General features: G+C 48.1%; 3 protein-coding genes across 20 annotated transcripts; 2 read left to right on the forward strand and 1 right to left on the reverse strand.

Moving 5' to 3' along the window:
• Positions 1-17,508: 17,508 nt before the first annotated feature.
• On the forward strand, positions 17,509-34,112 carry Vash1 (vasohibin 1). Its single transcript, NM_001427235.1, is given in 7 exon segments — positions 17,509-19,139; positions 23,994-24,082; positions 25,633-25,689; positions 26,843-26,917; positions 27,538-27,919; positions 29,301-29,413; positions 30,282-34,112. Coding segments are annotated over 7 exon segments (1,143 nt in total). The 5' UTR covers positions 17,509-18,785; the 3' UTR covers positions 30,355-34,112.
• Positions 34,113-37,496: 3,384 nt separating this feature from the next.
• On the reverse strand, positions 37,497-74,601 carry Angel1 (angel homolog 1). 7 transcript variants are annotated; one of them, XM_017594229.3, is made up of 13 exons: positions 74,034-74,601; positions 70,696-70,876; positions 67,442-67,535; positions 64,913-65,027; positions 59,528-60,103; positions 58,503-58,729; positions 58,018-58,087; positions 56,938-57,371; positions 54,426-54,552; positions 53,646-53,756; positions 42,219-42,288; positions 40,061-40,224; positions 37,497-39,380 (listed from the first exon to the last, which is right to left on the reverse strand). In XM_017594229.3, exons 3-13 carry the CDS (start codon positions 67,457-67,459, stop codon positions 39,220-39,222), a joined length of 2,073 nt encoding a protein of 690 aa, XP_017449718.1. In that variant the 5' UTR covers positions 67,460-67,535; positions 70,696-70,876; positions 74,034-74,601; the 3' UTR covers positions 37,497-39,219. The 7 variants fall into 7 exon arrangements, with proteins under 7 accessions (XP_017449718.1, XP_038968442.1, XP_038968444.1 ...); XM_039112514.2 differs by lacking the exon at positions 70,696-70,876 and having other exon boundaries at positions 74,034-74,581; XM_039112516.2 differs by lacking the exon at positions 67,442-67,535 and having other exon boundaries at positions 74,034-74,581.
• Positions 74,602-74,648: 47 nt separating this feature from the next.
• Positions 74,649-104,575, forward strand: Lrrc74a (leucine rich repeat containing 74A). 12 transcript variants are annotated; one of them, XM_039112313.2, is made up of 15 exons: positions 74,649-75,000; positions 76,754-76,882; positions 80,461-80,633; positions 83,582-83,689; positions 84,495-84,591; positions 87,552-87,601; positions 88,055-88,136; positions 91,057-91,142; positions 91,734-91,928; positions 96,452-96,547; positions 99,915-100,061; positions 102,656-102,763; positions 103,548-103,630; positions 103,789-103,882; positions 104,404-104,464. In XM_039112313.2, exons 1-14 carry the CDS (start codon positions 74,958-74,960, stop codon positions 103,799-103,801), a joined length of 1,410 nt encoding a protein of 469 aa, XP_038968241.1. In that variant the 5' UTR covers positions 74,649-74,957; the 3' UTR covers positions 103,802-103,882; positions 104,404-104,464. The 12 variants fall into 12 exon arrangements, with proteins under 12 accessions (XP_038968241.1, XP_038968242.1, XP_038968243.1 ...); NM_001037783.2 differs by lacking the exon at positions 103,789-103,882 and having other exon boundaries at positions 74,722-75,000; positions 104,404-104,575; XM_039112314.2 differs by lacking the exons at positions 83,582-83,689; positions 103,789-103,882 and having other exon boundaries at positions 104,404-104,575.
• Positions 104,576-141,808: the final 37,233 nt, after the last annotated feature.

Consider the following 141,808-nt stretch of genomic DNA (forward strand, 5'->3'; position numbering starts at 1 on the left):
ACTGACCCCATGGAGATGGCGAAGGACAGAGTGCTGATTTTCCTAGCACAGTGTCCTGGTGAATGTCGTGTATCATAGCAAAAGCCTTGGGATGCCAAAAGTGAGCTGGCTATGTGATCTATAAGACATGGATTCACTGGGAGAGCATGAGGACCCCAAGAATGAGGCCGTATGTGCTACTTCTATGGTGAGAAATAAAACATTAAAGAAAGACACAGTTAAAGTGTATTCAGAAGGGAAACTCTCTGCTATCAAGCCTGACACCTTAATTTGACCCCAAGGACCCACGGGATGGAAGGAAGGTACAGACTCCTTCGAGCTGTCCTCTGACCTCAACACGTGCACCGTGTTTTTATGTGTGTGTGCACGTACACACACCACAAATAAATGAATAAATGAATAAAAAAATGTAGTTTTAAGATCTAAGCACGTTCGTTTATGTGGAGAGGCAGGAAAACACAGTGTACAGTTAAAATCATAAAACTGGGGGCTGGGGATTTAGCTCAGTGGTAGAGCGCTTACCCAGGAAGCGCAAGGCCCTGGGTTCAGTCCCCAGCTCCGAAAAAAAGAACCAAAAAAAAAAAAGTCATAAAACTGCAACTACAGCCCCATCTCTGTTTCTAAAAATGATAAAATATGATCACGTGCAATAAGGAGTGTTGTATGCATACTGGGAAACTGGGATCATAAAAACACCAAAACCATTAAAACTGGCGCTTTGGACAGAGCCATGGCACGATGACTTTTATGGGTATTAGGACTTTTGCCTTTACGAGTCTCTCCCTCTATAAAGAAAAGCCGGGACTGCTGTTTCATGATGGCACTGAGAGGAGAACACTCAGACGTAAGGGATGTGGGTCCTTCCAAGAGCTTGTGCAGTGTGTTGCCCCTTGCAGGTCATTTTCCTGGGTCAGCATCGCCATTCGCTTTCTCTGTGTTTAAGAGAGATGAAGGTATTCTGTGGGCCCTAGAGGACCGTGCTGCCCTGCTTGTTGGACGTGTAGACCCTGCATTCTGTGTACTAGGAGCAGCTAATTTTTATTTTCCTCTTCCACCTCCACCTCCGTTTTCTAATTTTTAAATACCAGGGATTCTTTTATTATAACAAAACACTATCTGAGCTCCCCCCCAAAAAATAAAAAATAAACATGATGATTCGTTTATGTGATGTCAGCATACAAAAGTCAGAGCGAATGTAGCCTCTAGGGCAGCAGTTCTCAACCTGTGGATCACGACCTCTTTGGGGGCGGGGGTTGAATGACCCTTTCACAGGGGTTGCCTAAGACCATCAAAAACCTCAGATGTTTACAATACAATTCTTTTTTTTTTCTTTTTTTCGGAGCTGGGGACTGAACCCAGGGCCTTGCGCTTGCTAGGCTACAATTCAATTCTTAACAGTAGCAAAATTGCAGTTATGAAGTAACAACAAAAATCATCTTATAGTTGAGGGTCACCACAACAGGAGGAAGTGTATTTATTAAAGGGTAACAGCATTAGGAAGGTGGAGAACCACTGCCCCAGAAACAGCACCCTTCAGAGGTTTTATGTCCCTGAGTTTGGCTTTTCTCATTTCATCCACCAGAGGACTTCCTGCTAGGGCCAACTGGTAAGACCAAACTTCTGATTCTCTCGGCAAAGTATTCAGTGAGAATGGATCTGTCTGGTTCTTCAGATACAGTGATGACATTACCAGTCCACACTGGCCTTCTTTCTGGGGGGAGGGGGGGGACTGGTTTTGTTCCAACTAGTCTCGCATCCAGTTTGACAAGCATTTGAACAAGGAGGACAGGTTTGGGTGACGATGGAAAGGCACTAGCCCAGCCCTTTCCAGAATTTCAAACATGAGGCCCAACACATCATAAACTGATGATCTTTGCCAAAGGTAGAGTTAGGTAAGACTTGATGGTTCTGATACTGCAGAATCAGTCTGCCAAACATTCACTCATACACTTATATGTTCAGACACTTAATTGGGCACTTACTAGGCTCCAGGCATGGTTCTAGGAGCAGTTAACACAATGTTACATCACACAGACAGCCCCTGAGCTCTCTCGCGGTGTTAGAAGGACAGACACTGCATTAGAGGGCAGAGCATATGGAAGTCAGGAGCAATGGAGGCTCAGAGAGTGTGTGGCGGCCAGTAAATAGGAGGTGGCCAAGGAAGGAAAGGGGAAGGGGAAAAAATGGAGCAGGCAGGGAAATGCCCAGATAAATACACAGAATCTAAGACTCTAAGGCATTGGAGGAACTGAGGGCACATCCATAAGGTTTGGAGAGTGCTGCTGAAGGCAAGGCGAGAATGACAGGCAGACAGAGCCAGAGAGTGGGTGGCCATCTCTTTGAGCCTAGCTGAGGACCTGAGACTGTGTGCTGGCTAGTTTAATGTCAACTGGACACAAGCTAGAGTCATCAGAGACAAGGGAGCCTCAATTGAGAAAATGCCTCTATAACACCAAGCCTGGAAGTTTTGTTTTGTTTTGTTTTGCTTTGTTTTTAATGATTGATGGGGAAGGCCCAGCACATTGTGGTGGTGCCTTCCCTGGGTGGATAGTTCTGGGTTTTATAAGAAAGCAGACTGAGCAAACCATGATGAGCAAGTCAGTAAGCAGCACCCCTCCATGGCTTCTGCACCAGCTCCTGCCTCCAGGTTCCTGCCCTGTGTGACTTCCTGCCCTTGCAGCTTTTGAAGATAAACTGTTATATGGAACCACGAGTAAAATAAACCCTTTCCTCCCCAAGTTGCTTTTGGTGATAGTGTTTCACTACACCATTAGTAACCCTAACTTAGTGGTCCCTAACTACTGGTTTGTTTGGTTTTTTATTTCCACTGAAAGCCATTGCAGCTTAAAATGCCAGAGTTATGTTATCTTTCCATCCCTGTGATAAAACACCCGAGACAGACAACTTAAAGGGAAGAGAAGGTTTATTTTGGCTCACGGTTCCAGAAGTTTCGTTCCATGATCATTTGGGTGTGTTGCTCTGGGCCCGTGGCAGCACAATACAGCATGGTGGAGCACACAGCAAGGCTGCCTCTTCATCTTCTAGAGACCAAAACACGGAGAGGGAGGGCTGAGGCACAGCATGCCCAACTCCTAAAGGTTCTACCACCTCCCAGCAACACCACAGGCTGGTGGGGCCAGCCTTCAATACATAAGATTGTGGGGGACACCCAGATCAAAATGAGAACAAAGTGCTTAGCTGGTGTTTGGTGTGGCCAGTGTGGTTCCCATTGACAAGGAGCCTCCGGCCCAATGTGTGGCAAAACCCAAGCCTTGGTGGCAAGAGAAACACAAGGGAGACTCGGACATGGATGCGGGAAACCCTGGGCTCTGATAGCCAGAGCTCTTACTGTGACTAGACAGGAAAAGCAGCCAGCGGCAGCCTGCAGTGAGTATCCCTAGTAACTAAAGCTGATAGTAATTTTGGCAGCTCTTCTCTAATTAGCCTTGGCTCTAATTGTATGGCATCTCCATAGCCAGTCAGGGTCCAGCAATGAAGATGTTCTATTGTCTGCACTACTGAAAACCACCAGGTCTTCAACAAAGGAGAAAGGAAGACAGCTGCAGACGGGCTCACCATGTGAGACTTCTGCTGTAGCCCACAAGGATCTGGCTGGAGTCAGCCTTCAAGACTCGACCAGCAGCATCAGGCAGAGTGATTCACTTCTGCCTCAGTGCCAGAGACACGTGACTTCGGCCTTAGACACTCACTGGAATCAGGACATCTACTCTACTCCTCCTATCTGAAGCAAACAGACTTGCTCTGTAAGGGACTTCTTGACTGGAGCCTCAACGCCCTCCAAGAGCACAGGGCTGTAACACTGTAACAACACAGCGAGGCAACCACAGCCTGATGAAAAGAACCAAGCTGGAGACTGAGGGCAGGATCTACCAACACATCCTCGGTCGTAGTCCTTGGCTCACTAGTGATGTCCGACAGGAACACAAATCCTGTGATTATGCACACTCCGATCCGGTTTAGACAATGAAGAGATTCCATGGATGTGTCTGTAACCTCAGCTTTCTTCACACTGCCATCCAGGACCAACCGTCAGAACTACACAAACACTTAAAGCAGACAAGGGGAGGAACACTGCGTTCTCCTGCCACTACAACTTTACAGTAAATCTTGGTTCTTCTGATATATCCCTTTTCACTATCTTCTTCTTCTCCTTCTCCTCCTCCTTCTTCCTCCTCCTCTTCTTCCTTTTCCCCTTTCTCCTTCTAAATTGTCATATTCTTTTTGGCCCTTTAAATACTGTATGTTTTGTAAATCAACTTATCAATTTCAGCAAAATAAAATCTACCAGAATACAGGGATAGTGGTACATGCCTTCTATCCCAGTGATCAGGAAGTAGAGGCAGGTCAGTTTTTGTGAGTTCTACATAGTGAGTTCAAGGCCAGCCAAGGCTAAAAAGTGAAACTAACCAACTAAACTCTCTCTCTCTCTCTCTCTCTCTCTCTCTCTCTCTCTCTCTCTCTCTCACACACACACACACACACACACACACAGAGGGGGGAGAGAGAAAGAGAGAGAGAGAGAGAGAGAGAGAGAGAGAGAGAGAGAGAGACCTACCAGCATTTTGATAAGGATGCCTTGAATGTAGGGATTAATTTGAGTGCAACTCACATCTGTGCATTCTTGAGTTTTGCTGTCCATGAACATGAATTAGTCCTCAACTGAGATTTTAATCCCTTTCAATGATCAACCCCCTCTCAATGAAGAGATATTTTATTGGAGAGACGTTGTTAGAATGTTGTAATAAACAATCATTAACAAATATATTCATTGAATCAGATGTCTGGAGAAAATGCTTTGCAAAGTGGTAGACATCATAAGAACTTGAGACATTCTTCCTAACCAACATCACTAAACACATTATTTTGGAAAGCAAAATGCACCCAGTGACTACTGATCAGGCCAGATGCTGATGAAACCCAACCAGTGAGTCACACTGGTGGCCAGGAAGAGAATTAATTTACTGGCCTGAAATAAGTTTAAAATTTCTATCGGAATGTCTTTTGTCCGACAGCCACTAGATGGCCTTGGGAGAAGAAATGTTGTATCACTAAAAGGGCTCACTGAATGAAAGAGCTCTCCAAACTACAGCTGAGAACCCAGCAGCCCTCAGTGAAGGGTTGAATCCTTGAGATGATCCAGTCTCTCTCCTGTCTTCACAAGGACCCTCCACTGCTGAAGGACAAAGGTAAGGCACTAGTCTTTATTGCCTCCTAGAAACTGTCCTTGTTCTCTGACATTTGATGTAGCCTCCCCCAGTGCCCTCCATCACCAGCCCCTCTCTGCCAGCCACACATGACCTGATTCTCATCTCCTTCCCCTGCTCCGATCATCTAGAGAAGAAAATGGCAAGGAACAAGTCTTTTAAGTATGACTCATAAAATAAATTCTAGTCTCTTGGGTCAAAGTAGCAATGAGTCTGGGAGGGTGGCCCAGGAATTGCGTCTAACAAGTTCTCCAGATGATTGAGGGGCTCTCTAATCAAATCTGATTCCACAGGGACATATGTGTTTGATTGACTATTTTATTTACCCTGTAAGGGTAGAACTTAAATTGCAGAAAGCTGATAATAATGCAAATTATTCTTATCCATAGATAGGCCTTAGTCAGATTTCTGGCAATATAACGAAATACCTGAGGCAATCGGACTGTGAAGAGAAAGGGGTTATTTTGGTTCACACTTTGTCAGGTTGTAGGTGTCGATTGGTTGGTTGGCCTGTTGCTTTTGGACCTGTGGCAGGCAGCACGTCGCAGAACCTGGTAGAGCAGAATTGCTCAGTTCATGAATAGAAAGGAGGAAGCAGGGGAAGGGTCCTACAGTCCCCTTTGAGGGCACACCCCCAATGTCCTAAGGATCTCTCGCCAGATCCTGTCTCTTAAAGGTCCCACCAACTCCTTCTTGAACCTCTCTGAGGATTAAGATAGGAGTCCTTACTCAGGACCCAAACTATAGCACTATGCAAGGGACTTTTGCTCAGTAGACACCAATGTACCATTCACGTCATAGGATGCTAACTTATTTTATGTCCATGGGCAACTTCCTCTCCCTCTCTCTTCCCTGTCTCTCTCTTTCGTATGCATGTTCATGTGTGTGCAGGTTCATGGAGAAGCCAGAAGACAACCTCGACTGTCACCCTTAGACATCATCCCTCTTGAGTTTTGATACAAGGGCTAGAACTCACTGATCCAGTTCTGCTGTCTGGCCAGTGATCCCCACGGATCTGCCAATCTCCCCAGCCCTAGGATCATAACTGTAAACCTCTGCACTTCACGATTTTTACGTGGGTCCTGGGGCTTGACCTCAGGTCCTCATGCTTGGCAGGCAAGCACTTTAATGACTACATTCCCTCCTTGGCACTGTATGTCTCTTTAAATTTATCAGATTTTAATAACTCCCTGGTTCACTCACTAATTAATAAATTAAATAAAATTTTAACAGAAATTTATTTCATTTATTCATTCTATAGTATTGCCCCCTTACTTATTTTTATTTTATGTGCATGGCAATTTCTCGGCATGTGTGTCTAAGCAATACATGTATATTTGGTCCCCGCAGAGGCCAAAAGAGGTCATCAAGTCTCCTGGAACTGGAGTTATAGACAGTTGCGAGCTGCCATGCAGGTTCAGGGAATTGAACTTAGGACTTCTGGAAGAGCAGTCAGTGTTCTTAACAACTGAGCCATCCCCAGCCCATTGCCTCTCCTTTTTAAATTTTGTGTGTGTGTGTGTGTGTGTGTGTGTGTGTGTGTGTGTGTGTGTGTGCGTGCATGTGCCTGAGCCTGAGTTCATGAAGTCAGTGAGTAACTTGTGGAGAGTCATTTCTCTCCTCCTACTATATAGGCCCCAGGGATCAAACTCAGGTCATCAGGCTGGGCTTCAAGCTCCTTTACATGATGAGGAATCTCCCCTTGCCAAGTTCTGCCTTTAGGAGAATTCCACCTCAGCATAATAATTCCCAACGTGCAGTCTTGGGCCAGCCAAAGGCTGCCTAGAGCTGATCAGAAATATAGATTCTCACAAGTCACCCAGATGTGGAAGAATGATTGTAGGGCAAAGTCCAGTCACTATGTATAAGAAGCCTAGAGATTTTTCTGGAGTGTGCTCAACCTGAAGATCTTGTGACTTCACACACCAAACACTCAAGATGTCACTTTAGCCGTGGGTTGGTTGACTAAAACCCTGGAAGCTGATGGCTGTATGGTCTTTGACATAGCCTGTCAGGGATGGGCAGGAACAGGCCAGCTGTCCTTCCTCCTCATCTCCACAGACGACTCAGTGATCCTATGCCCCACTCCTAAGTCTCTTCCCACAGTTGTCATGGAGTAAATGAAGGCCATGTACAAACTTGACAGAACCCAAGTATCATCTGATTAAAGGAAGTTGGCACCTGCTACCCTGACCCGGAGAGGGCAAATCACCTCCCCACCTTTCACTGTCAGTGTTCCCAGAGGGGCCATGTATTCCCAGAGAGAAGGGTTACAGACGGTCTCAGGGCCCAATCCCACATACTGTGGTCATTCTCTGCATCCTGCACTGATGGACTGCTATTTCACTGTGTGGGGACGCACAACCATAAGCCCATTGTGTGCCGAGCTGGAGCACATATGCCACCCATTTGCCTGCCTGGGCACTCTGCCCTGTCCCCAGGAAGCCCTCCCTGACTGCAGCACAACACACAAGCTAAACAATTGCTGAGTACTGGGAGAGGAGCCACTAGAAACTGCCTTTCCTTCCTCAGCACAGCTGATGGGCTACCTCCCACCCAATGTTCCACCACCAACCACCCCATCCTGCCAAGCCTGTTGGAACCAGCTGCTTCCCATAGGCCTCCTGCGCCTTCATCACAGAGAAACAATAAAGTCAGAGGTCAGCACACTGGGTAAGGGCATCCTAAGAAGCTAGCAAAACACAACGATTTTTTTAAAGTGCTTAGCTGGGCTGGATTCAGATTTTGTTTCTCTGCCACATCTAGCAAGACTGGAAACCTGGGCTTGTTGCAGTCTTCTTCTGATGACTATATTCTCCAGTATAGAAAGAGATATCAAGAACACCTTCTGGGTGCTATGAGGACTCCAGACCTCACGGTAACAAAATTGTCATCCCAGAACTGCTCCTCACAGTGCTGGGTAAGCATCAGTAGTTGGTAGTCATTGTTCATGATGAAGTGTAGTCGATAAAAGGACCTTAGAAGGGGGAGGGACTTGAACCACAAACTGATCCCACAAGGGCTAAGGAGGAGCTGGGTACAGAGAAACCATGATAGTTTCAATTACTGACTTTACGAAGTGGAGAGTCATCTAGGAAGAGAATCCCATTGAAGAATTGCCTAGATCAAGTTGGTCTAAGGGCATGTCTGTGGGGAATTATCTTAACTACATAAAAGACCTGCCCACTATGGGTGGCATCATTCTCTAGGCAGGAGATACTGAATTGTATGAGTAGAGAATGAGAGCTGAGTCCAGCAAGTTAATAAGTGAACATGCACTTATTCAATGCCCTCTCTTCCTGATTATGGGTGTGATATAACCTACTCCCTCAAGCTCCTGCCTCTATGACTTCCTCAGTGATGGACCTGAAACGGTGAACTAAAATAAACTATTTCTCTCCTAAATATAGCTTTTGTCTGGATGCATTATCACAGCAATAGAAACTAAAGTAAAACAGAAGTTGGTGCTCAAAGTGGGATTCTTGTGATAAACCTGACCATTTGGCTATTAAGCCTTTGGTACTGTTTTGTGGGAGGAAAGTTGAGGAAATTGGAATTTTGTGCCAGAGAAGCTATCGAGTGACTTGGACAGAGCTTAACTGGCCATTCTTATGGGAGCTTGGGAGGTAAGAATGTTAGGAAAAACATAGCCAGTGGAAGTATGTGTGGTTTCAATGAGAAGAGGATTCTGGGGGGAGGGGGCTGGGATGGGGTCATTCATGTGACGCTGTGACCAAGAGTCTAGTTGCACTCCACCTGTGTACTGACACCGTCAGTGAAGGTGGAGGGCTGATTTGTCTGGCAGAAGAAATTTCAAGGTGGGATGTCTTGGTTATTTTCTACTGCTGTGACAAAATACTCTTTGGTGTGATTATTCCTTGCTATGCCCTGGATCTTCCATTTTGAAACTAGAACGTGTGTGGAAAGTGTGTAATTTGATCTTTGGTTTATAGGAATTCACAGTTAAGAAAATTTGGACTAGTAGTGTATTGGAACTTTTAAAGATTGGGCTTTTAAAGTTGGACTGTATTTTACATTTTGAGATAAACATAAAATCTGGGAGACAAAGGATGGAAAATTGTGACTTCGAAGTGATGTATAGGGGTGTTAATTTAACAAGGGGTGGAGTTATGACAGTTTTTATTGTCAGCTTGATACAGTATAGAATCATCTGGAAAGAGAATCTCAATTGTTTAGATCAAGTTGGCCTATGGGTGTGTCTATAGTGGAGTGTCTTAACTACCTTAATTGGGGTGAAAAGTCACGCCCACTATGGGTAACACCATTCCCTGGGCAGGAGATACTGAACTATGTAAGTGGAGAAAGTGAACAGAACACTAACATGCATGTATGCACTCACTGCTTTCTGTTCTTGATTATAGATGTGATGTGACCAATTCCCTCAAGCTCCTGACATATGACTTCCCCACAGAGGGTGGACTATAACCTGAGACTGTTGCAAAAAACAAAAACAAACAAACAAACAAACAAAAAACCATTCAGTAGTTAAGAGCACTTGCTGCTCCTACTGTGGATCTGGGTTTGGTTCCCAGCACCAACACAACTGTTAACTATTTGTAGCTCTAGTTCCAGGAGATTTGACACCCATTTCTGGCCCACATGCACTAGGAAATTGACATGCATACAGGCAAAACACTCATATATGTAACATTGAAATAAATACTTTGGAGCTGGAGAGATGGCTCAGTGGTTAAGAGCATTGACTGCTCTTCCAAAGGTCCTGAACTCAATTCCCAGCAACCACATGGTGGCTCACAACCATCTGTAATGGAATCTGATGCCCTCTTCTGGTGTGTCTGAAGACTGCAACAGTGTACTCACATACATAAAATAAATAAATAAATAAGTAAATATTTTTTAAAAAAGAAATGCTTAAAAATAATAAATATATAGAAACGCTTTTCCCCTACATTACTTTTGTCCACTATTTTTTTTATCACAGAAACAGAAATGAAACTAAAACAGAAATCTTGTAATCTATGGACAGCCCTGGCCCTGTGTTCGCTACAGGCCACCCTGTTCCCCTGGACCGAAAAGGACTTTCTTTCACAGGCCCAGCTCGGCCACACCTGAAACAAACCCTCTATGTCCGTTACTTCTGCCAAACTCTCAGATGTTCTCCTAGAGCCAACCTTTCCACTTGTAAAGACCACCTTAGGGAAGGCAAACTGAACCAGGACTGAGAGGGGCCCAGAGTTCCAGTATGGGTCCCACCACTAGTGTCCATAGGTTTGTTTATGGTGCAGGGTTTGGTTCTTGTTGGTTTGTTTGGTTGGTTGGTTTTACTAAATGTACTTACTCTTGGTGTGGGGTGTGCACGCAGAGGTCAGAGAACAACTTGTAAAGTTAATTCTCTCCCTGTGCCCTGTGAATCCCAGCGAATGAACTTAAGGAGTCAGACTCGGCAGCAGGCACCTCACCTGCAAAGCCATCTTACTGACCTTTGTCTGTTTCTTGAGACAAGGTCTAATGCCACCCAGGTTGGCACTGAACTTAATCTGCAGCTGAGAATGACCTTGAACTCCAAATCCTCCTGCCTCCAAATGCTGAAACAGGTCTGTCCTGCGTGTGGTGCCTGGCTCACTACCCTGTCTGTCTGTGCAACCCTAAGCACATCCTCACCTGAGCCTCAGCCCCCATCTGTGAAGCTAGAGCCGGGCAGGGAGCTCCGTAAAGGCACTTCCAGCAGTGACGTTACTCATTCTATCGCTAGCTATCGCTTTGCTCTCAATGTAGGCCTGTTAAATGAAAGTCAGACAAGACCTGGTCCATCCTGTCCCTTCCCTTCATCGGAGGCATAGATCTTCTATCATTGTATGAGGTGGTCCTCAGAGGACAGGCAGGGGTAGTGTCCTTTGGTGTGGAAAACAATGTGTCCTGTCTCTCCTGGGACCCTGGAGGGCAGGCCAGGCTGCTCAGGAAGTGAGTTCAGACAGACGCTTTACCATCTCACAAGAATCCAAGCCAGGAATAGATAATGCCGTCACTAAGCGTCCACCCTAACTGCTAGGTGCCTAGAACTAAACTTCAGGATTCTCAGCTGCTCTCCCAAATCCCTAGAAGGAAGGAATTCACCAGCTTAAATAACTTCACTCCTCATTTCTCACCTCACATATCCGCAAATATCCCTCCCTTCTAGGATCCTCAGACTCTTACCAAGAACAGGTGACAACTGTCCAGATTGCCTCAACGTTGGGGCTTCGATTGACACACACAGCGGGGGCTGCACCTCACCTAACCAGAGACTTCTTCCCCAAGAGGGCCCAGGGCAGATTGAACCTGTGAGCCTAGCTCCCACCCTCAGCTACAGAGAGGGAAAGGGCGAAACCCTGGACAGGGAATCCCAGCTTCTCGAACTTGGACAGGTTAGACTCTGTTCGCTTGTCTGGAAGCTGGCGTCAGCTGTTCTTACAAGCCTGCCCTGTGGCTTATCGGAAGCTACTTGTGAAGCGACAGCCCTGGGCTGTGCGTTTGGTAAAGGGTGGTTATTTTTATAGAGCTATCTCCCACTTAGCTCAGTGATGAACAAACCACAGAGACACTGAGAAAAGGGAATTGAGGTAGACAGCAAGAGGCTTTCTTGGTGCTTTATTATAAAAAACAAGATTAGGCTCTGTTTGGAGGGAGGGAGGGTACATTTGTTCTCTGAAAGTTCTGCTTTCAATTCAGGCAGGTGCCAAATCCACAGAGGACTCTCTTGAGTTCGTCTTAAGAACCCCGAGCAGGAGAAGGAGGGATACTTCAGTGGTCAAGAGCACTGGCTTCTCTTTCGGAGGACCCAGGTTTGATTCCCACATGGCAGCCCACAACTCAGTTCCCAGCACCCACATGGCAGCTCACAATCATCTGTAACTCCAGTTTCAGAGGATCTGATGCCTTCTTCTGGCCTCTGAAGGCAGCAGATATAACACATGGTGCACATACATACATCCAGTAATAATAATAATTAAGATTTAGAGTACTCAGGGTTGGGGATTTAGCTCAGTGGTAGAGCACTTGCCTAGCAAGCACAAGGCCCTGGGTTCGGTCCCCAGCTCCGAAAAAAAAAAAAGATTTAGAGTACTCAGGAGGGATACAGGAGCATAGCATGCCGAGGGTCAGGCCACAGTTCATCTGTACAGTAACATCATTCTCAAGTATCCCTAGAGTCTGGGTACTAACTCAGTCCCAACCAATTATTCAGCATTCTGCTGGCCAGAGCCCAGGTATCGGTAATTTTGAGAGCTCCCTGGGTGAGTCTAACCTGAGATCCACTTTGCTAAAGGAGCTCTAAGGTTCCTCCCAGGTGTCCCTGGAGTCTGCGATCATTCTCGATGCTGCAAGTAAACACTTTGCATAGACTCGTGCGTGAGTGAGTGAAGGCTGTGACTCACAGCTTTTGTTGTTACCATATTCATAATTAATGAGGTGAGAAAAAAAGAAGTTACTGGGTGTGGTGGCACATGCCTGTAACCCCAGCACATTAGATACATAGGATGTGGCTAGTGTGACTGGGACTCTTGCTTTCTAACTTTATTTGGGGTTAAGTTTAAGTTTAAAAAACTCACATATGGGGCTGGAGAGATGGCTCAGTGGTTAAGAGCACTGACTGCTCTTCCAGAGTTCAAATCCCAGCAACCACATGGTGGCTCACAACCATCTGTAATGAGATCTGATGCCCTCTTCTGGTGTGTCGGAAGACAGCTACAGTGTACTCATATACATGAAAAATAAATCAATCTTTTTAAAAAAAGAGTGCTTGCTGTTTAAAAAAAAAAACTCACACGTGACTTGTAGTTCCATAGTGGATAGCATACATACATAGTGTCAATCAATTATAAACACCGTGCCTGTGCACTCCCTTACCTCTCTCTTACTAATAGCACCCCATTAATTTTAGGCAAGCCTCCTGCCCCCCAATATATATAAACTGTAAAAGTAACTTTTATTCACCTGATGTAATTGTTGTCTCAGAGGCTTAGTGCTGAATAAACTCACTCTTGCTTGTTCTTTTTTTTTTTTTTTTTTTCAGAGCTGGGGATCGAACCCAGGGCCTTGCGCTTCCTAGGCAAGCGCTCTACCACTGAGCTAAATCCCCAACCCTGCTTGTTCTTTTTGAACTCTGGCTGGCTGGTTCAACCCAGCTATTCTGGCTCAAATTCTTCTCCAAGCTGACTGATTCAATCGGGCTTCTCTCAGATTCTCATTGAATTGTTCTGCTTGGCCTCAAGCTAACTCTGGCAATTCGTTCTAATCTTCTGGCGTCTTCTTATTCTCTTAGTCTTCTGGCTTCAACTGACTCTGCTGGCCTGCATTGATCTGCAGGAACTCACATACCAACTCAACTCCACTCACTGCACTGACTCCCAACTGACTGAATAGAACTGACCGAGTCTCTCTCCCTGCACTGCCTCCCTTTCCTGTCTATTCTTGTGAGAATTCAGAGTATCCAATCTGATTTGCCTCATTCCGTCAAATCTTTCTCTTAGTTATCTCTTTGTCTGCTTCTCAATTAGACTTTCAAACACGGCTGCTTCTTTCTACAAACTAACCTTGTATTGTTTGGGATTAAAGGTGTGCACTAAGATTGTGTCTGAATTCCAGCCAGAGCAGCCATGTTGCAGGATTAAAATTTCTCTACAATGGCAATCGCTAGACAGCTACTAAAATTGTACTACTGTCCTTCAGACAAGGGATGGGCCCAGGACCCAAGCTAAGCCAGACTCCTCTCTGGGACTCTGAATCTAGGTTTATTGTCACAAAAATAGAGAATGTGGGCCAGGGTGGTGGTGCATGCCTCTAATCACAGCACTGGGGAGGCAGAAATGGGTAGATTTCTGTGAATCGAGACCAGCCTGGTCTACATATCAAGTTCCAGGCCAACCAGGGTTACATAGTGCGACTCTGTCTGGAGTCGGGGGGGGGGGATTAATTAAAATAGACTGATATGAGTGCTAGTGCCCTGAGACACTTCACATTCATCTCTAGAGCTATAGTCTAGAACATGATAACAACTGTGATATATATATAATATGACTTTTACCTTCATCATCAAAATCACTGGTACCTAACTCTGATGTGCCAGTCCTCTACTAGAGAAACAGTCTGTGCAGCCTGTCTTCATCTGCAACAAGGAAGCCATACCCGTCTTACCGTCGGCCAGTGCCATGTTTTGAGATAGAGTCTTATGTAACCCAGACTGACCATGACTTCACTATATTATCTGAGAATGACCTTGAACTTCTGATCCTCTACCTCCTCAGAGCTGGTGTGCACTTCCACAACTGTTTTATGCAATGCTGTGGATTGAAATCAGGGTTCCGTGCACGCCGGACAAACACTCTTCGACCAAGCAACATCCTACCCCCACCACCACTTCTTCCCGAGAATTTGTCTAGCAAAGGGGATCATGGCCATAATAGCCCTTGGAGCCAAAATAAGGAGTGGCCCAAGAGTCTCTTATACATGTTGTTCTCAGGACACAAGGTTGAGGATTCCTGGGAAGATCTGACAAGGAACTCAGGATCTGATCCCACTTCCTGAGCTATGTAACAATGGGCAGGACCGGGGTTGGGGACTTAGCTCAGTGGTAGAGCGCTTGCCTAGGAAGCGCAAGGCCCTGCGTTCGGTCCCCAGCTCTGGAAAAAAAAAATGGGCAGGACCCTTGTCCTCTCTGGACCCTTGTCTGAGACCAAGTGAGACACATCCTCCACGTTCTCCCTCGCTTAGCACTTTTGCACGTCCCTTGTTGGACACATAGATCCTCCCACTTCTACACACACAAGCCAACCAATCCCCAGCCTAGACCATGCAGCTTTGTAACCCTTTGCTTCTGCCCCCAGCTTCTACCTCATGGAGAAGTTACCCTAGCTGTACACCCTCACAGTTGTCTACTCTTTGGCAGGGGACTTCATGGGAATCGCGCCCACCCAGCCTTCTCCATTAGAAGCCCATAAGGTCTGTGAGGACTCAGACCACAGCCATCTTGTTCACATCTGCATCCACAGTGCCTGCTACCCTTGTCGGTGCTCCCTAATGCTTACCCTTTGGAGGTCTGAGTGACTAGTCTGAGTCAAGTTAGTATGCATTCTGAATACCCCAAATCTATTTCATTTTAGGAAATCTGTGGCGATGATTATCTGACGCTGTCACAAACTGTTGCTCACACTTACCTGCTTTTAAAAAAGTCATGTATTATTTCTATCTTTGTAAAATTCAGACAGGGTCCATATGGTTGACCTGTCTCTGTTCCAGGCCTGAGACCTTGGGTCTAAGAGCCAGAGGCCAGGGGCTGAATCTTCTGTAGATTCAATTGTCTTGGTTGGCTGAGGGTCTACTGGGAGATCTCAGCCAGAACACCCTCACGTGACATCTTTCTTACTTGTGCTTTCTCACAGCATGGTGGCTGGTGTCCTCTGAATGAAGAAAGCACCTCATTTTTGTGACATGGCCTTTAAGGGTCTCAGAGCATCACCTCCTCTACTTCTGTTCATTAGAGACAAGACCTTAAGCTCAGCGCGAGTTCAGAGGAAGGGGAATCAGACTCAGATATTCACAAAAGGATGGCAGAGAACTTGCAACTATACTTTAAACTCGCCATGGGCATTGGGCAAACATGAAAGACAGGTGTCATTAGGTGGAAAGGAAGTACTGTAAGGGGACCTTCTCTACGTTCTGTGTCAGCTTGGAGAACGTACACCCTGGGATTCAGGCTTCCTTGTTTACACCACGAGACGGCGGCAGCTGCTGATCTCTGGTGGTCTTTGCAAGCCCAGACTCTTCTTACGTCGGTGAGTTTAGGATGAGCCAGGCCTAACTAACTTTTTTAGAGCCCTGGAACTCTGCCTTCTGGAAACATCCCTAGCACTGACCGTGCCTGGTTCCTGACACTGAAGGTGACAAAGGCTGTGACTGAGGCTCATAAGGAAGACCTGACACCATGAGGAACTTCAAAGAACCAGTGGGGAAGAGCTGGGGATTCTCTGGGGTCTTTTCTACTCTTGTTGTGGGTGTGTAGCTTTAATCCCAGCACTCCAGAGGCAGAGGCAGGAAAATCTCTGAGTTTAGGACCAACCTGGTCTACATATCAAGTTCCAGGCCAACTGGTGCTACGATACATAGTGAGATTTTATCTATAAGTAAATAAATAAATAGGAATGAGTAAGCCAGTAAGCAGCATTCCTCCATGGTTTCTGTCTTGAGTTCCTGCCCATGACCTCCCTCAGTGATGGAATGCAACCTAGAAGTATAGACCAAAATAAATCCTTTCCAACTCCAAGTTGCATTTGGTCAGTGTCTTATCACAGCAACAGAGATGAAATTAGGGTAGAGGGATACTTGTAGCAAATTCTACACACACACACACACACACACACACACACACACACACACACACAAAACCTCACCTCCCAGAGGTTGTGCCATGGCCAAAAAGCACCATCTGGGGACACATAGGTCTTTGAGAGACCTTCAGTATCTGAACTATGTATCTGTCCGGAACAAAAACACATCTCCCGGGGAACAGCTAGTCATACCAACTACTGGTAGAGGGAAAGAGAGTCTTAAATTTGTTTGGGAGTTACCCGCAGATCTGTGTTACTGGGAAAGGAGAGGGTATGTTGGTCTCCAGAGTCCACAAGCCACACACAAAATCAACTGTACTAATTCTGGGTGTACTAACACTCCCCAAAAGACTGCCCTCCTACCCTTAAGTTGCTGTCTTGGTCCCATGATTGAGAAGGCTCAAGTCTCCGACCAGATGTGCAGGGATTGGGACATCCAAAGCCAGAACTAGGGACCCACTCCCAGGATCCCAAGCAAACAACCAAGTGCAACAGAATGACTGCCAACCTCTACAAATCCTCCCTGAAGGAGCACTAGCCAGATGGCTGAGTTCATCCAGTGTGATCTCTCGGTTGACAGATGGGGAAACTGAGGCCTGCAAAGGGGAGGATTTACTGGAAGTCCCAAAGGAAGACAGGCATAAAGGCTATCTAGAACTCAGGTCTTGCTTCTATAGCTGAGGTGTCCTTTCAGGAAACTCCCAACTGACCACCACAATTCCTTCCGCTCTAGGAATCACCCAGGGGTTTGCACTGTGTGGCGGGTTGTAAACTTCCTCCGCAGCTCTGCAATTCTCAGCGCCCTGAGAGAAAGGTGAGAAGCGAAAGAACGTCCAAGGCATCCCTGCAATAACTTGTAGCTGGGGGGTCCAGGGGTGGTGGCAACAGGAGGACGACCCGATGGGAACACGCTGGCCCTTTAAGGGGGGGACGGAGCGCATGCGCGGCGCGAGCCGAAGTCAAGCCGGGTGGGCGGCGGGAGGGCTGGGGACCCGGCAGGCGGCCGCGGTGGCTTCTGCTTCGCCGAACCGGGACGCAGCGATCGGCCGATGGGCTGCACCTTCTCAGGCTGTTGCTCTCCCCGGGGATCCACGCACCCGCGCCCGCCTGGGCTTTGTCAGTCGATTCCAGCCGCCGCCACGGGCGGAGCCTGAGGACCTGCGCTCGCGCCCTGCACGCCCAGCCTCGCTCAGCTTGGCCGCCGGAGCCCTAGCGCAGCATCCTTTGCCCGCTCATGCTGCAGTTGGTGGCCAGCAGCGAAGCTGCGGCTGAAATCTGCCGCTCAGTGACCTCAGCCCGGTCCCCGAGCGTCGCCCGAGCCGCTCTCCACGATGGCTGAGCTTGGGGCTCCGCGCCCCGCTTTGGCTCGGCTGAGACCGTTCCGCGCCAGGTGCCCCCGGTACCCCCGCTGAGCCGCGCCAGGTCGGGGATCGCCAGGCCCGGGCGCCCCTAGCCCTCGCCTCCCCGCCGCGCCCTTCCCCTCCCGCCCTCTCCACTGCTGCTCCCCGGGGCTAGGGGCTAGGAGACCCAGACAAAGCCCCACTTTGTGAGTGAGACAGGCTTGGAATGTGCTCGGCGGCGCGCGCCCCCTCTCCGCCCCACCAGCTGCGAGTCTTAGCTCCCCGGAGGGTCGCGACAGAGAAGTCACACCGTGCATCGCCCTCTACCCTTGAATCCCTGGCCCCTGTGGTCCAGACTCGGAGCTCACGCGGGCTCCCTCGGCTCGCGCCAGTGTGAGTGAGCAAGAATTTGGTAGAGGAATTTGTTTTTTCCAAAACTGGGAGTGGGCACCGGTGTCTTGGCCCGCCTTTTTGGTATAGCTGCAGGTCTTAAGCTGTCTGGCCTCAGTCTCCCCACCTCGACCCCCACTTTTCTCCTCTCGGCCATCCTAGATCGCTGTGGGTCATTGTTCTCGCTGCCAAACGGGGGTGATTTGTACAGGCTGCCAAGTTGGGGTGTGTTCTCTTTATCCTGTTTTCCAAACAGAACAAGGCCGACCCTGGGCAACCCACCTGGCCATCACTCCAGGTTGATGCTCTGATTCTTACCAAATGGTATTTTATTGTACAGGAGCCACGCCCTGGTTTCTTAAAGGGGCCAGGCACTGTTTGACCATGTGTTATTTTTATAGCGGGTGTGTGGGAGGCCTCTTGTGAGGCACTTATCCGCCCCCCTTCCGCCTCCTGATCATCCTCCCACCCCCGTTGAGGATTTAGGGATGCCAGGGGGAAAGAAGGTGGTCCCAAGTGGCAGCAGCGGTGCCTCCCTGAACGCAGCCACAGCCGCCACCACCGCTGCTGCTGCCGCCGCCACTGCTGCTGCTGCTGCCGCTGCCCACTCTGGCATTACATGTTTGGAGACCACCGAAGGGGCCTCTGCACAGAGAGACGAGGAGCCCGAAGAGGAAGGGGACGAGGACCTACGAGATGGAGGTGTCCCTTTTTTCATCAACCGAGGTGGACTGCCAGTGGACGAGGCCACCTGGGAAAGGATGTGGAAGCATGTGGCCAAGATCCACCCAGATGGAGAGAAGGTGGCCCTGCGGATCCGTGGGGCTACCGACCTGCCCAAGGTAAGACATGGAGGGGCCAGGCACAAAGATGAGTTTTATTTACATTGGAGCTAAGAAAGTAACTGATGGTTGAAGTAGAGGGACCATTATTGAGGTAAGATTTTATAGGGACAGGTAGGTAGGTGCCACCTGTTTAGAACTTTCTTCCCAGTGCTTTTAGAGTCATGTGGTGGGGGAGGCTCAATCCCCTTTCTCCAAGAGGCTCTCCCCCCTGACTTTCTGAGCAGGACCACAGATGAACCCAAGAACTGATGTGGCTTGGCATCTCTTTGGCTCGGAACACTTAGAAGCCAGAAAACTCTGAGGCTAATGGTGACTGTCTGGGAAAGTGCAGGGCTTTGTAGGATGAGAAAACATTTTCCTGTGTTATCTACTGAGTTTGGCAAACAGCATTCCAAAGGAAGTGCAGTCCGGGTTCCCCACTTAAGATGTGAAACCCAAAAGTACGTGGGAAATGGAGTTGGGATTCCCACACCAAATCTTGGGGTGCCATCTGCTTGGCCCTGGTGGGCACCAGATTCAGTGGTGTTAGCAGTGACCCTGTGGGGAAGAGATGTTATTCTCCTGCATCGACTAGAATTCATCCACCACAGCAGTGCCTCCATAGGGCCGCTGAGCAAGGAGAGCCTCTGTCTCAGTCACCTTTGTCTTCTCCAGGTCTCCTGTGTGCCTGGCACAGGGTGGACACTTGGTGCGTTTGCTAAATGAAAGGACATTTGGGATGTGCTGTGCTGGGCAGTACTATACTAAAAATGTACAGGCACACGATAGCGTGTGTGTGCGTGTGTGTTTAATGTTCATGGTTCAGTCCAAAGAAGCGCTGCTCCAAGTACCAAGACCACTGGTCAGAAGTCAGAGCCTAAGGCTTAGTCCTGAAGGAAGAGAGGGAGAATAGTCACTGAGAAACAGAAACCAGGCCTGTTTTTCTTTTGCTGGTTTATTGCTAGACCCATGAGGGGAAAAAATGTTTTGGGGAAGAGATAATCTGAGGTCGAAGGTTGAGCTGCTGCCTAATGTTTCCCAGGGGGAATGAGCTAGGCAGATTCTGAACAGCTACATCATCATCTCCTCATTCATTCAGCTAATCTGAAACTGGACATTGTTTCTGCTGTCTTAGCCTTACAATAAACACTGTGCAGAACATTCTAAAACACAAATCCGGGGATCCAGCTTTGATTTTTAAATATTTGAATAAGAAAGTGTGACATTGTGGTTATGGGGTATTGTTTTGGATCACCTACCTTCCCTGGGTGAGCTCAAGGCAGTGCCCCTCAACCCGCCCCCACCCCCAGCCTGCTGGAGTCACAGCTTTCCTGTCTGTAAAATGGGTTGGTAGTGGAGAAGGTGAGGTGAGAAACTATGTGCTAATCATCTGACTGTTGGGAGGAGAGAGATGAAGTGCCATTCAGAGCATCTGACTGTTGAGGCCAGAGTCACACACATGCTCCACAGTGTGTGGCCCTCTTGGTTCTGTCTGAATTGGACCATGGGAGGGTGGCAGGATGGTCAGTGCTTTGGAGGACTCAGGCCATCAGTGTCTTCGGTAGAGATCAGTCACTAATGTTATCCTCAGGCTTCGTGCTCAGAAAGGACATGTTTGAATGAATGAAGCTGTTCATTGGGGAGGAGAGTATGAAGACAGGAGAGTAGGGAGTTGGAGTTTTATGAGAGGCTTCAGAAATTCTGAAACCTCGTCTTGAGCCTTTAGGAAAGCGTCTCGGGCGGAGGAAGTGGGGACGCGTGACGCTCAGCTGTTACTTTGGCTCAGGGAACCATTAGGGTGCAGGGGATGTGGAGGAGCCCCAGACGCTATGGAGAAGAGCAGCAGTATTGGGTGTCATACTGTGAGCTGCAGAAAGTCCTGACCCCGACCTGTCCCATGTGACCTGCTGCAGAGGTCACACTGTCCCGTGATGGGCCCTGGAAGGGTTTCTTAGAATACACAAGGCCTTAACAGACTGCTTGAGCTAAATGGTAACTTTAGGAGATTTCTCACACCGTGATCCATCCATACTCAGGCATCTTTACAGGAGAGGAAGAGAAATGGGAACACCACATCTATGACAGCTGCCGGGAGGGGCTGGGGTTCGTTTCCCCCTCCCCCGTTTTGCTACAGCTTCCCGTGACTCGACCCACCTTCCTTCCATGAGTTTTGCTGGCTAAGTCTCTGCAGGAAGCTGGATCCACAGCAGCCGGGCAGTGCAGTAAAAGCCATGCCCTGGAGGGGAAGCCTCTCTCACCCTTGCTATCTCGTAACTACTTATAAGAGGAGGCTGTGTCCTCGCCCCTCAGCATGCCCAGCTGTCAGTGGATCCGTGGCAATGCCCATTTCATGAGGATACTGAGGTGAACTGATGGCAGAAAGCGTGCAACACCTCACTGGGTGAGCATCTACTAGGTCCCCAGTGGCGCACAGCGTGGGCATGAGCCACAGGTGCTTGCAGCCTCTGCAAGAGCGATGTCAAGCATAGCAGTTGCTACAGGGACCCAGAAGCCAGCAGCAGGCTGTGCTTCCACATAAGGAGCCGTGTCCTAGCCGCTGTCCCCTTCAAATGCCCAGCAACCATTTACCCAGCCCGGCTGCTGTAGGCCTAACTGTAGCTTTGGCCACCGAGTACCTGCAGATGGGAATCCAGGCATCTGTAGAGGGCCAGATAGCCCAGGGCAGTGTGTGCTGAACAGTCTTTGGCACGTGTCTGTAGCCAGGTGTTTGACGGTGTCCTGAAGCGTCGCTTGCAACAGCTCAATGATGCCCGCCAAGGTGGGTTCCATTACTACCCTTTTGTGACTGAGGTGCATTCCCCTGTGAGACTTCGGAGGCACCATTGTCCAGGAGCTCCCCTGAAATCAGGAGCTGGATTCCACAGCATGGCCAGTTCTGTCTGCTCTGTTCCTCATTAAATCTTCCTGTGGGGTTGCCCTAGAATCCCGGACTGTCCAGTTCTTGGACCTGGCTTTGCCCTGGTAAGGTAGCTTCCAAGGCCACGCATGGGATCCTAGGTCATTTCTGACTCTTCCTTCACGGTGGCCTTCTTGCCAGGCCCTTTGTGTGGCAAGTACCCATGATGCTTTTGTGGGTACCCCCCGCCCCCATTCCTGGCTTGAGTCTGTTCCCAAATCTCTGAGCTTTGGCAAGTGGTTCTGCTATGGCTCCTTCCCTGTCCAGAATGGCTCATGAGTCGGTGGGTTTGGTTACCCAGCTCCAGTTGCTGAGATCTACTTATCAAGAGGGGGTGACTCTGTCACACTAAGAATGCCCCCCCAGGTCCGGTGACTTGGGTGGATATGCATACCCTTGACCAGGATGGCCAGCCAGCCCCTTGAACAGTTCTGTGCATTTGGCACAGAGCGGTCAGGCAAGTGAAGGCAGGACCCATCCTGAGCGTGTCTCCTGCTGGTGGCTGTTAAGTGACAAGGCAAGGCCCATTAGAAGATGGGAATGGTGTAAAAGGGGAAATAACCTCTCCAGGCTGCTAGAGACCGCCTAGACGGGAAGCAAAGGGCCCTGGGGAGAGAAGAGGTTAGAAAGACATGCTAGACATCTTCCCTGTGGAATGAAGTGAGGCAGTATCTACTAGAGACACTGCCCTGGTCAAAGCAACCCAGAGACGAGTGTGTGGTGATAAACTGTGTGTTACTTCCTTTCCTGATCGGGCCCAGCTACAACTATGACCGTTGTTTTTTTTTTTAATTGATATAAAAAGCAATTGTTTGATTTAAAAATCCTCTGTGGGCCCACCCTACCAAGGATGAATCCTTCCTCCTCCACAGAGCCCCACCCTGAGCATACACAGGACACCTGATACCCCTTCTGTTTACCCCTACCCTTACTTTGGCAGCTAGGTGGGCAAGGTCAAGCTCTGAGTGGCCTTGGATGGTCCAGTGGCAACCTACTGGGAAAGGGTAGGAACAGACTGCTTAGGGGTGGCTTGGATGGGGAAAGGGCATTTGAAGTAAGACCTGACCCATAATCTGTTCCCTTGTCCCACTGCCACACTCCTTGACCATTCAGGTTGGTGCTTTGGAAGCCCTGGCACACCTGTCATGCCAGTGAGGTGGATGACACCCCTTGCTGAGGTCATAGCCACCTGTCCGGGCCAGATCCTAGCATAGGGTACCACCTGGTAGAATGGAACACTGAGAAAAACAGTTTTAGTCTAGTCCTCAAGCCAGAGTGTATTAGTCTGGTTTTCGTTGCTGTAACAAAACACCTGAGGCAGGACAGTTATGAAGAATTTAGCTTGCAACCTTGGGGACTGACTGGGATAAGGTCTAATAGCGACAGGTGGGATCATGACAGGGGCCTGGAAAGACAGATCACACTGGAAACAAGAAGCCAGAAGAAAGGGGAGCTGTATATTACCCCTATGATGACAACCTTGAGAACTGCCTTCTTCCTATCTTAAGGGCACACCTCCAGTTCCCTGATACCTTCATTTAGAGCCCACGCAACATTACCAACCCAAGAACAAAGTCTCAACACCTTTGCCACATCCAAGCCATAGACCAGAGTGAACCCCGAAACCCAAACAAATTAATCCCAATACAGACATTCTCATTCAGCATTGATTAGTGTATATTTTAAATTTAGTTGATGGATCCTCCAGTGCTTTCTAAAATTACTTAATAGCATGAAATTCCATGGTCAACATAAGCTCTCCATTAGAAGTGCAGTCAGGTGTTAGGGACGGCTGAGCTAGGGCCCTGGGAGGAGGCTTAGGAAGAGGGGATTCCCAGGGGAAATGGCTCAGAATAGGAGCCTCCCCAGGCTCCCCAGGGTGTTGCTGCTGGGGGGCTGGAAGCTCCAGGGTGTGCCTCTCCACGTGACAGAGACATTTCTCCATCTGTCCCTAGATTCCCATACCAAGTGTGCCTACTTTCCAGCCGACAACGCCCATCCCTGAGCGCCTGGAAGCCGTGCAGCGCTACATCAGGGAGCTGCAGTATCCTCTTGGGGCCAGAGCTGTGGCTACCACTTAGTGACAACACCAAAGATCAGATGGGGCCTGGAGAGGGATCAGCAGGGCCAGCTCCCTCCCAACATCAGAGCTGCTATTCATTGGCATCGTTGCTCCCTGGAGCTGCTGAGGCTGTGTCTGTGTGCTGGACTTGATCCAGCTTCAGTTTCCCCAGGCACGCACGCTCTCTCTCTCTCTCTCTCTCTCTCTCTCTCTCTCTCTGTGTGTGTGTGTGTGTGTGTGTGTGTGTGTGAACCCCCTGTGTGTGTGTGTACACACACGTGCTCAAGTGCTCTCTTTCTCTGTGTCTCTGTCTGTCTGACACCCCCTGTGTGTCTTGTCTGTCTGTCTGTCTGTCTCTCTCTCTCTGTGTCTGAACCCCCCCGTGTGTGTGTGTGTGTGTGTGTGTGTGTGTATACACATGTGCTCGAGTGCTCTCTTTCTCTGTGTCTCTCTTTCTGCCTCTCTGTCTGACACCCCCGTGTGTCTGTCTGTCTATCTGTCTCTCCGTGTGTGTGTGTGTGTGTGTGTGTGTGTGTGTGTGTGTGTGTGTGTACACTCACTCGCCCCTGGAGCTTCTGCCCAAGAGCTATGTACATGTCATGTCCTGGGTCCTGTGCTCCTTTTTTTTTTTTTTTTTTTTCCTTTTCTTTTTTCGGAGCTGGGGACTGAACCCAGAGCCTTGGGCTTGCTAGCCAAGTGCTCTCCCACTGAGCTAAGTCCCCAACCCCTCCTTTTTTTTTAATTAAGATGTATTCATTTATTTATTTTATATAAGTACACTGCAGCTGTCTTCAGACAAACAAGAAGAGGGCATCAGATCTCATTACAGATGGTTGTGAGCCACCATGTGGTTATTGGGATTTGAACTCGAGACCTCTGGGAGAGCAGCCAGTGCTCTTAACCACTGAGCCATCTCTCTAACCTGGTCCTAGGACCCTTATTTGTTTGTTCCTTGTGTTTTATACAGCTTGTTTTTTTGAACGCCCAGGACCACTAGCCCAGGGGTGGCCCAACACACAATGGGCTGGGACTCCTCCCTGCATCAATCAGTAATTAAGAAACTTCACCACAGGCCAATCTGATGGGGGCATTTTCTCAGTTGAGGTTCCGTTCCCAAATGACTCTAGCTGGTATCATGTTGACATAAAAGTAGCCAGCACAGGGGAAGTAGTGGTGGCCCCTCCAGCCGCCTTAGTTGTTTGGAAAACCCAGCACTGCCAGGAACTGTCCCCAGCTAAGGTTGCTTTCTCAGCACTGCTGGGCTGGCTGCCCACTCAGTGTCCTCCCTGAGACAACAGGGAAGAGGGGACATTGCCAAAGAACAGGGGAGAGGGGCTATGAGAATGAGGTGAACCCCAGGCCCTCCCCTGCCCCTCTTCCTCGAGAAGAAGTCCTAAGTGTCCTGCGGGGTGCTTTGTGGCAGATATTATGTGGGGCTTCTGTAGCCATCCTAGGGTCTGGGAGAGCAGCTGAGGGAACAGTACCTACAGCCGTTCAGACCAAGCCAGGAAGTCCTTAACCACTGTCCCCAGGTACAATCACACAGGGACACAGTTCTTTGAAATTAAGAAGAGCAGACCTCTGACAGGGTAAGTACAAAGCCACTGGGTTTGCTTCCCTCGGTGGTTTGCCTTCTAGTGACAGCTTAAGGGATTGGCAGGGACTTCTCTGAGGAAAGCCAGCCATGGGGTGGGGGAAGGGTGCTACCCTGGGGCCCCAAGGAAGGAAATCCCAATGAGATAGCCACGAAAGGCTAATAAAGGAAGCACAGTTAAGCTCGTAGGGTAACCACGCCCCCCAGGAGGTGGAAGGAGCAGGGGGTGGGTAGATAGGTGCTGTGGGCATGATGTGGGGGGGAGGAGCAAGGAAGAACATTTTCCTTTTCCTGATAGCCTCTGCATTATATGCTGTTACCTACAAGGAAGAAGCCTGCCCCTCTCATCCCCTAGCCCATCGTGACTCAGCATGCAGACTTGAACTGAATCTCTTGTTCTAGGCCGTTTAAGTTGCTTATTTACCTCATCGTGGGGAAATGAACTGTGTTGCTCGCCCATTTCATTAATTGCCCCCTCTTGAAGCCCTTGGGTGGGACCCGCATTCTCTAATACCGGACTTGGCCCCTGTCCTTCAGTTACTGCTGTGTGCTGATGTCCCAGTCATCCTCTGGTAGGATGCGGGTGACCTCAGCAGTGGCGAGGCTGAGTCCCTAGACCCGGAGGATTTTGAAATAACCTAAATTCCAAGTTCAGGGGTAGACGGGTAAGCCAGGGAACAGCCCTCTGCCTGAGACCCTACATCCAGGCTGCAGAGAGGGTTTTCAGTCAGTTAGCAAGTTCTTTGGGGAGCTTTGGCTAGATGAGGTGTATCCGCTGTGCTCAGGAAGGGACGCCAAGCTTCTCCCCTCCCAAGCCCTACTGCCAGGGGAGAAGGCATGAGCTCCTCAGATCCAGCTCCATTCATGCTCCCCTCCCCCAGTCTTTGAGCAGCAGCCAGGCCAGGAAAGAGGAAGTGAAGGGAAAGAAGACAAGACAGACAGTAGGCCTCTTCCTGATCCCCAGTGCTTGCCTCCTCACCCCCCTCAGACTTTAGACTTGGGAGAGGGAAGGAAACACAGGCGGGGGTGGGGGTGGGGGGCAGCCTGGAGGCAAATCTTATTAGCACTAGTCTTCCTGGCTCCTTACCAAATAGGGCTTGGGAGGGTTGAAGACAGTCTCCACACAACCCCGCCTCCCTCTCTCATAGGCTGATGGATCTGGCCAAGGAAATGACCAAAGAGGCTCTGCCAATCAAATGCCTGGAAGCTGTGATCCTGGGAATGTATCCTTCCTTGGGCCTGGGGGAGACTGGTTCAGACTGGTCCAGCCTTGGCTCTGTGCTGTGGAACCCGAGGGTCCTAAGAACTTCCTGTGCTAACACCTATTGACCCCACCCCCAACATGGAGCATGGAGGAGTCTCTGTAAAAGGAATGCTCCTTAAGGAGGTCTTCGTCTCAGTGCCCCCTCTTGCTACCTTCCCAGGCCGGCTGGGTAGCTTGATGTTGAGTCCCACGGACAAGGTGACCCTGTTTTTTGAACTCCAACCCTGAGTACAGTGTTGTGCCATTTCTAAGAAATGGTCTGGGAGAAGCTGCAGAGAGGTCCCGTGTTGGCACGCCTGGGTAGTGCTAATTTATAGAGATGACAGATGGGGTTTGGGAAGCAGACCCTACCTAAAAAGATGCGCGGGGTTTCTCAGCCAGCCCCGCAAGGGCAAAGGGGCACGTGGGAAAACTGACAAGCCCTCAGGAGAGGCGGCCCTCTGCAGGACTCCAGTCAGGGCTGGTGACTGGGAAAGGTATATATGGCCAGTTTGTCTTCGGCGGGTGGCCATTTAGGGCTTTGGCACACATTACCACCCTGACCTGACTAACCCTTTCCTTAGCACTTTGATTCACCAGTTACCTCACCAACAGCATGCCCACCCTGGAACGCTTCCCCATCAGCTTCAAGACCTATTTCTCAGGGAACTACTTCCGCCACATTGTGCTGGGGGTGAACTTTGGGGGCCGCTACGGAGCCCTGGGCATGAGCCGAAGAGAGGACCTGATGTACAAACCGCCAGCCTTCCGCACGCTCAGTGAGCTCGTGCTGGACTATGAGGCGGCCTATGGCCGCTGCTGGCATGTGCTGAAGAAGGTAAAGCTGGGCCAGTGTGTATCCCACGACCCCCACAGTGTGGAACAGATTGAATGGAAGCACTCAGTGCTGGATGTGGAGCGGCTGGGGCGGGAAGACTTCCGCAAGGAGCTGGAGCGTCATGCTCGAGACATGCGTCTCAAGGTTAGCATCAGCAGTGGTCCACGGGGCCAGTGCCGATCAGCGGCCGCTTCCTCATGGGATCCCATCCGTGCCTCTACCCAGTTGTCCTGACCAGTAGGGGTTGCCTGAGGATGAAGTATCTTCCTGGACTCAGGATTGGGCATTACTCGAAAAACGTTCTGTTGCTGAAGCTGTCCCTTCAAGGTGGCAGACTGAGAACTGATGTAGAAGTAGGAAGGGTGTGAGCTATGGTGGACAGGAACATAGTACTACAGGCCTGGGTGCTAAATGGAAGCAGACACCAGCAGAAAGGGGAAGGCCCGCCTACAGGGGAGACACTGAGGGTGTTGGGCCCTCCCCTTCTCTCCCACCACTCAGCAAGTGCCGGAGTGTTGGAGGAATCTCGTGGACCAAGAACAGTAGACTAAGATCCCAAGGAGTTGGCCTCCATTCGCTTCTAGTAGACAGAATTGGTGAGGGGGCTCTCAGTCTTCCTGGACTGGAGATACCTTTCCCAGGCCTGCCAGGGCTTTCCCCAGAGAGGTTAGCCCCTCTGTATTATTCAGCCCTACTACACTGTGACCTGTCCCCCAAACTGCTACATAACAGTCTTCCCCTAAGGTAGAAGCTGTCATAGGCCTGTATTACAGAGGGGCCTGCACCCCACCCGCCTGCACCCCACTTCCGCAGCTCTCACAGTTGGGAGCACGGTGGTGTTTTCCAGGCAGCAGCAAGTTGTAGATAGAGGTGGAGCTTATAGATTCCTCTCTCAAGTGCTGTTTGATTCCCAGACAGCTCAGCACTGCACTCCTCATGTTGCTTCATTTTCAGCTCCCCGTACCTCAGGCAGCTGAGGAAACTCAAAGCAGGCTGACCATCCTACCTATGTAAGGGATGGTTTGGGTTTGGGTTTTTGGTGGTGGTGGTGGCGGGCGGTTGGTTGGTTGGTTTGGTTGGAGGGGGGGCTTTATTTTTAATGTTTTTTTGGGGGGGTTAGTTTGGTTGGTTAGATGACAACTCTAGTCTGTCATCTGATTAGCCTGAGATAGTCACTGTCAGGCTGGTAGGGCTTGTCTCAGCTCAGCTTTTGCCTTATCCCCATCTGACATATCCACCTAGCCTGGGTAAAAAGGTCTTTCCTCAGAGGTGTTTTCCAGTCTAATGACAGCCCAGTGATGCCTCCTGCACTATGTTTGGGACCCTTAGGGAGTAGACAGCCCTACGGAGGATCTGCTACCCCGGTGGCTTTAGTGCCAGGGATGACGCAGAGATGGATAAAGGCCACCTGAGGCTTGGAGTGTAGGCTGCACAGGGATGACTTCCAGGGACTGTGGTTCTTAGCAGGACAGAGTGAGCCACCTGGCAGCTCAGAACATCCTTTTCTTTCTTCCTCCCTATCCAGATTGGCAAGGGGACAGGCCCTCCCTCTCCCACCAAGGACCGGAAGAAGGATGTTTCCTCCCCACAGAGGGCCCAGTCCAGCCCTCATCGCAGGAACAGCCGCAGTGAGAGACGGTGAGGAAGGAGGCCCAACAAACTCTTTCCCTTCCCTTTCTACTTCACTCCTCCTTTCTCCTTCCCATCCATTGCTCTGAGAACACTTGGGATGATGGTCCAAGTGTTTGTATGTTGGCAGCCTAACAGCAATTCGGTGCCATTTCCCTAAAGAAAAGCCCCCTCCGCTGTCTCCCATTACTCTGTGCCTGACCAGAAGGTTTGAGGACAGAAGGTCTGAGGCAGGCAGCAGAATGGACTGAGGAGGAAGGACGCGGACTCAATGGGACTCCCACAAGGCCCTGAGCTCTCCTGAAGTTTGCTGAAAGGGCTCTGTATATGACCAGAGGCTGAGCAGCCGGGACCGAAGGCTTTGAGCACAACCCTAGGGTCTGGGTTTTTGTCTGTGTGCAAATGGCAAGATTTGCTATTTTAAGTAGTATCAGGCCTCTTGCTCTGACTCCCTCCCTCTCCCACATACCATTCTGGCTCTCGCTTTAATTATAATTGTGCCTCTGGAGCTGCCTCTCTGCTATGAAGTGAGGGGGTGCTGAGGGGACCTCTAGTGCTGAAATGCTCATTGCCCCTACCTTTGATCTAGGAGGCTTTTGTAGGGAGTCAATTCTGGGTTGTACTTGGAGCTGTCACCCACAAGCTGTGTCAGTCTAGGAACCATCATCAGAAAGCCAGAGGCTGTGCGACCACAGGGGATCCATCATCTAGGTTCCTCCGGCTGGCCACTGGTTCCACAAACACTCCCCACACTGTCTGCTGCAGCTGTATGGGCCCCTTAGAGGAGGGAACCCGTGGGACAGCTCTCCCTCCCTCTCTCTGTTTCCTTAGTAACCACTGGCTCCTCTTCTGTACTCTCCCCCTTTTCTCCCTGCAGGCCTTCAGGGGAGAAGAAGCCTGCAGAGCCCAAAGCCATGCCAGACCTCAGTGGATACCAGATCCGGGTGTGAGGCAGATGCCAGCACCCCCAGGCCTCCTCAGCTTCTGGAGGCCCAGACTCACCTGCACGAAAGAACCTACTTCATTCAGGCAGGGGCTGGTGATGAGGTGGACTTGGGGTGGGAGGCAAGGAGGAGGCCTTGCCGTTCAGCCCCAAGTGACTTCCTATCCCATGAAGTCAAGCCCCTAACTTTGAGCCAAGAAACAGTATTTTATTTGGAGTTTTAGCTCTACAACTGGTTTAAGGTATTTGAAGGGAAAGACAAATGGATATGTTGGTAGCTGCCAGGGTCTGCTCTCTTGCGCGTGCTCGTTCTCTCTCTCTCTCTCTCTCTCTCTCTCTCTCTCTCTCTCTCTCTCTCTCTCTCTCTCTCAGCACTGCATGGCTTGGGGAGGAGGGCTGCCTGTTTCTGTGGTGCTCCTCTCAACAGCGATCAGGATTTGTGAGCCTCACCAGCCAGTGGGGTAAGGGTGGGGTGGTGCAGGAATGGCGGTGTTTTCTCCAGCCGGGCCTGTCCTGGCAGAATCATGACCCAAGGAAAGGGAAGCAGGGTAGCAGTTCTAGTTTTCAAATCAGGAACTTGGCAGAACCCACATCTGCCTAAGGTGGAAGCCTATAGCCTAGGAGAGCCCTTTAGACAGCACTGTGTCCCCCAACGTCCCCTCCCCACATCCTCACCATGGCCAGTTTGGGATTAGGCTTTAGGAGAACCAGGAGAGGACCATGGCGGGAAGAGTTCTGGTCACTAGCACATCTGCTGGTTCTGTCCAGTCTTGACTATTGCTGCAGCCCAGGGGCTCCCTGCAGAAGGCTGGGCTTTGTAGAGAGCCAGACTTGTACTGGGGACACCATGACCTTAAACTTGGCTGGGCACAGGGTAGTTGAGTGGAATCCTCTAGTTGTGTGGGAATGGGCTCTTCCCTCCCCTTCTAATAATCTCAGCACTTGCTGGAGAAACAGGACCAGACCAGGCTGCAAACCCCCAGGGCACCTTCCCTGCCTTGGCTGCCTGTTTAGGCTTGGAGTAGCGGCAGTTTTAGCAGCGGACAGGAGGAAGCCCAGGCAATAGGAGTTGTCTGTCCTCTGGCCCTGGGGCACAAGATCCCTGGTAGGAAAGTGAGGTATGGAGAGAGGTTGTCTGGGCTGGGGGAGGAGAGCCAGTCCTTGAGTTGGGAGTGTAAGTGAGAAGGGCAGAGGGAGGCAGTTCAGGATGGGGCTGCGTGGGGACTATGTGGGAACAAGTTCCCTGCAGCACGGGTGGCACTTGTCAAGTTGCTGGAGGCTTCAAGTGACAGAGGGCAGCTGGAGGAGGTGACCGTTAAGGGGCTTTACTGAGAAGGTGGAGTCAGCCTGGGCGGCTGCCAGTAAGGCTGCAGAGGGCTGAGGGCTGGCTTGGAGCCAGAAACCTAGGGACTCAAATGCCTACAGGGCCAGCAGGTGACAAAGAGGAGGGCTGGGTGGGGACCGTGTCCCACCAAAGAGAGCATATCCCATTAAAAGTGGGATGCTACCATTGTACTGTTCCACAGTGCAGGCCCTAAGGGGTGTTGGCTTTTTCTCTCTCTTTAGGACAGGGCTCTGAATTAATACATTGTAATTTTTAAGTTATCAGTTCAAGAAATGATCACCAGAGCTGAGAGAGTACCAGTCTGCAATCTCCAGGGTAGAGAGCACAGGCTGGTTGCGGGAAGACTCCTGCTGTACTGTGGGTGGAAAATGTGAAAGTTTAAATTTTCCCAAAGGCAGAAAGGGCCACTTCCTGTGTCTCCCTCCTGGCCCCATCCTGCATGCAGAGGCCGTGTTTGTGCTTACTGGGTCACTGGAGCGGGTAGAGTGGGATAGAATTGTGAAACTCTTGCCTGCCCTGAAATGGATGGTGGCTGGAATGAGGAGGGGGAGGGATGCCCTCGCTGGTGACATGTGTGGTTGCTCATCAACATCCATAGCCCTGGGCCCAGAGCCAGGCCCACTGGGGCCCACACAGACACCATGGGAGGCTGGTTGTTCATCAGTCCCTTGTTTTGCTTGGTTCCTCCTGGGGTCAGGGGGCCCTTGAAAAGTGTATAGCCTTCTCCTAGGCTACACCCCTGGCCAGACCCATGGAAGGGACGTGACACTATTTGATCCATCTCAGAGTTCAGGGAGTAGGGATGGTGGTCCCAGTAGCTCCCACACTTGTACCTTGAGAGGAGGTGCAAGACTGGACAAGATCTTTTTTAGATCTGAATGCAGTTGCTTCTCCTTGGGACAGCAACCCTATATGTCTCTGGGAACTCCAAGATATGACAAGATATGGGAGAAAGGTGTGAGGAGAGCTGGAGTCAGGTGTATTTAGAGAGCAGCTCCAGGTCCCAGAGCCTTAGGACAGGAGCTCTGAGCTCCAGTTCCTTTGAGGCCCAGGAAAGAAGCAGGTGGAGCCCTGACGTGTTCAGGATATTAGGGAGCAGCTGATGGCCAGGGGTACACACACCCCTGCTGTTCACCTCTCCCAAGCTAAGGGCCTCCGGCCTGGAGACTGTCATAGGCTGCCATAGGCCACAGTGGTGCTTTGTTTTTTTAATTTTTTTACTCTTTCTCATATGTAGCAAGCCACCCTTCCCTCTGCGGCCACTTAGGCAGGCTGTGCTCTCTGGGGCTGGCCTGGCTGTCTAGTTTCCGGGGAGGCAGAGGCAGGGACTTTGAGGCCTTAGTCACCATCCATGACATCACCTCATCTCACTTCCTGTAAGACAGGGATCTGGCAGATGTCCCCAGACCTCCTGACTCAGGCCTGCCTTTCAGCTTTTCTACCCCACTCTTGGGGGCTGCTGGCTGAAGAGGGTCAAGGTGAGGTCAGAGGAAGCTGGATGGTGGAGGTGGCATGGGCAGAGGTTCCTTGTGCTTGGTGTTGGGTCAAAATGCTGGGAAGCTGGCTTTGGAGATCCTTCCTCACCATCCAGCTACCTGCCAGTCCTTTCCCCGCCATAGCCTCCTATTTTCATGCTCGCCCCAATCCCTCACACTAGCCACTCATCCTTAGTGGGCATGGCCAAGTGGGCGGAACAGCAGCCTGATGGCCCCAGACTTGATGATGAAGCCTAGAGAGGTACTGAGGAGCAGACTCAGGAAACTGACCGTGGCTGATGTCTAGTCCAGTCATATCATGCCCTGACCCCTTTCCTCCTGGAAGACGTCCTGGCTCGGGGGAGTAGGTCTCATGATAGCTGTGCAGGTTTTGTGCACTGAGGTCCGTGGGCTATACCCCTGGCTTTCCTGCCTGGAATGAGTTTGGGCTTAACGTATCACCGCCCCACCCTGACGTGCTGTCAGTGGTGTTAGAGTGTAAAGACCTGCAGGTGGGGACCCACAAGCTAGAGGTGGGAAGGACAAGGATCTTCTCTGAAGGAGTGTAAGTGGGAGTTGAGGGTTCACCCTACCGGGTATCACAGCCTCCCACCAGCATCTCCAGCAAGGCGGGTGGGGCCGCCACCGGACTAGCTTCAAGTCCTGTTCACTCCAGTTCGGTGCTTTGGGATCCCAAGCTTCCTTGTTAATTTAAGTCTGAAAAGAAATCTGGGTACATTTGACCCCTGTGCCAGTGATGGACATCCATCCCCTGTGCTTTGTTGGGCTCCTGTGTTGTCCCTGATGCCATTTTTCTGTCCTCACATCAGTATTAACTCCTGCCTTTCAGTGTACACTTTGTCTCATTCCTTTCTCACCTTCCCCTGAAATGAATAAAGTCTCCCAGCTCCCGTCGTTGTGTGGGCTGGCAGAAATCACATGAAACCTTGTCTGTTTTCCTTCGGGAGCTGCAGCCCAGGCCCATTTCCACCCTCATCAGTCCCCATTGGCTGCAGGAAGAAGCCAAGATCCCAAGCAGATGGGAGGGGAACCAAACTGGGGAATAGGAAGCCTCCTGGCCCTGGATTCTGCCCCTCAGGCTGCTAAGGGCTACGCCTAGCCCTAATCTGGGATCAGGTTTCCCATCCAGCTGTAAGGTGACTCTTCCTCACCCAGCTCCCAGGATATAGCCAGGGCACAGCTCTCCACCATCAATCAGTTCATTTCAGAAAACCGTAGCAACCAAGATCTGAAGTCCCTTCTCAGCAGTTGCCCAGTCACAGCTCTGAGAAAACCTCTGGCCCTACCACTTTGTCCATTGGCTCTAGACCTCTTAGCCACCCACACTAAGGGCCACACTGAAAACCAAACCAAAGCACGCAAGAATTATCTTAGAGCCCATAGCATTTGTTAGCCAAAATCATTCCTCACATGTCTCTCCTGGGGCTTAAGAGTAAAACTCAGACTTGTAAGAGAGGGGGCCATGTCACAGACCAGCCAAACCCCACCCGGTCCTAGCTAGGACAGTGTAGCACAGAAAACCTCTGTCATCTTCAGTGGTTGGGTCAGCATGGCAGCTGGAGAGGAAAGCAATGTTAGTATCTGGGAGTAGCTTGAACTATACACTTAAGAGACAGTTTTGTTGCCAGCTAAACTATACCCCCAGATTTTAAAAAACAAAAACAAAAACAAAAAAAAAACCACAACCACCACATTTACCTAAAAGTAACCAGAATTTGTGACTGGTGAATGCGTGGACATGCTGTTTAAACATGTAATTCCAGTTACAGTGAAGCACAGCAGAGAACTTGGAAGCCCAGTGGTACAGGTCCACACTGGGCCAAGTGCTCTCGAACAGAAAGATAGGGATGGCCTGGGGTGAGCCTAGGCCATCACAGTTATGCTAAGCCAGTTCCATAGAATGCAGATATGTTGCTGCTGACCTCTGGGCTGCCCAGAACCAGTTTCCTGGGGGAAAGCAATTCCTTTATTCTCTGCTGCCCAGGTTCTCTGGCCCCATCTCATTGAGGCATGTGACATTGATTTTTCCCGAAAGCCCTAAAGCGACTGATGGACTGACTCCTCCTCTCCATCTGCCAGGACCTAGCATTTCTGCTGCTGTGGAGGGTAGTGGCAGTGGGAAGCACTTGTCATACCAAGGACTAAGATTGACCCACATGCAGGTTGCCTGGCAACACAGTGTTTGTCAAGGTGGGGTGCAGAACCAGCTGTCAAGGCCTGGAGGTGGAGGAGACAGGTCAATTCTTTGAGCCAGCCCACAAGACAACTCTTTCCAATCCCTAGCCAGTGAGAATTTGCTAATAGGAAACAAAATTTCCAAGAATTTAGGAGTAATAGCATTAAGAAGTCATTTTCTTCTGAGCTGAGATCCTACTCAGTAGGGTCATAGGGACTGGGGACAGGACAGAAGGTCCAACGTCTCAGCAAGACACATGGAATTCACATTTTTCTGCTCCAGGGTGAGCTGATCTGCACCATCACCAGGCTTTCTAGATGACCCTTGTGTTCAACAACTAAAGGACAGACAAGGGGGCACCAGGCTCTTGGTGGGGAGGTGGCGTGAGTCCCAGACAGCTCCTTTCTGGTAGAAGCCAGAGATGGGCCTTCATGCCCTGGGAAAAGAGAAACTGCATCCTACATCACTTAACACAGTAAAACCCAGTTCTCCAGTGACTCACTTCGTACCAGCATAGAAGCTAGAATCAAAAGCCAACAAAGTCAGTGATCGCAGTCCTTCTCAGTCTCCAGGAAGGCTGTTTCTGAGCTTAGCTCCCAGACCCCTGTTCCTCTGGAAAGGCAGAGAAGCACAGGCCAGCGAAAGACTAAGCGAAGATTCAAGATGCTGGGTCTGTCACTGGGTCTGTTTCCTCCGATGTAAGAGGCTATGGAGACCACACCCCTATGGCCTCCTAGCTATGCTGTTATCTTTTCCCTAAAGTGCAAGCAGGGAAATAGCTCAGTAAAGTGTTTGCTATACAAGCAAGCCAATGTAAAACTGAATATGGTGGCTCACACTTGCAACCCCAGCACTGGGGAGGCAGAAAGGTGGATCCCCGCAGCTCACTGGTCAGTTGGTCTGGATTGCTTTGTGAGTTCGATGGATCCTGAGGAATGACAGCCACAGGTGATCTCTGATTGCCACATGCACAATCACACACATCCATGAACACTTGCACCCAGACGAACATGCACCTTGCACGATAGAGAACGTGGGTGCATGCACACCAACAGCTGAAGCTCAGTGTACACTGTTAACCAAAATTCCCAGTGTGTGTTTAGTGACTAAGGTGAGGCCCTGGGGGAGCCTCCATGCACGGAAAGAGCACTAGAACACAAAGCTTGGAGCTTTCAGATACCTCCCAGCCCACAGGGCCAGTCATCCCACCTTTCTGGGAACAACACAACCATGGGTTCGATCTCCTACACCAGTGTTTGACACTCAGCATCCTTTGCTATGGCACAAGCAATAGAGCCCTAAAAGCTGTCAAGTACTCCTTCAGCTTCCCTTCACCAAAGGATGTAAACACAGAGGCAAGGGATTAAGTGATTTACCTAGTCGACAACCAGGCTGGCCAAGGCAAGGCTCCTAGATCCTACTCCCTGGCTAAATTTGCTTTCTCCCCAGTCAGTGGATTCTGGCCAAGTTCACCAGCAGCTCCAGGAAGCTTTAAATAAGCTACCTGGAGAGACAGCGACTGGAGACTGAGCATGGTGCTGGCAATTTGTTGAGGTGAGGCAGAAAACCACACCTTCGTCTCCCTTGGCTTTGGCTTGGCATACTGCATAGGGAGCCCAGAGGACGGAATAGCAGTTAGGCCCGGTGAGGGAGAGAAGTGTAGACGTGTTCCAACGACAGATGGCCCACAGCTCAGCCCTGGCTCTACCACAAGAGATGATCAGAAATAGATACCCGGCAAGAAGCATCTGCCACCCACGTCACACCTCACGGAGCTGCCACTGCTCTGACCAGGAACATCCCGCTTTCCACACCAACCCGTCTGTAAAAGTCTACAGAGACACAAGGCAGCAGATGGAAGAAGAGCGAAAAGCAGCTAAATTAGAGTCCTTCCCTTCACACGTGGGGACAGCGAAGGGCAGGGCAGGGGACTTCACTCAACCCTGTTCCTCCCAAGCTTCAGAGCACAGGGAAGACAACAGAGACAGATGGCAGACATTTCTGATCTCCATTTAGATCCTGAGACCCCACCCTCAGGACCAAAGCTCCTCAGACCCTTTCTCTGCCCACCATTCTCCAGCTCTCTCTCAAACCCCATGCTTTTCAGAGTCCTAAGAGTAAGACCAACAATGTAGGGGGCATGATAAGCCTTTATTTGAAAAAAACGTTGCCTGGTTCTGCCGGCTCCAGGGTACAGCTTAAATGCCATTTAAACCCCCACACTTCATTTCTAAAACAGAAACAAAGGAGAAACAAGGAAAAGATAAACCATCAAGCTCTGGGCCTCCACCTTCTTTAGCAGTTGACCCTGCATTTCCTGGCAGAGGGAACAATCATTGGCCCTGTTCTGAGAACCAGCAGGGCTCAGCTGTGGGGCCATCTCAGGAGGTGCCCAGAGAGTGACAGAGAAAAGTGGGTTGTGGGCAGATGGGCCTGGGGCTCAGACAGGCAGATGCCCAGTACCCAGAGAACAAAACTTAAAATAGACACACACAGGACAAGAAGTCCCCAGACCTGAGCATGGGAAGCTGAGAGTCAGCAGTGCAGCAGCAGCGTTCCAGCTGGGTTTTTGGCTTCCAAATCAAGGGAAGAATGGGGCTCCTGGTCCACCAAGCCTAACTCCAGCCTCAGTCAATTCCCTCCCAACTAGGGCCAGCAGATATTTTGAGTTAAAGCTGTGTGGAGGATCTGGCCCAAGGACACCCTAGGCTGTACCCCAGCACTGAATAAGGCATGCAGGTGACATGGTTTGGGCTACAGGGGTTTTCTGTAGGTTAGGGAGCCCACTTTTGGGGAGGAAAGGCAGAGCAAATGAGTAAGCACTGCCACCCTGAGTTCTTAGACCTAGTGTGCCCAAAGCCAGGCTTCTGTTGAGATGTTTTGGCCTGAGCTAAACAGCACGCTTCTCCGGAGAGAAAATGGAAGGGAACAAGAGGGGGTGGGGGTGGGTGGGGAGAAGAAGCAAAGAAACTTTCTTAGGTGCACAGAGGTCAGAGGTCAAGCCCTCTGGGGCTCCAGTGCTGGCTAAGGCTGTAGAGCCTCCTGCTCTTTCTACCGGGCTCCGCCTCTTACCCAGTTCCTCAGTCTGGTGAGACAACAGTTCCCTGAAGGTGGAGTCTCCTCATCCTTAAAGCCTCCCAGCACTGTGCCAGCCCAGCGAGCCCCAGCACAAGGCATCAACCGCCTTCCTCAAGGAAGTCAGTGAGGAGATCAGAGGTGTGGGGTATCCCTGGGCTACCGCTCCAGGCTGTGGGCCAGTTTGTCTCCAGAAATAACAAGTGTGCCCAGGATGCCTAGATGACTGACTGGGAGAAAAGGGCCCCTGCTTGCTGCCTCCTGGCAGCACACAGCTACTACATCATGCTCTCCACCTGCCCCTAGTCCAGTACCTCATGGTGGCACATGGACTAGGCAGAAGCAGGCTTGGCTGTGCTGGGCAGTCCCACCCCAAGAGAACTCATGCTTTACACACACCTTGCATGTGCATGCCAGAGCCCAGAGGTCATGAAAGGAAGGGGAAGGTTGGGTCAGAGGGTGCCACCAAGAAATGGCCTAAAGCGAATAACCAATGAGATCAATAACTCCCGCAACCCTGGTCATTAAAAATCAATGGGGGGGAAGGGGGCGCTGGGTACACAGAAGAAAGGGGATGCTCTCTACCTCTCCCGGGGCCACCTAGCATGTGGCACAGGATTAGGAAGAGGTTGGGGCAGGGCAGGGACCACAGGCCGAGAACGTGGACAGGCCTGGAGAAAGTCTAACCACGGGCAGGAGGGAACAAGGGAAGGGGCATAAGTTTCCACAGCACGGGGCATTTGCAGTCGTCGGTCCAGTGAGCTCTTTCCCTGGGGGCCCTCATGGGGCAGTGACTTCCATGCCGAAGCTGGCAAGCAAGCAGAGATGGTCTGAAGAGTAGAACGGGTTGGGCAAGCCATTGGCCGCCCAGAGAATCTCTTCAGAGAGGAGGGAGAGGCGGCCCAGGAGCTTGAGGGTTCCATCTCGATCCAACCTGTGATCTGGGGCACAAAGCAGAAGCCAGTAGGTGCAGCAGCCACCAGCTGTACTGCATGGTGGAACTTTCACTTTAAATTAAATGGTCTACACAACACACGCACACATGCGCTCACGCACACACGCACAACATCTGGCATTCTGACTAGAAGGTTTCCCTGTGATAACATCAGTGAATAAAGACAGGTACAGGGACACAGGAACAAATAGGATACAGGTAGGTCCTGCACCTAACATTACAAGGTTTTTGATTTTTCAAGAGGTACAGAAATATAGATTCCTTATATAAAACGATTCTAAACAGGCAATTAATTCAAACATTCTAAAAATAATAAGCAAACTAGGCATGGGACTAGTGAACTGCTCATTGTGACTACTGGCAAGAAAAAACAGGGTCTGACCTTACCAAGTCCCTCCCCGACTTCTGCCCTTAGACAAGTCTAATTACGTCTCATGCTATACTTCTATCTCCATGGTGGAACTAGGAATGACTTCCCTGCCCTAGCCCTGGCACCCCAGGAAAAGAGCAGCACGTAAGGTAGGTAGCCTGCATAAAGAATGAGCACAAAGCTGGTATGACATCTGCTCCTGGAGCCCAAGCCAAGCCACCAAAACCCAACCTGCCATCTGCTATTCCCAGGCATCCTGGGGTGGCTTCTAGAAACCCCTGACTCAATGGTCTTACCACTTCTGTTCTCATTCTCACAGGACTCAGCTGAGAAAAAAATGTAATCCACTGTCATCCCAAGACCTAAGGGCATCGTCGTGACCTCCGGGCGGCCGTGCTGGGGCAGGAAATGGGTATATACTGAGGTCAGGTGGAGGCAGTGCTGGATGGTGCCTATAGTCCTACAGGGACAGAAGGTAAGAAGTCAGCTAACAAAACACATTATATTTCCCACCGGCCAATTTCTCCGTGGGTTTTATGGAGATTTTTTTAAAGGATAATCTCTAATGATGGTTTCAGATGCTGCTGACACCCAACAATGTATAGCTGGGTTATAGTCCTTGAAAGGAAGTTCTGTATAGCTGTGTAGGTTATGAAGATAAAGTCTGAGTTTCCCTGGAGACCCCAGGTATGGTACTTGGAATGAGAATGCCCCCATAGACTCATGTTTGAATGCGTTGTCCCTAGTTAGTGGAACTGTCTGAGAAGGATTAGGAGGTGTGGCCTTCTCAAAGGTAGTGTGTCACTGGGGGTGGGCTTTGAAGTTTCAAAAGCCCACAATAGGCTCAGCCACTCAGTGTCTCCCAACCCCCACCCCGTGTGTGTGTGTGTGTGTGTGTGTGTGTGTATCTATCTCTGTCTCCTCTCCTTCTCTCTTCTCTTCCTCTCACCCCTCTTTCTCACCTCTCTCACCCACCTCTCTGCCTGCTGCCTGCGGATCAAAATGTAAGCTCTCAGCTACTGCTGCCTCCCTGTGCATGTCTGCCACCATGCTCTCCGCCATGATGGCCATGAACTCATCCTCTGAAAGTGTAAGCCACCCCCAACTGAATGCTTTCTTTTAAAATCTGCCTTGGTCATGTTTCATCACAGCAACAGAGCAGTAACTAAGATAGCAGGACCTTTAGAGATGACTCATGGAACGTTCACCAAGGGAAGCCGGATGAATGGAACAGAGCTGGCCCAAAGGAGAAACAACGTGTGCTGCAGGCAGCAGAGCTGGAGGTGGGGTTACCCAAGTCTTTTGGACTCCAGATGATTCTATCATGAGCCCTAGATGCCAACATGGAGCTGCACTTAGTGTTTTCCCTGCTGGGTCCTAGTCCTTTGGAAGGGGAGTGTTTACTCTGTGTCATTCTATGTTGGAAATACGTAACTTCTTTTGTTGTTGTTGTTGTTGTTGTTGTTGTTGTTGTTGTTGTTGTTGTTTGGGTTTTGTTTTGCTTCACCTTTGCTTTTAGTTTTTGTTTTGTTTTTGTTGTTTTGAGACTATGTAGCCCTAGCTGGCCTAGACGTCATTATGTAGGCCAGGCTGATTTTAAACTCACAGAGATGAGTGCCGTGATGAAAGATGTATGCCTCCACATCCAACTTCCCTTTTACTATACAGGGGCTTGCTTACATTTAAGAGATTTCCTGAGTCTCCTCACCTACAATTTTAAATAGTGTTGGAATTGCTAGACATGGGAACTTATGATGTTGGGCTGAATACATTTGCCTCATGAACCTGTCATGAACCCATGGGAACATGGAGAACAAAGATTTGGCTTAGAAGTGATGTGGTTAGCCGAGGGGTAGAGCTGCAATGGTTTATGTTGTCAACCTGACAGGATTTTAGAGTCACCCCTGGGCATGCCTGTGGGGAATTACATAGACTGAGACAGGAAGACCAAATGAGTGGCACTCTTCCACAGGCAGAGGTCTTGGTCTTAACAAAAGGAGAAAGCAAGCAAAGCCTTGACATTCACTATGGCTTTGTATCTGTATCTGTACGGCTTTGTTCTCCCTTGTGACCTTTTATCACAGCAACAGGAAAATCAATACATTATTCAACCAGCAGATTCCTTCCCATATTAATAAGCGGCTGGCGATCTCAGCTGAACTCAGTCTAGAAACAGATGAACACTGAGACCCTGATACTCCTCATCCCCACTTCCCATTCTCCTGATAAAGAACACCAATGTCTCTCATGTGGACCAGCAGGACCAGCAAGTTTGCTCAGAGGCTTCTCCCTCAAGGAAAGGCTATACAGGCTTTTCACCTTGACTCTCGCATGCATGCATGTGCTGTCTAAGCATACCGTGGAAGACTGAGAGCTTAGCAAAAAGTATTCCAGTCAGCCTCAGTATAGCCAGTGCTCTCTCATGCTCAGACTAAAAACTGCAAACACGTTTACCTGGGGAAGACAGGCTCAAGTTCAGATATCTCTTCCTCAAAGATACACTCGGCCCAACCAGCAGGTCGATCTGTAGGAAGCCAGAAAAAAGAGGTGGGGATTTGTTTTCCATAGACAGTACAACAGAGTCAGAACCTTTCACCTTCAGATCCCTCTCAGTCTGCACTGCTCCAGGAGTTTGGGAGGAGGGAAGGTAAAAGAAACAGTCATGAGACGGGGAGATGAACCAAGGCTGGAAACCTGAGGCCCCTAATACTCTGCACTTTTTACGTATGCATAGTCATATGGTTCAAAAATCAAAACAAAGTTAATCAGTCAAGAGTCCTTCCACTCACCCCTTGCATTTCATTTTTCTTGTACAGGGACAACCAATGCTATCAAATTCCTTATACTTTCCTCTAGATATTTTCTATCACACACCATCCACTGTGTAGTACATATATAGACACACATGTTCATACACACAGCTATGTTGTATATACATTCATAAAGAAAATACAAATGCCAACATCAGAAAAAAACAAGGTATTTTACAAATCTCACTATCCTAGTCCAGTTTCTATTGCTGTGATACACACCAGAATGGACAGTAACTTGGGGAGAAGAGGGGTTTTGGCTTACGTACTCCATCACTGAGGGAAGTCAGGGCAGGGACTCAAGACAGGAAACTTCGAGTAAGAACTGAAGCAGAAGCCACGGAGGGGTGCTGCTTACTGGTTTGCTCAGCCTGCTTTCCTATATAATCCAGGACCACCTGCCCAGGGGTGGCACCACCCACAACAGGCTGGGCCCTCCCACACCAACCATTCATCATACACGCCTCACCCCAAGGCTTCCTACAGGAGTGGGAACTTTTTCACAACTGAGGTCCCCACATTCCAGATGACCCTATCTTTTGTTTAGGTGACAACCAGCACATTTGCTGATATTAATAAAATAACAAGGGTTGACACTGACAAATTCTTAGCAATCAAATTACTAAACTCAAGCATGGAGGAGGGCCTCAGCTGGGCCTCAGTGTAAAGTACAGAGCCCAGAATTTAAAGGGGGGGGCAATGAGTTGATTTGTCATTTATAATCTATAGGGAAAAAAATCTGTAAGCTAACACTATAAACTATACAAACAGATTACAGGGAGATGGCTCAGTGGGTAATGGTACTTAGTACCAAGCCTGACAACCAGAGATCCCAGGAACCCACAGGGTAGAGAGAACTGACTCCCATAAATGGTCTCTGACCTCCATACATTTTATGACAGTGAAACTATCACAAAGCTATCTAGACAGCCTGGTCTGCATAGCTAGCACCAGGCCAGCTACCACCGACGTGAGACTCTGTCTCAAAATGGTAAACAAACTTTAATTCTAGCACTCAGAAGGCAGAGGGAGATAGATCTCAAAGTTCAAGGCCAGCCTGGTCTACAGAGTGAGTTCCTAGACAGCCAGTGCTACACAGAGAAACCCTGTCTCAGAGAAAAAAAAAAAAGCCAGCCAAACAAAAAGTAAATAAAGGAAAAAGTTAAAAATATATAATTTACATAAAGTGAAAAAAAACCCTAGAGAGACACAAGCGAATGTAAACTTAAGAAACAGCAAATTTGATTAAGCCTATAACAAATAGAGACTGAATCAGCAAGGAGAGCCCAGACTTTGATGACTTTGCTGGGGAACTCTACCAGACATTTCTCTAAGAGTTCATATAAATCCTTTTTTTTGTTTTGTTTTGTTTTGTTTTGTTTTGTATGCCAACTTGACACAAGCTGGAGTTATCACAGAAAAAGGAGCCTCCTTGACGAAATGCCTCCATGAGATTCAGCTGTAAGGCATTTTCTCAATTAGTGATCAATTGGGGAGGGGCCATTGTGGGTGGTGCCATCCCTGGGCTTGTAGTCCTGGGTTCTATAAGCAAGCAAGCCAGTAAGTAACATCTCCCCATGGCCTCTGCATCAGCTCCTGCTTCCTGACCTGCTTGAGGTCCGGTCCTGACTTCCCTTGGTGATGAACAGCAATCCTGGGGAAGTGTAAGCTGAATAAACCCTTTCCTCCAGAATTTGCTTCTTGGTCATGATGTTTGTGCAGGAATAGGAACCCTGACTAGGATATTTGGTTTTTGAGTCAGGGTTTCTCAGTGTAGCCATGGCTGTCTTAGAACTCGCTCTATAGACAGACTGGCCTCAAACTCAGACATCGGCCTGCATCTGCCTCCTGAGTGCTGGTTTTAAAGGCATGTGCCACTACTGCCTAGAAGAATTTGTATAAATCCTTTGCACTCAATTTTGGAGGTAATATTTTCCAATTCATTCTATGAAGTATTAATAGTGCTATTACTCTCATACTGAACTATATAAGTATATCACAAAGAAAACTAAAGACTGGCACCCCTTATGAACACAATAAAATCCAGAAAATGCAATAAAATCCAGCAAAATATAAATGTTAGTATACTGTGATCACATAATAAATCCCAACAACTTAAGCTAACAGACTGGATTAGAAAACAGGATACATCTTTTTGCTGCAACCAAGAAACACACCTTACCACTAAGGACAGACATCAATCATCTTGGGGTAAAATGATGGAAAAAAGTATTCCAAGCAAATGACCCAAAAAGTAAAGAAGTATATCTAATTTAATATCAGACAAAAACGAGTTCAAACCAAAACTAATCAGAAGAGGTAGAGAAGGACAGAGCATACTCATTAAAGGAAAAATCTACCAAGTCTCTATACAATTCTAGACATTAATGCACCAAACACAGAGATACCCAAGTTCATAAAAGAAACACTAATTCAGCCAAAGTCACATACTGAACCTAATAGCATGATAGTGGTTAACACCAATAACCCACTCTCAGCAATAGACAGTTTATCCAAACAAAAATTAAACAGAAAAAGGCTAGGGTCAAATAATATCATAAATCAAATGGACTAGCAGACATCTATAGCTATTCCACCCAAACACTAAAGAATATACTTTCTCAGTAGCCCATGGAACTTTCTCCAAAATGGACCACATATTAAGACACAAAGTAAGTCTCAACAAACATTTAGAAAATGGAAATAAATAGACAGTATACAAACTCGCTACTGGATAGAAATTGGGTCACAGCAGAAATCACAAAGAAAATTTGAAACTTTTTACAATTGAATGAAAATTAAAACACAACATAACCAAACCTGTGGGCCACCACAAAGGTGTGTTTAAGAGACAAGCTCACCGTCTACGTTAAATAACTTGGAAAATCTCATATTAATAAATTAATGACACACTTTAGCTAAAAGAAAAAAGATTCAAGAAAGAGTAGATGGAAAGAAATAATAAAACTCACAGTTGAAATCAATGAAATACAAAGAATCAATGAAACAAAAGAGTTGGGCTTTGAGAAAAGTCAACAGGACTGGCCAACCTGTAGCTAAAGTAACTAAAAGACACTGATGAGATCCAAGCTAGTGCTGGGTTGAGTGACGCAAGCCTTTATTTAGTCTCAGGAAGCAGAGGCAGGTGGATCTCTTAGTTCAAGGCCAACCTGGTTTACAGAGCAGGTTCCAGGACCAGCCAGGGCTACACAGAGAACACAGACACACAGACACACACAGACACACACACACACACACACACACACACACACACACACACACACACACACACAAACACACCACACACTCCAAATCAGTAAGAAATGGAAAAGAAAACACGCATGGCAGCCAGCACTAAGGCATTCAGAGAATCATGAGGGCATACTTTTTAAAAATCTATCACCAAATGTCTTGATATTTATGACCTACCAACATTCCTTTATGATAAAAGTTGGGAGAGCCGAGGGACACAAAGGATACACCTCATCATAAGGCCAACACCATCCTAAATAGACCCAAAGCTTCCTTCCTAACTAAAGCCAGGATCCCACACCAGCTACACCACTCAGAGCACCGTCCACGGGGCTCTGTCCTACTACAGAGACACTTGCTCAGCCCTGCTCACTGCTGCTCTACTTAGAAAGCCAGAGACTACAAACAGCCTAGATGTTCACCAACTCATGAATATATAACGACACGTGTACATTTACACAATGGAATGTTGTTGCGTGGATGTATTTAGAACAGTTTGTTAAAAAACTGAACTTTGTAAGTAAATGGGTGGCCCTGGAAACAGTGACCCTGAGTAAGAGGAGCATCATCAGCCCTCAGAGAAGCTCCTTTTTGCAGTAAGAGTCGAGGATTAACACAGAGATCCGTGACAGGACAGCGTGCACAGAGAGAGGGAGACACTTTGGAGCACTCAGACCTAAATGGGATGTCTTCATCAAAACCCGCCTCTCAAGGCTCCAGGATCTATGAAGAGGAGACAGAAAGATTACAAGAGCCAGACGTGGTGGGTGACTCCAAGGAGACATTGTCCTCCAGACTCAACAGAATTGATACACATGTGAACTCAGAGGCTGAGGCTGCACAGACAGGACCTACACAGGTTCCAACCAGATAAAAATCCCAGCACTGAGAAGAGGAATGGACACAAAGGCCCACGCCTAACACAGACGCTATGTCAACTGAAACCTTGTGGGAAGGGAAAACAGTTTTCCTCAGTGGAGTGTCAGTGGGGATATCAACCACACTCTAGGGGAGGCCCCAGGCCCAGGTGTAGCAGGACAACACAAAAGGGGCTCCATTTCTTTGTGTGTGCTTTTTTCTTTTTTTGTCCTTTTTTTTTTTTTTTTTTGAGAAAGAGAGGGAACATGAAGTTGGTGGATAGAGAGATGAGGAAGATCTTGGAGGAGTTGAAAAAGAATAAAATTATACTATATAGTATGAAAAATATTTTAAAACACTGAGAGTCTATGAATTTACACATCTATAGCCCTTCTGTTTTTGACATAGGGAAGATAAATGGAAACTGACTACCAATGTTGTGTGTGAAAGTTCTTTGGATGATGATAAAAATGTTCTACAATTAACACTGAGAATTTTTAGCTCAGGGACAGAGTGCCTACTTAGCAAACACAAGGCCCTACCTGGACTTGGTCCCCAGTAAGAAGTGTATCAGGTGCCAAGAACAAACTGTTCTAAAATTACAGTGGAGAGGGCTACACCAACTCCGAAACACACTAAGGGACAGTGAACTTTAGACACGTATATTTTATAATATGTGAATTTCATCTAAATAAGGATTTTTTTTCAAGATTTTATTTATTTTATGTATGTGAATACATTGTCACTTTCTTCACACATACCAGAAAAGGGAATCAGATCCCATTACAGATGGTTATGAGCCATTATGTGGTTGCTGGGAATTGAACTCAGGACCTCTGGAAAAGCAGTTAGTGATCTTAACCACTGAGCCATCTCTCCAGCCCAAGGAATGCCAACGTTATAACACTAAATCTTCACCTTGAGTTGCACCCTTAGTCATTATAATATACGAGGCAAATCACAGTAGCCAGCAGGCTGTTTGTGTATTTGTCTTTCTTTTCTCAGTGGTGCTGAAGATTGGACCCAGAGCCTTGCATATGCTGGGGAGCACTCCGCTACTGAGCTATACCCTCAGTCTCTTCTTCTCATCAATACTGGGGTTGGGAGGTTGATTTTTGTTTTTTTGCTTTGTTTATCTGTTTTTTGTTTTTGAAGTAAGGTCCTTCTATATTAGGCATGGCTGTCCTAGAATTTGTTATGTAGACCAGGCTATCCTCAAACTCACAAAGATCTTCCTGCCTCTGCCTCGCATAGGTGCCACTACACCTGACTTCTCAGCAAAACTGTAAAGAATGTTTCCCACAATACTTGGTTCTCCCCATGCATGCAGCACTGTGCACAAATGGCACTGTTCTGGTAGTTAAACAGGACTCACGCCTCGCATGCCGTTCAGTTATCTCCACAAAGCTGCAACAGCTTCCTCACGGGAAGTGGCCAACCAAACAAGGACCGGGAAGGAAGATCCTTAGTTACACACAAGATCAGAGAGTCTCAGCATCCACTTGTCTGTTTCTAGATTAACTTAGCTGAGATCGCCAGCTTCTTATTAGTATGGGAAGGAATCTGCTGCAACTGAGTAATATGTCAATTTTCCTGTTGCTGTGATAAAATACCCTGAAGAGTTTTTAATAAGAGATGGCTGGAGAGATGGCTCAGAAGTTTAAAGCATTTGTAAAGGACCCTGGTTCGATTCCCAGCACCCACATGGGATCTCACAACCCTCTGTAATTCCAGTTCCAAGGGATATGACATCTCCTCTGACCTCTGTGAGTACCATACCAGAGTACTCTGTGAGGCACACCAGGCATGCCTATGGTACACATATATACATGCAAGCAAAATATTCATACACATGAAATAAAATCTAAAAAAAAATAAATCTGAGGTACTAGGGAGCTAAGTCGGAGAGTAAGACTCACTACAACACAGCACGGGCGTATCTGTATCTCCAGCTCCCACAGGAAAAGCCACCCGCACTGTTTAAAACCTTTAGGTGCCAGGAATGGTGGCTCATACCTGTAATACTAACATTCAGAAAGACTGAAGCAGGAGGAGTCCTGTGAGTTCAAGGCCAGTCTATGCTACATAGCAAGTTTTAGGCCATCCTGGGCCACAGAGTTAACGCCCAATATAAACATTAAGTGTCCACAAGAGAGGAAACACAGGGACTCTCCTTACTATCCACAGCAGTGTGATCATCTGTGACCCTACACACTGACTCCCTAGACATGCATGACATGAAAAATGGCAGCCACAAGGGTGGAGTCCCCGTTCTAATCCTAAAGACCTTTTGAAAAAGTCCCACACAAATGTTAAAAGAAGAGATATGGAGTGTCTTAGTTAGGGTTTGACTGCCATGAGCAGACACCATAATCAAGGCAACTCTTTTAAGGACATTTAATTGGGGATGGCTTAGAGGTTCAGAGGTTCAGTCCAGGATCATCAAGGCAGGAACATGGCAGCATCCAGGCAGGCATGGTGCAGGAGGGGCTGAGAGTTCTACATCTTCATCTGCAGGCTGCTAGCAGAAGACTGACTTCCAGGCAGCTAGGGTGAGGGTATCAAAGCCCATGCCCATAGTGATACACCTACTCCAACAAGACCACACCTCCTAATAGTGCCACTCCCTGTACAAACCATCACATGGAATTGACCCTGTAATAATGGTACTACTAGACACAACAGGCTAACAAAAACCACCGCACCTAGAATGGTTTATCTCTTGTAGAGTAGCTGGCCAGTGGGGTCCACACACAGCCACTGCCACTGTGCTCTGTAGTCTTCAGAACATGATGGTAAGGCCGTATTGGTGAAGACCCACATACCTGAGTCACAGAAAAGGAGAAATCTAACTGGTACTGACCTGGAAGCTCTCTTTATTGGCTAACTTTCATGGTGCTGGAAGAGTTGTACATGCTACTGGAGAAAAGTAATCAGCCTCACTCAGATGTGAACCCCATGTAAGCTACAAGGACTGACCTGGCAAGATACACAGTTGCAACAGCAACACAGCATTATGGGAGTGATGAACCGCTTTCTCATTGTATTTAAGGCCCACTTCACAATGGCCAGAACCACTGCTGGGCTAAGAACCTGTAACTAGCTGGTCCTAAGCCCTTTGGGGAAAACCTACCACTATTATTATTCTGCTAAACAGTCATTAATGGAATCAGTGTCTTTATAAAAGATGCCCAAGAGAGATTCCTTATTCACTTGAAAGCATACAGGGATGAAGTGGGAATTTCTGGTTTTGTTGGAGACAGTGCTGTCATGTGATGTTTTTCTGGAAGCTGCCTCATGAGAGGACACATGATATTGGGAAAGAGTATAAGTATAACCCAACAGACAGTAGACGACACTCTCACACTGGTTCACCTTGCAACTCTTCACTGGTCTTGGTTTGTAGAGAGAAACACACCAAAGAACCTCTGGAGCTATTCCAGCTGCTTCTCACCACTTCTTCAGACTCACGCCTCTGCTAGTAATTCGTGCGTGGTGTATGCTGAGTGGACAGGCCTGCCCCTGCTGATGTGTTGATGTTTTGCCTGAGGACTGGACCGCTGACAATGAAGATTGGAATCACCCCCAAAGAACTATTTCTTTTTTTTTTTTTTTTTTTTTTTTGGTTCTTTTTTTCGGAGCTGGGGACCAAACCCAGGGCCTTGCGCTTCCTAGGTAAGCGCTCTACCACTGAGCTAAATCCCCAGCCCCCAAAGAACTATTTCTAAACATGTCCACAACCTCGTTTCCTATCAACCTTTCTTCTCCCTACCTCTAGTTGGTGGCAGGCTAGAAGGGAAGTTGAAGCATTAAAGAACCATAATTAAAGTAGGTTTTGAAAAATCTAAGCCTATACAGGGATTCTTCTTTAGTATCCACAGCAGTGTGAATATCTGTGAACCCCTACTGACTCATAAGTTGAAATCCTGATTCCCCAAAGAGCAGTAATATGACGAACAGCAGCTACATCTGGGGGTGGGGTGGGTGGAAATCACTACACTTGGAAACATAAGTAGGAGAGGGCTTCAATTTAAACACCCTACTTAAGAATCATTCTAGAAGCTGGAGAGATGGCTCAGCAGTCAAGCACTTGGTTACTCTTGCAGAGGACCAGGTTTAGTTCCCTGCACCCATACAGCAGCTAACAACCATCTAGAACTCCAGTTTAACATATTTAAACATTCTCTAGAAAACCACTTGCACTTAGTAAACCTTTTCATTTGTGGTCTAAAGTGATACAAGCTTTTCAGACTTAGAGTCCTAATGGGATTCAACAGCAGCCTGTTCAGCCCTGGGTGGAAGGCCCTGAGGCAAGGTGTGGGCAACAGAGTGTGTGGTACACGTGTGTGCTTCCTCAGGTTCAATCTCAAATGTAAAAACAATACCATTATTTTGTTCTGTTAGTGAATCTTTCCATTATAAACTTTTTTCTGACCCAAGATCTTGTCTTATAGCTCAGGCTGAACGGCCTTGATCTCTTCTTTCCCCTCAGCCTCCCCGGCACTAACATGCAAAGTAGAACAATTCTACTTGTTTTTCAGTATGCAGGTCTTGGTCTAATTTTATTTGCAACTAAGTTTCAGCATTTTTTATGTTTCATTCAAGCACAGCATTCATGTTTTAAGATAATCTATTCTTTTTTTTTTTTTTGGTTCTTTTTTTCGGAGCTGGGGACCGAACCCAGGGCCTTGCGCTTCCTAGGCAAGCGCTCTACCACTGAGCTAAATCCCCAACCCCAAGATAATCTATTCTTAATACAGTCATCCATGTGGGGCTGACACTGCTTTACTTTGGGATCTTGTAATCTTAACCTTCTGAGCTGAGCTTCTGGCCCTACCTGAGACACCCATATCTCCTCCTCCAAGGCCATATATATGCAGAGGCAGTGGTCCACCACTGAGCACACCTCAGCTTCCCACTTCTATTCTGAGCTCCAGAGTTTAGCTTTCATCTTCTGGTGTCTTGTTATGTGCCTGAACCAACTTTTTGCAGTATTTTATAATCACTTCTTCTGTTTGAGAACTTCAAATGTGCATATAATGTGTGTTTTACGTGTGTATGTGTATGTGTGAGTATGTGTGTAGGAGTGTGTGTGCATGCGTGTACGTGTGTATGTGTGTGTGTGTGTGTGTGTGTGTGTGTGTGTGTGTGTGTGTGTGTGTGATCAAGGCCACCTAGTTGTCCCTCTTTTCCAATGCTGTGTGTATCCCCATCACTAATCCCTCCCAGTTTTGTGGGTTCATTTTTAAAACCCACTGGGTCTGCTCAGTGCTGCCGCTATGTGTCTGAGTCTAATGCAATCTACTGGATCCTAGGCAGTCTCACAGGGGCCACATCTGTAAAGAAAATCGACCCTCCCTCTCCCAGCATTTGCTATCAGTTGCCAACAGCCCCGCAGCTAGGGGACCATCTCATCTTTCATGATTTCATGAAGAAATAATCAATTTCCATATGCTCCAATGCTTAGCTTTGAAGCACTCTTATTTATCTTTCTTTTCTAAAGCACTGTTACCTGCCTTTTGGTTTTCCATTATTTCTTTCTTGTATATTTCAGTATAGATTCCATAGTATTGCTTTGAGTGAGGTCAGCTTTAACTTAGCTACATTATTCTATGCCAGCTATTTTTCTGAAGTTTAAAGAAAGGAAACATTCAGCACGTGTTCTAAGTAATAAGAATTTTGCTCTTAAGACAGGGTTGTGATGGAACATTTCAGCCTTCACTTCTCTAGAGCCCCCGGGCTCTGCAGCTCTTTGACCCTCAGATACTTGAACATGCTATGTCCTGATTCTCTACATAATTCTCCACACACTGCCTTCAGGAGCAAAACCGTCTACAGGTTTTTCTATCATAGTATATACATTCCACTCTTGGTGGAAAAGCAAGAGATTTGGGGTCCCTCAAACGTGTGCCTCACTTGGGTAAATGCACAGTGTTGTTCTGTCTGAGATCTATACAGCGCCATAGGTAAGACTCCCCATATGTTCTCAGGCACTGCTAGCCCAGCTCCCCTTGTATCTGTTTCAAATTCACTGTGGTTTTGAAAAAAATGGTGTTTGCCTCTGGCTTGTTTTCTTCATCTTCCTTATTACTTCAAAGTGGTTTCAGGGCTGGAGAGATGGCTCAGCGGTTAAGAGCACCCGACTGCTCTTCCAGAGGTCATGAGTTCAATTCCCAGCAACCACATGGTGGCTCACAACCATCTGTAAAGAGATCTGATGCCCTCTTCTGGTGTATCTGAAGACAGCTACAGTGTACTTATATATAATAAATAAATAAATCTTTAAAAAAAAAAGAAAAAAGAAAAAAGAAAAAAAAAAAGTGGTTTCAGAGACAAGAAGGTGAAGCCACCAAAGATATGCTATCTTATCCTAACTGGACACTCTCCACAGGAAAAGGTTTCCTTGTGATCAGGCCCCTTTCACCTCACAAATCTCAGAGCCCTGGGATAAATGCACTTCCCCCCTTCTCCCTTCTCCCCTGCAAACACTAAACACATGCTGTGAACCAGCAGCTAAGCCTAAAAAGGTTAATTGCTACTCAAACTCCAGGGTTCTTGGTTTATGGTCCAGGGCTCCATCCGGTGCATGGATGCAAAATTCACACCCAAGCATGAACTCTGTTCACCATCCTTCTTCTAAACTCATTATCAGGAGCTGGTCAAGAAGTATATTTACAAGAGACTAAGGCTCAGCAGTTAAAAGCACTTGCTGCTCTGGAAGAGGTCACAGATTCTGTTCCCAGCACCACATTAGGCAGCTCACAATCACCTGTAACTCCAGCTCCAGAGGATCTGATGCCCTCTTCTGTCATCTGCAGGTACCTGCCAGCATGTGGTACTCATTCATACACATAAACAGACAACGCTTTTGAGGGGGTGGAGGGGAAGGCCTAGAAAACAAGAACTTATAAATGTCAGGGGTTAAGAAAGATAAGGATCAAGAAAACAGGCTTCCTGTTACCTGGCTTAGTGTCTGTCACTCCTTCCATGAGAACCAGTCCTACTGGTCGCTGACAAGCGAGGTCGCAGAAGCGGAATCGTAGTAGGAAGTCTCGGCCATATTTTAGTCTCTCTATAAACCAGGAGATGTCATATGGTAAAAGAAAGGCTCGGGAGTCCCATGCTGAGACCTTAAGTACCAAGAACTTTCTAGCATAACAACACAGAGGGAATCTGACTCTGGGGACTGGGACATTTCCCAACAGCTGTAACTGAAATGTGTCCACTTCACTTGGTGACATGTGGAGGAAACATAGGAACATGTAAGAGAATCAAGGGCCTCACACTTTCTCTCAGTACTAAGAGCGAGCTTGTGCTCCACATGAACATGAAGATCCAGCAAATCAACAATGCGATACACAAGACAAGCATGGTGGTGCTTTAATCCCAGCACTGGGGAGGCAGAGCAAAGTGCTCTGAGATGGAAGCCAGCCTGGTCTACATGGTGGGTTCCAGGACAGCTAGAGCTGTGTGGAAGGACCCTACCTCAAAAGATAACAACAAAAGCAATGTGCTACGTGAGCACTGAAGGACAGCTTGGTCAGAGATGCACCCGCTCCTCGTCAGAGTACCGAAGTTTGGTTCCCAGCACCCACGTGACAGCCCACAGCCATCTGTTAGGGCGACTGTCAAGAGACCTGAGGCCTGCTTCCAGCCTGTGCAGGCACCAGGCACACGGAGTGCACATACAAGCACACAGGCAAAGAGACAGACAAAAGCCACAAAGAAAAACTGTGCTTACCTGATCTCTTGGGATGACAGGAGGTGACATATTGACAGCAATCAGTGATGCCCAGGGAGCTGGGCCACAATGGGGCCTGCAGCTTCCTCTGGTAAAGCTGATGAGAGAAGTCTTCCTGTCCAGAAACCTACAAAAAATTAAATAAGCCATGTGGGCATGAGGAAGCCAAGATAGAAAAAGGGAATGACTCATGATTTGGGACATTTGAACAAATACAAACACACACAATCAGACAACAGTGTTAACATGACATGAGCAAGCCACATAAATCTCCAGGGAAGGCCACAAAACGGAACTAATTATAACTTTACTTTCTCACTAAAAGCACATAAACATCCATGTGATAAAAAAGAGTGAACAGAGAGTGAGGACCAAGTCAAGGAAAACAGAACTGTACAGCATGTGGTCCTGAGGTTCACCTCAGGAAAATGTACACGATGCTGCACAAGAGGGACTAACTCTTGGCAGATCTTAATTTGTAATGCACACAGGTTGATCATGCCACCCTCCACTTGACATCTTCCAGATCAAAGTCAATTCCTTGAGTCTGGTATTGGGAAAACACAGGATAAAAGCCAATGGGAGATGCGGCAGCACTTTACCGTGTCTATGTCACCATCCTCTGCCAAAGTCATGAGCGGCCTGGGAATGGACAGAGCGTGTAGGGGAAACATCCAGCAATATCAGTCATCCGCACATCCCACGTGGGCAGCAAAATTCCCTCTACTTCATTTAACAACAAATATATGAACGCCAAATATATGCACGGCACTGGGACAGATTAGTGACAGACACCATTCCCCTGCCCTCAAAGGGCATAAACCTTCAGTATGCAATCCAAAGTAAGAGACTTAGAATTAACTTACATCCCCCGCACATATGCAGCAGATGTGCAGCTTGGTCTTCACGCGGAACCCCCAACAACTGGAGCAGGGGACTGACCCTGACTCTGTTGCCTGCCTGTGGATCCTGTTCCCCTAATGGCTTCGGTGGGAGGAGGCACCTGGTCCTGCAATGACTTGATGTGCCGGGGGTGGAAGAAGCTCTCCCTTCTCAGAGGAGAAGAGGAGGGGGAGGTAGGGGAAGATCTGTGTGAGGGGGTACTGGGAAGAGAGGTGGGGCTGATATCGGTATGTAAAGTGAATAAATATTTTAAAAAGGAATTAATGGCCACTTAAAGGCTGTGACTTTGGGCAAGTCACTTAATGTCCTTTAATATTATTTTCTAAGAACACTAATACCATATACAATTAAAAATCGTACACTAATAATAACCACTAGCAATTACTGACTGCTCCCTTTGAACAAGGCACTAGAAAACCTTACATGCATTGTTTCCTAGGATCCTAAGGTATCGGCCCCTGTCCCACTATACCCTCGGCATGCAGACGAGGCAGAGGGGCCTGAGAAAGCTCCTTGCCCAGGATGACAGATCAGAGATTTGATCAAGGCTATCTGGTTTTAACAAGTGTCCTCACAGCCCGTCCCTAACAGTGCCTGCCTGTCATTTGGAAGGCACTCAGCTAATTCTCCTGCCCCTGAGCTCCTTCAAGACAGCTCCTTTAGAGCAGGCTAATAACCTGCTCTAGGCAACCGGGACATCCCCAGCACTTAAGGAACCTCATTGAAATAAAAGCCCAAGGACTCAATAATGGTTCAGTCATTTTGTGCGCTTGCTCCATCGTGTTTTGCCAAAAACACTAAATAATGTGGATCAGAAGAGACAATGCAGGGACAAAGAGATTAAGTAACGTAAGATAGAGTCAACACAAGCTAATAAAACTATAAGCTATCTATGCTACCAATGTTTGGCAGCTGTAAGAAACTAAATTCAAATGGAAATTATTGACTGAAAGGAAAAACCATCCAAAACAAACAGTACTGTGCTATGTTTATAAGACACATACAGTAGATTTATAATCCCCTGTTGTTGTGATTACAGCATGGTGTCAGAGGCCAGGCTGCCTGGCTACAATAGTGGCCCCCCACTAACTGCATGACCTAAACAAAATAATTTAGCATCTCTCTGCCTTAATTTCTGTACTTATTAAAATGGAGCAACGATAAAACAATGAAAATTTAATAGTTGATATATGTAAACTGATCAAAATAGTACTTGACATACAGGAGCCTAATCATGTAAACTGGGATAGTATTTGGCAGCATTAATACTACTAACTGCACAGAGAATGACTTGTGAGAAAGTCATCACTCTGTGTGGGATGACAGCAGATTTGGGTAACAAAAGGGTATTTTCTCTTATTTTCTCTTAACTCTTAAAAACCTCGTAGGAGTCACTCGCAAATCAAAGCATGATTACAAATGGGAAGATGTCACATGAGCCAGAGGTCCAGGTGTGCGGCTGGCTGATCTCCAGGAGCAGACAGAGCTACTCTGCACCAGCAGCAGGAAGAAGCTGAGCAGTCCCTTGCCACAGAAACAGCAGTTGACACCAATACCCAGCTCTCTCCCTAACCCACGTTTCCACCCCACCATGGCTGTCCCACTTCACCTTCCAGGCTGGCATCCCATTGTACTGGAGCTCTCCATCCCTGATGAAGTTGTAGAGAGGTGAATCAGGGACAGAATTCAGGTCCCCACACAAGATGATAGGGCAGTGGCTGCCATCTGACAACCTGGCCACCTTGTCCACCTCGGCCAGAAGAATGGCCATCTGGGCCAGCTTGACATCACCCCGACGTGGGTTGTACAGGACATGGGTATTTGCCACACACAGGGGAGCCACTGAGACTTGCCCCAGACCTTCTGGCACCAGCGGCTGCAGCAGCAACACTAAGCCCACATTGTCCCGATTGAGGAGCTCCAACCCAGGCCGGAAGTACTCCACAGGGCTGGCACACAGCAGACGGAACCTGGTGGGCTTGTAGCACACAGCGCAGCCATCCGTTTTACACCCAGTCCTCCTCTTGTAAAAACAGGTGAAGCCTGTAGGGAAATGCCACCATGGAGATAGGTCAGAGTCGGGGAAGCCTGAATCCCTTCCAACCACTGCAGCAGCACACAGGGTCTGAGCATAAGGCACCAACCCTGAGAACTCACTCTCTGAGGTTCCTCAGAGATTCCCTCACAACTATAGCCAGAGTCTGAGGGACGAGAGGGGAAGGAGATGGGGAAAAGGTAGAAGCAACAAACATGAAAGAACAGAGGCTTGTCACCAGAGGCAAAACTGGCTCCAGATGGGGGTCCTGTAATCCAGGGGGTTACCTAGTGCCTTTCCCAGTCCCTAGTCCCTTGGATCTAGAGTCAGATAAGTAGAGGTCCCTGCTACACAAGCTATTAGCTTTGTAGTCTGGGGGTTTTGAGCAAGTCACAGCAACTTTTAGAACCCGTTTCTCATCTGTAAAATGGGATTCATGGAGTTCGTTACTTCACAGGTTTAAAAACCTAGCACTCTACCTACCTACACACACACACACACACACACACACACACACACACACACACACACACAGAACCAGCCCACAGGCAGGGCTGATGGTTTACTAGGACACAAGGAAGAGGTGAACTCTTCGAGTAACTCTGCAGGCTGAAGGGAAGGGGCTGGCAAACATGCTGTGGGGAGCTGTAGTACCCATCATCCGCAGAGAGGGCTCCAGCTGCTCCCAGTAATGGTCTTCCTGGACTTCCTGAAGGCACAGGATCTGAGGAATTGACAAGGGATTCAATCACTCCAGAGGTCTGGAAACAATATGACTCCGACTCCCTAGGACCAGGCCCCCACACCAGACTGAGGGTCAGAGTGAGACTTTCCAGACAGACAGCCACCAGCAGCAGCAAGCACAGACCCAAAGTGAAGCTTGAGGAGGCCCCTATGAATCCCTGCACAAGGGTGCTGGAAAGGGTACACTCTAGAGAGTTGTCTTGGCATCTGCCCAGAATGCTTGACTCCAGGGCAGGCAAGCTCAAACCTGTCATCTACAGAGCCAAAGCTAATCTTAGCCCATCTGGCACAACTGGCATCATCTGGATAGCTATGAAATAGGAAATCATTCTGAGTGCCAGAGAACAGCCTAGGTCTGCACCTATGCAAGATGGCGCATCTCCCTCTTCACTCACATCCGGGTCCCAGTGCTGGAATTCCTGCATGAGGTTGGCAAAGCGGTAATTCCAGTTGAGGATGTCTGGATGGCAATGCAGATAGAGCTCTGAGCTCTGCTGCATCAGATCCTGGGCCAGGATATTATACGACATCAGAGTGAACTGGAACTGAGGGCCATCTCCTGCCTCCAGACCCTGAGCATCTGGCTGCGTGGAGAAATCCTCCCATTCTCGCCACAGGATTTCTGCAAAGGGGTCAAGAGAAGAGTTCCAGAACACCTGCAGGTTATCCAGTGTCCAAACTACTACCCAGTGTCACCATGTCATCCCTGAGGTTCCTTCTCCATTGTCCCTGCCATCCATCTGTCTAAGGACATTTTTCCAAGCTGATAGTAAGCTCCTCAGGGTCTGGGACAATCTTACCCTATCCATTACTGTAGTCCCTGGTTACCTACCTCCTAGCATACCCTCAAGAATACTTATGAGTCTAACAAGCTCCCACTCATGATATAACCATGAGTCTCTGGGGAACCATGCAATGGGGTGTCATTAATAGTCTCCTGGGGCTAAAGATTCATCTAGAGTGACTTCAGCCCTGGGTGCTTTCTGTATCTGTACCTGGCTATACTTGGAGGTACCTGAGTAGATTTCAAACCTATTTAAGTCACAGAACTTTCTTCAATTCACATCTTCATAGACTTCCAATATATGTAATGGAAATGAAACCAGAGCTATTCTTCCTGAGGCAGAGTGGAGGCCCTGAGACCTCTGTACCCCTGCCTCCACAAAGCCTGTGTCACACCTGCAGAACAACAAGGTAGTGCTGGGCCTCAGGTCTTTCACTGCCTAACTGCAAGACAGTAGACATGTCCCAGGCCTCTCTGCACTATGACATTTTTCATCTGTAGACGCGTGAGAACACTGCCAATATCTGAGCCTGCAATGGTCTCAGAAAAACTCAATGTGACAGCAGAAGTCCCCACTACAAGCCCTTTTCTGGGTGACCTGCAACTTGGGTTTACTATGCTCGCTGTCAGACTCACCATGATAAGGTATTTCCATTGGGGGAGGCTGCAGCTGTTCCAGGCCTTCAAAGGGCCACATGGAAGTCTCTTCCTGGGGCATAGGCTCCGGTGCTATGCTCCAGGCCACCATTGCAGGGTCCTCTTCCCATTGTTCTGCAGCCATTGCACCCATTGGGAGAACAGCACAGTCTGCATACTGGGGCCCTGTCTGTACGGGAACAGCTGCCCACAAAGGACCCTCATCCTCGGCCAGAGGTTCCTCCCCTAGCACCTCAGGGAAAGGCTGGTCCAGGTTGTCCGCTGCCCGAAGGTCACTCAGCTGCCTGCTGGACCACTTGTCCTCCGAGGCAGTGTCCTGTTCTCCAGAGTTATCCATCAGGAGGGCCAGGCTGCTCTCAGCCAGTCCCTTATCTGCAAGAGGACCCTCACTTGCAGTTGAGAGTGTCTGGTTCCACCCTTCTTCTCGCCACTGCTGAAGCAGGCCCTCACACTCCTCTTGGTCAGGCCCCCGAGGGGCCATGGCAAAGTTACCCTCTACCTGGGGGGACGAGCTCTTCGCCAGAAGGGCATTTTTTCGACATGTAAAGAAAGCATCTAGAAAGGAAGCCAAAATGTCAGGTTACAAGAAGATGGCAAAACTTTGTTCCACGGTATTCTCCAGCTGGGATAGAAGCCTCCTGTGAACCGTGATCATCTCCACCTTGCTCACCACTCTACTGTTACAGCCTTCCCCACTTAATACCTGGGGCCTCATCTTAGCAGTGCTTGTGTGTCCAACACTCTGGTAATTGCTTTCCAAGTGTTAACCAATTTGCAAGGCAAGGACCTGACAAATTTCAATGCCAGGATGAAAGAACACTAATCCCAGAGATAATCTACAGCACAGCTTGGGACATATAACCTCATCTCTTTTCCTGCCTTTTTAATTTATTTTATGTGTATGGGTGTTCTGTCTACCTGTATGTCTGTGTATCCTGTGTGTGCCTGGTACCTCCAGGGGTCAGGGAAGGCTGCTGGATGGCCTGGGCCTGCAGTTACAGAGTGTGGTATGCTACCCTGTGGGGGTTGGGAATCAATCACACCTGGATCCCCTAGAAAAACAGTCAGAGCTCTTAACTACTGAGTCATTTCTCCAGCCCTGAAAGCTTTTAACATCAATTCTCAGGTCCTGAAAATCATATTACATATTAGAAATAACACTTAGTTGTGAAGTAATACCGAGAATTATACACTTATAACAAAATTAACAAAACTGACTCTAAGCAATGTTCCTGCAGACCGACTTACTCTTGGGTTTAAGATGAGTACCAGAGAAGTTAAAACTAGATAAGCCATGAGAGTTTTCTAGGTCTATAAGCTCTATAAAAGCACCTAATAATAATGATGATGATGATGATGATGATGATGATGATGATGATGATGATGATGATGTGGGTGGCCTTAAAACCAACTTCCTTTTTAACAGAACCCCTAGGCTTCTTTCCAGAGCTGTTGATCCCACCTATAACATCCTCACAAACCTCACTGCTTTCTTGCTCCAGAACACACCAGAGGCTGCAAATTAAATGGTGCCAGCAACTGACAGTTATCAGACGGCTCTCATCTCTGCTGTAGCATCCACGAATGACAGCCAACAGGCCATAAAGCAGGCTCTAAAATTAGAGCTTTCAAAGTCCTGTTCTGATGACAGCAAATCAACCCCCTCCCCTGCACACATGCACACATGTGTGTCCAGAGCACTTATTTACTTCCCAGGACACGTGGCAATGCAACTATATTAATGGCAATTTGCAAACTATATTAATTTATGTCTCTGTAAATCAGTGGTAAATCTGGGCCGGCAAGACGGCTCAGCGAGGAAAGGTACTTGCCACAAAGGATGAAGGAACCGAACCCACGACGGTGACCTCTGACTTCCACACACCCCATGGCTAGTCCACCACCACACACACACATTTTGCCCACACAGAGAACAATAAATAAATCTTTTTAAAAATTAAGTCAGTATTTCTTTCAACTAGGTGAGGGAGGCAAATTTTTGCCCTGAGGGAATGGCAGTCTCTAGAACTGCTGAGGAACTCTATCAGGGTACCATCAAGCATCCAACAATGCACAGGACAGACTCACTCACTGGTCTGCTATGTCAAGAATGCTCCCAACCAACAGGTTGGGTTGCTGGGATTTAGTCAAGAACTTACTAATTATCTGATCCTTGAAACATGTAACACATGACAGAAGAGCTTTATGGTAGGCATGAAGCCCCTCACTTTCAAACTTAGCAAATAATACTGGTGGAGATGCTTTACTAAACAAATCTTTTACAAAATGCCAAATACATAAAATTAATATAACTGTCACTTCATAACATGTGGATTGGAGGGCTCCTCTAAAATCTCGAGGATTTATTAATTGGGAAACCTGTGAGCTAACAGTAAAACTGCCATTGTAGCCACTAGACAGCCACATAATTAACGGATAATTTAATTATAATAATGCTTAATATAATATACACAATGCTCGGTACTCTGAATACAGTGACTTCGGTAGGACTTCCCATTCCTGAGAAAGATGGACACCCAAGGCCTTCCTGAACACTCCGGGGACCCATGACTGCCAGCAAGTCCTGTGTTAGCGTAAGATACTGTAAACATATGGACAAGGCCCTTCTCTGTTGAAGCCGACAGTCTAGCGGCAACACTGTAAAAAAAAAAAAATCTAATGTTTGATATAAAAATACAGTACCCATCTCTGAGATAGTGCAGTTCCAGAAAGAAAAAGCACAGGATGCAGTTGGGAGTCCTATTTCTAAGAAAACCCTTCTTGATACTGCCCCTAAGTTACAGGGGAATTCTTTCGGACTTCAAAGAAAAACTGAGCGGAGGAAGGTTGTGCAGAAGTAACAACCACCCCCTCACTAAAGCATCAACCTATCACAGTTCTCTCTAAACACTTGCTCCAAAACTGAGGTTTTAAACGCTTCTAGCTTCTGAGCGTGTCTGTTTTTCAACTAGAGTCGGCTCAAAGAGGACAGCAGATGACTGGTCGCAGTAAAAAACCTGTGAGAAGTGAGCCCACCCGCCTAAAGGCACATCCCTCCCTAACTCTACCCGCCGAGAAGTCCGGTCCTCGCCTGTCCCGGGTTGCCACCGCTCCCGATCCCCGGGAGTGTCTCAGCCTGCCCCAGGACCACCGCCACAGCCAAGGAAGACGCCCCCTTCCCCAGCCCTGGGTCCACGTTAACCGTGGCCCGACGTCACCAGACCACAGCGTGAGGAGGGGCTGCCCACGAGAGTCGCCGGTCAGCCCAAGCCTCGTGGGGCCAGGACGGCCCGCGGACCACCTCACACTTGGCAGAGGACTGCGGTCATGCGGCCTGACGCTCCGCCCCAGGAGCCCAATAGGGGCAGACCCGGCTCCCGCCCATCAGGACGCAAGGCCGGTACCTGAGAGGAAGCGGAAGAGGCGCGCGGCCGGCAGCAGCAGGTAATATAGGCACGACGCGATCATGGCCGGCCGCCTGCCCGCGCCGCCGCCCCTCCACACTGCTGCACACCGGTCTCCTCTGTTCGGCTCCGCCCCGCGCCACCGAAGCCCCGCCCCACCACGCCGCCAAGGCTCCGCCCCCACGCCATCAAGTCTTGGTCTCGAGCGACCTAAGCTCCGCCTCCTCACCGCCCAGGCCCCGCCCCAGACCGTCGCTTCAACAACAACTTTATTGGAAACAAGGAGGAAAGGAGGGAGGGTTGCAAGGGGAGGGGCTGCGTTAGAAGGCACCGGCTTCCATAGCAACCGAACAGCCTAGCATGAAACCCATTACTCTCTATGCTAACTTTAAAAGTTCATTTAAGTAAATAAATAAATATGAATAATAAAAATATTAACGGGGACTTAGGAGTCTCTGAAGTATTAAGAGACCAGGGTTTTGGGGTTGGGGATTTAGCTCAGTGGTAGAGCGCTTGCCTAGGAAGTGCAAGGCCCTGGGTTCGGTCCCCAGCTCCGGAAAAAAAAAAAAAAAAAAGAGACCAGGGTTTTATTTTCAATTTTGCCACTAACTAGGAGGAGGTCTACCCCAGGAACACCATATGCCTTTTTTTAACGCTTGCTCATTTCTAATACAAAGGACTGGACTTTTTGCAAAGACTTCTGTTGACCATAACTTCTGTAGCTAGCCCTTCTGAGCCAAGAGTACTCTTCCTCATTCCCACACCTCTTCTGGCCTTTCCTTCCCCCCAGCTAGGAGATTCTAGGTCACAAATGGAGTCTTCCCTTGCTTCAAGCGCATACGATTTTTACTTCCTCCACCTGTTCCAAGTGGGCTATGGGGAAAGAGTGTGTCCCATTGGAAGCAAGGGAGAAAGGGAGGGAGGGAGAGAGGACTGCATAAAATCAGGGACCAAGATTGAATGGTGGGTGGTGTGTTTGTCATGAGGGAAAAATGGTGTGGCCCATTGGAAGGAAAGGAAGGACTTCTCAATACCAGGAACCAAGTCTGATTGGTGGTGTGTTTGCCCTGTATCTCTGTTGTAGCTAATACTAAATCAGTGTGGTAGTTTAGTAAAATGGTCCCCATCTGCCTCCAGCACTTTAATACTTGGTGCCTAGTTGGTGGCCTTTTGGGGAGGATTAGGCTGTGTGGCCTTGCTGGAGAAGTGTCACTGGGGACTGGCTTTGAGGTTTTGAAAGACTCACTATTTTCACTTAGTTCTCTTTGCTGCTTGCTGCTTGAGCTGTGAGCCTTCAGCTCTCAGCTTCTGTTCATCCACACACCCGCTGCCTGCTGCATCTACTCTGCCACCATGGACTCGTCTCTCTCGAACTGTAAGCTCCTAAAAGCCTTTCCTTGTATGAATCACATTGGTCATGGTGCTTTATCACAGCGATACAAAACTAAAACTGGGCAGGGCAAGCCACACCTTTAATCTTAGCACTCTGGAGACTGAGTGGATCTCTGTGGGTCCGAGGTGAGCCAGGGCTACATAGTGAGACCTTGTGGATAGATAAATGGATGGATGAATACATACATACATAGTATGCATAGATAGATAGATAGATAGATAGATAGATAGATAGATAGATAGATAGATGAATAGATAGTTGGATACATAGATACATAGATATATAAATACATACATACATAGCCCGTCACATAGAAGGGACTAATGATTGAATAAAGAATGTGTTGCTTAAATGAAGGCCAGTTCCTGCATCAAGTATGTGCTAATGAAAGACCTCTTTGAATTTCTCTTCCCCTCAGTCCTCTGCCCCAGCCATGATCTAAAGGAAGGAAGAAAAGGAAGGAAGAAAAGGAAGGAAGGAAGGGAAAGAAAGAAAGGAAGGAAGGAAGGAAGGAAGGAAGGAAGGAAGGAAGGAAGAAAGACTACACACTACACCCAGTTCCAATACCCAGTGTCTGAGCTGCGCCGTTTCCAATTTGTGACTGGAGCCTTGGCTGTTCAGGGAAGCCCTCTGGGGAGTCACCAGATCCTGGACCAGCTGGATACATCATAATACTGACGAACTAAAAGGAGGAAGAAGGAGAGAATCAGTGATTGGCTTCCCTGTGATTTCCCCCCTCATTATCTGCTTGCAGCTGCGTTCATCCTTTTATCTGAGACAAACTCCAGCAATCTAAAGGTTGGGAAGTCGTTTAGAAGTCAGCATACAACTGTTAATGCTATCTAAGGCACCCCAACATCAAGCTCACTCCTTCAACATGGCTTAAGTGAACTCTCCACTTTCTTTGAAGATCTATCTGAAAGTCCAAGTTCCAAAACAGACCTTAAATCAAGAACTGTGCACATCAATAGTCCTTCCATTTGCCCGAAAATGTCTTTAAAGTACAGACATCTATACCCTCCTCCCAGAGTTGTTCTTCACAAGTCTGACGCTCTTAAACATTCCTCAAGTTGGGGGGGAGGGAGTTGCTAGTGTTGAGGTGTGTGTGTGTGTGTGTGTGTGTGTGTGTGTGTGTGTGTGTGCATGTGTATGTGTTCCTCTGTGTAATCCTGGCTGTCCTGGAACTCACTCTGTAGATGAAGCTGACCTCAAACTCAGGGATCCTTTTGACTCTGCCTCCTAAGTGCTGGAAATAAAGATGTGTGCCACCATGCCCAGTTATCAAGTTATTTTGAGATAGGAAACTTCTGCAGAAGCCTCCCTTGGGCTGCTCAGGACACAGTTGTAGACACAGTGCGGACAAGCTTACTGATGGCCATGTTCTTCCACAAGTTTTCCCAGGAGCCAGCGAAGCCTGGTTTCCCTCTCTCTTTCCTGACTTATAATTAGATACATTATTTAGAAAATGAAGAATGATTGAGGAATCACACAAGCTTTGGAGTTCGACCACATGAGTTCAGAACCTAGCTCTACTGTTTCGTCCCCATGAAGCCTCATGGGTAATCTCTTAAGAGTCTTAGTTTCCACATTCACACTGAGCCAAAGTTGGCTCACAATGTTTTCCTTTTCTTTCTTTTCTTTTTCAAATAGGGTCTCATGTATCCCAGAATGGCCTTAAACTTGCTCCAAGAATGTATCCAAGGATGACTTTGAACTTCGGATCTGCCTGCCTCCACCTCCCAAGTGTTGGGAGTATAGCTTTGCACCATTACTCCCAGTGTGCATTGGTGGAGATCAAACTGGAATTGTGTGAATGACGAGCATCTGTTTATGGTTTTTAAACTTGGACAGAAGCCATCTATAGTTATGTTGGGTCTACGCTGAATTGCCAAGAGAGCCAGTTATACACACATACACACACACACACACACACACACACACACATATGTATAGCATGTTATGTACAATTTAATATATGTAATGTATAATATATAAGCACCCGGGAGGCAGAGGCAGGTGAATCCCTGAGTTCAAGGCCAGCCCGGTCTACAGAGTGAGTTCCAGGACAGCCAGGGCTATACATAGGAAAAACCACAACAAAACAAAGATAAAATACACAGCTATATAGATATCTCCTATATAATTTAAATAAAAATTTCACATCTGAGCTGACAAAAGCAGCTTTGTCTATGTGGTTGGTCAAGGTTATCCAAGAACTGCCAAGCACTCTAGGATATCGATGTTGCACTTTGTTCTCCTCAGAGATGGAAGGTTAGCCCTGTTGCTTATGACAGCCGTGTATGCAGGATCTGGACGACCTGAGCTGTGTCAGACCTGTATGTCTCATCTCTGAGGATTAGCCCTCATGATACCACAGGGCACCATGCAAGCTTCCAAGGAGGGAACCAACCAGCAGTCCTGCCCAGTTATGACACCTGTGACCCACAGTCTCTCAACCAAAGGAAAATTTCAAGCACGATCTTCCCCATGTCCCAGCTTTGGCACATCAGAAATAATCTGAGGGATGAGCTCTGTAACTAATCTCAGCTGTGATGACAAAGGCTTTGAGGAGCACCTGCATTCTTCATTAGCACGACTTTAAGGTGCATATGCTGCCTAACCCGGAAGAAAAGGCTTTGTGATACTTTGAAGAATTAATTTGGCACATGTGCAAAGTTGACTGCCTAACTTTTTTGCTATGGCTCTGCCTATTACCTTCAGGATTGTAGAAGTTAATGACCAAGGCCTGGAAAGTACTGCTCACCGCACCAAGAATTGTGAACTACACGTGTAGCTTAAAGTTTTATCTTAGGGAGCTGAAGAGATAGGTCAGTAGCCAAGAGCTACCTGCTTATTCAGAGGACCTAGGTTCAAGTCCCAGCATCTATGTGGCAGTTCACAACTATAACTTCATCTGTAGGCACCAGGCACACACACAGTCCACACACATATATACAAACAAAACATCAATAAATATAAAATAATAATAGTAAATGTATTTTCAAATATATACTAGAGAGAACCGGAGAGATGACTCAGCAGTTAAGAAGACTGATTGCTCTTTCAGAGGACAAGGGTTCGAATCCCAGCACTCACATGGTGGCTCACAGTCATCTGTAACTCCCCTCTTCTAGGCTCTGCAGGCACCAGGCATATAAGTGGCACACAGACATAGATTCAGCCAAGGCATCTGTGCACAGAAAGTAAAGTAAAAGCAAACAATATATACTAGTGTCTGAGGGTGTAGCTTAATGGTGAAGCATTTGCCTACCATGTACAAAGCCTTAGGTTCAATCCCCAATACAGAAAAGAAAAATAAATTCACATATATATATATATATATATATATATATATATATATAGTGGGCTTGGATATAGCTCAGTAATGAATCCGTTATCTAGTATTCATAAGATCCTGTATTTAATGCAAGCATCACACAAAGAAAAGGAAAGCATAAATAAGTAAATAAATCAAGTGAAATTAGTTTTCATAATCTTTAATTCAACCCTATAGAAAAAAATTTTAACTACCTTTTAAACGAGGGAAGGTTACATTTATTTTTGTACTTAGTCTTTGAAATCAAGTCTGCATGTTACCCAGACATCACGTCTCAATTTGAAGTAGCTACATTCTAAGGATTCAAGAACTACCAGGAACTACTAGTCAGTCAGTGGCTTCCCCATTGAACTGTACAGGTCTAGAGAGCTCACTCAGCGCTCTGGTTGATAGGATGGGCTAAAAGGCATTGCCTTCACAGCCTTTCTCATAACTCCTAAAAACCTTGCTTCTCTGAGCCTAGTGTTTCCTCCAGCACTAATGATTCAAGTTAGCATCTTAGTTAGGGATTCATTGCTATGAAGAGACACCATGACCGCAGCAACCCTTATAAAGGACAACATTTACTTAGGGCTGGCTTACAGTTTAGAGGTTCAGTCCATCATCATTATAGCAGGAAGTATGGCCGAGTCCAGGCAGACATGGCACTGGAGGAACTGAGAATTCTACCTCTTGTTACAAAAGCAACTAGAAGACTGTCCCCCACGAGGCTAGGAGGAGGGTCTCAAAGGCCACCCCCACAATGACACACTTCTCCAACAAGGCCACACCTACTCCAACAAGGTCACACCTCCTAATAATGCCACCACCACAGTTAGTCAGCATTCATTCATTCTCTTAGTCACTGAGTCGTGAAATGGTGTTTGCAATGGACATTTCTCAAGCTCAATGTTCTTCGTCTTCTCCTGTCTGTCCTCTAGCTTTCTACCCTGTCCCTTTCCTGGCTCTTAGGAGACCAGCTCCCCATCAACTTTAGGAAAATGGAAGAACCACCAAGAATAAACCCTCTGCTCTACACTATCACAACAGTGTGTGAAGCAAGATCTCAAGCCATCTTTCTGCCCTTGCCTCCCAACATAGGAGCCAGTCTTTCCACCCACCTAAGAATCCTCTATCCTCCTCCCAGAGATGGCGCCCCCCACTCCTTTCCAACGATTCCTCACATCTATCCTTAGGATGTTCAGTCACTCCTACACTATGCCACTTCCATCCCCTCTCTGGCTATCCCTCTGCCTCTTCGCCTCTCCTCCTGAGCCAATTGTCTTGAAAGAGTTGTCTACCTGATGTCTTTACTTTGGTACCCCTCATTCATTCAATTGCCTTCTCAGAAATACAGCTTTGTCACCAATGTTCCCTCAGCCTTCCTTGTGAGGACACTGGAGAGCCACAGAAAAGTTGAATTCCGGGCTTTATTGGTTCCTGGCTATTCTGTAGTTTTGCCATCTTTCTGTGATGTGTTTGTTTCCCTTCTATCCCTTCTATCATTCTGTCCCCCTGCCTCCCTTTTGCTCCCGAGTGCCCTCCTTTTACTGTGCCCAGAGCACCACTCCCATCCTGTATCCCAGTCTCTCCTTAAGAGAAAGTTCTAACACTTCAATAGCTGCAAATATACACTCAATAGCCTCATTCATATATGGATGGCAATTCATAGATGTCAACTCTCATACTTGTGGAGTGCTTCTGTGGGGCAGAGGTGTTAAGTTATTCATTATTTTTCCAATAAGATCTCTTGTATCCAAGGCTGGCCTTGAACTCACCATGTAGCCTAAAATGACTGTGAGCTTCTGCATCTCCTACCTCTTAACCTCCTGCATGCTGAGATTACTGACCACCTCACCCGTTGCTGGGGATTAAACCCAGACACTCATACACACCAGCCAAACGCGCTACCCACTGAGCTACATCTGTTGTTTTGTTTACCCATAGACAAATCCTGACTGCAGTCCTCTTCAACGGATGTCCAAGGGGTGTCTCACAGACTGGACACACCCAAAGTGCCCTCCTTACCTCCTGTCTGTCGTTCCCATTCCACAAACCCCACCTTCCAGCTTCTTTGCCTTTTTCCTGAAGAACCCAACTGTTTCCTGAGATACCTCACTCTCCTCCATGATCTCCTCTCCCTGGAGGCCGAGAAGTTTTATCTCCTTTACATCTGATCAACCCACTTCATCCTTTAGCCACTCCTAACTGGCGCTGATCCCCCTCCTAGCCGTAATCCACATTCCGTAGAGCGTGCTTCCCAATGTGCAAGATCCACTAGGTCATTCTGCTGCTTAAAGCCTTCCGGCACAGCTGCATGGATGTCAGGATGCAAGTCTGAGGATGACAGGCCTCCTCACCTTCCCAGTTCATTCCACAGCACTTCCTCCCCTAGTGTGAGTTACACTCCGGCCTCACCATGCTATGATGATGTTTTTCTTTGTCATTCATGGGCCTCAAATACTCCTCCCCACCCTTATCCACTTACCCCAGCTATACTGTCTAGTGGATCTTTGATTCTCAGTCTAGACCTCGTCTCCTCAAGTTTCTCAGATCTCTACCATTCACATAGACACAATATTGCTCCTAGTATAGACTCGAGTCCCTCTGGTTTGCCCCTGTAGCACACTCTTCCCCCCTTTTATGTTCTTTTATGTTCCTTTGTTTAAATTGTATTCCAAGCTAGCCTTGCCAGTCTAGAAGATTGCACTGCTTATAGGAGATGGACCCTAACTGCAGGAAGTGGGTCAGTGGAGGTCGGTCTTGAGGTTTTATAGACAACCCCCACTTCCTGTCTACTCTCTGCTTCCTGATTACAGGCACAGTATGACCAGCCTCCCCACGCTCTTGCCAAATGCTCTCCCTGCTGCAGGGGACTGTGATTCTTAAACTGTAAGCCAAACATTCTTCCATCCTTAAGTCATTCTTCCCAGGGATTTTGTCACAGCAATAATACAAGTCATTAGTTCAAACCCCACATTTAAAATCTTCTCGTTTAAAACTATCATTTAAAAAAAAAAACAAACAAACAAACCTAGCGCTAGGAAGATGGCTTAGCTGGCAAGCGTGATGGCTTGAATTCGAATCCCCAGCATCCACATAAAAAGCAATGTACCCCTGTAATCCCAACAGTGTTTGGTGAAGACAGGAGGATCTTGGGGTTCACTAGTCAGCCACTCTAGCCAATCAATGAGTTCCGAGTTCAGCAAGAGACCCTGTATCAAAAAAATGGAAATGGGCTGGAGAGATATGGTTAAGAACATGCTCAGCTCTTACAAAAATCCCAAGCTGGTTCCCAGCCCTGCATCAGGAGGCTCAGAGCTGCCTGTGATTCTAGGTCCTGTAGACCTGATGCCCTCTTTTGTCCTTCAAGGGCTTTGCACTCATATGCATACACCCACACCCTGACACACAAACACACACACACACACACACACACACACACAAATTTTAAAATTAATGTGTAAAGCAGTAGGACATTAACCTCTGGTGTTATACACCACCACACTTTTATACACAGGCGCAGGTACACATGCATGACCACAGACAGACAGACACACACCACCATCACCACCACCACCACCAACAACAACAACAACAACAGCAGCAGCAACATCAGCAATGAGTCCCAAGCCGGATGTGCTTGCACACATTTGTAATGTCAGCACTTAGGAGCCTGAGGCAGGGTAAACACTGTAAGCTCAAGGCCAACCTAATTACATAGCAAAACCTTATATCAAAAAAAAAAATCTTCTAAATCAAATCAGGCATCATTACAACTAACCCAGCCACCTCTGTTGTTTCCTTTTACTATGGTTTCTGCTAACTTCCTCCCTTTAGTCCCTTTGTCTCCATTCTCTCCCCTCTAAGACACTGGATTTTCCTCCCTCATCATCTTATCCAATTGCCATCAAATCCCAAACACATTTTCTTAAGGAACCCAATAGGAAGTAGTTTGGGCTTTATAGAGTTCCAAAAGCAGCCAGAGGCTAAGTGGGCAGAAATAATCATGTGTCAATAAAACTTTATAAAAACAAATCATGGCCCAGATTTGACCAATGAACTACATAGTTTATCTATCCTGAAATCAAGTACTTAGGCACAATGTTGCCGGGAGAGGAAGCAACCTTGTTTCATTCAAATACAGATGTCACTGCAGAGGCAGCATGGACTCTGAAGCCAGAGAGATTACATTTACATCCTCGCTCCATCACCTACTAACTTTGTGACCTTGGACCACTTAATCTTTCTCTCAGTCTCCTCATCTGCAAAACAGGAATAATAGAGTTGTCAAGCAGCTGCAGTGCACTGAACATATGAAGTCCATGGAACTATGAATTACATGGGACTATAAAAATGCTAGCATTAAGGACACAAAGGATTCCCTATGCTTTTAGCCTCACTGGTGAGCAGAATAACAGTCATGACGACGCTGGAATCAGAGGGATGTCTCGGTGGGATAAGAGTATCATGTCAACTATTCTTGGTTGTTAATTTGACTACATCTGGAGTTAACTGCAAATCATTCACAGTATACCCAGTGACTTGTGTTTTCAGTCCTTGTGATAGCTATTCCAGATGCAGTCAGGTTGCTGACCAAGAACATCCACCACGAGTGCTTAGTACAAGCGAAAAGACCTAAGTTCAAATTCCTGACACCTATATGAAAGCCAGGTATGGTCTTGGTAACTCCAGTGTTGGGAATCTGATCCTGTAAGCTTGCTGGCCAGCCAGTCTAGCCACAAACAATGAACCATCAAGATTCAGATTTAGTGAAAGGCCTCGTGTCAAAAAAAAAAAAAAAAAGTAGGGGCTGGAAAGATTCCTCAGTAGTTAAGAGCAATGGCTGGTCTTTCAGAGGACCCAAGCCCCATTCCCAGTCCCCATAAGGCAGCTATCTATAACTCTAGTTTCAGGAGATCCAATGCCCTCTTCTGGCCTCTTTATTTCTGCTGTAGCCAGGCATGCATGTGGTGCTTAGACATACATGCAGACAAAACACCCATAACACATAAAATTGAGGACTCCTGGAATTCCCTACTGTGTCCTTTGCATGTACATGTAAGGGCACTCACACTCACACGTGAGCACACACACATACATACACACCACAAAGGAGGAGAGAAAAGAGAAAGTTTTCCCCTTTTCTTCTTTTTTGTTCCAAAGACGTATTTATTTTATATAAATGAGAGTTCTGCCTGCATGTATGTCTGTGACCCGTGTATGTGCCTGGTGCCTGCAGGAGTCAGTCGAGCCTGGGGTTGTCAGATTCTTCTGAGCTACCATGTGGGTGCTGGGAATAAAATCTGGGTCCTCTGGAAGAACAGTCAGTGCTCTTGACTGCTAAGCCATCTCTCCAAACCCCTCTTTTCTTATTTTCAAAGCCAACGTTACTGGGGGGAGCGAGGATAGTACCAGAGCAGGCACATGGGGATCACAGGACGGCTTTCAGGATTCCATTCTCTCCTTCCACCGTGTTGGCCCCAAGGATCCAACTTGGGCCCATCAGGCTTGGTGGCAAGAGCCTTTGACCACTAAGTCACCTTGATGGTCCAATTGTCATTCTTTTAGCATTTGACATCCAAATGGTATCCCCAAAAGACAATCCTCTTGGATTTACTCCAAGCCAAAATCATGGCACCCTGCTCTTTGAATTACATGCAGCGCTAGTTCATCTCCCAGTGCCCTCAGGGGCCCCCCTCCGAGCATTGCAGGGCACTATCTCAAAGCACAGTGGTCTAATTAGACGGTACAATGTTGCATTCTGATTGTGAAGTTTAGTTTTGTTTGAAACTCTCTAGTCCAAGCTGGCCTTGAACTTGGGATCCTCCCAGCTGTGCCTCCTGGGTGTTGGGATTACAGGCAAGTGCCTCCAGGCCTGGCTGGTTATGACACAAGACAAAAAGGACACCATCTCAACAATAGACGAAAGACTTCAATGGAGAGAGAAGGGTCCTCTCAATGACTGTGCTGGAACAATCTAAACATGTACACACGCAAATGATTCTCCGCTTCACCCACAAAGATGAACTCCCAAGCCTGATGACCCAAGTTCAATCCCCAAAACCTATGTAAAAATGCAGGCGCGGTGGTGCGCATCTGTAATCCCAGCGTTGGCACACTGAGAGGCGGAGACACGAAAACTGGCCTGTTCCACTGACCAGCCATCCCGGAGTACATTGTGGTATACAGAAACACGTTGCCTCACACACAAGATGGAGGAAGAGAAAGGGCTCCTGAGAGGTGTCCCCTTGCTTACACAGACACACATATAACTATATTTTCTAAAGCCAGGTTTCTAGAATTTCATCTTTCGAATGCCCAAAAGGAAGGCTTCCCCTAGTCCTCCCCCCAAGTCTACCAGCCACTGACCTGACTGTTGACGCCCTGAAGCCTTAATCAAGGAACAATGGACAAGCCCTTGGGATCTCTCGACACTGCACCTCGAGTGAACTTCAACTCCACATGCGAGCACAGCTGAGTGGGGAATGCTGGCCTCAAGTTAAACAGCTTAGGAGTCTGGCGTGAGCAATGCTGGGGTAGCAACGAACCGTGCTGATAGGACATATGCTTGTGGTGCTTTGATTTTTGTTCTTCTGTGCCAAGGTCGAGGATGCTCTCCCACGGGTGCGAGCAAAAAGGACGAACTGGGTAGAAGAAACCTGACTTCACCCATCACTGAAATACTTCGTACCTGAAGCGCAGCCACCTTGAGAAAAAAACATGGTGGCGGCGCTTCACAGTCACCTGACTAGGAGCCTTGGGGTTGGTGCTAACTCAGAAGGAATTAGGCTGTCACTAAGAGGCCCTCCTACAGCACCCGAGCACTCACAGCCAAGTCTGGGCTTAGACCCAGCAAACATATGAGAAAAGATGACCACCAGAGCCACCAAAAGGGTGGGAGGCCTGCTGTTACCAGGTCCACCCTCGTGGATCACAATGACTGCATGAGATCATGGAATGTTGAAGATAAAAGGAGAGTGGCTCTTAGGTCACAAAGTCATAAGCGGGCGGGCATCCTTTTAGACCAGGGTCCGAGGAATAGAGCTCTATCTTGTCCCCGATGAGCCCCAGGCCTAGCTGGTGACAAATCCATACATGCCGGATTCCCATCAAAGCCGGCTCTCCTCCAAGCTTGCTGGGATGAAAAAATAGCTACAGATTCCCTTGGGATTCACCCTCAAGAGAACAGTGCACATAGTTTGAAACAGAGCCTAATGGACAGGTGTGCACCTTAGGGAAGCAGCTACCAGGGGACAAGAAGCTGTCACCAGCCCCCAAGGGAGTCCTGGCAGCATGGACGACGACGATATTGAGCCTCTTGAGTACGAGACCAAAGGTGAAAAGGCTCCCAATTCTTGCCCTTCCCAGAGTTGTGTCCAAAGATCTGGTAGACTCCAAGTGCCCTCTTCTCTCTGCCCGAGTCCCTGCAATGGAGGTGGCATGTGACATTAGGGACAAGGTTTAGAGACCACACAAATAGTGAGATGTGATGCTAGACTTGGCTCTTACGAGCTCTAGCCAATCATTTTGTGGACATCACATTGGTAGTCAGGAATCAGCCACGTTAGGATTGTTTAGACGACATGGATTGGCTGACAGTTGCCAATTGCTAGCATCCCCTGGTTGAGTGGAATTCTACAAGTGCTCGAAGGGCTGGAGAGATGGACTAGCACTTAGAACTTTCTGCTCCTCCACAGGACTTTAGTTCAGTCCATAGTGACTCAATGACCTGTAACGCCAACTCCACAGGACTTGATACTGCCCTCTGGCTTCCACAGGCACGGCACACACACACACACACACACACACACACACACACACACACACACACTTGTTGTTTCTCTCTCTCTCTCTCTCTCTCTCTCTCTCTCTCTCTCTCATTGTTTGACATATAAAGAAACTAAGACTTGGAAATTCACCACCTTTTCTCAGAGCACAGAGCCACAGAATGGACTACACAGCAGCTGCCTCCTTCCTGACTCCTGAGCTGCTGCTACTCAAATTACATGTTACGTGGAAGTTTGTCCCGGAGGCTTGGGAATAAATATCGGGACCTGACTCTGTGTGGAAAAACTAAGACGTACACCTATTTGATATCACTAAGGAGCCCGCCCTCTAGAATCCAAATTGCAAGGGTGGGGTGTGTAATGTTAGCCCACTCAAAAAGCAGACTGGCGTACATGTATGAAATTATCAAAGAATAATGAATAGGCAAGACAAGAAAAAGAAAAACAAGGAAGGGAATAAATAGGCCTATCTGCTAGGCCTTCCAGAAGCACAAATATGACTTCCTGAAGCCCTGAGTCCTGCTGATGCTGGAGGATTCATCTCTGAATGTTGTGGGTGGCTTTCAGGGGCCCATCATACGGTGGCCCAATGAACTGACCACATCTAGCAAGTGTAGGGACCAGTGTGAAGGACACCCAAGGTGAAAGACACACTGTTGCCCTCAGCAGAGCCTAATTCAATGAAGACGAGAATGCTTAATCATAGCAGTGAACTTGAGGTCAGGAGACATCTTCAAGCCTCCCCTTCACAGTCCCGGGGACAGTTCTGGACTTGAAGGAAGAGAAGCTAAGTAAGCCAACTTCCTAGAGATGTGATCATCTCTCTTGCTCTCTGGAACACATCTCTGTCTGTTTTTCCTTTGCATCTGATCCCGGTTCTGACCTGTTCTACCCTTCACCTACCTCTCGGCAGCATGGTGTGTGACCATAAGTCCAGACTTTAGGACATATCCTTTCCGTCAGAAAGAGTAACGGGCTCAACAGTAGATGCCAAAATCCTACCATGCAAATGCTGAGGGAGAAGTGTGGGCAAGGACCCCACCAAAATCGGGCAGATCAGGGAAGGGGCCTGGATGGAGCAGCCAGTTGATAGAGGACACAAGGACTCCAATTCAGCCATAAGGAGGTCGTAGAGAAAGGGGTTTCCCTGGCAGGACTGTTTATGTGAGGCTATGGGACAAAGGCTGCAGACAAGACATGGAAGGCTGAAGAGAGAGGCAGAGACTAACGGAGTCAGTGGTAGGTGTCACTTACTAGATTGCAGGTTTAATTCCCAGAATGGGATATGGTTTTTGCCCCTAGATGAAACTGAAGCTGCCTTGGCACCTCAGAGCAGCGAAGACACCCTCTACTGTGAGGCTGAAGCCGCTCCAAGTGTTGAGAAAGAGAAACCTACCAGGGAGGATTCGGAGACAGACCTGGAAATTGAAGGTGAGGTGACATCTGAGGAAAGGTGGGTGGCAAACCAGCTTCCTCAAAAATTGGGGAGATTGGGTTCCACCAGAGTATTCCTATCTGTCCTGCCAGAAGATTGTAGTGAGAAGGCTGTGCTAGGTTCTAGACCACCTTGTCCTCCTGGCTGGCTGGGGACAGCAGACAAGGGATCTTCCGAGTCAGATCCACATCAGGCTGTTGTTAAGATCTAAACCAACGTGCAAAAGTTTCTGACCTTTAAATAAATCTCTCTCTTTTAAAGTGTGTGTGTGTGTGTGTGTGTGTGTGTGTGTGTGTGTGTGTGTGTGTATCCAAGAGTTCAGATGCTTTAGGAAGCCAGAGGCATCAGATCCCCACCTGAAACTAGAGTTACAGGAGATTTCAAGCCTCTTCACATAGGTTCTGGCAATTAAATTCAGGTCCTCTGGAAGAGTAGTATGTGCTTTTAACCTCTGAGCTACCTCTTCAGCACTACCTCACGCTGCCCCACATAACTCTTACATGATTTCCATAGTCCCAGAAGGCAGACTTTATTATATCTTTTCTAGAATGGGAACAGAGGCTTGAAGGTCGCAAGAGTCACCCAAAGCCACCAAGAGCTGGCCAGGACTACATAAGCTGATGCCATGTTTGACCTGTTTTTGGCATTCAGTCTTTCATGCTATGCCCTAGAGTGTCTCTGTAACCCCAATCCAGTGACTCTCTGGTTACCTGAGAGTTCTTATTTCTCCTGCTTTGGAGTTCCAAGTTTCCTCTCAACGAATCAAGCATTCCTGGTCACCCTAGCTGATGGATCTTAAGCAGACACTCTCTGTTCTTACAAACACCTTCAGCATCCCCTTCTCCTTAATATCCCTGAGGTGAGAGATGCCAAAAAGATCATTGGTGAGCATCCGTGGAGGAAGGGAGAATGATGCTGGTCCCACTGGATGAGAACAGCCTCCAGCTTTGCAAGCTTAGGCTAGCCCAAGTCACCGTTCTTTTGTTAGTTCTGTTTTATTGAGAGAGGGTTCCATGTAGTCCAGGGTGGCCTTGAACTCATTACCCTGCCAACGGTGACCTTGAATTCTTTATTTCCCCCATCCCCAAGTGCTGAGATCACTTCTATGAATGATTAACCCCCTCCTCCTGTGTGCTCTTAAACTCGGGTGGTTCCCAGGTCACAGGAATGGGAGGTGGGGCAATGCGAACCTTATAAAGCTTATAAAACCTTATCAGCTTATAAAACCTTCCCACCAGTCAACACGCAAATTCACTCTTCTACTCAGACTTCCTCCCCACTTGTGGTGGTTTGAATAAAAATGACCCCCATAGGCCGATAAGGAGTCGGACTGTTAGGAGGTGTGGCCTTGTTGGAGTAGGTGTGTCACTGGGTTTGGGCTTTGAGATCTCAGATGCTCACACCAGGCCCAGTTGCTTCTCAGTCTCCTCCTGCTGCCTGCTGATTTGGATGCAGAATTCTCAACTCCTTCTCCAGCACCATGTCTGCCTGTGTGCTGCCGTGCTTCCCACCGCAAAGATAATGCACTAAACCTCTGAAATGTAAGACAGGCCCAATTAAATGTTTGCCTTTATAAGGATTTCTGTGGTCATAGTGTCTCTTCACAGCAATAGAACCCCTAACTAACTACTCCCGAGAAATCCTTTCTTGCTTCTTCTGCACTTGGAGGCTGTTACTAATTTTGCTTTCAACACCTCATTTTACCTAATTGTAAGGTGACAAAGAGCAACACTGGATGTTCCCGCTGAGGTTCCTGGTTTCATCTTACTCCCTATCATCCGGGAGGGCTCAATGCCCACTGACCACGGGCCAGGCTGGACTGACATCTAAGGATCAAGGAGCCCAAGGGCTTGCAATAGAGAGATGGGGCTCTCCTTCCGTTAGTAGGGACCAGCTGTGTGCAATCTGTGTCTCCATTTGTCACTGGGGAAGTAGAACCAAAAGTGGGAAATCCACCATGATAGGAAAGCCCACTATGGTGCAAGCTTATTTTTTCTCAAATGGTTTCCTATTTTATGCCTTGGGCTAATTGGTTGTCTTGAGACTGTGACCAGAGTTTTTAGGGTCAGAACCTTGGTCGTTGATGGCCCCGGCCCTGATAACCTTAACAACTGGGTTCAGCCACCCATCCTCAATAGGTCAACTAAAGACACAATTAATAGTGAAAAGCAGAAAAAGGGAGATCTATTCAATCTGACTACATTATGATGAAGAGTACATAAAGAAGTCTAGTGGCCCACCCTTGCCGAGTCCATTTTTAGGATCCTGGCCTAAGGTTTGGGTTTAAACAGAGAGCATGGGGTATGCACAGCTGGGCAATCCAAGGTCAGGTGTGGTCCATCAGTGTCTCTGCTGCTCTCTCCTCCAAGGTGGTCTACTTGTCAGAACTCTGTGACCTCTTTCCAGGATACAAGCTTCTATTCCGGTTGGCTCCAGCTTCAACCTTTTCCTGATCCTTGCATGAGACTCCTGGAGAAACTAATTCCATGGGGTTCATTGTTTAAATAATCTGATGGCCAAAGGAAGGGAGGGATGCAAGTGTTTCTCTAAAAAAACAAACAAAAAAAACCCCAAAAACAAAAGACAAAACAAAAAAAACTAGCTTTCTGTGTAAGATTTCCCTAAATCTTTGGCAAAGCTCTGTTTGTGGCTCATACTTTTTTGTGCTGCTGGGGGACCAAGTCAAGGCCTCTCCTAGCCATGACCCCGCCCTAAGGCTGAGCTGTACTGCCAACCATGGCTTATGTTCTAACAGTCCTAGCTGGGGCTAAAGAAATGGTTCAGTGGCTAAGAGTGCTGATTGTTCTTCCTGGGGATCCAGGTTCAGTTCCTAGCACCAACATGGTGGCTTATAGCCATCTGAAGCTCTAATACAAGGGAGTCCAACAGCTTCTGTTGGTCCCTATGGACACCAGTACACATGCAGTGCACAGATATACATGCAGACAAAACACCTATACACATAAATTAGATAGTAATAGTAAAACAAACAAACAAAAAAAACCAAAACAGAAAAACTGTGCTAACCTGGATGGTAGTGGCACATGCCTTTAATCCCAGAACTTGGGAGGCAGAGGCAGGTGGATCTCTAAATTCAAAGTCAGCCTGGTCTACAGAGCAAGTTCCAGGATAGCCTGAGTTACACAGGGAAAGTCTATCTTGAAAAACAAAAACAAAAGCAAAAACAAAAAAACTATGCTAATGAAACTAAAATTGAAATATAGACTCCTTCAGCCATCAAAAGTCAACAGTTCTGGGCCTCCTCCTTTGCCCTTCATTGTTGCCTCAAGCACAGCAGAAACACTCTGGATGCATCACATGTGTGATCGTAAGTTAACTTGTGAACATCACACCTTCGGAAACCTTTTACTGGGGCCAGTTTCTGGTGATCCCAACACTTGGTCACACTCCTGTATATACGTCATCACCCACAGCTGAGTGTTCTAGAGCACATAACCTCAAGCCCAGACCTCAGGCAGAGGAAAGTCCAGGCAGAAGAGCATTCCCCTGGGGCTAGAGTGGAGCTAAGGCAGACTAGAAGAGAAACCTGATTTCTTTCTGATTTTCTATGTAGACACAGAGAAATTCTTCAGCATCGGACAGAAGGAGCTGTACTTGGAGGCCTGCAAACTGGTGGGTGTGGTCCCTGTCTCCTACTTCATCCGGAACATGGAGGAGTCCTGCATGAACCTCAACCACCATGGTCTGGGCCCCATGGGTATCAAAGCCATTGCTATAACTCTGGTGGTGAGCATGCTGGGTAGTGGAACACATCAAACCTGACAGAAGGCGATTAACAGGGTGGCTGGTTTGAGATCCAGAAGGAACCCTCTTTGGTGTCTAAAAAGCAACCTACCCTGGACCTTTCTTAGCCATCGGTCGTTTTAGTCATTTTCCCTGTGAGCTCATAGAAGAGGCTGTAGTTCAAAGACCTTTCCTAGTTGGGAAGCAAGTCATCAGTCTGTGGGTCCTAGAAAAATGTATGGGCTAGAACCAGGCCCAAGAGTTACTACAGTTACAAAATGTAGGCTGGGGTCTCCATTCCAAAGCTGACTTTGGCCATACATAGAGCCACTACTGAGCCACTTCATTCAATGTCTGCCTTTCACACTCACATAGTTAGACATCCTATTGCAGAGTAAATTGAATTTTTCTCATGGGATAATCTCTCCATGATTATCTCTCAGGAGATAATCCTGACTTGCCATGAACAAACAAGGACCTGACCTTGACCTCATCACAGATTTCTATACTTGATTATATAAAACTGGCTACGTCGCAGAGACTTTGACAACTGCACATCACTGCCTTCATGACTGTTCACTTAAGAGGGTGAAGAGAAGACTTCAGAGAAGCCCAGAAAAGTAAAAGGCAGATGCTCTTAGGCAGGGACATTTAACATCCAGTAAGAGAGATGGCTCAGTTTGTAGAGTCACACACACACACACACACACACACACACACACACACACACACACACAAGACATGCAGGTCAGATCCCTAAAAGCCAGGCTTCATGGTATCTCTCTGTAACCATGGCCCAGATGGGACAGGGACCTGCAGATCCCCGAATCTCACTGTGTGCCCTGCAAGTCTAGTCAACCATGAGCTCTGGATTCTGTGAGAGACTGTCAGGAATACAGTGGCAGCTTTGCACGGTAGCTAAAGCCTTTAATCTCAGCACTTGGAAGGCAGAGGCTGACAGACAGCTCTCCATGAGTTTGAGACCAGACTGGTCTCCATAGTAAGTGCCAAGCCAATGAACCTCTCTCTCAAAGGGGGTTGGGGGTAAGCAATAGAGTAAAATATCTTGATGTCAACCTCTGGCTTCCTCACGTTGTGCACACAGGACCACGTGTACAACAGGTACGTCCACACACATGCATACAAACACATACATAGGCACACACACCGGGCAGTGATGGTGAATGCCTTTAGTCCCAGCACTCAGGAAGTAGTGGCAGGTGGATCTCTGTGAGTTCCAGGCCAGCCTGGTTTATAGAGCAAGTTCCAAGACAGCCAGTGCTACCCAGAGAGACCCTGTCTCAAAACCCTGCCTGTCCCCCCAACTACCACGGAAAACACACACACAAACACTTTTTTAAAATTAGTAGTGACACTGTATATGGTGACATTGTGCTGGGATGGTGGCATATATCAGTAGTCCAAGCACTTGGCAGGCAGAAGTGGAGGGATCGGGACTTAAAGGTCAATCTGGCCTAATAGTGAGTCCCAGGCAAGCCTGGGTCTATATGAGACCCTGCCTTAAGATAAAAATCAGTAATACCTCAACTGTCCATAGAGAGAGCAAAAAAACGAAACAAAAGAGACTGAGAATCCTTACAACATTCTGTTTTTAAATGATCTGAAAAGAGAAATAAGTCAGGAGTTCAACAGGAACAAATTGTAGGGCAGTGGGAACTGCTGGTCTGACCCATGAGACAGGTGTCAAGAGGGTGGAGTTAGCTGGTTCAGCGATGGAGTCTAAAGAGGGTGATGGGGAAGGGAGGTAACTCTGGGCTTTGATGTCTGTCACGCTGCAAAACAAGTGATGGTTTTCAAGGCTTTGCAACGCACTGTCCTGGTTCATTGTGGGAGCAGACCCACTGCCAAAAGCTACTGTGACCGACAGAAACCCACTCTGGCGGAGTTTAAAGGAAGGCACACCCTTTGCACTGCCCCCCTCACCCTCTGAACTCCTTCAGATTCCTAGTCGACATCTCCATGCCCTTTCCATTACTCCTTACCCATTACTATAATATCTGAGGCTGGTGACTTCATTGAGAGAGAGAGAGAGAGAGAGAGAGAGAGAGAGAGAGAGAGAGAGAGAGAGATTGATTTAGCTGGGTGATGGTAGCTCATATCTTAAATGCCAGCACTCAGGGGGCAGAGGCAGGTGATCTCTGTGAGTTCAAGGCCAGCAGGGTCAACAAAACAAGTTCCAGGACAGTCAGAGATATACGGAGAAACCCTGTCTAAAAAGAAAGGAAAGAAAGAAAGAAAGAAAGAGAGAGAAAGAGAGAGAGAGAGAGAGAGAGAGAAAGAAAGAGAAAAGAAAGAAAAAGAAGAGAGAGAGAAGAGAAAGAAAGAAGAGAGAGAGAAAAGAGAAAGAAAGAAAAGAAGAGAAAGAAGGGAGAGAGAGAGAGAGAGAGAGAGAGAAATTATTTACCTAACTAGGTTCAAAGGCTGGCACCAGCTCTCCTCTCACGATGACCTCACAGCATCCCTGATGAAGGGAATGAACTTGAGAGGAAGAAACGGAACAAAACGAGACAGGAAGGCCAGATGAGGCATGCACAGGAAGAGCTGGTCACTACCAGAACTGGGCTCCACTTCCTTACTACAGATTTATTTTTCTTTTTAATTATATGTGTATGGAAGGGCAAGGAGCATGTGGGTACATCTGCCTGCAGAGAGCTGAGGAGTTACATCCCCTTGGAGCTGCCGTAAGGTTGATGGGGAGGATCTGAACTCAGGTCTTCTGCTTGCCTGGCAAGCACATTATCTACAGAGCCATCTCTTACAGACACCATGGTCTCACTAACTCTTACACATTGCCACACTGGGGACCGGGCCTCTAATACAGCACCCTCTTGCATGGCTGGGAAGTCAGATTCAAGCAGAGGTGGCAGAGAACCAACTTAGCCTCTAACCACTTCCTTGTCTTTCTGCCTCTTCCATTGTGATGGTCCAAGTCCAACACCACGGTCCTCAAACTGGAGCTGGAAGACAACTCCATCCAGGAGGAGGGCATCCTGAGTCTGATGGAGATGCTGCATGAGAACTACTACCTACAGGAGCTAGTAGGGTGCCCTCCTCCTCTTCTTCCTCCTCCTCTTCCTCTTCCTCCTCCTCCTCCTCCAGCTCCTCCTGGCACACCTGGGGACTCAGAACCACTCAAGCCAAGCCAGAAACCCAACCCCCACGCCCAGGTCAGCTTTGGGTGATCTCTAACCAGTCTGTGGGGTCCTCCTCTCAAGACACAACTTCTCAGAGGAGGGCCATGCTTCCGAGGCTGGCTTAAGGCACTGTACCCTGTGGCTGTGAGAAAAGCTGAAGGGCTATTTCCAGCTGTACAAGTCCCCACAAGGAATGATTTACCCGAGCTAACGGAAGTGAGCTTCCTTCTCTAGAAAGGACCTGGCGAGATGTCTCGTTTTCAGATTCTCCAAATGAATCTGCCTTAAGTTTCTAAACAACCAACCTGAAGTACCAGGGCTAAACTGAGGGAGTAGGGTGTGAGTAACAACAGTATTGGAGGAGAAAAGATGAGATATTGTGAGACGCTAGAGAAGCCATATTGGGAACACGCTTTCTTGCCTTCTCTTTTCTCTGTCCTTTGCATTACCTTAGTCTTAAGCCTTTCACACCAATCCCACTCTCCCCATCATCCCCCTGACCAGCCCTGCTTGGTGCTGAGAGCCCCTCTGTGCGAGTCTTCCCTGCGTGCACATGTGTGTGCACATGTGTTCTTTTTTTTTTTTTTTTTTTTTTTTGGTTCTTTTTTTCGGAGCTGGGGACCGAACCCAGGGCCTTGCGCTTCCTAGGTAAGCGGTCTACCACTGAGCTAAATCCCCAGCCCCCTGCACATGTGTTCTTACCTCTCAGAATGTGTCTGACAATAACCTTGGTTTGGAAGGAGCCAGGATCATCTCGGACTTCCTCCAGGAGAATAACTCATCGCTCTGGAAACTGAAACTCTCAGGTGAGCCCATGGATAGGGAGGAGAGGACACTGAGAATCAAAGGAGAGAACAGAGGAAACTCCTAGGGTACAGATGTGCTAGGCCAACTTCTTTTGGTCTGAGAACAGGGCACTGCATCTTTCCCTGGCTGAACCAGCCAGCCTTCCCCTCGTAGGGCCACACCAACTTCCTGTTCTCTTTAGCAAGCCTCTCTGCAGCACTCTAACTGGTCTTGGGCACCTCCACGTTCCAGGGTCTGCCTGGCTTATATGCCTTCCTTTCTCACGATGTTCATGTTTCGTTCTCATGACGTCTTTTGTTTTCTTGATTTTCGAGACAGGGTCTCTCTACAGAGCCCTGGCTGTCCTCGAACTAGAGATCCTCTGCCTCTGCTTCCTGAGTGCTGGGGGTAAAGGCATGTGCTGCCACCACCTGGCTCATATCTTCCTTTAAAGGGACTTCTCTGGTCCCTATTGCGATAGCATTGCCCTACCACTATTACTCTCCATCCTGTTTCTCCAGTTGTCTTAACATTCACCAACTACTTGATTATTGCACGTGGACTCTGAAATGAGTGATAACCTATCTGTTGTTGGGCTAGCGGGGTCACTTGGATATTCCAATACCAGTCACACCCTCACTTCCTCACTTGGGTTTGCAGATCTATGCTATCTGCAGGGCTCTGGAACTTCTATGCCAAGAAAGGATTCTAAAGAGTGGCCCTGTGCCGAACAATAGGACCTCTTTGGAGGACAGGTCTTTACCCAGTTGACTTGGGACTCTCCTAGATAACTCCCAATCCAGGAGTCCTGCAAAATTCCAAAGCTGACAAGGAAAAATTTTAAAAGTAGAATTTGCGCCAAGTGGTGGCGGGACAGCCTTTAATCCCAGCACTGGGGAGGCAGAGGCAGGTGGATCTCCAAGTTTGAGGCCAGCCTGGTCTACAGAGTGAGTTCTAGTATAGCCGGGGCTACACAGAGCAACCCTGTCTCAAAAACAAACAAACAAGTAGACACTTGCAGTTTGTATCACTTACTTTTCTGTTGCTGTGATAAAATATCGTGACCTTATGGAAGAAAAATCCCCAAGTACCTGCTCACAAAGCATGAGGACCTGAGGTCAGACCCCAGGCCCCATGAGAAATCCAGATACAGGTAGGGTGTGTTCATCTATAACTCCAGAGGGAAGGGAAGAGATACACAGATCCAGGAATCTCTTCAGCCAGCTTAGCCAAAATGGTTGACTCTGAGGTTCTGTGAGAGATCATATCTCAAAAGATAGGTATGGAATGATAAAGACCTCCAAACACTGAATAGGTAGGTAGGTGCACACACACACACACACACACACACACACACACACACACACACACACACATTTCATGCACGCACACATACACACATATGCACACACACGTACACATATACGTACACACATACATACATACACATTTCATGCACACACCTGCACACACATACATACGTGCATGCATAATCTCTCTCACACACAAAATAACAAAATAAAATTCATAAAAGAAATCCACATCTGAATTTGTCAATGAAAAAAAAACTTTTAAAGATGGAGGGGAAAAAAAAGATTAGCAGAACACATGAAAAAAAACTTTTAAGATACAGAGAAGTATTTTGAAACATCCATATCTTAAAATTATCCAGAAAAAAAATAAGATGCTTATTCTTAATACAAATTCTATCGTGTGTCCGGTATTCCTTTTGAGTTTCACTTGTTTCTGTCTCAATGCATTTTCCCAGCGACAGAACACATAATCTGCTCTCATTCTTTGAATGGTACTTCATGTTGTAGAGAGACAGCATGTCTTGTTAGCATGTCAGTACTGAAGGGACAATCTCAGTTCCTGTCCGCTTTTCAAGCTCTCTGTTAATGTTTCAAAGGACTCTCTTGCATGCGCATCTGTTGGAGCACATGCTGGTAAATCTGGATGGACACCCTACGGTGTGACAAGTGACGTATCCACCTTTGTGAAGCTCAGTTTCTGCTTGTCTCCTTAAGAAGCCTAGAGCAGGTTACAATTCTAGCCTGAACTATCGCCCTACTCTTCTAGAAGAGGATTAACCAAGATATTTGTGGACCACATAGTCAAATGGGTAGGCATTAAAGTCCGAGTCGGGTATCTACCCTTTCGTTCAGTCGACCTCATTCTTCTCAGCATAACCCATGAACAGCTACTACATACTTCAGGGCAGACAGTGCTTCTGAGGACTGAGTGAATTACAATCTAAAGCGCCTTACAACACCAGCTCAGATATTGAGATGCACTGATCACTTGGTAGTTCACATTGATGTTTTTCAGATGTCTGTTGCTTCCTGTATTTCTTCTCCTCTGAAATGTCAGTTGTCAGATGGGGCTCCTATATGATTGTTAGGCCTTCAGGTTTTTCAGGTTTTCATTTATTTTTTTTAAACTTTTGTGTGTGGGCCTGTGTATGTCTGTACACCACTTGTGTGCCTGGTTCCATGAAAGTCAGAAGAGGGCATTAAAGGCCCCTGGAACTAGGGTCACAGATGGCTATGAGCTGCCATGCTCGGAAACCAACCTGGCTCTTATGAAAGAACAGCCAGCGCCCTTAACCACTGAGCCATCTCTCCAGTCTAAACTTTAGGCATTCTTTTTTTTTTTTTCCCCTGGAGCTGGGGACCGAACCCAGGGACTTGTGCATGCTAGGCAAGCACTCTACCACTGAGCTAAATCCCCAACCCTATTTTAGGCATTCTTAATACACTAAAGACTTCATGTTTGATGTCAGATAGGAGAAAGGAGATGAACAAGTCTCCCCCTATTCCTCATGTCTACCTATTCGTTTTAAGTACTTCAGTGTATGCGTGTGTCTGTGTCTGTGTGTCTGTGTGTCTGTGTTTTCCATCAAAGGGAAAGGGCCTGGCAGATATGGGGGACAAGAGAGCGTGCTCTGGAGTTCACTGCTAATGAAGCACCCTCACTACAGGAAACAAATTCAAGGAAGAATGTGCCTTACTTTTATGCCAAGCCTTGTCGGTAAGGAGCAAGTGGGGATGTCCCTTCGGAACTCTGGGTGACCTGGGGATGCTCTGGACAAACGTCACTAATGTTGGTCGGGGAAACTAATGTGTGTTTGATCTCTGCAAAAGCTTCAGCAAGTCATAGAGCTTTCTAGGTAGCGATAATTCTCCCAGAAACCATTAACGGTTAAAATTAAAAAACTGTATAGGAAATTATTTGCTAAGAACCCTAGCCCACTCAGTTTTAGGTTCTAGAATTCTGCCCCAAGGTTTAACTGAAAGACTTGAGGTCAACCTCTTGCTTGGACATGATGGCCCGTGTTTGGAATCCCAGAACTAAGGAGGCTGAAAGCAGAAGGATGGCGAGTTCAAAGCCAGCCTGTACTACATACACAGGGATATATGCTGTCTCAAGTTAAATAAATAAGTAGATGAAATTAACCTGTCTTTCTACAATTTGTCCCTCCAGTCCAATTACCGAATCAGGTCACTGAATCTCAGCCACAACGAGTTCTCTGACACTGCAGGGGAGTACCTGGGACAGATGCTGGGTATGTCCCTGTGGAGGGAAGAAGACTAGTCAGGGAGACAGGAAGGAGCTGGGCCGAGGGACTGGGACGGGGACCACATAGGGCTGGATTTCTCTTTTAATTAATTTATTTACTAATATTTTATATGTATGGGTGTTTTGCCTTTGTGTATGCCTGTGTGACAGTGTTGGATCCTCTGGGACTGGCATTACACACAGCTGCCATGGCTCCTTTCCCCTCGTTTTTCACTCAGCCTTGAATGTTTCCTCTGTGGGGTTTGTTTTGTTGGTTCTGTTTTTGGTTTGGTTTTTGTTGCTGCTGTTGGTGTTGAGGTTTTGTTTTTTCATTTGTTGGTTTGTTTTTGTGTTTTGGTTTTTTGGGGAGGGGTTTTGGGTTTGGGTTTTGGGTTTTTTGTTTTTGAAACTGTGTCTCACTGTTACTGTAACCCAGACTAACCTTGCACTTAAGGTCCTCCCACCTTCCAAGTGTTTGGGCCCTAGGTGTATGTGTCCTGAATGTCCCAATCATAAAAGAGGTACAAGTCATGCTCAAAGTAATAAAGTCAAACAACCATCTGGATGTGAGACACAAAACTTGCCAGGGGTTAGCAGGTCATACAGAGAGCGGTTTGCATGAGGGCTGGAGAGATGGTTCAGCAGCTGAGTGCTTGAGGACCAGAGTCACAAGTAACCCCCTGTGACGCCAACTTCTGAGGATCAACACTCTCTTCTGGCCTCCTTGATCAGCCACACACACACAGCACACACACACACACACACACACACACACACACATACACACACACAAATAGGATAGAATAAATCTTAGGGCTGGAGAGAAGGCTCAGCAGTTAAAAGCACTTGTTGCTCTTGCAGAATTGGATTCCCAGCCCCCACAAGGTGGTTCACAACTGTAACTCCAGTTCTAGGACATCTGATGCTCTCTCCTGACCTCTACAGTCACCAAGCATGCGTGTGGTACACACACACACACACACACACACACACACACACACACACACACACAAAACATTCACAAATAAAACAAAAATGAATGGTAATAAAAATTTTTAAATTATATTCATAAAAAAATAAAAGGCCTCTAAAAAGAAAAAAGCTGCCAGCTGCCATTGGGTAGATTGGGGTTACTACATTTCACACTGGTAACATGAACTGTGCCTAAATAATTCACATGTTTTATAGAAATATGTTTAAAATATACATGTGATAAAAGAATTTTTTAAAGATTTATTTATTTATTATATATGAGTACACTGTAGCTCTCTTCAGACGCACCAGAAGAGGGCATCAGATCCCATTACAGATGGTTGTGAGCCACCATGTGGTTGCTGGGAATTGAGCTCAGGACCTCTGGAAGAGCAGTCAGTGCTCTTAACCGCTGAGCCATCTCTCCAGCCCATGATAAAATATTTTTTTTGGTAAATACTTTGATTTGATTTTGCTTTTTTGAGAGATAGTGTCTGTCTGTGTAGCCCTGGCTGTCCTGAAACTTGCTCTGTAGACAGGCTGTCCTCGAACTTATAGAGACCGCCATGTCTCTACCTCTGCCTCTCAAGTACTGGGAGCTGTGGTGCCAGCTCTATCGTTTTAATTTGGAGTGCTGTCATTTGTCTGTTGAGACAAGATTTCCCCTCAAACTCCTAATCTCCCTGCTTCCACCTCTCGAGTTCAGGAGTTTAAAAGGCATGCACTACCATGACTAGCACAGGGCAGTGGCAAGATCCAAGAGGAGACTCGAGGGGCTAAGGCTTGATCTAACCAGTGAGTTCCAAACCAGTTTAGAGGTTACAGAGTCTGTCAAAAAAAAAAGTCCTGATTTTTTATTTTTATTTTTTTAGATCTCTAGGTATGGAGGTATGGGCCTATAGTCCCACCTACTTGGAAGACTAGAAAATGCAGTTGGGGCTGGAGAGCAGGCTCAGTGGTTAAAAACACTTGCTTTTGCTGAAGACCCAAACTGAAATCCCTGAATTCACATGGTGGCTTACAACCATTTCATGTGTGAACTGGGCAAGGTGGTGCACATCTGTATTCCCAACACTCAGGGGGAGGAGGCAAGAAGACCATCACAATGACATAGCCAGCATTAGGCCAGCAATCGCTATATGCTGAGACTCTTTCTAAAACACAAATAAGTTTACAAAGTGTGTTCGCTGTACAAACCTCCAACTCCTATCCATCTTTAGATAACTGCGTACACAAGTCTGTCTGTCTGTCTGCCTGACTGCTTCTCTCTCTCTCTCTCTCTCTCTCTCTCTCTCTCTCTCTCTCTCTCTCTCTCATTCTCTGAAACAAACTTGTCATACATCTGAGGATAAACTTGTATTCCTGATTCTCCTGACTCTGCCTCCTAAGGGCTAAAATTACAACCATTCACCACCATGCCCAGTTTATGTGGCACTGAGGATCAAACCCAAGGCCTCATGCATGCCGGGCAAGCAGATGGACACTTAGGACACTTCACTGCGTTTGTGACATCAGGGTAAGAACTGAGTCCTGCCACATTCTGTGTTGTTCTCTTAGGTAGCATCTCAGAGTACACACCTCTTCATGGGAGACCATCCGCGCTCACTTAGTATTTACCAGGTAGATCACGCCACGTACCCTCTGTACCATGGCATCTTTCCCGAAATTAGAGATCGTCATTCAGTCGTGTACCTAAGTAACTAGCTGAAACTTATCACTTGGCCGCGCGTGGTGGCGTCTGACTTAAATTCCAGCACTTGGAAGGCACAGATGGACCTCTGTGAGTTCCAGGCCAGCCAGGGCTACATAGTGAGACTCTGTTTTTAAAATAAATTTTTCTTAAGCTGTCAGCTGAGGGGGGGGGTTCTAGCTTGCACACCCATCTCCAATGCTGTGGGTCTGAGGCTGGGTCTCAGGGAGGTGGGGATGCTGATCTGACTCACTGTCCTTCCCAGCCCTCAACGTAGGGCTCCAGTCACTGAACCTGAGCTGGAATCATTTCAATGTTCGTGGAGCTGTGGCCCTGTGTAATGGTCTCCGGGTAAGACACACTGAGAGGCATGCTAAAAAGTGGCTTTCTTGTGATCACCATGGATTCAGGTCTACAGAGCACCCAGCAAGGGGCTTCTGAGTTGTTGGGCTTCCTTCCATGATTCCCGGATGTGCACTGCTATTTCGTAAATCCTCCCTACTGAGGACTGAGTGCCGCCATTAGGGACTATCTTAGAGGACAGTTTAGCTAAAGAGCAGGGAGATGAGATTCCAAAGGAAATGAATCTCAAGAGAACTTGAGAATGAGCCCTGGCTGGAGAGGACAATAATGACCTCACAGATCTGTCTCTGTAGAAATTCACTGAGCTGTGGGTTAGAGGAGGAGGAGGAGGAGGAGGAGGAGCAGGAGGAGGAGGAGGAGGAGGAGGAGGAGGAGGGCGAAGGTAAGAGTGAAGGTTAGGCTGGGCTGGGCTGGGTTAAGGTAAGAGTTGTGGAGGGTGATGATAAGGGTGGGGTTATGGTAGGGATGGAGATGAGGGTTAGGATGGGGGTCAAGGTTGGGGCTGGGCTGGTAGTCCGGGTATTTTTCTAGGTAAGTCTCACTCTATCTTGATGCTACTGTTGCTCCCCTCCCCTGGAGACTAATGTGACCCTGAAGAAACTGGACGTATCCATGAATGGCTTTGGGAATGATGGTGCCTTGGCCCTGGGAGATACCCTCAAGCTCAACAGCTGTCTGGTCTACGTGGATGTCAGTAGAAATGGCATCACCAATGAGGGGGCCTCCAGGATCAGCAAGGGCCTAGAAAATAATGAGTGTCTCCAAGTGCTGAAGGTAGGCTCACCGAGCTGGCGCTGTCCTATGTCTGTGTCTGTATGTCATATATATCTGCCTATGCATCCCATAGAATATATATATATTTGTGTGCCCATGAATGTGTATGTGTATCTGTATGTATGTGATCCATCTGTCCATCTGTGTTGAGGGGAAACAGGGTGATAGAACTGGGCTGGATGCTGCTGGGTAGAATCATCAGCCGCCCAGGACTTCTATGTGCACACATGTTCATGCTTGCACTATAGACTCAGGGTTGCCTCAGCGTTTTGGTGACACGAGTGCTTCCAAACATGTCTTCCCTCATGCCATCCAGGTCTCTCTTGGGGTTGTCTAGTATGCTTTGGGGATACTAATCCTAGATCCCAGTGGTTTCTTGCACTACGGTCTAGTCCTCTGCAGCCTCAGCTCACCCCTGTTCTTCTTTGCTCTCCCTGGCCTCCAGTCCTCCTCTCCTCCTCAGCACCTGCTTTTGTGCCTGCTCTGTGGAAGAGTGTGTCATACATGGTCCGTGACAACCTGCAACCCCCTGAATGAGGGCACTGCTACCAGCACTCTACTCCCCTCCCTGCAGAACCCACTGCGATTCCTAACTACACTCTCATTTGAATGTGAAGTCTTCCTAAGGACAAGGATGTTGGGTGATCATTGGCCATGATGAGCATACACCCCTCATGCCCAGAGTGGTGCTAGACGCACAGAGAATCTGTAGTAAGTGGATGGATGGATGGATGGATGGATGGATGGATGGATGGATGGATGAATATTTTGTTATGAGTTAGGTTACTTTGTGGAAACTGTTTACAACACAGGCTTTTGGATAGACAACAGATGAGAGAGGACGTCTGTTCCTGGGTCCTCTCTTTGGGCTCTTTCAAGGCACACCCTACATCAGATGATGTGCTAATTCATCAGCCATTACCCAGTGTAGCCAATTATCTCTGCCAGATCCACTTTCCAAATGGGAAAGCAGAGGTTAAGTGACTCACTCAGACCACTTAACTGTGGAAAGAGTGGCCACTTGTATCTGGTTTCTAAGGCCGTTCTAACACCATCCCCCAAGGGGACAATGGAGGCATGACAGGTGTTGGGATCCTTACTGATGGAGACAGAAGGATAGGAGAAAACCGAATATGAGCCCTGATGCTGAGGAGCTGATAAGGAGACAAGACGATGCCAGATCCTGGCAGAGTGTGTATGGACATGGCCAATGGAACTGAACTGGATGTCTAGGGTCCATGAAAACTAGAAGTCCCAGCTGGAGTGGAAGGGGACTGCTCAGTTCAGAGAGGGGATCCAGGCTATGAGTAACTCAGCCTCCAGGTTCAGTGAAACCTAGAACAGTTGCACAAAAATGATCCCAAGTCAGGCTGGCAAGATGGCTTAGTGGGTAATGGTACTCACTGCCAGGCCTAACGACCTGAGTTCAATCCCTAGAACCACAAGTTGGAAGGAGAAAAACTAACTCCTACAAGTTGTCCTCTGACCTCTGCATGCATAGCATGACATACATGTACACATGTACACACACACAGAGACACATACAGACACCTATATCCATCATACATACATGCACAAACACACATATATACACTAACATATACACACATATACATACAAGCACACACAAACACACACATGCATTACATACATACACACAAACATACTCAAATACACACATACATACTCAAATACACACACACATACATGCACGCACAAACACACATATATACACTAACATACACACACATATACATACAAACACACATAAACGCACGTGCATTACATACAATACACACAAACACATGCATGCATGAATATACATATACATAAATAGACATGCAAACACACATACACAAATACACACATACATGCACAGAGATACATACATACACATATATACACAAACACACACACACATACACACATACATACATACACACGTAAAAACACACAAACACACACATACACACACACACACAAATATTTTAATGTTTTAAATGAAAGAAAAAACATAGAGGGGTTGGGGATTTGGCTCAGTGGTAGAGCACTTGCCTAGGAAGCGCAAGGTCCTGGGTTCGATCCCCAGCCCCGAAAAAAAAAGAAAAAAGAAAAAAAAAAAACATAGAAAATTCCCACAGGAAATACCTACTGTTTGTTGCCCACATCCATTCCCCTCAACCCTCAGTCTTTGGAAATTAAGAAATTTCCCTGGGAAATAAACCCCACAGAAGCCACACACCAAGCTGCAGGAGCACAGGGTTTTCCTCGTTGGAGAACATCAGAGCCTGGGAAACTGGCCTGCAGTAAATGCTCACTGGGACGTGGCTTCCTGCCTAATACAACCATCCGACCTTCGGTAGCAACAGCCACCATTCATATGCTGCTGCTGTGCACTGGGCTCCCCCCTTGAATGCCTGGGGTGAGTTATTAGGTTGGGCCCTTGAAACAGTTCCTCTGTGGTGATGTATAAAGAGCCAGTGAGTCAAGGCCGGCTGGTACTCGCTCCCTCTCCCTAACTTCCATCTATGCTCCAGGGGCTCACCCTTGCAATAATAACCTAAGCCCACAAGGTCTGCCATGTTATGACCTTTCCTGGCTCGGGGGCCTCCTCTGATTCTGCTTACAGAGCGTATGCTATCACACACACCCCATGCTGTTCCCACCTTCATCCTCTTCTGCTTTTTTCTTCTTTGATGAATCTTTTCCCAGCTCTGCTCCTGCTCCCCCTTCAGCTATGATTAATCCTCCCCCACATCCCAGCAAGACTTCCCTCAAGGGTCCCCCACTTGTGCTGGACCTTCCTTTCTTGGTTCCTACAGTATGTCCCTCTGTCACTGCTGTCATCCTATATTTGATGTAAATGACGTCAAATCTCCTCTAACTAGAGTGGCATTATCTGAGGACAGACCCTTGTCAGATCTGCCTGGGCTTAGCTCACTGGCCAATACACAGCAGGCCTCAGTGTTTGTTGGAGGATAAATGGGGTGGGTGGGTGGTGGGTGAGATGGATTGATGAGTAAGTTGGTGGATGGATGAATAGTAAGGTAAGATGAATGGATGCATGGATGCATGGGTAGATAGATGGGTAGGTGGGTGGATGGATGAACATGGATGGATGGATGGTTGGATAGATGGATGGATGGATGGATATGTGGGTACATGGATGCATGATGTATGGATGTATGGAAGGATGGACGAATGGATGGATGGACAGATGGATGGACGGATGGACGAATGGATAGATGGATGGACAGATGGACGGACGGACAGACAGATGGACAGGTAGATGCATGGATGGATGGATGAATAGACAGATGGATGGGTGGACGGATGGACAGATGGATGGATGGATGGATGGATGGATGGATGGGCAGATGGACGGATGGATGGATAGGTTGGATAGATGAATTGGTGGATGGATTAGATGCATGAATGCGTGGATGGATTGGTAGATGAATGGATGGATGATGAATGGATGAATGGATATGTAGGCATACATTTTTCACAACCTATTTTAATAAGGGTTCAACCTCCCCTCCAGCCCACCACCTACCAGAGGTAGTGGAAAAGAAAGGGTATTAGGATATGGGAGAAGTGGACCTGTTTAGAAATAGTTCTTTGGGGCGATTCCAACCTTCATTGTTCTCAGTCCAGTCAACTAGCAAATACCAAACATGAATCAGCAGCTACAGTTCAGTCCACTCAGCAGACACCACACATGAATCAGCAAGGACAGTTTAATCCAGAAGAAACCGTGAGGCTCACAAATTGGCCTAAGTCTGAGGAAGCGGCAAGAAGCCACAGGAATCTCACGAGTTCTTTGGTGAGTTTCTCTCTATGAAGTCACCACAAAAGAAGCTCAGGACACAATATAAGGCAAACCAATACATGCATGTCCTCAGCAGAGATTAGTGTGAGGCAGACAGAGCAAAGCAAATCAATGCTGGAGCTCCTACTGTCTGTGGGGTCATATTTATATTCTCTCTAAACATTACTCTTCCTTTCACGTGCTTGCTGTAGCAAAACATCCTTTTGCCTGTGTCTGCTTCCGAAAAACATTGTTTCATGTCTCCTTTGTAAAACATCCTTTTTGCTATCTGCCAGTCATTTGATATAACTAACTTTCAAAAAAATCCAGAAATCTCCACTTCAGGGATGAATGATGAGAGACAGGCTGATGGGTGTTGGGTGGGTGAGTGGATAGATAGTGAGAGACTAATCAGTGGGTACAGGGATAGATGGGTGGAAGGTGAGGTAGGCCGAGGAGTAGATGAATGGGGTGGATGATAGATGGAGAGGGGGATGGATTTATAGAGTACATGTAAATGAATAGATAAATGAGTACTGAGTATTGGTTGGAAAGATGGTAGGGCATGGTCAGAAAGATGACCAGGATAGATGGAGGAGTCTACAAGGAAGATAGAGGTGGTGGTTTGATAGAGAACATGAAGTTGTAAGCTAACACAGCCTCTCCTGCCCCCACCTCAGCCTCCTCCTCCTGCTGTGCTCTTCTCCCGCAGCTTTTCCTGAACCCTGTGAGCTTGGAGGGGGCATATTCCCTTATCTTGGCGATCAAGAGGAACCCCAAATCCAGGATGGAAGACCTTGACATTTCTGTAAGTGATCAAATCCCAGTCACTTGCACCCGGCACAGGCTAGTTACCATTCTGTCGCCAGTACTACCAGTGCCACCAGTTGTGTCCTTCCCAAGATATAAGCACCCAAGGCTTATAAAAGAGAGGTGGGTGACTGCAGAACAGAATGTGTACACTGCCCAAATCAGTAATAAATGGACTGAGTCTCAACAAAAGCCCTTTATCTTTTTTTGTAAGGATTTTGTCATATTAGGTCAGGACCCACCCTAATGACATCATTCACCCCAACGATGTAATTCCAATCAATGATGTCATTTTGTCCAGATGACATCTTTTCGCCCCAATGGCTTGATTATCTCTAGCAAAGAGCCAATTTCCAGATGAGGGCTAAGACTTCGAACCTGCTTAGCATAGTGGTGTGTGCCTCTAATCCTTTGGGGGAAGAGGCAGGTGGATCTCTGTGAGTTCAAGGCCAGCTTGGTCTACAGAGTGAGATCTAGGACAGACAAGTGAGACCCAGTCTCAAAAACAAAACAAAAAGGACTTCAAGCCCCCTTGGGTGTGTTCTATTGGCTGCCGTTGCTGTGATGGATGTACTACTCTGACAAAAAGCGAGGAGAGAAAGGTTTGTTCCAGGTCACAGTTCAGTGTAGCAGAGAAGTCACACCAGCAGGAGCAGTTGGTCACATCACACCCACAGTCAAAGCAGAGAGGAATGACCGAGGGCATGTTTGGTGCTTGGCTGGCCCTCTCTCCTCTTACATAGCCAAGACTCCCAAATCAAGGAATGGTCTGGTCTCTCCACATCAATTAAGCCATGCCTACAAGCCAACCTGAACAAGCCAATAATCCCTCCTTCAGATTCTCTTCCCCAACGAGTCTCAGGCGGTGGCAGGTTGACATTTAAAACTTACCATCATGAGGACAAGAGCACAAACTCAGTCAGTAGCACATACTTTCCTGAGTTTGCCACTTTACCTACAAGGAAATCAGAAGCAGAGCCATTAGGTCATTTGCCCAGGACCCATTAGCAAACTAGAAACACCTAGGTGTAAGCCAGGGCCCTGCCACCTCCTCTAGTGAAGGTAGTGATGTGAGAATCCCTTTCTTTCCCTAAAGTTTCTCAGTGGTGTTTTGTAAGATTACCCTGATGCTTTCTGTGATCTGAGTCATGACGCTTTGAATATCCAAAGTTAAATGCCTCTCCTCTGGATGGCGCTGATACTCTTCAGTTCCATTGCTCCCTCACCCAACTCTCTCTGCTCCTCCTACTCCCCAGTCTTTCTCCTCAGAAACCCACACTCATACTATAGCTATAACTACACCAGGATACAAAACTCTTGGTCCCCACCCACACTGCCCCAGCATCCCAGCCACAATCAGATTTCATAATCATTTCCCCACCTGACCTGGGCAGGTAGGAAGCATGAACCCAGGCTTGGTACACTTGAGAGAACTGTAGAAATGCATTTCTTAGGGCTTAGATGGCACCTTAGATGATACAGGGGTCTATGAGCCACGGCTTAACTGCTGTTAAACAAGCCTGCCACAGCCAGTAGACTGAGTTAGCCAGTTAGTGTCTTTTCTCATGCTGTGACGAAATGTTTGGAACCAGTATTTTATAAAGAAAGGATTCTTGTTTAGTTCACATTGCCAAAGGCTGAATGACCCAGTAGCATGGCAGCAGCTCTGGTGAGGGCCCTCTTGATCACCTTACCCTATGGCAGATGACATCATAATGGTCTTGCATATGGGAAGGAAGGGATGCTGCATGGAGAGGCAGGAAGCCAAGACTTGGTGTTATGTGCTTTTTAATTTTTTAGTTTGTTTTGGTTTTTGATGTGTGTGTGTGCACGCGCGCGCTCGTGTGTGTGTGTGTGTGTGTGTGTGTGTGTGTGTGTGTGTGTGTGTGTTGAGACAGGGTTTCTCTGTATAGAACTGGGTATCTTGGAACTTGCTCTGTAGACAAGATGGGCCTCAAACTCAGAGATCTGCCTGCTTCTGCCTGCCTCTGCCTCCCAATAGCTGGGATTAAAGGTATGTGCCACTACCACCTGGCCTGACAACCCTTGAACTAACAGGTCCCCTGAGTACGATGCCTGTTCCTATGAGGATGGCAACCCCCGTGTCCCAGTCTCCTTCCACTTGGCTCCCCCCTGAAAGGTCCCACTACTACTCACACTGCCACCCTGGGCACGAAGGTCCTAAGCTCTTGTCAACAATGGTGCTATAATTCTAAATGGGTCCTGGAATCCAAGCTTTGTAGATGCTCCTGGGACCAGAGTCTGCAAAACCTTCAGCCCTTAAACATAAGTTCAGTCCTTTGGAAGGGCAAGAGGGATTCAGAATCATCTCTGAATAAACCGAGGGTCATAGCAGATAGAGAGCACGCTGGATCGCTCTTCCAAAGCACACGCATTCTCCAGGTCCTCTTCCAAAAGACTTCTTCCAAAAGAGTAGTTTCTTGTTCACTGTGGGCCATAGCTGGATGGCCAGCATCAGGGATCCTGGGTAACAGCTCTGAGTGACGACATCCATCAAATGTGGGCACTTACAGTTACCATCTCAGAGAAAGCTGAGTTGACTGCATGTGACAAGAACACAATGAAAATACCTAATCAAAATCTCCTAGGAGACCTAAGCATATTGACACATGCCTACAATCCTAGTGCTCAGGGGTAAAGCAGAAGGCTGGTCCAGGCTACAGAGTAAGGCCCTATCTATATATATGTGTGTGTGTGTGTGTGTGTGTGTGTGTGTGTGTGTGTGTGTGTGTGCACGTGTGTATTTAAATTTCTATTTAAAATTTCTATTTAAGTATTTTATACATATTTGTATTTAATATAATAAAAATAAATATTACACACACACATATATATATATATATATTTTTTTTAACCTGTGAAACCTACAAGTCAAGTCACAAGATACATAACACCAGATCAGTGCTGAAGATGTAGCTAAGTTTGGTAGACTGCTTGTCTTACATGCATGAAGCCTTGGATTCTGGGCCTAGCACCCCCATAAAACTGGTCGTAACGACACATGCCTGTAATTTCAGCACTTGGGGTGTGAAGACAGGAAGATTACCATGAGTGACTTTTTTTTTTTTTTTGGTTCTTTTTTTCGGAGCTGGGGACCGAACCCAGGGCCTTGTGCTTCCTGGGCAAGCGCTCTACCACTGAGCTAAATCCCCAACCCCCATGAGTGATTTTTATGAATCGGTCATGAGGTAGAAAACACCAGCCACGCCAGTTCAGAAGCAGAACAAACCAGAGAGGACCAAAGTGCCTGAACTTGGGTTGGCAGGGAGGGACAGGGACTCTGGTCATCAGGCAAATGGCTTGATGACAGCACCCCCATTGTGGCTCTTCTCTCCCTGCTGCAGAACGTACTGGTTTCAGAGCAGTTCGTCAAAGTCTTGGATGGAGTCTGTGCCATTCACCCTCAGTTAGATGTGGTATACAAGGGATTGCAGGGTCTCTCCACCAAGAAAACCGTCTCCCTGGAGACCAACCCCATAAAGCTGATCCAGGTGAGCCCTGCCCCCCCCCTTAGAGCCTCAGAAAGCCCTGGAGGAAGCTTCCACATGACCCAAAATCATCCATCCAGCACTAGCTCTCTCTGAGTGTCTATGTGAGCCTCGCTTGCTTGCTTGCTTGCTTGCTTGCTTGCTTGCTTGCTTGCTTGCTTGCTTTTTATGGTTTTGTTTTGTTTTGTTTTTGAGACCGGGTTTCTCTATGTAGCCCTGGCTGTCCTGGTACTTATTCTGTAGACCAGGTTGGCCTTGAACTCAAAGAGATCCACCTGACTCTGCCTCCCAGTGCGGGGATTAAAGGTGTGCACCACCACTGCCTGGCTCTATGTATTCTAATAAGTTTCTTTGACATGAAGACCTGAAATATTTCCCAACATATTGGGTCCCTGGATACTGCTTTTCACCCCGGTAGAGGCAAGTGCTGAGATCTGGTGGAAGTAGGGAATGGACGCACAGGATGGAGTCCACTACTTAAGGTCTGCGTTTTACTAATGTGCCAACAAAGGCCTTCTGTGCCTCGGTATTTACACCTGTAAAATGGGAACAGAGTAGAAGGGTGTCTGTGAAAGACCAAATTACTTAATAGGTAACGCCGGGATCTAACAAATGCCTACTGCTTGCAGCTTCTTTCTGAGTCTGGATGCTGAATCAGTCCATGCTTAACAGGGTCCTGTCTTAAAACACACCTGGCCTGACTCCTTTCTTAGACTGTCCCCAGAAAAATTACAGCAAATAGGAATAATCATGAAGTTTTAGGAACCTAGTGAATGTTGAAACCAAAAGTAGCATTGTAATCTGAGTAAGGGCTTTCTCAGATGTGGCTGTGCCTCCACTGGCTGCCACCTGGGAGTGCTGTGCAAATGCAGTCCCTGTGGGAACGTCCCGCCCAGGCTGCCTCTGGCCTCTGGTTGGTCTGCTCTGTGCCTCAGTTTCCAAAACTAAGTCTAAAAAGGTCATGCGTGAAAACTATTCCGTGCAAGCTTCTACAGGATGAAAGGCATGGGGTTCGTTCAGGAAGGAGAGGACTCCATGGGAACTAGCAGTAACTAGAAGCTGGGTGCAGACTGAGAACCCCACCCCTTGCTTTAAAGACTACAGAGCTAGTGACGAGTGACATGGGCAGGCAGCAGCTGAAGACTCGGCCAGACTGGCAGACCTCACGTGGTGGCTCAGTTCTGCAGTCACAGTACTCAGGATACCTGTCTGGACTTCAGAGTGGGCTCGAGGCCAGCCTGGACAACTTAATGAGACCCAGTCTCAAAATGCTAAGTAGAAAGGGGGCCATCTAGGTGCAGAGCTCGGTGGTGATGAGTTTGTTTAACGTCTGTGAAGTCCCAGGTTCAAACCCTAACATTGCAAAGAGAAGAAAGAAAGAAAGGAAGGAAGAAAGAAAGAAAGGAAGGAAGGAAGGAAGGAAGGAAGGAAGGAAGAAAGAAAGAAAGAGTGAATCTTCAGGTAGAAAGCAAGTAAGATGTCAGTGTAAACTCTAGTTGAGAAGAGGCAACCATGTGGGTGGAAAGATGGGACAGATTCAGTAATGACCAAAAGATAATGTCACAGGAGAAGTATTACATAATCAACAGTGGCCACAAGTTTCATCAGAATCTGAATTATAGACGCCACGGGATGGGCAAAGAGAAAAGGAAGATTTCCTGACAGAGGTGAGGCTTGGGGAAGGCCCTAGAAGAATCGGAAGCATTAGAGTGAGCATCGAAGATGGTTCTAGAAAGATGATTTCTGCCATCAGAGCAGGGATGAGTGTAGGCTGCTTGCAGGGAAACTGGGTTGGGGGAGGGGAGCAAACCATGTGAGTCCAGCTGAGGAACCCTGGGACTCCAGACTCGTAATGAAGCCTGAAAGGCAAAGCTGGCCAGAAAGCCTGGGCCAGATGTGGTATCCTCGAGCTAGAGGATTGATTCCATCTGGCATAGGGAGCCACCCACCGGAACCGTTTAGCCACTGAAGGGATGAGCATCCACCAGGACCTGACCTTTCGGACAATGGGTAGTGACACCGAAGGATGTAAATGAAAATACTGTTAAGGTTTCCAAGCAAAGCACTTCTCCCTGTGAACATTTGTGGGAAACTGAAAACCCTAGGAGTGTGCCTAGAGCCCATCTAAGCAATCACGCTGCAGGACCGTGGTTTAGTCATGTGATCTTTCCGACTGAAAGAAGCCCCACCCCCCATCCACAAAGCACCAACTGCGGGAGTTATTAACAGAGACCGTTTCAAGGCTGAATCACAGACTTAGCTCTGGTCACCACCCACACTCCTGGGATACAGGGGCAGCCTAGCAGCTTTGGTTGGTGTCCCTCTATGAAGTCAGGAAGTGGACAGAATGAGTAGAGGCTTGGTTGGAAGGGGGTGAGGTTGCTGGTTCCCAGGAACCAGCATCACTCCACTGCCTGCACTTGGTACTTGCCTAAAGCAGTGGCTAACGCAGATGCCTCAAGCAGGAGTTGCCTTCTCCCATTCTCCAGGCATTTCTGGGCTCAGAAGTTTGGGTCAACCTTTGGGGGACAAGCGGGGAGGTGTGATCGCTGTAATAAAACCTGGTGTTTACTCCTCATGTCTCCCGCTTCCCTCAGAACTATACAGACCAAAACAAGATCTCAGTAGTGGAGTTCTTCAAGAGCTTGAATCCTTCTGGATTAATGACCATGCCTGTGGGAGACTTCCGGAAAGCCATAATCCAGGTATGCTGATTGCCAGACTCTGGGTAGTGTGAGGTGGACGATGGACAAGCAGGCGTGTGCTTGCATTATTTCACAGTGCTCTCACAGCCCTCGTTCACCTAAACTCAGAGGGAAACTCAACAACCCCCTTAACTCCCTGCTCAGATCTCTGTCACGTGACCCAATGCTGCTCCTCACCCCAGATGCACACGTACATCTCAGAGGCCTTTCCCCGTTGCATCTGGCTCCTAGGAAGAGAAAGAGAGATTGGGAGAAAAGACTCCCATAGCTCCCACATTCTGCCATTAGCCCCACCAGCCTACCTAATCCTCCACATTCTCTCTTACCAATACAGTGAATAGAATGGGAGTACTGGAGGTCTCCTGAAATGTATTCATGAAGGAATCACAGTGACAGCACCCTGGGAAAGCCTCGGGCCTGGGAGAACCGTCTAGGGATCTGAGCAGAGACGAATGCTTAGTTCCTAGGCCCATAGAGCAAGAGGGCTAGGTAGCTAGGAGCCAAAATGTCCTCCACATGGTGAAGAGTACAGTTCCAGTCCACCTCAGCAGGCCACTCAGCACATCTGCTCCTTAGCCCCTTGTCCGTCCCCAGAAGCTGAGGTCCTCTGGAGGCAGGGTAATGCCATACAAAGTGACTGCCTCCAGTAACTCCCTGTGGTAAGCGTAGCCACCTCTGAGCCCTCCACCTGCTACCAGTGGTCCCAAGAGGAGCGAGGCATTGTGTGGGTCTCTGGGTGTGAAGGAGCAAAGGCCTCCAAAACTCATTATATCCACTCTCTCAGCAAACCAATATTCCCATCAACCGGTACCAGGCGAGGGAGCTGATAAAGAAGCTGGAAGAGAAGAATGGTATGGTTAACTTCAGGTGAGCATAGCCCTCAGTCCTTTCCCCTGCTTGCCGATGTGCCCTGGAGCACCCCATCTGTGTTCCGTGAGATACAGGACACTACCTACAGTATATCAGATGCCTCATCCCAGGTCCCCCCACTAGGTCCCAGAGTTCACCTTCCCTCTTATCCTTAGTTCACTTATATAGAAAGACTTGAGCAAGACACTGGGACCCATGCCCAAGAAACTCCAGCCCACACGACAAAGTGGCAATGCTCAGGACTCCAAGGTGAGAACAGAAACTACTAGGGGAGGTGTACAGGGGCCAGAAGGGGCCATCATGTGGCACTGCTTCTGCTAGGGTCTGGTAAGATGGGTAGATACACGTGCCACATTTCCATTAGAGAGGTTGAATACAACTTGTGGGGTCATCGCTCCCGTGATATGGATTCTGGGGATCAAATCCAGGTTATCTGGCTCCCAGTTACAGCAGTTGACTGCTGAGCCATCTCACTGGCCTTTAGGGGTCTGTGTGTCTCTGTGTCTGTGTCTGTGTCTGTGTGTATGTGTGTGTGTGTGTGTGTGTGTGTGTGTGTTGCTATGTGTGTGTGTGTTGCTCTGTGTGTATGGTGCTCACCAACTGGCTAGACAGGCTGGCCATCAAGCTTCCCACCCTAGCTCTAGCACTAATGCGCACACTGGCTTCTCTGTGGATATCAGGGATCCGAACTCAGGTCCTCATGCTTGCACTGCAGACACCTCAGCGTCCCCCCCAGCCCAGCACTCATTGTATTTTCTTACCTTTCAAAGTGGTTTTAAAAGCCTGAAAGTCACAGCAGCTGGTCAGCTCTGAAGAGAAGTGCCAATAAAAGAAGTCCTGGCAAGTCGTGTGGCTCTGAGGAGACTAAGCCAAAGGCCAGATGGAAAGATACCACGACCAGAGCTAAGTGTGAGCAAATAAAATCTGGCTTGATTCTGGGCATCTTGGTGCCGCCAAAGTTGTTCTCTTCAGTGGGGGGACACTCTGCGTGACGTGGAAATTTAAGGGGCCTTTGGAAAGTCAGTTGTGTTGGATGGTGTTTTGCTGGGGCAAACACGTGAAGGAACGTTTCACTGAAGCTGACACAGGTGGGAAAGGCTAAGGCAGACTCGTGAAGGCACATTTCGCTGAAGCAGACACAGGAGAGAGGATGTTCTGCTAAAGCAAGCACGTGAAAGGACACGGAGGTATTGGTCTGCCTTGCTTTGTGTAATTGAACTGCATTTGTCGAGACTCCATAGGAAAAAAACTTGACAAAAAACTTCTGGCGACGTGCTGCAGTTTCTTGCCACTTCTACGGACTCGGGCTGATTGACAGAGTTTTGTCGGCTGAGGCAGACTCATGTTCTGAGGCAAGACCCATGGAGGACACGTAATGTTTGGAGAGAGTGTAAATGGAACTTGACGGTTGGTGGTGGAGGCTGAGCTAGGATTGCTTACAGATCTAGCTGTGCACTGCTTGTTGGTCTTCTCTGATTGTCGTTTCTCTGAGAGAGGCACAGCCAAGAACTTTTCCTGGTGTTCCTGTTGGCACTGGTCCTTCCTGCTGACTGGTGCTGAGCCCGAGGCCTGGCTGTCTCTGCTAGGTTGTGCCACCACCACTGATTCGTGTTTGCTTTCCCGACTCTACCGAACTGGACTGCTGGCATCCACGAAGTATTTGCAAGTGGATCCAACTGATACTACTCACCTGTGAACTGAACTGCCGATTTCTAGGCAACACAGATGGGAGTTGCTTCAAAGAACCTTTCTAAACAGGTCCACTTCCCCTGTATCCTTTCTTTCCTAGTTACTCTGGTGGGTGGTGGGCTAGAAGGGAGATTAAACTGTTTAAGAATTATTATTAAAAATAGGTTTTGAAAAAAATTAAAGTTACATCTGGGTTTAGTGACCATCAAGGGGGCACAATCTAGGTGGTCTCATTTATAGCTACAAGGATTAACCAGGAATGTGGGATTGTTAGGCAGAAGGAAAAGAGCCTACAGGGACCTGGTTAAGGCACAAAATCATGGTCAAGGGCACAAAACCTCGTCACAGCACGGCCTGGTCATGTGACCTTAGAGCCTCAGTGGTCTCATCTGGCTAATGGAACAGCAAAAATGAAACTTCTCAGTCTGTTCCTGACCTCTTTTCTTTTTTTCAGAGCTGAGGACTGAACCCAGGGCCTTGCGCTTGCTAGGCAAGCGCTCTACCACTGAGCTAAATCCCCAATCCCTCCTGACCTCTTAAAACTACTTGAGAGGTGCAGCGAGGTGGCTCAGGTGGCAAAGGTACTTACTGCATGAGCCAGGTTACCTGAATTCAATCCTGGAACCAATGACAGGAGGAAAAAAGTCCTGAGGTCCCCTCACCTGCATATGCATGCTGTGGCACACACGCACATGTATGCACGTGCGTGTGCGCGCACACACACACATCTATGCATGCATGCATGCACACACACATGCATGTACACATGCATGTACACACACAAAATATATAAAAATGTCTAAGTCTTGAAAAAGGAGGCAGATAAAGCTAGGCCACTCACGCCAGCCATCCCAGCTCCCTGGAAGCCAAGACAGAAAAGTCTATCACCATACGTTTGAGGTTAACTTAGTCTACACAGCCGACTAGCTGTGTAGCCCAAAAAATAAAAGGGGTCAGAGAGATGACTCAGGAGTTAGAAGTATTGTTGCCAACACACAGCTACCCTCACATATGTGAACATAAATAAAAAAGCAGGGAAGGAAGAGAAAAGAAAGGCAGACTTCAAGAGTTAAGCAAGGGGTTGGGGATTTAGCTCAGTGGTAGAGCGCTTGCCTAGCAAGCGCAAGGCCCTGGGTTCGGTCCCCAGCTCCGAAAAAAAGAAAAAAAAAGAGTTAAGCAAAAAGAAGAAAGGAAAGAGCCGTGAGCACACGTGGGGCTCTGGTGGTTTGGCCAGGCTTGTGGCATGCTGAGGGATGCCAAGTACAGTGTCACCAGTTACCACTGTGGAGCAACCAGGGCAGACGGTGCACATGACAATCAGACAGAGAGATGATTGACAGGTCTGTGCCGCAGACAGCTCCACCCTCAGCTAAGTTGAGTTTCCATGAGACCTCAGGGTCATTAAAGTGGAAACTTCTAGTTCTTTGGAATGTATGTCAAATGATGGTTTGCTGGGGCACACAGGTGAAAGGATATCTTGCTAAAGCACACATGTGGAAGACGGTTTTCCTGAAGACACAGATGAAAGGATGTTTTTCTGGGTCAGACACAGGAAAGGACGTTTTCCTGAAGCAGAAACAGGTGAAAGGATCTTTTGATAAAGCAAACATGTGAAAGGACCCGGGATGAAGGAGTATAAATATGACCCCACAGACAATGAGAGACAAGCACTGAACACTGGTTTGGTTTGCTCCACCTTGCTATTCTTCGCTGAAGACATGCATGTGCTCTTACTCTCTCTTACCCTCTCTTACCCTCTCTTGCCCTTTGTTCTTCTCTGTTCTTGCCCCCAAGCCCCACCTCCATGTGCCCATGGTCGGCCGCCTTTCCTCTCTTCTTCTACTCTTCTCTCATTAAACCTCTCCATGTGGAAAAGAAAAAAAAAAAAAAAGACATGCATGTATTGGTTCGCCTTACATAGTGTTGTTGAGTTCAACTTGTGGTAACGCCCACCATTTTTGAGAAACTCCTCTGAGGCCTCACCTTAGGCCAGTTGGTGAGCTTGGCGGTTTCTTCAGGATTGAAATACAGCTGCCTAGTGTCTGATTGCTGAAAGGACTGCTCTGTGACTGCTGGTTCCTGCCTGTTTTCTGCCTGCCTAGAGGACTGGTCTGCACCTGCTGAGTCCTATTTTGTGTTTGCTCTGGGACCGAACTGCTGCCCAAGAAGATCAAGCTTGCCCCCAAAGAACTATTGCTGAACAAGTCCACGTCTCCCCCATCCTAATAACTTTTCTCTTCCACTCCCTCTGCTGGATGGTGGGCTAGAGGAGAGGTTGAACCCTTATTAAAAGTAGATTGCAAAAAATGTGTGCCCACAGGTCACAGTTAGGATGGTGGAGAAAAAGCAAGGCAGAGGATATATCGGGGTGTCCTGTGGCTGTTGGAACTGTCTCCTCAAAGGCGAAGTGTTTGAAGTCAGGAGTCTTTTAAATCTTTCACGACCTGCTAACTTTACATTGTTACAGGGCATGCATAACTCACGGGTCCTATGGGAACCGTAAGGGTTGTGTGGCTGGTAAGAACATCCAAATGTGTAAGGAAAAAATGAAAATCAGAATGGCTACACATAAATGAAAGCTTCCTGTTTCTCTTTGTCTTGGTATAAAATTGAAACGGAAGCAAAGGTTCCTACAAACTTGATTTTCTTTCAGGCTGACTTCTGGGAATGATAGAGATTCTAGAGAGCCAAAAATCTACCTCCTCCAGTCCTCTACGTCACCCTTTGACACTGATACTCCACCCTAAATAACGAGAGACCCAATCTTTCCCCAGTATCCCAAGAGGCCTCCCACACTACTTTCAGCAATTCTCAAAGGTGGCGTCATTCCCATTTGTAGCCACTAGATGTCAGGTCAGCTCCAAAAGTCCTTACTTCCACTGAGCTCTTGAGAGATAGTGCCTGAATTTGAAATCTTCCAACATTTCCTTCAACATCCTGATTGCCTGCCCCTGGAACGCAGCTTGATCATCCTCAGGGATCCAGCAGCCCAAACTTGTGCAGACCCCTCCGAAGCTCCATGTTCTCACTGTCTGTCGGGATCGCTAAGAACTACCATGCTCTTCTGTAGTAAGGAAGAAAAGCTGGCACCTGGGCAGAGTTCTACAGCCAGTTCCCTATCTAACCAGCCCACTAAGCAACAGAACGCACCATGGGCAGATCGGCAGGAGCACAGCCCAGCCCCCTGAGCAAGCCTGCAGGAGCCTGAAGGTGGGAGGGGCAGTGGCAACTCTATCTCCACGAGTAGACAGGAGGACCCTGCAGGAATAGCAGAGGCCATCAAGGTAAGAGACAGCCCAGAGACCTAGGAAACAGCAGCCTGTTTATCCATCCTTCCACATGCCAACTGGGCTTTGAGAACCAGGTCTGCACCCTCCCCGGACTGTAGGATTGAGAAGGCGAGGCTGATTCCAGGACAGGTAAGGAGACCTAAATCTCTGTTTCCAAGAACTGGGCAATTCCAGGCAAGTCCAGGCCTCAGAAGATGCCCGGACACCTGGCCTGGGGCAAGGACAATGGGTCAGCAGCAGTGTCCAGACCTCCCCAGCAAGTTTCCAGCCCCACACCCGGTAATGGAATGACCATAGAGATGGACCCAACAAATTAACACAAAGGTCACCTACCCCAGAATTCCCTTATGTGCTTTAAATCAGGCCTGTGAGCACACTTAGTTGTGTCTCTATTCTGGCAACGGGAGACCCCAGCATGCTGGACTTCTGCAGAATAAAACACTCTTTGAGTTTACATACTGAATCCAGGGTATCATTCTTGGATGAAGCATGGACCCTTACAGAATGAGAACTGTTAAATTAATTTCTCAATAAGAGTTCGGTATCGTGCCCACAATGATTTCCAGGGTCCCAAAAAAGAATGTGTCTTAACCATGACCCTTCCCTGTCCTCCTGAGGCTGCCTTGCACCTTTGCACCACCAGGGGGCAGGGTGAACACTCTTCAGACATCAAAAGTGGGAAATACACTGAATACACTGTTACATTGTTAAGGCCGGAATGGAGGTGGGAGAAGGATGGAGGGAGGGAGGGAGGGAGGGAGGGAGGGAGGGAGGGAGAGAGAGAGAGAGAGAGAGAGAGAGAGAGAGAGAGAGAGAGAGAGACTTACAGCAAAGGTTGATGAGTCCTGCTGATCCCCACCCACAGGAATCAGCTATCCTACTAGGGAACAAAAGCAGCAGGAAGCTGGATAGATACCTCTGCATGTTAGAGTCAATACATGTAAAGTCTGAAATTTTGCAATTCTCAGTTTGCTTTATCAGTAATCATCTCTGTGACCTTGGGCCGTGGGCTCCATGTTTCTGGCCTCCGTTTGCCTATCTATAAGTGAGGAGGATGAGAATAAACAGAGCCCCGTGAAGAGATTGTGAAATCGTGTATTCTGAAACCCTTACTTGTTTTCCAGCTTGTGAGTAGCTTAGGATTTATCAAGGCCCTTCATCCTTGCTGCCTGTGGAGAGCTAACTCCTCTCTCAACCTCATGACAGTGATGTCCCACTCCTGACAGAGAGGACTGGAAGGTCCCAAAGGGCACAGACAGGGTCACCTCAACACCCCCAAGCCCTGAGTCTCAAAAATGCTGCAGAGGACTTTCGACCTCAGGCTTGGGCTTAAGGCTGGTATGCAAACAGCCCATGGTCTTAATGCCAGCACTCAGGAGGCAGAGGCAGGTGGATATCTACAAGTTCAAGGCCAACCTGGTCTGCAAAGGAATTCCAGGACGGCCAGGGCTACACAGAGAAACCGTGTCTTGAGAAACAGGAGGTGGGAACTGCAGTACATGATGATGGAGCGGTGCTGGTTTATAGACCAACAAAGCAAGACATCAGGGGGAAACCCCTCCATGAGCCCCCAGGAAGGCACAGACCCCAAATTCTGCAGCTTCCGTCCTAACAAGCAAGCACCATAGCCCAGTCGTTCCTCAGATACAGGCCATAGCCTCTAAAATCAGTCCTGGTGGCAGCTCTAGTGTCCTCAGGAGACCAAGCCTGCCCTACCAAGTTGGGGCTTGGGATTTGTTTTTGTTTTAAACAAAAGAAAACAATGGCTGGCAAAGCTAGCCTGTGTCCTAAGACCCTGGCTCCTGACCAGGAGCCTTGAACCAAAAGGAGGGGAAGGCTCTCGGAAGCCCGAATCACATTCCGGCAGGAGAGGAAGGCCGGGCAGCTGTGGGAGCTGGCTTCCAGCCCAGCGTGCCCCATGGGGAGGAGAGCCCAGTGAAGCTCAGAGGGTCTTCTCTTCGTGTGTGTGTGTGTGTGTGTGTGTGTGTGTGTGTGTGTGTGTAGGTGTGGGTGTTTGACTCTCTCTCCCCCTACCCCACCCCCCCCCCCTTTCTCATCTCACACTATAGCCCAGACTGGCCTCAAATGCTCTGCAATCCTTCTGTGAGCCTCCTGGGGGTTAGGCTTATGGACATGAGCCACAATGCTTGTGACAGGGATTAGGGCGTGGGGGGTGGGGTGGCTTTGAGTTGCCAAGGCTTTGAGAGTGCTTGAAGATGTCAGGGTAACTGTCTGGCTGGCTGCTATGAGTTCAAGATGCCTGGGACACAACATTCCTGCTAATAAAAAATGTGTGCAAATACAATTTTTAGACAATAGAGACAAAGAAAAAGAAAATTGACATATGGGGGCCAGGCCAGGACAGAGAGAAAACCCCTCATTTCCTAACATTAAAATAAGTCTTTTCCCCAGTTCTTGGGCAAGAGTGTCAAAAGCCTTGGAATTTCCTGGGAAGAAATGCCTTTGTTATGCCAATGGTGATTCATGCTGCCCTCAGATGGCTTTGGGATAAGAGCTGATCACCAGAAAGACCAAAGAGCTGGGCTTTCCAGTCCAGCCTCAGACAACTCCTTCCTTCCCAGGGGTGGCCTGGAGGTGGAGTTTGATCCTCTAACCTCCTTCAGTCAATCCGGTCCAACTCATGAAAAGCTCGTGGAGGTGAACAAGTCATTGCAGAGGACGGTGGTGTCTGGACTCCACAGGGAGGGAGCAGAGTGTCAGTCCTTGGAGCTTTCTCTTCTAAACCCACCTTCACGTGGCTTCCTGGTGTGGTCTTTGTGTGCGTGAGTATGAGTGTGTGTGTGTTTCTGGGTATGTGCATGTTAACAGTGTGCATGTAGAGGTCAGAAGACCACCTCAGGTGCAAGTCCTCAGCTCCACCGTTTGGGGTAGACTCCTTCCTGTTTGCTGGTTGGCCGAGGACAAGCTTCCTATTCCTTCCACTTTACCATGGGAGGGGTACAATTACACACCCAGACTACCCTATCTGCCTTTTGCATGGGCTTCAGGTTTCCAGGCTTGGGTGACAAGCATATTTAACCCCCAAGCCTGTAGCCTTTATGAGGAAATTAACTTGTAACATATCCAGGGAGGGGAAACAAGACCCTCAAATCTTCGTATGGCCAGTATGGCCAGTCAGAAATGCAAACATCCTAGCGATCTCACTATATTATTTTATTTTATTATATTATATTATAAGTACACTGTAGCTGTCTTCAGAGGGTATCAGATCTCATTACAGATGGTTGTGAGCCACCATGTGGAATTTGAACTCAGGACCTCTGAGTTAACCACTGAGCCATCTCAACCTCCCATTTGCAGCCTTATATAGCAAACCCTTAAAAGACTGGGGGTTTGGTGCAGGGAGGGTCCAGGATGAGTAGGGTCAATGAGAATTGCAGGAGACCCGGCGGAGTTAGCCCAAGTTAAGCAAGAAACACAAGCATGCTCATATCTGAGTTTGTCTTGTGTTCCACACTCAAGCACGAGCTTGTCAGAGCCTGAAGCCCGGGGGGGGGGGGGGGGGGGGCGGTGTGCATCTCAGGGCGTCCCTGAGAGTCCTGCCGAGATGTCGTCTCCCTAAGCTATACTTTGTCCACCAGGTGGCGCTCTGACCTTACAAGTTCTACATCTGGGCTACGTTTTCCCAGTTCTCTGAGACCTGGTAATTGGAAGCAGGAAAAAGAAAATAGAACCCCCACTGGCTCAGGAAAATTAGATTTCTATTAGCTATCAGAGAGAGGGAGAGATCGAGCAAGGGAGGGCAACAGAGGGGGAGAAAGGAAGAGAAGAGTGAGAGAACAGAAGAAGGGAGGAAAGAAAAGGAACAGAAAGTTGTCATGACATTGGCCTCAACAGCAGCACACAGCATATTGACAACCAAGGTCAGATCCTCAACCTCCCTGGGGAGCAGCTTCTCCACCCGGGTAGTTCAGATTCTGTTGGGGCAGAATTTGGGCAACTGGGGTGGGGTGGGGTCTTTTAAAAGGATAGATAATGTCAGTGGATAACAGTTGGTTTTTTACAGTTGGAGGGCAGAGGTGGTAAACAGTGAAAAATTGCAAAAGCTGACAATGTAATGATTAACATCCAATCCTGAGGCTTTGGAAAGGGCTTGTTTGGGAAACACACACACACACACACACACACACACACACACACACCTTGCTATACTGAGAAGCCCATATCCTAGAAGCTCCTCTTTGTCTCCAGCATGGAGTACCTGGTTGTAGGAAAGGGAGCTGAGGCAGTGATCTACCCTGCCAAGATAGGGGCTGGAAGACCTAGGGCTCCAGCATTTGTCTCTAGAGAGAGGACATCTTGCCGTCATCCCTCTCTGTCTGCAGGACACCACAAACAAGTGTAGGATGCTGTTCCTTCCCCAGACACGCAAGGGAAGGTTGCCATACCAACCCATCTTTTGAAAGGGTCTAAGGGCTTCTGTATCCCTGCCCCGTGGCTCACACCCAGTCCTCCGTCCTCCTGTAACTTCAAGCTTAAGGATAATCGCCTCCAAATGCCTTTCCCAAATATGTCCTGAGGCAGCAGCGACTCCTTTTTTAAATTCAGAATGTAAATTCTTCAAAAGAGGAAGAGGGAACAGAAGAGAAGGTTCAGCAGTTAAGAGCTCTGGCTGCTCTTGAAGACGACTCAGGTTCGACTTCCAGCACCTACATGGTGACTCACAACTGTATAACTCCAGTTCCTGGGGATGAAAAGTCTTCTTCTGGCTCTGTGGGCAACAGGCAGACATACAGTGCACATACATATGTGCAGGCAAAACTTTCACACACATAAAAAATAATCTTTAAAAAGAGCAGAGGAGGAAGCTGGGGTGTAGCTCATCAGTAGAGGGCCTGCCTTGCATGCCTAGGGCATTGGGTTTGATTGACAGCACCATGGACACAGCGCATGGTAATACATGGAGGTGACATTAGGAAGCTTGGGAGATAAAAGACATCATGTCAGAGGACAGTTCCCAGCACTGGGCAGCTTGCAACTGCCTGCAATTCCAGCAGATAATATGTGGTTGGTTGGTTGGTTGGTTGGTTGGTTGGTTGGTTGGTTGGTTTGAGCCAAGGTCTCATCATATACCTCTGGCTCTTGGAATTCGCTCTGTAGACCAGGCTGGCCTCAAACTCAGAGCCTCCCAAGTGCTGGGATTACAGGTGTGCATCACCATACCTGGCAACCCTCTTTTCTGTATGCATTACCAGCATCAACTATTTGGTTATAGCAACTGAAAATAAACCAAGATCACTTCCCTTGCTCTTCCAAAGGACTCAGGGAAGATTTACTTAGTGGTTATCAATGGAGGCAATGAGGTCCCTCCCTGCTCTTCACCCCAGCATAAGATGCTTGGCAAGGCCTAAAGTAAAAGAAGAATCTTCACCCACAGTAAAAAAGAAACCAGCCTCAGTTGGGGATAGTGACACACGCACTCTGGAAGCAGAGGCAAGCAGATCTCGGTGAGTTCCAAGCCAGCCAGGTTACACAGAGACAACCTGTGTGATGGTTTGTATATGCTTGGCCTAGCACCTGGCACAGGCTGCTATGTTCCTGCCTTGATGATAATGGACTGAACCTCTGAGCCGTAAGCCAGCCCCAATTAAAGGTCATCCTTATGAAAGTTGCCTTGGTCCTGGTTTCTGTTCACAGTAGTGAACTGAATCATAGAGCAGAGAGCCTGGGGAGGACACAACAGGAAGGATAGAGGAAGTGGTGGTGAGGCCTGGAGCCAGGAGGCTCTTTAGAGGCCCAGCCAGCAGGGCCAGCCCAGGCCTGCTTTGGCCTCTGCTCTCCAGCCAGTGGGTAATTCAGAAACTCCTCCAGATTGCTGCTGAGGCCTGCTTGCCTTGCTCCTCCTAGCTCAAACCTTGGCAGCCACCTCAGATCTACCTTCCAGATGTGTCCCCCTGTATTCATAGCTGGTTCAGAGTCATTTAGGACCAGGAACCTGAGCTGGTGGGAGGGGAGCAGGCCTGAAGAGGATCCAGGTTCCATAGAAGAGAGGGAGAGGGGGCCTCACCCTCCCTGTGCTGGGATAAGGACAGTGGAGACAGCCTCCAGACCTGTCTTTAGTCCAGCCTGGAGCCAGGAAGGATCTCAGAAGCCAGACAGCAGGATGCCCGCCCTCGCTGTCAAGGACTAGCCGGAACTGTAGCCAGGTCCTCCAGCAGCACCACCCAATCTGCAACACCCACCTTCTGTCCAGAAGGCTGGGAACCTGGCCCTAGACTCCTCCCTTGGCATCTCCCAAGAAGGCCTGTTAATCCCCTCCCTGTTCAAACGCAAATTTTCCCAGAGCCCAGAAGGAATTGATTCACTGGGGTTCTCAATCCTCACACTAGGTGGGCTTACAACCATCCGTAATGAGATCCGATGCCCTCTTCTGGTGTGTCTGAAGACAGCTACAGTGTACTCACATACATAAAATAAATAAATAATTCTTTAAAAAAAGAAAAGAAAGAAAATAGAAAAAATAGCACAGCCAGAAAATAAAAAAACATCAGTGGTAGGCCAGGGTGCTGGTGGCCTCTGAGGTGTCTCTTTGGGTGTTGGATTCAGGAACATTCACAGAGAGGACATGTTGGGGTACTGGGACAGTTCTGAGGGGTTTAGAGGCAGCTGTGTACCATCTTGCTAGCAATTTCTTCATATTCTTTATGGAAGAAGCAGCCTGTGGATGACAGGAATTAGAATAGCATTAGAGGGGCTGGGGATTTAGCTCAGTGGTAGAGCGCTTACCTAGGAAGCGCAAGGCCCTGGGTTCGGTCCCCAGCTCCGAAAAAAAGAACCAAAAAAAAAAAAAAAAAGAATAGTGCACGGAGCCATATTGGATTTGGGCCTAGTCGCTTTTTGACTGCATGGTTCAAAGTGACTCTGGGCTGTTTGGCCACAGAGACTCACCCCGAAGATGACTGCCATAAATCTTAAGATTGTTGGATAAAGCCTCTCCCATGAATTTACGGCACAGGAGTATAACATTCAAGGGATGCCTCAGCTCGAGCAGATACCAGTTATCTCCTCAGTCAACACCCAGTGTCTCCACCACCTGACCTCATCGCCTGACTTCTTTGCCTCCAGCTATCACTGCCTATACCCTCATCTCCCCCTCCTTCATATTTCACAAAGGTCACTCCCCCTACCTGAAAGCCTTAAAAGCTGCAATGTTCATCCCAATAAACGAGACCTTGACAACAGAACTTTTGCTTGGTCTCCTTCTTCTCTTCACCCCCATTTTGGCCCACAGGTAGAAAGCCTCTTCGGGACCCTGAATAACTGGGTCCCCGCTGGCGGGGACAAGTGGCGCCCGAACACAGGGACCCCGAAGCAAGGCCGACTACAGGACGATGGAGATAAGAGAGCTGCAGCGGGAATCAAGGACTCTTCAGGCCGCATCGCTCGTGCGTCGCTGGAGAGGGAGGATGCTACAGGAGTGTGCCAGCTGCCTGATGGCTGGTGAGACTTGCTGATCCTGTGAGCATGAAGATTCAGCTCTCCTGGTTCGGGTCCCTGGAGTCATTCCTGTGTCCTTGGAGGAATATGGAGGATTCCCACTCATCTTTGTCATCACAGAAATTCTGGCGTTGCTGCAGTCATTGTGTCCCGTCCCACCACAGCCTGCGCTCCGACCCTCTGTGCACTGTTGCTTGGTGGAAGCTGCTGTGGACTGGGGAACTCTGCCCTGGTTTTGCAGATCTCAGAAATGGTTCCATTGCCTGCTGGTTGTTCCAGAGAAGAATGACCGATCCTGAACTGTCCTGGGAAAGACCTTGGCATTTTCGCTGCTATTGTAGCAGCCATTACTGCTGCAGCCATTGTGTCTGCAGTGTCTGGAGCTACCCTCCCCCAATCTATTGTTAGGCAAGCACAGTGGGTGAACTTTCTGGAGTAGTTGCTAACAATTGGGAATTCTAAATTTTATTACAGGAGAGGCTTGACTAGGTCCTTGGTGGTATGGCCATAACAGCTGAGGAGAACCAGATGAGGTGCCTACAACTTATCGGGAGAGGCTCAATTTCCACAATCTCTTATATTAATGCCATCTGGCTCCTGCTCCTTCGCCCCTGGGCTCAAGTAAGAGGAATGAGAAGATGATCCAATGTAGCTTTCCTCAGTGACGGGCAACTTCCTCTGACCCTTGACCAATCTAGACATGGAGCCTTGAGGGCGACAAGGTGGTCCTATGACAGAGAGGCTGGGGTTTGAGAGGTCGATCCTAAGACAGAGGTGGCTACACCCCGTTTAAACGTGCGGGCCGGTCAAATGCTCCTCTGCCCAGTTTCTCCCCCAATAACACACATGTATAGCCCAGAACGGTGTGTTACAGCATAAGTTCATTCGTAGCCATTGGGGTGCAGTCCTAACTGCAAGAGTGGCTTGCCATGGCCGAGCTGGGCACTCTGTGAGGCATGTCTGATCTCTCTCAGACCACTACTTCCACCTAATGGTTTTTTTTTTTTAAAAGAAAAATGGGGGAGATGCACGGAGCCATATTGGATTTGGGCCTAGTCGCTTTTTGACTGCATGGTTCAAAGTGACTCTGGGCTGTTTGGCCACAGAGACTCACCCCGAAGATGACTGCCATAAATCTTAAGATTGTTGGATAAAGCCTCTCCCATGAATTTACGGCACAGGAGTATAACATTCAAGGGATGCCTCAGCTCGAGCAGATACCAGTTATCTCCTCAGTCAACACCCAGTGTCTCCACCACCTGACCTCATCGCCTGACTTCTTTGCCTCCAGCTATCACTGCCTATACCCTCATCTCCCCCTCCTTCATATTTCACAAAGGTCACTCCCCCTACCTGAAAGCCTTAAAAGCTGCAATGTTCATCCCAATAAACGAGACCTTGACAACAGAACTTTTGCTTGGTCTCCTTCTTCTCTTCACCCCCATTTTGGCCCACAGGTAGAAAGCCTCTTCGGGACCCTGAATAACTGGGTCCCCGCTGGCGGGGACAGAATAGCATTAGAATAACGCATTAAGTCCACCACACGTGCTGGGAGACACTCTACCTCAAGAGTCTTCTCATCTTGGCCTAAGCGACCCCCACGTCAACACATTATGTTAAAATGTCACCTAGAGGGACAGGCTGGGGGGTGCCCTCTGACTCTAGCAATGCGCCTTGCTCGAACTCAAGAGATTCGCCTGCCTCTGCCTCCAGAGTGCTGAGATTAAAGGCGTGAGCCACCACCCACCCACCCAACCTCTACCCCCTCTCCCCCTCCCTCACTCCCCCGCCCCTACTCCCGGCTTCAGCTCTCCTATCTTAGCAGGTCAGATGGGGACAGTGTTCCTCCAGGGGCCCTCTGTTAACCAGCTCTCAACATGTCTCCTCCAGGATTCTGTCTCAGTGGTCCTCTGGCAATTTACTCAATTAAAATACAATAAGGGAGTCCCAGGTTTGGTCCTTCGGAACCCAGCCTGAGTCTCCCAGAACTTGTGAAGTCTGTTCTCTTGTGGCGTTCCCCATACTCTCCCTTTCTGCATGTGGAATCCTTGCTGTCTTTGCTACTTTTCTCCATGTGACAAAATACACAACAGTCATGATTTAAAGAAGGAACTGTTGGGTTTGGCTCTCCCTGAGGCAACAGCCCCTTACGGTGGGTAAGGCGTGATGTCAGAAGCTCAAGCATCCACACTCAGAAAGCACAGCCGTAAATGCTGCGCTCAGCTGGCTTGCTCCACTTTTCCTCACATGAAGGGATGATGATACTACTATATTCAGGGTGAGTCTTTGCCCCAACTACTCCTCTCAGACACATCCAGGGAGAGGTATGTCTCCATGGTGATTCTAAGCCTAGTCTGGTGGCAATGGCCAGTAAGCATTACTGCTGATCTCAAGGTTCAGGGCACCGTGCTGCAGTTCACAGTTCTCCCACAGCACTCACTGCTGGCCACGCAGCACCGTGTGAAGTCAAGACAGACAGACAGACAGACAGATGAAGTCAGGGGCTGTTGATGACAGCAGATGAGGAAGGTAAGAACAGGGACTCCTCCTTCTCATCTCTGATTTGTTCCTAAGCACTGGAGCCTTTTATATTGAGTGCACCAAATTTTACACATGTGTTAAGTACACATGATTGCGGTGTGCATGTATGTGGTGCTTGTGCAGTTGTGTACATATACATCATCCATGTCCCGGGATCATGTGCATGTGTCACCCCTCAGGCCCAGCCACAGTGGGTGTTCTGATCTTCACGAAAGCTCTGTGAGACATGTGCAGCTACATACACATAAATAAATAAATCCACTAAACTGTGGTTTTAATCCCAGCACTCTGGAGGCAGAGGCAGGCAGGTCTCTGTGAGTTCAAAGGCAGCCTGGTTTACATAGCAAGTGAGGAATACATACTGTGACCATGTTTCAAAAGCAACAACAATAACAACAACTTAAGACAGACGTGGTGGCACATGCCTTCCATCCCTTAGGAGGCAGAAGCAGGCAGGTCACTGGGTTCAAGGCTAGCCTGGTCTACAGAGCAAGTTTCAGGACAGCCAGGGCTACATAAGAGAGACCCTGTTTCATAAATAAATAAATAAATAAATAAATAAATAAATAAATAAATAAGGACAGCCAGGGCTACATAAGAGAGACCCTGTTTCATAAATAAATAAATAAATAAATAAATAAATAAATAAATAAATGGTCGGTGAGATGGCTCAGCTGTTAAAGGCTAACCCCACAAAACCGAAGTCCATTCCCCAAGTCCATTCCCACATTTAAAACAAAATAACAACAAAACAAACAAAAACCAGACGCAGTATCACAAATCTGTAGTCCCAGCATTCCTATGACAGGACAGGAGAATCACCCAGAAGCCCTTAGGCCAGCTAGCCTACAGTACATAGTATGGTAGAAATAAGGAAGACCCTGCCTCAACAAGGCATAAAATTGTCTTCTGACTTCACCTGTACCTTGGGACACACACACACACACACACACACACACACACACACACACACGTTTAAAGACATGTATTTAATGTATAGTTACTTGTTTTATGAGTGCTCTATCTGCTTATACACCTGCACGCCAGAAGAGGGCATCGCATCCCATCACAGATGGTTGTGAGCCACCATGTGGTTGCTGGGAATTGAACTCAGGACCTCTGGAAGAGCAGTCAGTGCTCTCAACCACTGAGCTAAGCCATCTCTTCTCCCCCACCCCCCACTACTCTAAAGAATAAAAAAGAAGGACGGTGGTTGAGGACAATAGCTTATGTTGACGTCAGACCTCTACATGCTCATGCTCATACAAAGGCAAAGGAAAGGCAGCGAGAAAACGTTCCCCAAACTACCCAAGTGACTGCTGCTTTTGCCATATAAGTTCACACGTGTCACCTAGGAGCATGAGTGATCTGTACACTCCTGGCTTGTAGTTTAAATCGGGTCACACAGCTATCCAGCAGACCCACAGCACTGCTAAGAAAGAAGGATCAGAAAAGCATTGGACAAGCCCTGCACAAGCCCTGGCCAGTCGTGTCTGCTAGTATTTGGGGGAGATAGCCTGAAGCCATCTTCTGGAAACATCAAGCAGACCCCCAACTCCAAGTGGAACCTCAGAACATTCCTAGGATCCTGAGCTCCTGTCTCCCACAAAGATAAATGCCTGTTTTCTTGATGTAACCAGGGAAATGACCAAACTCTCATACTGGGTAGACACTTAACAAATGCTGATTCTTCTCTTGCTTTCAGAGACTGCTCACGTGACTGTTTCCAGCCCTCTCTTCCTGGGCAAACTCTTAGGATCTACAGAGGATGACTCAGTTCCAGGAATAAGCACAGAACCCCATTGTGTCATGACCACATAGTGGACAATGGATCCTTTTCCTCCGGGCTCTGGACTACCTTCGCCCAGCACTCTAGTAAGTCCGCAATTGTGGCAGACATGGGGAACTCTCCATTCCCTCTCGTCCCCTCAGGAGAACACAGAGGGAGCCAAGCAAAGCCTTGTTTACAGAGCCAGGCTTCAAGTTATCAGTACTGACCCTCAGGGGCCTCTAGCTTCTTGCCTTAGCTCTAGACCCTGAACAGCCTTCCAGGATCCTCCAAGCATGGCTGAAGAAACTGGGATCCTGGGAGGCGAGGCTTACCACAGGGATCTTTATATAGCTAAAAATGGAGGCACAGAAATGCTCGAGAGACTGGGTTACAAAGGGACACTGGAGACAAGGACTCACCTCTAAACCCTGCAGGACAATCTTGCTCCATCTACTTACCCCAAGATAGCCCAAAGTGCTTCTCCATCCCCACCACACTATACTCCTACGCTTCAGGAGAGTTTGGCTGTTCCACAGCCATCTGTACAGATTGGAGAGTTTGTCTCCAGCACAAAGGAATGGCTGAAGGTGACAAGACCAAACAGTGGCCCCCAAAGATGAGCATATGTCAATCCCTTACATATTCGCTGTGTTACCTATTATCAATGGCAAAGGGGACTCACTTGTGTGACAAAGTTAAGGATTTTTTTTTTTCCATGAGAAGATTGCTCTGCAATCCAGATGAGCCCTAATCACAAGAGTTCTTAGACAGGGAAGACAGGACAACGGTGGAAGGACACAGGACAAGGACAGACACGGAGACTGAACTGCGCACTCTGAAACGGAAGGAGGACTACAAACAGAAGAGTGCTGGCAATTCCTAGAAGCTCAACAAGCTGAGGGAATGGACTCTACTGGCTGTATGAACTCTGGCCTTTGACCTTTGAAACCTTGTAAGGCTGATTCTGAGCCAGATACACCTGGAGCTTAGCGGGCTTGCAGCAAGACAATCTTCAATTTGAGGTCAGCCTTGGCTACAAAGCCCTTGTCTCAAAAACAAACAAATACGCAAGACTCATTCAGATTCCATACTGTAAGAGTTCTAACATTTTTAGCCACTAAAGTAGAGGCTAAAAAGACAGGAGGTAACAGACAAAGGGGGGAAAAAGTCCAGGCAAGGATGTTGAGCTTCTGGTCCACCCCAAGTCCTGGAGATTTTTCCCTGGGCTCCTGACACAGCCCTGAGCTCTTTTCTCATCTCTCTACCCTTGCCCCAGCTCTAACTTCCTCTGGCAGCTTTACCTGAGCTAATCGGGGCTGATTAAACCCTTGCCGGGCAGCACAAGACATCTGCCCATATCTCTGGATTCTAGAAGGCCCCCAATTGGGTGGTCTGGTTTTCTGACTATGTGCCTGTCTCCGTCTTTTATTCTCCGCAGAGCTGTTTGGGGGTGAGGCTATAGAAACGGAATGGAAAAGGGATTAATGGTATGTGCTACCCCACCTGCTTAAGGAATGTCAAGTGCAGGATGGGTGGCTGAGCAGTTAGGGACACTCACAGCCAAGCCTGACAATCTGCACTTAACCCCAAGAACCCACATATCAGAGAGAGAGAACAGACTCCTACAAACTGTCCTCTGACCTCCACAGATCACCATGGCCCCTCCCTCACATAAATAAATATTTTTAAAGAGCGTCAGATGCAAGATCATCTCAGCACTCGGGAGGTGGGAGCAGGAAGATCAGGAGTTCAAGCCGATCCTCGACTTCACAGTGAGTCTGAGGTCTCAGTCTGAGACACATGAGCCTCTCAAGATCACAAGTGAAGACGAAACGAAATATAACTGAGTCAGATGTAATGCCAGCACCCGGGAAGGCTGAGGGAAAGAGGATCTCCTCAAAGTCGAAGCTAGCCTGGGCTCCACAGGGACACCCTGCCTTTAAAACTGTATTAGACTGGTTGGAGAGATGGCTCAGTGGTTAGGAGCAGTGACTGCTCTTCCAGAGGACCTGAGTTCAAATCCCAGCAACCACATGGTGGCTCACAACCATGTGTAATGGGATCCGATGCCCTCTTCTGGTGTGTCTGAAGACTGCTACAGTGTAGTCATATACATAAAATAAATAAATTGCTTTTAAAAACTGTGTTGGATGGAATGCATTGAAGACTCCCCTTCTCTCCCTCCCAACTTAGACTAAATGGTGTTTCTGCTTTCATTTCGTCCCAGCCCCCATTCACAGCTTCCCAGACGGCAGCTCTCAGATGTGGACTGCAAGCCAGAGGGCATAGTTGGCTTGATTTCTGGCTCTTTTCTTTCTTCTTTTTCTTTTGTTCTTACTCTTTTTCTTCCTTCCTTCCTTCCTTCCTTCCTTTCTTTCTTTTTTCTTTCTTTCTTTTTTTTTTTTTTGAGACAATCAAACTTCCAATATATCAGAGGATGACCTTCAATTTCCGATCCTCCTGCCTCCACCTTCCAAGCTCTGGAAATACAGGCTTACACTACTGAGCCCTGATCACACTGTGCTGGTTTCCGTGCATGCAAGGCAAGCACTCCACCAACCGAACTGCACCCAGCCCACTTGTCTGACAGTTGTTACACATCCTTATTTGGTTTGGTTTGGTTTTGGGTTTGGGTTTGGGTTGGGTTTGTTCTTGAGTCAGACTCTCACTATGTAGCCCAGACTCTCCTGCCTCAGCCTCTCCAACGCTAGGCTCATAGCTGTGGGCTACTATGTCTGCCTCTCTGGGATGATCCATCGATCCCCACCCCCACCCCCAGAGACCTGCAGCAATGTCTAAGGACATTGTTTTGATTGATATAAGGGAGGTATGCTGTAGGCGCCCAGTGTGTGGAGGTCAGAGATGCCGTGAATGCCCTGCAAAGCAGAGGACAGTCCCTACAGCAGAGCACACGGTGCCACTTGAGCTGAGAAGCCCAGCTGAGGTCCATCAGTTCTGCATGTTGTTCAAGACATTCTTCCATAACTATCTGTGTCCGTGTCCACCTCTGTTGCAGGCCTTGAGGTTGCTTGGTTGAACTTTTAACTCTGTGTGGTAGTTTGAATAAGAAATGCTCACATTGATGAACACTTGGTTCACTTTGTTTGGGGAGGCTTCTGGAGGAAGCACAGAGGGCAAGACTCTACAGTCTTTTCCAACTTCCAGTTTGTTCCCTCTGCTCCGTGCCTTCGATTGAAGATATGAGTTCTCAGCCACCACGCCTGCCACGTGCTGCCGTGTTTCCCCACCACGATGGGTTCATATCCCTCTGGGACCATAAGGCCAAATAAACTCTTCTACAAGTTGTCTTGGTCGTGGTGTTTTATCCCAGCAATAGAAAAGTAACCAATACAAACTGGTTCTAAAACGACGACAGTAAAGAGTTGAGAACTCAGCCCCAGAGGTTACTCATAAGCACCAGACCCATAGACTCTGTGATTCTGACTTGGGTCTAATTGGGATTCTGCGTCCTTAACTGGGCCCAGGAGGTATCAGTGACAATGATGCTGGGTCTTTAGAAGGGTGTCCACACACAGAACAGACCCTTCTCTGGGACAGTAGTAACCATTATGGTTAAAACAAATGGGGGTTGGGGATTTAGCTCAGTGGTAGAGCACTTGCCTAGCAAGCACAAGGCCCTGGGTTCGGTCCCCAGCTCCGAAAGAAAGAAAAAAAAATGGGGCTGGAGAGATGGCTCAGCGGTTAAGAGCACTGATTGCTCTTCCAGAGGTCCTGAGTTCAAATCCCAGCAACCACGTAGTGACTCACAAACATCTGTAATGGGATCCGATGCCCTCTTCTGGTGTGTCTGAAGACAACTACGGTGTACTCATATACATTAAATAAATCTTTTTTTTAAAAAAAAAACAACAAACATTATGGTCATAATGGACACTAGAGCTGAAACGGCAACAGCAGACATATGGAGGAAGAGAAGTAAAAACGCTTATGACTGAGTGTGAACTAGCCAAGCTGACCAGAGGAGAGGCAAGCCAGCCAAGGCTCTGGGAAATACAGATAAGCTGTATTAGCAGGCTCTGGCCAGCTCCCATGAAGGGCACCCTCCTCTCCTGAGGAACACTGGGCAAGTACTCGCACTTGTATGCATATACTTTTTTTAAAAAAAAGATTTATGTATTTATTATGTATACAGTATTGTGCCTGCATGTATGCCTACATGCCAGAAGAGGGCATCAGATCCCAGTATAGATGGCTGTGAGCCATGATGTGGTGCAGGGATTTGAACTCAGGACCTCTGGTAGAACAGCCAGTGCTCTGAACCTCTGAGCCATCTCTCCAGCCCTGCGTATCCTTTTAAATTAAGTTAAATTAAATTAAATGTATGTATTTATTTATTTATATTTATTTAGTCTCTCTGCAGGTTCCCGCACCTGTGTGTGTGTGTGTGTGTGTGTGTGTGTGTGTGTGTGTGTGAGTGTGTGTGTGTGCACATTTTTGAGCACGTGGGGTTTTACTATAGCTAAAGCACAGATAATTCATCTCGATTACTTTTTTATACACATCATTGCATCTACTCATCTGATTGTAACAGACTGAATTATGGGTAAGGATGGTGTACTGGTTGGTTTTGAGTGTCAACTTGACACAAGGTGGAGTTATCACAGAGAAAGGAGCCTCCCTTGAGGAAAGGCCTTCATGAGACCCAGCTGTAAGGCATTTTCTCAATTAGTGATCCAAGGGGGAGGGCCCATTGTGGGTGGTGCCATCCCTGGGCTTTTAGTCCCAGGTTCTATAAGCAAGCAAGCTGAGCAAACCAGGGGAAGCAAGCCAGTTAGTAACATCTCCCCATGGCCTCTGCATCAGCTCCTGCTTCCTGCCGTGTGTGAGTTCCAGTCCTGACTTCCTTTGGTGATGAACAGCAACCTGGAAGTGTAAGCTGAATAAACCCTTTCCTCCCCAACTTGCTTCTTGGTCATGATGCTTTGTGCAGGAATAGAACCCTGACAAGACTGATGGCTTCTAGAAGAAACTCCACCTTTTCCAGGAAGGAGACCAGTGTAGATGGTCCCTGGTAGACCAAGACTTCCTAAGTGCAGGCATTAAAGGCAGCAATTCGCCCCACCTTGGAGGGAACACTTTGCTTTTACTTTCTTCCCTGATTAAAAACAGGGAAAGAGAGACCCCCCTGTTCCCTCTACTTATGTGATCCCTTCTCCCTCAGGAGCACAAGAACAGAAACTACAGCTATGGGTGGGGTAAGAGGGAACTCCAGAGGTGGTGGCTCCCTTTCCAGGGCATTGGTGCCACCAGGAGGTTTCCGGTGCCTGATCAGTCCCTGGCAGCGCTGTGCTTTAAGCACGTGTTGTGCATCCGTTGGGTCTGGCATCTTTGGCGTCTGCCTTCCTGTGTTCTGGTTCCTGGCCAGACCCCAACTTCATTCCGCATTTGTCTTTGATATCCCAACTTGTCTCTACACCTCCTGTTCCCCTCCCTTTGGGGAAGCACAAAAATAATAAGCCCCCTTTCCCCTTCTGGGGTTTCCATCGTGTTCTGCCTGGACAAGAAGGTCACGCTGGTGACCTCTGGGCAATCGAGGTTTTACCATATTTGGCCCTGGCATGCACCTCCTACTATATACCATGTGCCAACACTTTGTTCTTGGCTCGGACTTGCTCATTGCAAATTCTGCAGGATTTCCTTGGTGGTGAGTGATAGAAATTAGCTCAAGCCCAACTGAGCAAAACAGGAAATCTGTTGGAAAGACCCCAGGATTGTCATGGATCAGTTGCTGGACCTTAGGACGGTCTAAGCAAGGTCCTTCTCCTCTGTCTTTGCTGCTTCCTTCTCTCCCTCCCCTGGCCAGCTCCCTGGGGTATGCAGGGACTGGGGTACAAAGCATGGAGTGGACTCAGCAGCAGCAGTGAGAGCTCACACTTTTCATTCACAAGAGGGACTGTCGGGGCTGGATGGTCTTGGTCCTGAGTCTACTACATTCACGGGTACAGACTGCAGCCGGCAGGTGTGCAACAAAGCCCGGTGTAGTCACGGTGACTAAGAGGGGAGCACGAAAGAGAGCTTGTCAAAGACGCATAGCAAAGGCCAGGTGTGGCACACATCCCTGCATCCCTAGGAGGTAAAAAGCAGAAAGATTAGGAGGTAGAGGCTAGCAGCTTCAGTTCTGTGACTAGTTCAAGGACAGCCTGGAATACATGAGACCCTGCCTCCCAGAGGACAATGGCAAAGACCAGTTAGTAAAGGGCAGAACAGAAGACCATGGTCCTGAAGGGAGAGAGTCCAGTATGACAGAAAGAGGTTCCCAGGGGATCCAGCACCACCTGCCCTTGGCAATGAGAGACAATGTTGGGGCACACACAAAGGCCTGACTCCTTCTTTGTTTCTTAACAAATGTGCAAGCTGATCTGTGGCATGACTCAGTGTTCGGTGAGTGAGTCACTCAAGGCCACCCAGCCAGTCTGTGGCTGAGCCAGATGTGACACCACGGTCCATCCTAGCTAGCCGCTGTGCCCTCTGTCTCGGTGAAGGATAGTTACCAGGCAGCACCAGTGTGGTGCTGACAAACCTACCTTCAGGGTTAGAGGGAAATTCAGGGAGCCGGGCATGGGCGGTACATTCCTCTAATCCTAGACAGGAAGACAGAAGGGTTAGGAGTCTAAGGCCAACCTAGGCTATATATAGCAAGTCGGAGGCCAGCCTGGGCTATGTGAGACCCTGAAAAGGGGATGGAGGGAGACAGGAGCTAGTTCTGAGCACAGGAAAAATAAAAGGGTCCCAGGGGAAAAATGTTTAAAACAGTAACGGCAGCACCTGTGAGACTGTGAGGCCGACTCATGGATGGTGTGGGACCACCAAGTGGACCTGGTAGGAAGGGGCTCTGAGAAGCAGGGCCAGTGTGTCCATGGCTAGTTTCTATGAGAACCCCTGAGAACTGTACGACAAACGCTATTGCTTTTTTTTTTTTTTTCTTGTTTTCAGAGCTGGGGACCGAACCCAGGGCCTTGCGCTTGCTAGGCAAGCACTCTACCACTGAGCTAAATCCCCAACCCCGCGCTATTGCTTTATGCAGGGGTTTTTTGTTTGTTTGTTTGGTTGGTTGGTTGTTTTTGTTTTTGTTGTTGTTTTTGTTTTTGAGACAGGGTTTCTCCGTGTATCCCTAGCTGTCTTGAAACTCACTATGTAGGCCAGGCTGACCTCAAACTTAGAGATCCAGTTGCCTTTGCTTCTGGAGTACTGGGATTAAAGGTGTGCGCCACCACACCCAGCTTGCTGTACACAGATTGTTTCTAATATAGTTAATTTTAATAGACTGGGATGAAAAAGGAGGAAGGAGTGAAGGAGGGAGGGAGAGAGATAGCCCTCCAAAGGTGAACAGCACTTCCCTAAATGGGACAGAAGAACAGAGGACAATTTTTCTTCTTTTTCTTCAATACTATTTAACAGTGCCAGCACATGGTCCTAAATAATTTTAATTAAAATAGATTTATATAGGGTTGGGGATTTGGCTCAGTGGTAAAGCGCTTGCCTAGCAAGCGCAAGGCCCTGAGTTCGATCCCCAGCTCTGAAAAAAAAAAAATAGATTTATATAATCTAAAAATATATATAAACTGAATCCATTAAATTTGATGATTTTTGAATTTTTAATCGTGTGTACGTTTGTGCACACATGCGGTTGCTCGAAGAGGGCAGAATCGTCGGATTCCCTGGTTCTGGAATTTTTGAGGTTAGGAGCCATGTGGATGCTAGGAACTGAACTTGGGTCCTCTGGGAGAACAGCCAGTGCTCTTAACCATTAAACCACCTCTTCAGCCTCTCGATTAAACTCTAAATGTTGCTAGATGCCAAGTCTTCGCTGGATTTCATTTGAAGAATCAGCCCAATCTTCATTGCTATAACAGAATACCTGAGACTGTGTTGTTTATAAAGAACAAAAAAAATTATTTTTTACAGTTCTGGAGGCCAGGAAGTCTAAGACAGTGGGATTGAATACGGGGAGGGCTTCTAGCTGTGACATGAGTAGGGGAGGGGCAAGAAGGGACAGCAAGTCACAGCTCCCATCACCGTCAGCACCATCATCTCCTCTCAACTCAGTCACTTCGAAGTTTAAATAACAGACACATGTTAGGCGTGGCAGTACACACCTGTAATCTCAGCACCCCAAAGGCTGAGACAGAAGGATCTCAAGTTCAAGGCTAGCCTGAACTATACAGATTTATATATAGTGTAAGCTACAGACTGAGCTACTGACTTGAGACTTTATCTGTTGGTATCAGGAATTGCTTTCACCTCCAGCAGCGACGCCACCTGGTCACTGTTGCCATGGCAACGGCCATGCATTCCCAGCCTTCACCTGGGAGCAGTTATGTCACATTCCAAACAAAAGGCAGACATTTTCTGCCCTCTCTCTTTTCTCTTCTTTCTCTCGTCCCTCCCCCTTGTCTCGTTCTCCCATTAAACCTCTCCACGTGGAACCATGTTGGCTTGGTGTGCTTTGTCCAGATGCAAACCAAGATTTAAACCCCAACATTGGTCCTAACATTATCTGTCTTGGTTTGGGTTCTGTTGCTGTGAAGAGACACCGTGACCAAGGCAACTCTAATAAAGGCAAACAGTTCACTGGGGTTGGCTTACAGTCTCAGAGGTTCAGTCCATCATTGTTACGGTGGGAAACATGGTGGCATCCAGGAAGCATGGCGCTGGAAGAGCCAAGAGTTCTATATCTTGATCCACAGGCAACAGAAGGGGAGACTGTGTTTCATACTGGGGCATAGTTTGAGCATGTAAGACCCCAAAGCCCATCCCACAGTGATACACTTCCTCCAACAAGGCCACACCTACTCCATTAAGGGCACACCTCTTTTTTTTTTTTTTTTTTTTTGGTTCTTTTTTTCGGAGCTGGGGACCGAACCCAGGGCCTTGCGCTTGCTAGGCAAGCGCTCTACCACTGAGCTAAATCCCCAACCCCAAGGGCACACCTCTTAATAGTGCCACTCACTATGGATCAGCATTCAAACACATAAGTCTACGGGGGCCATTCCTTATTCAAACTACCATATTATCTAACTTTTAATTTTTAGATGTAATATAATTCTGGAGGACACATTCGAAGCACAGCAAGGGGTGATGGGTATTTTTCCCTTTCCCTGTGAGATTCCCCCATCCTTAAAAGCCCATCTCCAATCCTATTCTCCCTTTGATCTGTCCCCATCTCTCTATGGGACAATCAAATACATGAGGTGTCACAGGCTAGTGACCTGTGTCACCTTCTTTGCCTCCCCCACAAGAGCAGGGGAGTCTCCTGGGGAAGCAAGAAGGGCCCCAGCCTGGAACCTGGGACTTTCAAACCACATTCCCACCCGTTCTCTGATCATTACAACCAGAAATCCAAGTTTAGTGAGAAGCGATGCTGTTTGGCACAGCCCCGGGGACGTCTGGGAGCTTGTGCATGAGGGTGAGACGCTTGAGAGGCAGTGATCACGCAAAGGTGGATGAGAAAACGCCGTGTGCATTCGTGTGCATTCCCCTACGTGTGTTTTCTATTTGGAGCCATCAGGGTCTGCAGCCCAGGTGTTGGAAGTTGATGCCAAGCTGAGAGCTGCCTTTAGTTACCAAAGGTTTAGGCCTGGGATGAGTGGAGGCGGAGGCTGGGTTGCCACGCCAACAGCTGGACAGAGAGGAGGCCTGGCTGTGAAGCAAGGACCCTGTCCCCGGTCTCAGCAGCCCAAATCAGATCCCCACACAGGCTTGCTTACTTCTGGGCAATTATGCAGCTGGCAGTGTAAGAGGCTCCTATCTGCTCTCCTGCAAAGCTACATCTTTTACTGTCAAGGGGGAGCCTATGGCTCAGTGTGTGCCAGGGACCCGGGCAGATGACCTCGTTAGAGGTGGGTAGGGTGGCACTCCTGCTGGCCAAGTACATTGACATCAGGGGAGCAGTGCCCCATGGGATCTGCCCTCAGAGAGCTCAGCCAAATTCCAAACTCAGCCACAGAAGTTGGCTTGCACATCAGTCCAATCCCCACCAGATGCTGGCTCCTCAGCCAGGGTCCAAGACCAGCTCTCACGGCTGACCTGCTGCTGGGAACTGAGCAAAAAATGTCGCGTGCTAAAAATGACAGTCTCTCAGAGACGCTGGAGCCATCAGACGAGGCAAGATGAAGTCAACTCCCAAGCCACCAGAAGAATTTGGTAGGGAAGCTATTGAGAAAACATAGCCCAGGCACCACGCCAAGAGCTATGTCATTCACCAGCGTAAGAATCTTCAAAGCAATGACCAAGGGCATGGGGACGCTAGACTGCCCAGCCAAGAGGAGCTCAGAAAGTGGATGTGGCTTTCTTGCTATCATACAGCTGTTTGTCAACAGAGCCAGGATTCAAACAAGATCAGGAAGGAGGTAAAAAATGTCAGTGGATGGGCTAAACAGCAGCTTGTTTATGGACTCCTGCTGACACTTCTTTGTAGAAAAAAAAAACAATTTTTGAATTGTTAACTATATAGATGATCAGGACGTGGAATTAGGTGCATATTACAAAACAGCAGGGACAAATGGATTGTTAAAAAATTAAGTGCAGGCGCTGGAGAGATGATGCAGGTGGGAATGGCTTTTGTTCTGCAAGCCCAGAGACCTGAGTTCAAATTCCCAGCACCCACACAAAATCTTCAGGCATAGCTGTGCCTACCTGTAACCCTGGCAACTACAGCAGAGATTGGCAGATTCTGAGAGCTCCCTGGCCAATATAGCCCAAGTGATAGATGTCCAGTGTCCTGCTCTGACCTCCACATGTGAATAGAGAGGTTAAACCTGTACATCCATGTGCCACGCACCACACAACACAGATGCATGCACTCATGCATGCACACACATACACACATGCTCACCCACAAACACACTCACAGACACATACACCTAAATACCATACAGTACACTGTAACACAATAGATACAGTACAACAGCCAAGTGTGGTAGCACACTGGGAATTCTAACATTGGATCTGAGACAAGAGGTTTGCTGTGACTATATATCAAGATAATATATATATATATATATGTACACACACACACACACACACACACACACACACACACACACACAGCACTGAAGAGATGGTTCTGGGATTAAAAGTATGAACTCCAAGCCCACAACCACCTACAACTCCAGTTCCAGGGGATCAGACATCTTCTGGCCTCTACAGGTTCCTGTATACACATACACATACTCAAATGCAAGCACATACAGATAAACATAGTTTAAAAATAAATACATCTGGGGTTGGAGATTTAGCTCAGTGGTAGAGCGCTTGCCTAGCAAGCGCAAGGCCCTGGGTTCGGTCCCCAGCTCCGAATAAATACATCTTTTTTTAAAATGTATGTGTGTGTGGTGTGTATGTGTGTGTATATGTGTGTGTGTGTGTGTGTGGTGGTGGTGGTGGTGGTGGTAAACACTTTCAAAGCACTGTGGGGATGAAGGCAGGCAGATCTCTGTGAGTTCTAAGCCAGCAGCCAAAGCTACAAAAGAAAACCCTGTCAAAAAAATTAACTTTTAGCCAAGGGGGTCATGCCTCACACCTTTAATCTCAGCACCTGGTAGGCAGAGGTAGGCAAATTCTCAGATTCTAGGCCAATCTGGTCTACACAGTGAGTTTCATGACAGCCAGGGCTATACATAGAATACCTGTGTGGTGGTTTGAATGAAAATGGCCTCCACAGGCCCATCAGGAGCAGCACTATTAGGAGGTGTGGTCTTGTTGGAGAAAGTGTGTCACTAGGGGGATGGGCTTTGAGGTCTCTGAAGCTAAAGCAGGCTTAGTGTGACTTTCTCTTCCTGCTGCCTGCCGATCCGGATGTAGAACTCAGCTCCTTCTCCAGCACCAATTCTGCCCGCACGCTGCCATGCTTCCTGCCACAATGATAATGGGTCAGATCTCTGAAACTGTAAGCCAGTCCCAATTTATCGTTTGCCTTTTTAACAGTCGCCGTGGTCATGGTGTATCTTCACAGCAATAGAACCTGAACCAAGGCACCCTGTCTTGAGAAACCACTAATAGTAGTAGTTGTTATTCCTGTAGTGACAGTAGTAGTAGTAGTAGTAGTCGTGTGTTGGAGGCCAGCCTGGCTGTTCTGGAACTCCCTCTGTAGACCAGGCTGTCCTTGAACTCAGAGATCTACCTGCCTCTGCCTCCCAGGTGCTGGGAATAGACTATGCCACCACTGCCCAACAACAGACAAACTTTTAAGGCAGTTAAATAAAGACGAAGTTTTGTAAGTACTAAAGCTGCGTATAACATACAATCAAACAGGTCCGATTCCCAAGGGTAAGGAAGGGTCTCACAAGCAGGGTGCTCAGTGACAACGGAAATAAGCAGATTTCTTCCCCCTCTGTGCTTTTGTCCCAAGGGCAAACGTGGCACTGTAGGGTCTGAGGACGCTCTGAGTGAAGTCCTGAACCAACGCATGTTGTTAGCATGGACTCGGTGGTCTCAGACGGTGGGAAACTGACAAAATCACCCCCACCCCAGGGTGAGGCTCAGAAGGAACTGGAAAAGCCTTGCTCCGGGAACTGGGTGCACGTTTAACAGTGGGTACAGCAAGTGTCCACTGTAGCTTTTTCCCCTGAGATATTCACAGCCTGAAGAGTGTTTCCCCACAGAGGAGGCACCTACCCTACATTAACTAAACCTGTCTCCTTGTCCAACTGTCTACCTTAAGCCCCGCCTCCTTGTTTGTCTGTTTGTAATACCCCGCCTCCTCTCCATTCACCTCTATGTGACTTCTGGGATGCCGCAGTTTGGACATGCCCATTAGAGATTCCACCCAATCTTAGCTTTTCTGTGTGCCCATGTGTCTGTTTGCCTGTCTCTTCATTCTCTTACTGTCCCCAGTCAGGTCAATTCCCTGGAGGCGTGCTAGGATGCAGCCTGACGTGTTTGGGAGAGGAGAGGTAGGATGGGACTTGGAGCTGAGGGCTGATCAGGCAGGCAGGACGGAACACCCTTCCTAGAAAGGCACGGCATGTAGTGAGCCATATTGGATTTGGGCCTGGCCGCTTTGTAACTGTATGGCCACAGTTAAAGTCATGGGATTGTTGGACAGAGGCCTCTCCCATGTATTTACGGCACAGGAAGAAAAGACCAAGTAGTAAACACCCGGTGTCTCCACTGCATGACCTCGGCTGAGCCCGGCTGATGCACGTGGAACCGACACACCTGGACCACACCTGGGTGGTGGTCAATTTACTTCTGCCTTTTGCTTCCTCAGCCTTTATCCTTGAGATTTAGGCTGGTCTTCTCAGATTTCTCCCTAATTAATTCAGGTCTCGTAGTCAGTCTTTTGTTATCGAAGTATGAGCCAAGTAGTCACAAGCCAGGGTTTCCCACTGTGCTTCCCAGTTATTTTCTACCTGGAGACTTGGGTATATAAGTGGTGAATAAAGCTACAGGAGACTCTCTTCTTCCTCACTCTCACTCTTCCTTCCGCTCTTCCACTCTCTGTCTCTGTCTCTGTCTCTCTTCCTCTTCCTCTCCTCCTCTCCTGGCTTGACACCATAACCTCTGTGTGTGTGTGTGTGTGTGTGTGTGTGTGTGTGTGTGTTTCTTTCATCCTGTAGGCTTTCACCCGATTCTCCGTACCGTGTCGGTGCTGGGCTGAGGCACCCACATGAGCAGACTCTCAAAGTCCTTTCAGACCCTTGCAGGTATCACATAGTCCTCACCTGGAGACCCACCACCTTCTCGATGATCTCCCAGGCCCCAGAGCCTGCCTGCCATTTTGGAGACTCCTTTGGCCTCAGCGAGCAGAGGATTGAGTTGGGGTGGCTCCCAACACAGACAAAGGTAGCCAAGATTTATGCCTTGCACTGGTCAGTAAGGAGCCTGCTGCAATCGCTCCCTGCCTCCAGCTGGCTGAGATACTCTGGGGAAGGGAGTTCTCAGACAACCCTTTGACCACTTGCACTTGGCTCCAGATTAGAATAATTAGAGACGGAGCCAGGGATGATGTCACGCCCCTGCAGGAGGATGGAGGAGGACTTTGAGTGTGGCCTTGGCCTCCCTCCTCTTGTTTGTCGACCCAGTGGGAGGGACTGCATTCCTGCGAGACATTCTGACTTCAAGACAGGATCTTCCAGGCAAGCATCTATGAAAGGAGTGTGGCAACCCTGGTGTGTACACCCAGCTCCCCGTGTCCCCTTTCTCCAGCATGGTCTTGCTGGCATTTGTTTTGTTTTTAAGACAGTCTCATGTATCACAGGCTGGCCACCAACTTAGGATGACTTTGACTTTCTGGTCCTCTCACCTCCACCTCCTCAGTGCCGGGATTACGGGTGTGCACCACCGTGCCTGGCTTGTGTGGTGATGGGTTTGCGATGGTGAACGTCAAACCCACGTTGCACTCTGGGCAAACGCCCTACCGTCTGACCTACAGGGGCCTAGCCCCGGCTTCATATGTTGAAGCTTCCGCCCACAATGTGACTGTGCCTGAGAGCAAGGCCCCAGGGAGGGAATCAAGATTGGATAAGGATAGGAGGGAAAACTGCCTAGCTCAAGGAAATCAATGGTATCTGAAAAAAAGGAGGCTGCGTTCGCCCCTCCCCAACCCATGCACACACACATAGAAGGAAAAGTCATCTAGGCACACAGAAGAAGGAAGGAAGTCGCCCTGGATCTCAGACTCCCCAGCCTCTAAAAAGTAAGTGCCTGCTTTCAACCACCCACTGTAAAATCTTTTTTGTTTTGGCAGCCCAAGTTGACACATATATCAATGCCACTGAAAAGGACACCCTCACGGACTCCCTTCTGTGGGGGTAGGGAAAGGGCACTGCACTCTCCTTCTCCCAGCACATCGAACCATCATATATAACCCTTTACACAGATGGGAAACTGAGGCACAGAGAGGTTAAGGAACCAAAATCATATAGCAGTCCTACAGGGGTAGATTCAAACCCTAGTGGTAAGAATCCACCATTCTTTGATACTGAGAGACCAAGCAAAGACGTCATAGAATGGCTGCCTACCTCACCTGGGCACCAGAAGGGATGGGCCATGGGTTACCCAGTGTACACACAGGCCAGTGCTCCCAGATTAGCCCAGGATTGTCACCATATCACTGTGCCCTCTCTGGGGGAAAATGACGCTTATATTTGGTGGCTGTGGGGACTTGTCTCAGTCATGTCATGAAAAACAGAAGGTAGGTGCCAGGCCTGCTCAAGTGCTTCCCACTGGCTTTGTGCTCTGAAAGCATGCTGGCACCATGCCTCAGTACCCCCACAGGGACAGCATCAACAATGACTCAACTGACTTGCCCCAGGGAAAGGGTGTGAAATAATACTGGGGTCACAGGAATTCTCATGTGACCCTTGCAGAAACTACTTCATTTTCACATATCTCTAAGTGTTGACAGTGGGGCTCACTACCAGCCCCAGGCCCTTCCAGACATTCTAGAGATTGGAACCAACCCCAGTGTCCAAGAACTGGGCCTTTGGGGGCCATTACACCCTCCGAAGTCCTTGTCTAACCTGGAATCTTTTCCAGGCTCATCGTGCTCCAGTAGTCACAGGAATGGGGACTCCAGGCTCAAAGGAAAATGATAGATTTTAGATCCCAGGGGAGGGGACTGAGGTAGCAGCCATTGTGGCTCTGGGTGAGACTGCCAATGGCTTGCCTAGATATGGGCTTCTGAGGTCTTGTTGTTGCGTGCACTGTCCACTAGGTGGTGCTGTGAGATGGCAAGATAGAGATGGTAGGATTTGTGGGGGGGTGTGTAGTGTGTGTTTTCTCCATCATCCACTCTCAGAACAGGGATCATGAAGTAGGCATGAGGTAGGTATGAGACTTAGTTGTACAGAGCAATGGTCCTGTTCCTCAGCTTCAAGGCCAGCCAGTGTACACTGAGAGAAGGCATGCCATAGTCTATCAGCCTGAAGACAGTGGAAACCTCCATTGATTACTCAAGTGAAACAGGGGCGACTAAAGGATAATCAGGGCACACCTTCTCAGCTCGGAAAGCCTTCAGTGGGATGGAGGCCTCCCTCCTACTCTCTCTGGTAGCTCAGAAAAAGTCCTGGGGCCCTGTCTAACGGATACTCCCCAACATACACCACAAATCTGAGAGGGCTGTGTAGCCTACGCTACCGTTCATCAGCCACAGTCAGTATAGCCCAACTCTAACCCCCAAGCAAAGCAGGCTCAAAGCCAGGCAGGGCTGAGGTTAGGTCAGATGCCATCGCCAGCCTGTGAGGGCATGTCACCCAGGAGGCAGTAGGCCCCAAGTCTGTCTTCCCTCCTGAGGGTGTGGTGAGGCAGGAGACATGTGAAAAGGAATATCAGGTGTGCCCCTCACACCTGCAGGGAGGGACTACTAATTATAAGATCACAGAAGGCTTCCGGCGTGATGGTGGTGCACGTCTTTAATCCCAGCACCATAGGGAGGCAGAGGCAGGCAGATCTCTGAGTTCTCGAGGCCAGAGTGAGTTCCAGGATGGCCAGGACTATACCAAAAACAACAACAAAACAAAACAAACAAACAAACAAAAAACCCCACTGTCTCTGGATGGGGAGCAGAGGTGGGAAATTTGAGAACAAGAAAACTTACATACAGGATCTCACACAAAGATTTCAAAATAGATGGGAAACTGCATTTTGACATCAGAATCAGTCCATGAGAACTTAGAAAATGCTCCCTACCATTAAAAACTGGCAACAGAGATATGAGAATTGGGCTATGAGATGGCTCAGTTGGTAAAGTGCTGGAAAGCCTGAGTTCAGTCTCCCACTGGAACCCATGGGGGACAGAAACACCCTGTGTGGCGATTGACATTTGTAGTCCAGGCGGAGGAGGCTTGGAACTTGTTAGCCAATCTAGCCTACTTGGAGAGCGCCACACCAGTGAGAGGCTCTACCTCAAAAAACAACGTAGACAGCTATTGACAATGACACCCAAGGTTTTCCTCTGGCCCACACATAGGAAACAGGAGCACGCGCACACAGACACACCTGCACACACACAGGAAACACACATAAAAATGTAGACTTCCAAAAGTCCTACCCAAGTTACAGGTATATCTGTGTGACTCTTCGAGGTCTTGTACTGCTCATGTACATGTGTGTACATGTGTGTATGTACGTGACCTGGCATAGCCACAACGCCTGTAACCTTGTGCTTCAGAGACTGGGAAAAGAGCAATATCCTAGAATTGCTGCCTGTCAGAACAGCCAAAGAACTGAGGACATGGGAGGCCCATTCTACAGAAGGGAATGACCTACAGAGGAGAGAAGGTTCAAGGGATTGACCCAGTAAGGATCTGGTCACTCTGTGAGCAAACAACATAATGAAATTGGCCACGAGGCCTGCCTCAGCTGGTAGGTGAGGCCTCCAAAGGTCAGGGGCAGAGCACTGAAGGCCAGTTGAGGTGACTCATCCCTGGGATCCCAGCTCTTGGGAGGTAGATTGGAGAGGGTTAGGATTTCAAGGGCAGCCCAGACAACATGGATCCTCTACCAACATATACATCCATAGATAAAAAAAAAATAAGAGTAGCTACTCAAGCAAAGGGAAGTGGAGATCACCTATTTTCTCTGCTGGGTTAGCTGTGGGTAACGGTTGACCCCTAGTGTGGGTGACCAGCAGAGGTCATGAGGAACATGCTTGAGGTCCAGGTGCTGGCTTCTACCTTTTCTAATTGCTTTTGTTTGTTTGTTTGTTTGTTTGTTTGTTTGTTTTTGTGCTTTGAGACAGGGTTTTCTCTGATCTCTGTGTAGCCCTAACTGTCCTGGAACTTGTTCTGGAAACCAGACTGGTCTCAAACCCACAGAGGTCCTCCTGTCTCTGCCATCTATGTGCTGGGACTAAAGCTGTGTCCACTGCCTCCCAGACACCTTCTCCAGTTGGAATCCAGGGCCTAGTTCTTGCTAGATGTTTCCAAACACTTCTGTGCCTCAGTTTTCACATCTGGAAAACTCTCCAGATCCATCTCTCTCACCAATTGGAACGATGAGTGGAGGGATCTTATCAAAGCTCTTTTTTTTTTTTCCCCCCGGAGCTGGGGACCGAACCCAGGGCCTTGCGCTTGCTAGGCAAGCGCTCTACCACTGAGCTAAATCCCCAACCCCAAAGCTCTTTTTTTTAATAGATATCATTTTGATAATTCTCTGTTTGTATCCTCACCAGCAGACCCCAGTAAACCCACATCATCCGGGGACCACTGCTAGGGCTCAAACCTGGCCCTCCGAAGCCATCCAGCTCTAGACTGTGATTGAAAGATTTCCATTCCCAAGCTCTAGAATGCTAACGCATTGCTCTCGCCACCTGCAGGCAGAAGCAAGAACTGCAGGCAGGTTGCTCCGTGCCCTGCTTTGTCCTAGGGCTATGGCGGCAAGAAGCTGAATGAGCACTTTGGGGAGCAGGCTGATGACCTGGTCTGGGGACAGCGGTGCTCAGGACACTGCTGTATATTTCTCTGCCACTTGACTGATAGTACTGTCATAAATCTGCATCCGGTAGACAGCCCCGGCCATTAGGCACTTACTGTTGACAAGCAGGAACAGCTCTCCGTTTGTGGCACTGCTGTTTTTCTCATCTGCTTCGCTCTTACTTTCCAAAGTCCCACCCCCGCCTCGGCTGCCCATATCACCGCATGCTCAAACAAGCCGAAACCGTGGAGCCAGCCTTGTTTTCCTTTAAGGCTAAGAACCCTCCACACAGATACTTCTCTTGTGGCTACTGGAGCTTTAAAGTGCTTGCTGATTCCAGACTGTTCACTGTCCCTTGACGTTCATAGCTTTCCTTAGCAACATTTGTGGCACCATGGTAGAGAGCATCACTCCAGGGATCTGGCCCTGGAGTGAGTCCATTTAAAGAAGCCACACATGTCAGACATAACTGGAAAGAGGGAAGGGGGAAGGGAGAGAGGGAGAGAAGGAGGGAGGAAGGAAGGCAGGCAGGCAGAATAAGTATGGGTTATGGTGTTGCTAGAATGACAAAAGGCTATCACTTGACTCCTTCAACAACCTGTGACAGGACCCACAAGACAGCTCTGCAGGTAAAATATGCTTGCCACCAAGACTGAGTTCAATCCCTAGGACCAACACGGTAAAAGGAGAAATCTAACTCCCAAAGCATCCTCTGACTTCCATGTGCACAAGATGCAAACATGCAATATTTTTTTATTTAAAAATACACATTTTTATTTTATGTGTATGATTGTTTTGCCTGTTTGCATATATGTATGTACACATGTGTGCCTCGTGCGTGGAGGCCAGAAGAGGGCATCAGATTCCCTGGAACTGGAGTTGGGGATATGATGGGGCAGCATATGGGTCCTGAAAGCCAAGCCCTGTCTCTCCGAGAGAGCACACAAGAACAGCAGCAAGTGCCCATACTTACTGAGCCCTGTCTCCTGACCTAATATTTTAAGAGAAAAAAGATGTATAAAGAACCCAAGCCATCACTGGACAGAGAGACAGAGGCAGGTGGATCTCTGTGAATTCTAGTCCAGTCTGGTCTATGTAATGTGTTCCAGGACAACCAGAACTACATAGTGAGACTCTTGTCTCAAAAAACAAAACAAACAAATAAATAAATAAGAATTCAATAAAAAACAAAAAACAAATCTGGTGCCCAAACACATGCTAAGTCCAGTTCAAACCTTGGAAGATTCCATAAGCACTCCAATTTCAACAGGTGAGAAAAATCAAGGCCGCAGAGCCCAGTGTGACTAAGGTCACACACACACACACACACACACACACACACACACACACCACACACACACCACACACACACACCACACACACACACACACACACACACACACACACACACACAGGTCAAGCTGTAGGGACTGAGTATACAGAGCTAAAGAAAAGCTTCAGACATATCCCCAACCAAGGCCCCAGCCAAGAACAGAGGAGGAACAAACATTTCCCAGCTTGTGTCAGAAGCAGAGCCCAGCACTTTGCACACCCAAGACCTTGAGGCAGTGTCTGTCCTTTCTTCTGGGGAAACAGAGGCCCTGGGGCTCCCCTGGAGCCCCCTTGGCAAATTAGGTCCAGACTAGGCAAAACTCTGCGACGACTCAACTCCCAGGCGGGCCTTGAAACACCAGACCAGACATTTAAAAAAAAAGAAAAGAAAAGAAAAAAAAAAAACTGGCAGGATTCAAGAGAAGGGATTAGATCATTGCAGCAGGATGAAGGAAATGAGGAACCTAGGGAGGGGAGGAGGGACCGCGCCAAGAATGTCTCAAGACAACCCCAAACGCCTTCAGATTAAAGCAGCCTCATGCACCAGCAGCTGAGGCCACTGCCAGGAAGTCCTGGCCTCATTCAGCCCTTTTAGGGCGGGGTAAAAATAATCTCATCCATACCCAAGGAGCACACTCACAGATCAGCAAACAAATCCTGGGCACTCTGTGTGGACAGACAAAACTCAACCACACAGACACATGTGTGCAGAAGTCTCAGCCTGGCGTGCAAGCCCACGGGAGTGCATGTGTGTATGTTTGCGTGCAGTCTACAAACATGTTTTCACAAAGCTCTAGGGAGAAGCAATCATTCATCTCCCAGGAATCTTAGCAACAGCCATCCCCAGAAAAGGCTCTGCCAGCTGGAGCAGGGATGAGTCAGCAGAGGGCCGGTGGGGGAGGGGCGGCTCCGCCCCTGGCCTGGCCTCCCCCTTCTCCCGGGAAGGTCTCCAGGCCTGGCCTGGCCTGGCTGCCGCTCCTGGGTCACTGCCTTGGCACTGGGGGCCGAGAACACATTCCTGGAACCGGCCAGCACAGACGGCTAGAGGGCTTTCCCTCCTCCTTCTCCTTCCCCCTCCAGTCCCGCCCCACACCCGCCCTTTTATTTTTCCTTCTCGCTGCAGAACCAAAACACCGTGTTCACGAGCCCTGGAATGGGAGCCAAATGGCAAGCATAGAGCGATTGGACACAGGAGCTGCCAGGCCCAAGCAGGCCAGGGAATGAGGACACCTCCTGCCAACAGCCCGGGGGCCAGCGAGGGGCTGTCATACTCCGCTTCCATCTATCAGGGCAAAGGGTCATCGCTCAGGGCTACTGGGAACAGGAGTTCAAGCTGATAGCTTCTGGGGAGGTAGGCTGTGTCACAGCCTGGATAGCTGAGGCTGAGGTTGCTAACTCAGGAGGGGAGGGTGACCGAAGGAACAGAACAGAAGATTCATCATGACATCATTGCCTGAGAGCATCAAGTTCACCTTCACTGCATGCTCAGGAGTGGCAGAACCGTCGTTTACAGACGGGGAGAGGAAGATGCAGGCAGGAGAGGCGTGGGGCCCAAGGTCATCAGCAGATACAAGCCCAGACGCTAGATGAAGGGAAAGCAGCCTACAGCCGACTTGGATTAAGGACGAGCCGCCCTTGCCTGGTTCTCCAGACTCCACCTACCCCTAGTGTGCCAGGTCCATACAGAAACAAACAGAATAAGAACAAAACAAAGGG

This window comes from Rattus norvegicus, chromosome 6 (genome assembly GCF_036323735.1).
Source record: "Rattus norvegicus strain BN/NHsdMcwi chromosome 6, GRCr8, whole genome shotgun sequence".
Taxonomy (NCBI): Eukaryota; Metazoa; Chordata; class Mammalia; order Rodentia; family Muridae; genus Rattus; species Rattus norvegicus.

Coding starts and splice junctions, on each gene's coding strand:
- Lrrc74a (NM_001037783.2), top strand. CDS start 74,958: ATGGACGACGACGATATTGAGCCTCTTGAGTACGAGACCAAAG. Junction 87,602..88,054: donor TTTTATGCCAAGCCTTGTCG/GTAAGGAGCAAG, acceptor TTGTCCCTCCAG/TCCAATTACCGAATCAGGTC. Junction 96,548..99,914: donor TGGAAGACCTTGACATTTCT/GTAAGTGATCAA, acceptor TCCCTGCTGCAG/AACGTACTGGTTTCAGAGCA.
- Angel1 (XM_017594229.3), bottom strand. Junction 54,553..56,937: donor ATGGGATGCCAGCCTGGAAG/GTGAAGTGGGAC, acceptor AATTTTTTGTAG/GTTTCTGGACAGGAAGACTT. Junction 53,757..54,425: donor CTGTCATCCCAAGAGATCAG/GTAAGCACAGTT, acceptor CCTGGTTTATAG/AGAGACTAAAATATGGCCGA.